The sequence below is a fragment of the Haemaphysalis longicornis genome, unplaced genomic scaffold, assembly GCF_048455015.1.
Source record: "Haemaphysalis longicornis isolate Haplotype H1 unplaced genomic scaffold, Haemaphysalis longicornis Haplotype H1 scaffold_3, whole genome shotgun sequence".
Classification (NCBI taxonomy): domain Eukaryota; kingdom Metazoa; phylum Arthropoda; class Arachnida; order Ixodida; family Ixodidae; genus Haemaphysalis; species Haemaphysalis longicornis.
This window is the reverse complement of record NW_027526335.1, coordinates 165,583,943-165,718,431: the sequence shown is the minus strand read 5'-3', so window position 1 is coordinate 165,718,431 and position 134,489 is coordinate 165,583,943. Positions and strand designations below refer to the sequence as shown.

At 48.5% G+C, this 134,489-nt stretch overlaps 3 protein-coding genes and 73 non-coding genes across 78 annotated transcripts in view; 75 read left to right on the top strand and 1 right to left on the bottom strand.

Annotated features, from left to right (window-relative positions):
- Positions 1–23,395, bottom strand: part of Exp (expansion) — a 296,958-nt gene extending 273,563 nt beyond the window's left edge. For 2 of the 3 annotated variants that reach the window (XM_077704570.1, XM_077704571.1), the window contains exon 1: positions 23,027–23,395. In XM_077704570.1, coding sequence (XP_077560696.1) covers positions 23,027–23,256 — 230 coding nt within the window. In that variant the 5' untranslated portion in view covers positions 23,257–23,395. Of the gene's footprint in view, positions 1–18,274; positions 18,358–23,026 lie in introns of those variants that run through there. The other variant, XM_077704573.1, reaches the window with a different exon arrangement.
- Positions 23,396–84,272: 60,877 nt separating this feature from the next.
- On the top strand, positions 84,273–84,344 carry Trnae-cuc (transfer RNA glutamic acid (anticodon CUC)). Its single transcript has one exon. It is a non-coding gene; the product is annotated as a tRNA-Glu (tRNA).
- A 7-nt stretch (positions 84,345–84,351) lies between these two features.
- Trnaq-cug (transfer RNA glutamine (anticodon CUG)) lies at positions 84,352–84,423 on the top strand. Its single transcript has one exon. It is a non-coding gene; the product is annotated as a tRNA-Gln (tRNA).
- A 429-nt stretch (positions 84,424–84,852) lies between these two features.
- On the top strand, positions 84,853–84,924 carry Trnae-cuc (transfer RNA glutamic acid (anticodon CUC)). Its single transcript has one exon. It is a non-coding gene; the product is annotated as a tRNA-Glu (tRNA).
- A 7-nt stretch (positions 84,925–84,931) lies between these two features.
- On the top strand, positions 84,932–85,003 carry Trnaq-cug (transfer RNA glutamine (anticodon CUG)). Its single transcript has one exon. It is a non-coding gene; the product is annotated as a tRNA-Gln (tRNA).
- Positions 85,004–85,523: 520 nt separating this feature from the next.
- Positions 85,524–90,577, top strand: LOC144175463 (uncharacterized). The gene has a single exon (XM_077704557.1). It carries the CDS (start codon positions 85,538–85,540, stop codon positions 86,720–86,722), a length of 1,185 nt encoding a protein of 394 aa, XP_077560683.1. The 5' UTR covers positions 85,524–85,537; the 3' UTR covers positions 86,723–90,577.
- A 104-nt stretch (positions 90,578–90,681) lies between these two features.
- Positions 90,682–90,753, top strand: Trnaq-cug (transfer RNA glutamine (anticodon CUG)). The gene has a single exon. It is a non-coding gene; the product is annotated as a tRNA-Gln (tRNA).
- A 631-nt stretch (positions 90,754–91,384) lies between these two features.
- Positions 91,385–91,456, top strand: Trnae-cuc (transfer RNA glutamic acid (anticodon CUC)). Its single transcript has one exon. It is a non-coding gene; the product is annotated as a tRNA-Glu (tRNA).
- A 7-nt stretch (positions 91,457–91,463) lies between these two features.
- On the top strand, positions 91,464–91,535 carry Trnaq-cug (transfer RNA glutamine (anticodon CUG)). The gene has a single exon. It is a non-coding gene; the product is annotated as a tRNA-Gln (tRNA).
- A 422-nt stretch (positions 91,536–91,957) lies between these two features.
- Trnae-cuc (transfer RNA glutamic acid (anticodon CUC)) lies at positions 91,958–92,029 on the top strand. The gene has a single exon. It is a non-coding gene; the product is annotated as a tRNA-Glu (tRNA).
- Positions 92,030–92,036: 7 nt separating this feature from the next.
- On the top strand, positions 92,037–92,108 carry Trnaq-cug (transfer RNA glutamine (anticodon CUG)). Its single transcript has one exon. It is a non-coding gene; the product is annotated as a tRNA-Gln (tRNA).
- A 422-nt stretch (positions 92,109–92,530) lies between these two features.
- On the top strand, positions 92,531–92,602 carry Trnae-cuc (transfer RNA glutamic acid (anticodon CUC)). Its single transcript has one exon. It is a non-coding gene; the product is annotated as a tRNA-Glu (tRNA).
- Positions 92,603–92,609: 7 nt separating this feature from the next.
- Trnaq-cug (transfer RNA glutamine (anticodon CUG)) lies at positions 92,610–92,681 on the top strand. The gene has a single exon. It is a non-coding gene; the product is annotated as a tRNA-Gln (tRNA).
- Positions 92,682–93,118: 437 nt separating this feature from the next.
- On the top strand, positions 93,119–93,190 carry Trnae-cuc (transfer RNA glutamic acid (anticodon CUC)). Its single transcript has one exon. It is a non-coding gene; the product is annotated as a tRNA-Glu (tRNA).
- Positions 93,191–93,197: 7 nt separating this feature from the next.
- Positions 93,198–93,269, top strand: Trnaq-cug (transfer RNA glutamine (anticodon CUG)). Its single transcript has one exon. It is a non-coding gene; the product is annotated as a tRNA-Gln (tRNA).
- Positions 93,270–93,691: 422 nt separating this feature from the next.
- Trnae-cuc (transfer RNA glutamic acid (anticodon CUC)) lies at positions 93,692–93,763 on the top strand. Its single transcript has one exon. It is a non-coding gene; the product is annotated as a tRNA-Glu (tRNA).
- Positions 93,764–93,770: 7 nt separating this feature from the next.
- On the top strand, positions 93,771–93,842 carry Trnaq-cug (transfer RNA glutamine (anticodon CUG)). Its single transcript has one exon. It is a non-coding gene; the product is annotated as a tRNA-Gln (tRNA).
- A 422-nt stretch (positions 93,843–94,264) lies between these two features.
- Trnae-cuc (transfer RNA glutamic acid (anticodon CUC)) lies at positions 94,265–94,336 on the top strand. Its single transcript has one exon. It is a non-coding gene; the product is annotated as a tRNA-Glu (tRNA).
- Positions 94,337–94,343: 7 nt separating this feature from the next.
- Positions 94,344–94,415, top strand: Trnaq-cug (transfer RNA glutamine (anticodon CUG)). The gene has a single exon. It is a non-coding gene; the product is annotated as a tRNA-Gln (tRNA).
- Positions 94,416–94,837: 422 nt separating this feature from the next.
- Trnae-cuc (transfer RNA glutamic acid (anticodon CUC)) lies at positions 94,838–94,909 on the top strand. Its single transcript has one exon. It is a non-coding gene; the product is annotated as a tRNA-Glu (tRNA).
- Positions 94,910–94,916: 7 nt separating this feature from the next.
- On the top strand, positions 94,917–94,988 carry Trnaq-cug (transfer RNA glutamine (anticodon CUG)). The gene has a single exon. It is a non-coding gene; the product is annotated as a tRNA-Gln (tRNA).
- Positions 94,989–95,410: 422 nt separating this feature from the next.
- Positions 95,411–95,482, top strand: Trnae-cuc (transfer RNA glutamic acid (anticodon CUC)). Its single transcript has one exon. It is a non-coding gene; the product is annotated as a tRNA-Glu (tRNA).
- A 7-nt stretch (positions 95,483–95,489) lies between these two features.
- On the top strand, positions 95,490–95,561 carry Trnaq-cug (transfer RNA glutamine (anticodon CUG)). The gene has a single exon. It is a non-coding gene; the product is annotated as a tRNA-Gln (tRNA).
- A 420-nt stretch (positions 95,562–95,981) lies between these two features.
- Trnae-cuc (transfer RNA glutamic acid (anticodon CUC)) lies at positions 95,982–96,053 on the top strand. Its single transcript has one exon. It is a non-coding gene; the product is annotated as a tRNA-Glu (tRNA).
- A 7-nt stretch (positions 96,054–96,060) lies between these two features.
- On the top strand, positions 96,061–96,132 carry Trnaq-cug (transfer RNA glutamine (anticodon CUG)). Its single transcript has one exon. It is a non-coding gene; the product is annotated as a tRNA-Gln (tRNA).
- Positions 96,133–96,572: 440 nt separating this feature from the next.
- Trnae-cuc (transfer RNA glutamic acid (anticodon CUC)) lies at positions 96,573–96,644 on the top strand. Its single transcript has one exon. It is a non-coding gene; the product is annotated as a tRNA-Glu (tRNA).
- Positions 96,645–96,651: 7 nt separating this feature from the next.
- Trnaq-cug (transfer RNA glutamine (anticodon CUG)) lies at positions 96,652–96,723 on the top strand. The gene has a single exon. It is a non-coding gene; the product is annotated as a tRNA-Gln (tRNA).
- Positions 96,724–97,143: 420 nt separating this feature from the next.
- Positions 97,144–97,215, top strand: Trnae-cuc (transfer RNA glutamic acid (anticodon CUC)). Its single transcript has one exon. It is a non-coding gene; the product is annotated as a tRNA-Glu (tRNA).
- A 7-nt stretch (positions 97,216–97,222) lies between these two features.
- Positions 97,223–97,294, top strand: Trnaq-cug (transfer RNA glutamine (anticodon CUG)). Its single transcript has one exon. It is a non-coding gene; the product is annotated as a tRNA-Gln (tRNA).
- A 422-nt stretch (positions 97,295–97,716) lies between these two features.
- Trnae-cuc (transfer RNA glutamic acid (anticodon CUC)) lies at positions 97,717–97,788 on the top strand. The gene has a single exon. It is a non-coding gene; the product is annotated as a tRNA-Glu (tRNA).
- Positions 97,789–97,795: 7 nt separating this feature from the next.
- Positions 97,796–97,867, top strand: Trnaq-cug (transfer RNA glutamine (anticodon CUG)). Its single transcript has one exon. It is a non-coding gene; the product is annotated as a tRNA-Gln (tRNA).
- A 440-nt stretch (positions 97,868–98,307) lies between these two features.
- On the top strand, positions 98,308–98,379 carry Trnae-cuc (transfer RNA glutamic acid (anticodon CUC)). Its single transcript has one exon. It is a non-coding gene; the product is annotated as a tRNA-Glu (tRNA).
- A 7-nt stretch (positions 98,380–98,386) lies between these two features.
- Trnaq-cug (transfer RNA glutamine (anticodon CUG)) lies at positions 98,387–98,458 on the top strand. Its single transcript has one exon. It is a non-coding gene; the product is annotated as a tRNA-Gln (tRNA).
- A 424-nt stretch (positions 98,459–98,882) lies between these two features.
- Positions 98,883–98,954, top strand: Trnae-cuc (transfer RNA glutamic acid (anticodon CUC)). Its single transcript has one exon. It is a non-coding gene; the product is annotated as a tRNA-Glu (tRNA).
- Positions 98,955–98,961: 7 nt separating this feature from the next.
- On the top strand, positions 98,962–99,033 carry Trnaq-cug (transfer RNA glutamine (anticodon CUG)). Its single transcript has one exon. It is a non-coding gene; the product is annotated as a tRNA-Gln (tRNA).
- Positions 99,034–99,454: 421 nt separating this feature from the next.
- Trnae-cuc (transfer RNA glutamic acid (anticodon CUC)) lies at positions 99,455–99,526 on the top strand. The gene has a single exon. It is a non-coding gene; the product is annotated as a tRNA-Glu (tRNA).
- Positions 99,527–99,533: 7 nt separating this feature from the next.
- Positions 99,534–99,605, top strand: Trnaq-cug (transfer RNA glutamine (anticodon CUG)). The gene has a single exon. It is a non-coding gene; the product is annotated as a tRNA-Gln (tRNA).
- A 424-nt stretch (positions 99,606–100,029) lies between these two features.
- Positions 100,030–100,101, top strand: Trnae-cuc (transfer RNA glutamic acid (anticodon CUC)). The gene has a single exon. It is a non-coding gene; the product is annotated as a tRNA-Glu (tRNA).
- Positions 100,102–100,108: 7 nt separating this feature from the next.
- Positions 100,109–100,180, top strand: Trnaq-cug (transfer RNA glutamine (anticodon CUG)). Its single transcript has one exon. It is a non-coding gene; the product is annotated as a tRNA-Gln (tRNA).
- Positions 100,181–100,601: 421 nt separating this feature from the next.
- Trnae-cuc (transfer RNA glutamic acid (anticodon CUC)) lies at positions 100,602–100,673 on the top strand. The gene has a single exon. It is a non-coding gene; the product is annotated as a tRNA-Glu (tRNA).
- A 7-nt stretch (positions 100,674–100,680) lies between these two features.
- On the top strand, positions 100,681–100,752 carry Trnaq-cug (transfer RNA glutamine (anticodon CUG)). The gene has a single exon. It is a non-coding gene; the product is annotated as a tRNA-Gln (tRNA).
- Positions 100,753–101,173: 421 nt separating this feature from the next.
- Trnae-cuc (transfer RNA glutamic acid (anticodon CUC)) lies at positions 101,174–101,245 on the top strand. Its single transcript has one exon. It is a non-coding gene; the product is annotated as a tRNA-Glu (tRNA).
- Positions 101,246–101,252: 7 nt separating this feature from the next.
- Positions 101,253–101,324, top strand: Trnaq-cug (transfer RNA glutamine (anticodon CUG)). The gene has a single exon. It is a non-coding gene; the product is annotated as a tRNA-Gln (tRNA).
- Positions 101,325–101,747: 423 nt separating this feature from the next.
- Positions 101,748–101,819, top strand: Trnae-cuc (transfer RNA glutamic acid (anticodon CUC)). The gene has a single exon. It is a non-coding gene; the product is annotated as a tRNA-Glu (tRNA).
- A 7-nt stretch (positions 101,820–101,826) lies between these two features.
- On the top strand, positions 101,827–101,898 carry Trnaq-cug (transfer RNA glutamine (anticodon CUG)). The gene has a single exon. It is a non-coding gene; the product is annotated as a tRNA-Gln (tRNA).
- Positions 101,899–102,323: 425 nt separating this feature from the next.
- Trnae-cuc (transfer RNA glutamic acid (anticodon CUC)) lies at positions 102,324–102,395 on the top strand. The gene has a single exon. It is a non-coding gene; the product is annotated as a tRNA-Glu (tRNA).
- A 482-nt stretch (positions 102,396–102,877) lies between these two features.
- Positions 102,878–102,949, top strand: Trnae-cuc (transfer RNA glutamic acid (anticodon CUC)). Its single transcript has one exon. It is a non-coding gene; the product is annotated as a tRNA-Glu (tRNA).
- Positions 102,950–102,956: 7 nt separating this feature from the next.
- Trnaq-cug (transfer RNA glutamine (anticodon CUG)) lies at positions 102,957–103,028 on the top strand. Its single transcript has one exon. It is a non-coding gene; the product is annotated as a tRNA-Gln (tRNA).
- Positions 103,029–103,450: 422 nt separating this feature from the next.
- On the top strand, positions 103,451–103,522 carry Trnae-cuc (transfer RNA glutamic acid (anticodon CUC)). Its single transcript has one exon. It is a non-coding gene; the product is annotated as a tRNA-Glu (tRNA).
- Positions 103,523–104,006: 484 nt separating this feature from the next.
- On the top strand, positions 104,007–104,078 carry Trnae-cuc (transfer RNA glutamic acid (anticodon CUC)). The gene has a single exon. It is a non-coding gene; the product is annotated as a tRNA-Glu (tRNA).
- A 7-nt stretch (positions 104,079–104,085) lies between these two features.
- On the top strand, positions 104,086–104,157 carry Trnaq-cug (transfer RNA glutamine (anticodon CUG)). The gene has a single exon. It is a non-coding gene; the product is annotated as a tRNA-Gln (tRNA).
- Positions 104,158–104,583: 426 nt separating this feature from the next.
- Positions 104,584–104,655, top strand: Trnae-cuc (transfer RNA glutamic acid (anticodon CUC)). The gene has a single exon. It is a non-coding gene; the product is annotated as a tRNA-Glu (tRNA).
- Positions 104,656–104,662: 7 nt separating this feature from the next.
- On the top strand, positions 104,663–104,734 carry Trnaq-cug (transfer RNA glutamine (anticodon CUG)). The gene has a single exon. It is a non-coding gene; the product is annotated as a tRNA-Gln (tRNA).
- A 420-nt stretch (positions 104,735–105,154) lies between these two features.
- Positions 105,155–105,226, top strand: Trnae-cuc (transfer RNA glutamic acid (anticodon CUC)). Its single transcript has one exon. It is a non-coding gene; the product is annotated as a tRNA-Glu (tRNA).
- A 7-nt stretch (positions 105,227–105,233) lies between these two features.
- Trnaq-cug (transfer RNA glutamine (anticodon CUG)) lies at positions 105,234–105,305 on the top strand. Its single transcript has one exon. It is a non-coding gene; the product is annotated as a tRNA-Gln (tRNA).
- A 422-nt stretch (positions 105,306–105,727) lies between these two features.
- Positions 105,728–105,799, top strand: Trnae-cuc (transfer RNA glutamic acid (anticodon CUC)). The gene has a single exon. It is a non-coding gene; the product is annotated as a tRNA-Glu (tRNA).
- Positions 105,800–105,806: 7 nt separating this feature from the next.
- On the top strand, positions 105,807–105,878 carry Trnaq-cug (transfer RNA glutamine (anticodon CUG)). The gene has a single exon. It is a non-coding gene; the product is annotated as a tRNA-Gln (tRNA).
- Positions 105,879–106,298: 420 nt separating this feature from the next.
- Trnae-cuc (transfer RNA glutamic acid (anticodon CUC)) lies at positions 106,299–106,370 on the top strand. The gene has a single exon. It is a non-coding gene; the product is annotated as a tRNA-Glu (tRNA).
- Positions 106,371–106,377: 7 nt separating this feature from the next.
- On the top strand, positions 106,378–106,449 carry Trnaq-cug (transfer RNA glutamine (anticodon CUG)). Its single transcript has one exon. It is a non-coding gene; the product is annotated as a tRNA-Gln (tRNA).
- A 421-nt stretch (positions 106,450–106,870) lies between these two features.
- Trnae-cuc (transfer RNA glutamic acid (anticodon CUC)) lies at positions 106,871–106,942 on the top strand. Its single transcript has one exon. It is a non-coding gene; the product is annotated as a tRNA-Glu (tRNA).
- A 7-nt stretch (positions 106,943–106,949) lies between these two features.
- Trnaq-cug (transfer RNA glutamine (anticodon CUG)) lies at positions 106,950–107,021 on the top strand. The gene has a single exon. It is a non-coding gene; the product is annotated as a tRNA-Gln (tRNA).
- A 422-nt stretch (positions 107,022–107,443) lies between these two features.
- Positions 107,444–107,515, top strand: Trnae-cuc (transfer RNA glutamic acid (anticodon CUC)). The gene has a single exon. It is a non-coding gene; the product is annotated as a tRNA-Glu (tRNA).
- Positions 107,516–107,522: 7 nt separating this feature from the next.
- On the top strand, positions 107,523–107,594 carry Trnaq-cug (transfer RNA glutamine (anticodon CUG)). Its single transcript has one exon. It is a non-coding gene; the product is annotated as a tRNA-Gln (tRNA).
- Positions 107,595–108,041: 447 nt separating this feature from the next.
- On the top strand, positions 108,042–108,113 carry Trnae-cuc (transfer RNA glutamic acid (anticodon CUC)). Its single transcript has one exon. It is a non-coding gene; the product is annotated as a tRNA-Glu (tRNA).
- Positions 108,114–108,120: 7 nt separating this feature from the next.
- On the top strand, positions 108,121–108,192 carry Trnaq-cug (transfer RNA glutamine (anticodon CUG)). The gene has a single exon. It is a non-coding gene; the product is annotated as a tRNA-Gln (tRNA).
- A 513-nt stretch (positions 108,193–108,705) lies between these two features.
- On the top strand, positions 108,706–108,777 carry Trnaq-cug (transfer RNA glutamine (anticodon CUG)). Its single transcript has one exon. It is a non-coding gene; the product is annotated as a tRNA-Gln (tRNA).
- Positions 108,778–109,633: 856 nt separating this feature from the next.
- Positions 109,634–111,147, top strand: LOC144173510 (uncharacterized). Its single transcript, XM_077701904.1, has one exon. The coding sequence runs from the start codon at positions 109,772–109,774 to the stop codon at positions 111,056–111,058; it is 1,287 nt and encodes a 428-aa protein (XP_077558030.1). The 5' UTR covers positions 109,634–109,771; the 3' UTR covers positions 111,059–111,147.
- A 13-nt stretch (positions 111,148–111,160) lies between these two features.
- Positions 111,161–111,232, top strand: Trnae-cuc (transfer RNA glutamic acid (anticodon CUC)). Its single transcript has one exon. It is a non-coding gene; the product is annotated as a tRNA-Glu (tRNA).
- Positions 111,233–111,239: 7 nt separating this feature from the next.
- Positions 111,240–111,311, top strand: Trnaq-cug (transfer RNA glutamine (anticodon CUG)). Its single transcript has one exon. It is a non-coding gene; the product is annotated as a tRNA-Gln (tRNA).
- Positions 111,312–111,736: 425 nt separating this feature from the next.
- Positions 111,737–111,808, top strand: Trnae-cuc (transfer RNA glutamic acid (anticodon CUC)). The gene has a single exon. It is a non-coding gene; the product is annotated as a tRNA-Glu (tRNA).
- A 7-nt stretch (positions 111,809–111,815) lies between these two features.
- Positions 111,816–111,887, top strand: Trnaq-cug (transfer RNA glutamine (anticodon CUG)). The gene has a single exon. It is a non-coding gene; the product is annotated as a tRNA-Gln (tRNA).
- A 5,431-nt stretch (positions 111,888–117,318) lies between these two features.
- Trnae-cuc (transfer RNA glutamic acid (anticodon CUC)) lies at positions 117,319–117,390 on the top strand. Its single transcript has one exon. It is a non-coding gene; the product is annotated as a tRNA-Glu (tRNA).
- A 7-nt stretch (positions 117,391–117,397) lies between these two features.
- On the top strand, positions 117,398–117,469 carry Trnaq-cug (transfer RNA glutamine (anticodon CUG)). The gene has a single exon. It is a non-coding gene; the product is annotated as a tRNA-Gln (tRNA).
- A 1,096-nt stretch (positions 117,470–118,565) lies between these two features.
- Trnae-cuc (transfer RNA glutamic acid (anticodon CUC)) lies at positions 118,566–118,637 on the top strand. The gene has a single exon. It is a non-coding gene; the product is annotated as a tRNA-Glu (tRNA).
- A 306-nt stretch (positions 118,638–118,943) lies between these two features.
- Positions 118,944–119,015, top strand: Trnae-cuc (transfer RNA glutamic acid (anticodon CUC)). The gene has a single exon. It is a non-coding gene; the product is annotated as a tRNA-Glu (tRNA).
- A 307-nt stretch (positions 119,016–119,322) lies between these two features.
- Trnae-cuc (transfer RNA glutamic acid (anticodon CUC)) lies at positions 119,323–119,394 on the top strand. Its single transcript has one exon. It is a non-coding gene; the product is annotated as a tRNA-Glu (tRNA).
- Positions 119,395–134,489: the final 15,095 nt, after the last annotated feature.

The window sequence follows — 134,489 nt, the reverse complement described above, 5'->3', positions numbered from 1 at the left end:
GTGACGGGCTCTACAACAACAACGAAAAAATCCCGGCCAGCTCCACTAACGTGAAACCTGGTGAGGGGCGAAGCATGCAGTGTATAAGTGTAGCCTTGGGCAGTGTACAAATGTATCGTTGACGCCTTGGCGTTTTGGCCAACGTAGATAAAATCGTTGGGGGTAGAGGTGTACAGCTCCTCCTGTCTTTGAAACATGAAGCTCTCTAGCTCGAGGCGTAAACAAGTGTCCCGGTGTTGTAGTACCGTGACTACATAAGACAATGATTACGACGACGACAGGAGACGCCAACAGCCCCACCCCCTAAGGGGCTTCGCCCCTAAAGCTCAGCAATCAATGAACCCCGTAACAGCGCTTCTTATTGCTTCTTCAACCATTGATGGTCATTCACTCGTCGCGCCTGTCATCGGCCGTCGCGTCTATGGGGCATCTCGAAAGCGGTTAATGCGTTCCAGTGCTTCGCTCCGCAGGGGGTGTCGATGGCCTGCAGGTCCCGCCCGCCGGTAGCTGGCCAGGGCGCGGGCATCGCTGCCGGAAGACGTCCGCTTGCCGTGGGCAGAGCCATCGACGTGATACATGCGACGCCGGGCTACCGCCGCCCGCGTCGGGTAAAGTGCGTCGTACCGCAGATAACCCTCGTCCCGTTGCCCCATTTTGTCAAGCGAACGTCAGCCGAACGGAGCAGGCGGTCACGCTACGGCCGCAATCGAAGGGACGGACCTCTCCGCGAGACGGATATCGCACTCAGGTCTGGGACGCTAGCCACTGGGAGCGGCTTTTTCTATTGAAGCATGGAAAATTTGTCCCGGTGCTTGCAGGTGACTTTTCTTAGAGATACAATCTGTTATGTGTACAATCATGTACAATCTGTTATACCCCTTGCTTTATACGCGAAAATGCAACCGTGCGCGCGCATAGGTAGAGTAATGATCAAAAGTTTACGAACAACGTGATTGCGAACTTCGAGAGATTTCTTCTCTCCATTACAGACCGGAAACTGTTGCGGGCTTGTGAGCGGTTGATCAACTCGTAAAGTATCCCAAAACACACACACACACAAAGACGCAGGCTCCTGGACTGCTTTGGAACAAAGAAATTTCATCAATTGCGCCCATTCTGGTTCGGAAACTTACAGCTGTTACACTACGGGAAAAAAGATTGATGAAATGTGGTTTCGTCAACGGATATATAATTTTCTCCCTGTATTTTTTTGTGCGGAACATGATTTGAGGCCGTAAATGAGCGTCAGAGTGAGAGGATCACTTCCAAGAGATCCGTATATCTTGACGACTGGGAAGTACAAGACAACTCTAACACGACCACGCCAAAATGTATACGATCTACAGCGACAGATCTTGGCACGCATCTGGGTGTGGTTAGAATGGGTTTCCGTGGACAATATTTGACGTGGTAAGTTGTGCGATTGTAGGATAAAAACGAGAGAAGAAAACGCAAGCGCTGCCAATTCGATGATTAAGTATATACTGCCGCAGGGAAATTACTCCTAGGCCAGCGGACAATGAATAAAATGATATGCTCATTAGACAAACAAACTAGTAGCCAGACTTTCACTCCTGTTCACGTATTATAAACGCTGTGGCGTCCATGCTTTCATGACGGGGTGGCTGGTTCGCTTTAGCACCGATCCTAAACCCCCTTATACAAGGAATTTACCTTACGTGATGAACTTTGTCTGCTGATATATAGCACTATCGCGTCGGTCTGCGCCTCCTAATGTGAGTTGATATGTTGAAGCAGCGCTTTGTGGTGTGAACGCTCAGTACACAGACATTCGTGTCATAGCATCCGTTCCGACCGTGTACCCTACCAATGAATGCGATTCAGGAATACCAAGGCATTTGGAACAGATCGAGAAAACACAGGGAAAGGCACAACTGGGCGATTTTTCTACGCTGCCAGTTCTGGGAAAAACCGATTCGTGACCCTCCTTCACGCTCATTTAATAGGAAACAGGCATCCAGATAAATGAGGCATTTCTAGCAAGCCTACTGACCACTTACGCCGCCCACATGCTACATTAGACAGCGCGCGCAGACCACGCCTTTTCGTATGAATTACGAGCGCGGCAGACGCGATGGCAGTCGCACAAACGCCGCGTGGCTCAGTGGCAGCCGTCGCCGGTGACGTGAGTCATTGCCGCTGCCTCCGACATGTGGGCCAGTGGGAGCAAATGGAGGCGACCCCCGTAACCCGGCGGCGGCCCGCGCCGTGGGGCGGATCTCACGCAATGGCGGCGGCGCCTTTACGCGCGAAACGGAGCCGGGCCCCACATTCGGGTGCTAATCGCGCACTCCTTTCGATTCGCTGATGCGGGCAGCATTCCGAGCCCATTACTAACAGGTCTCCTGCTCAGAAGTTCAATGCAGCGGCCTGAAACACCCGGGACGCGTGTACGGCCCCCGAAATCACGATGGAGGCAGATCTTTGCAGAGTATGCAGTACAGCGAGGCCTACCAGGACAGACGTTGCCCAGAGCAAAATATCCGGTACAATTCGTTTTAGGGGCTGGGGTTGTTGGCGTCTCCTGTCTTCGTAGTCGTCGTAATCGTCGTTTCGTGTAGTCGGGGTACTAAAGCACCGGGACACTCGTTTACACCTCGTGCCAGAGAGCTTCGTGCTTCAAAGACAAGAGACTTTTACAGTAAAGCTGCATACCCGTACCTCCCAACGGCTTCATATCCGTTTGAAAAAAAGTCAAGGCGCCAAGAATACTAAGAATACACTGCATGCTTCGCCCCTCACCAGGTTTCACGTTAGTGGAGATGTGCCGGGATTTTTTGCTCTTGCTTATCGTTCGTCATGGGATATCTAGCAGGGGTTTTAGAACAATCTTCACGTGCTGAGCAGTTTCGCAGCGCTGTGCAACCGTCTCTAAGACCCAGTGTCTTGCTGCTTTCCGTGGCTTTTGACAGTACCAGGATGAAAAATGTCCCTTATTCAGTAGGAACTCAGGGAGTTTGTGTGACGTGGGGTGGACTAAGTTTCGGCACCCTGTGGGGGGTGACTCTCCGTCTGCTTAAATGCTTAGGCTCTGCTGCATGCAACTACAGAAGGCCGGAGTGTACATTTGCTCCTGCAAATAGCCCACCAGCGAAGTGCTGAGCCACCCCAAGCCTGCGTGTGAACTGTCTAATTTCCTTCGCGGACCCAAGGTTGGGAACAACGCGGGCACTGACCGGAAATATATCAAAGGCTACTGGACGCACAAATAAAAGAAAAAGAACAAAGAGGGCGCGTCAGGGAAGGAGTAAATGCACAAGACACATGTAGCCACCCGTGTGAAATAGGTTACAAACTTTCAGCCTCGCCTTTTCATTTACGTTCGGCGCGATGGGATGACGTCACACAGTATAGAGAACTCGCACGCAGCCAAACCAATCATGCCAATGGTTTCTATTCGCTGAACGGTCTGGGCGGGGTCATTCCTTGCTTTGTTGGGGTGTTGGATGACGTCAGATAAAAGAAATTTGTTTCATTATGTTTGAACACATCGCAGAATAATGTTTCCCTGCACATTTTTTTCATCATCCTTCTTTTTAAGGTAAAAATTGTGCGAATCTCTGTGTGTTTCTATACTCATTAAAACAGAAACAACGTAGAAAAAAAGAACTGTGGTTGATTCTTCTGCCAGAGGAATCGGTGAAACACGAAAGGAAAATGTGCAGCGAGATCTGCAGCAGAGCATTATTTGCGGGTCGCCGGCTGTCTTGTGGGTGTATGCTGCTCGCCGGTCGCTTCGGCAAAGGTGTACTGGCGCCATTTCCGTGACGGAATAAAATCTTGGGGTATACCGCAGCATAAAACACATCCGTGTCAAACTATAAAACCCGAGAACGAACAACCATAAGTACAACGTACTCTTGAGTACTAGAGGTTGCTTCCCCGCAAGAAGCCCCGGTGTGCAGGGGTGCACCCTTTACAGGCCGCTTGCTTCGTTGTACTAGCGTCACTTCCGTGACGGAAATGACGTGAGCGAAATCTTTGTGTATCCGGGAATAAAACACTTTCGTGTTAAAACGTTGCAAATAAGGTACGCCATTGTTTCATATCCCTTTAACCCAGTCCTTCACTGCGTAAACCTACACATAACGAGGGCGGAAGTACGTTGTATTAGGCAGAAACATAAAAAAACCACTTTGTCACGCAAAAAGATATCTGTTTTAGAAAAAATAAAGTGGCCAGAACTTAACTATTCAGAATTCCCCATGAATAAAACAACGTCTGAGCGACAGACAGACAGACAGACAGACAGACAGACAGACAGACAGACAGACAGACAGACAGACAGACAGACAGACAGATGAATGGCTGGACGTTGTAATTATTGTTTTGTTCAACATACGCTGTAATATGATACCGGTTGATGTTTTTGCTTTGCCAATGGGCCGGTGGAGCAGGACTTTGTCACGTCGGAAAACTTTTTCACGCAGACTGCTTTCTCTGTAAGTGTGTGGTGCCAAATAAACTGAATAGATGAATAGATGGATGGTGACACCTGTACCCGCGGCCTCCGGATTATGCATCAGACTGTATACCAACTTGGCTGACGGGGAGGCTGTATTTCTTTTCATTTTATGGTATATTTGTGTGAAGGTAAGTGTATGGGAACTGCGTTTGGGGATAGTAGTACCCAGTTTTCGCTTCGAAAACTCTGTGTGAAGTGAGAGTCACGTCCCGGGAGCTAAAGGCCCCATTCACCCGCAGTTTTAAGTGCAGAGCACTTTAGGGGCCCGACTTGTGGTCGAGGTCATCTGCGGTCACGCTGTCTAGCAACCAGAGTCACGCGACGTCACGGCCCCGAACAGAGGCTTCGAAAAGATTCCCGCTTGCCCCTCGATTCAGCCTTCCGGCCAACAGCTAAGCGTATTCTTGAACAATAGGTTTATATAAGCAGAACCGCTTGAAACGCCTGGAACCGCTTGCACCTGTGATACATGTCCTCGTTATTTAGCGCAACGAAGACTGCAGGTACATCGAGACAAAATATACGGGATTAACCGGCAGTCCCCGCGTCCATTTGATTAGGAATGCTTATTGGGTTGATTTTTACGATAGAAAGCAAAAACAAGTGGCCTCCGAAAAAAAAGCCGCGTTCAAAACGGTGTAGACAGCACGTGCAAGTTGAAAGCAAGCTCAAAAAGAACAGAACTCCCGCTCGTGCGGTTGCAGACAGAACAAAAAACAAACGATAAAGAAAAGGATGTGAGCTCTCCCAGGAGAAGGCGCACCAGCACTGCGAAGGCGGGAAAATTGAATTGCTCTGAACAAACCTCTCTGTTCAATTCATCAAGAAAGAAGCGAGACAGTGGAGGGGAAGAGCTTGAAGGATGGTAGCAAAGAGGGAAGAACGGCGCCACAGCCGCTATGGTGAATCACTGCTCTGTACTACTAACATCTTGCACGTTGAGTGGAACGGCTTTAAGTTTATAAGGGGCGCTGGTTGCTACCGAGCTGCCACTGGAAGGATATACCTCTATGGTATACCATGTCCCACTCATGGCGCACGGAAAATTACTGTCCGTGAGGTGAAAAACGCGAAAGTATTAAACTGTAATTTGGGATTGCACTTCCAGCGAACATTTATACGAGGGGACATTGAAAACCACTGAATGTTTGCATAGCAATAAATACCGTCAAGTGCACTTTGAGTGCAACTCAATGACCAGTAGATCGCCTTAAATCAGGAACCAACCATTATATATACAGGGAGTTTCAGCGAACACTGCCAAAAATTCTTAAAAATAGGCTCTTCGAGAAAAAAAGAAACCCTCTTCAGAAGGAGATTGCTAGCTGCGGCGGACGCCAGATAGTATCAAGGGTGTGCACATTAGTTAGGTGGGTAATTAAACTCTACTAATTAACTTCTTAATTAGCAGAGTTTGGTGGTTATTGTCAATGGTGATTTTGTAGCCCCGGGGAAGACGATTTCATATCAGGTTTTAAAACAACGAAAAAGTCGGTGTTTAAAGCCCTGTAGCGCGAGGAAACCTGCGTTTGTTTTGCGCTCAAAAACGAAACTCGCCGCTCGATGAGCGCTGGAAGTGCTGAGCGAACGCAACGTCCGCTGGTGACGTGTTTCAATAGATTTGGCGGCCAATTCGAAATGTAAGTGCAATTTTCCCTAGCTAGGGAGCCTCGATGCGAGGCATATGCAGCAGTGCATCATGCGCAACTTTTGCTTACTCACTGGGCGGAAGCCAAAGTCTAGTAATCGCCAACTACGTAGCTGCGGATTTTGAAATGCTGTTAGGAGCCAACCTGGGGCTCCGCCAGTGCACTTACCTCCGGAAGCAGCCTTTAATTACCATTTACAATGCACTAGCTTTGTTCAAAGAATAAAGGCACACTTTTGTGCCAGTGCAGAGCTTGTTTTGCGGCGCCGGTATTGCGGAATGCAACACTCGAGTTATTTTTACGTGGTATCGGCTTGACGGCTAAAATCGTAGCTGACAACTTTTTGGAATTGCAGCGCGACATTGTTTTGTACCAGCTTCCGTTCCATTTGTTGTAAGAAGTGCTGACATAGGATTAGTAAATCCTAACCTCATACTTTTTTTAGCTGTTTTGAGTCATGTAACAAATATCAATGAACAAAAATGGTTTATTTCAATGTTTCATTTGGTTGTAGGCCTATTTGGGCGCTCCACAACAGTAATATTTTGTACGACTGCACAGAATATTTTACATGATGTGCTCAAATTGTTTTCCGTCCATTGCAATGCACAGACGAAGGCGCTCTTTCATGGAGTTCATAGTGGATAAAATCATCTGTCTGGGAATGTTGTCGATGGAGCTCCTCACACGTTGCTTCATATCCTCGAGGTTGGCCGGCTCAGTCTTGAAAACCTCATTTTTAACATATCCCCAGAGGAAGAAGTCCAAAGGTGACAAATCGGGTGACCTAGGCGGCCATGGTGTGGTTCCACCACGCCCAATCCACTGGTTGGGAAAGGACTCATCGACGAATTTACGAGCCAGTGAGGAAAAATGCGGCGGGGCTCCGTCGTGCTGGAACCACATTTTTTTCAGCGCAGCCAGTGGCAACTCTGAGGCAAACTCGGAGACGACGCCCTTTAAGACGCACTCTGTGTACTTCTTTCCGGTAAGGTTTCCGTCAATGAAGTAAGGACCAACAATACAGCCGTTATAAATACCACACCATACGTTTACTGACCACCTTACCTGGTGCTTATGCTCACGGAGCCAGTGGGGGTTCTGATCAGACCAATAATGTGCGTTGTGCAAATTGACATTCGAATTCCTACAAAATTGGGCCTCGTCAGTCCAAAGCACTCTGTTGAGGAATTCCCGATCTTCGTCGCATTGAATAAGGCACCAGTTGCAAAAATCAAGCCGTTTTTGAAAGTCGCTTGGTCTGAGCTCTTGGTGAAGACACACATGATATGGGTGGTAGCTGTGTCTTGAAAGTGACCTCCAAACTGAAGCTGGGCTCGCTCCATATGCGCTGGCAATTTCCCTGACGCTTGCTTCCGGCCTGACAGCGACGTATGCCAGCACATCGATGTCAAAATCTTCGGTTGCACTGGCTGGCCGCTTCCTTCTCTGAGCATGGACTGATCCAGTGGTTCTAAACCGATTAAATATCGATACAAATGTGGCGCGAGCTGGCACACGACGGCCAGGATGTTGGGCAGCATACAGCATCGATGCCAGTTGCGCGTCCTTTTGCGCGCTCACATAAGCCAGTAAAATGTCCACTTTCTCGGCAACGGAGTACTGGAGTTGAGCTGGCGCAGCCATTTTCACAATAATAACGCGGTGGCTTTGAAACCTTGATCCTCAAATGGAAGAGGTGACACCAGTGGTACGGTCTTGGCTATGTCGCACGCACACTGCGTAAAGAAGCATTTTAAAGCGAAAAGCCGCAAGCACTACGCAAGGCCGCAAGCTATAGCCGCGAAATCCCTCCTGGCTCAGCAAACAAGCCTTTCCTTTATCTGAGGCGCTTTCTAACACGCAGCGATTATAAACGAGCAGCAGATAAAGCTAACGAAAAAATGAACGGATGGTGACGTTTCGCACTTTGCACGTCTGGTAGCCACTTAAGATGTGGTCAAGACAATAAAAAAAAATAAAAGCAAAACTGTCGGCAACGTCCACTAGGGCTGCCGAAACGGGCGACCGTGTAGTGGGCGATGGCCTTTGTTTCTTGCGCCTACCAACGAAAGAAAAGATAACGCTGAAAAAATACAGGAGGCGATGGCGTTGATATCAGCTGGTTCCCTAGCGTGGGGAATCACCAGCCCCTTCTTGAATTGGGCGACACAGTCACAGCAACACGTCATCAGCGGATGTTGCGTTTGCACTACACTTCCGGCGCACCATGTGCGCTGAGTTTCGGTTTCATGGGGGAAAAATGCTCGATTTTTTGCGGGCTGCAGGGCTTTACAGAGTGCCTTTTTCTTTGCTTTGAAAACTGATCGGTTATCGTCGTTTCCGTGGCTACAAACTCGCCATTGGCAATAACGGCCAAACTTCACTAATTAAAAAGTTAATTAGACAATTTTAGTTAATTAACTATGTAATTCGCATGTTTCTTATAACTGCTGACGTCCGCTGAACCTGATAGCTTGTTCCTTAAGAGAATTCCTATTTTTCTTGAAAAGCCTACCTTCAGGAATTTTTGAAAGTGTTCACTGAAACACCCTGTATAGGAGCGGTCTTGCGCTGGAGAATACAGAAAGATTTGCGGTAAACCACTTACTACGGTAGTTTATTTCCAGGACGGACTGACCAGCACTGATTAAAGCGAAGCCAGCTGGGCGACGCGGGGAGGAGTCAAGGCGAACGGTGTTTTCCCCAAGCCTCTGCAGGCATGAGAAATCGGTGAACCGGCTACCGCGAAGGGTCAGTTTCCTGCATCGGGCACGCAACGAAGGGCCTGCAGGTCGCGACCCGTTTACCAGACGCACGCCGGCCACATCATGCTCTCTCGGCTGTTATTATTTGAAAGCGAGTATTATTAATGACTTGCGCGTGAAAAAGGGCCGGCTGCGGTCTGAGTAAGCGCAAATTGAATTTACCCCCCGCCACAGTCCGAGGCATCGATGATCAATAGAAATGATAGCCCTGGGAGCATGCTGTGTGCACGCGGGTCAGCATAGCTGTGGCTTTTAGAAACGCCTTCGCGTTATTTATCTCTATTTTCACTTACGTCGAAGTATACATGAACCTCTTTTTCTGAGAATCTGAGGGTTGGGAAAAGAAGCGGAGCGTTTCGCTCGGCGGCTTAAATGAAGTGACGGCACGCTTGGGCCCTTGGCTCCAGTTAACGAACTCGCATGCAGGTGAAAACACGAAAGAGTTCAGTGAGACCGGATCGAATACATAATGGCGTCGCTGTTGGGGATAATTTTCCCTCTGGACTGAACAACTCAGTGTGGTACCTTCGAAGAAACGTCACTGAAACGTTCAAGGTTCATTCGCGCCGAACACGGACGAGGACCGTGCTTACGAAGTTGCACGCACAAACTTTGTGTGGGTCCTTACCGCATTTCTGACCAAAAAAGTTTTTTAACCACCACCAACTGCGCCTTTTGAAGAATAATTTTTAAAAACGGTGGTCTTTCTTGGGTTACTTAGACTCGAAAGTGTCTGTCTGTCTGTCTGTCTGTCTGTCTGTCTGTCTGTCTGTCTGTCTGTCTGTCTCTCCGTTTGTCCCTCCATTCATACACCCGGGCAAAAGATAAAAGAATTCTGAAACAAGAATTTTATATATTCAAAACCTTTCCAACCATTAATGCTGGTGGCATGCTTTCTACTTGTCAACATTGTCGAGGGAAAAAAAGTGCGCCAATCCACCTCGTGAAGGTAGGGGAAAAGCGAAGCTGTAAACGACACCCACAACGATTACCCATTCGAACACACTTGAATTCACAAACGTTGTTCTACAAAGAGTGAAACCAGAGACAAGTGAAATGCACTTAACCACATCCTTTATTACTTCGAACAGATATATTTTTGCTAAGGTTAAAACAATGCATAATTCATGAACAGTGGTTAGTTGAGTTGTATTGACGAAGCACATGAGTGGAAACTCATTTTTTATAAAATTAAGGGAAGCTCAAACCCGGTGATAGACGAGGTCGCTTCTCCTCCGTCTCTGCCGCTGCCGAAAGAGGCGACCAGATCGGCGTCAGAGACGGGGGAGAAGTGAGATGTCATGTGTTGGTGTGAGTTTCCTTTAATTTGTATGACTCCTAGCGCATGCGCAAGGCGCGCACACGGCCGCCACACGTGCCGTGGGCGGCGTGCACAGCGGCGCGAAAGGTCGCGTGACGCTATCACGGGGAATTAAGCGAGAACGCAGGAGGTAAACCCGCACATGTGCTGGGTGAGTGAACCGTCTATTTCCCCCGTCTCCGCATGGGCTTGTAGCTGAATCGGTAAGACAACGGGGTCTCGATCCATTTCTATATTCGTTCCAGGTTCGATTCCTCGTTGTGCCAATAACTTCTTTTATTTGTTCGCGGGGTTTTCTGCTGACACCAACGGTCGCGACAGAACCCTTGAGGTGTAGAGGAAAAAAGCTTCGCGTTAAGAAACATTAGCACATTTGTGGCAAAGCCTTAAATACATAAGTGGTACCAGGTAATGTCCTTTTATTTGGTTCTTTTATTGCGCTTGGTATTTGCGATAGAAACTATAAAAATAAGCGTTGCGAACAATATTTTGACTCAAAAATAGAAGACGAGCTGGCGCCCGAGCCTATACCTCGTGGCGGCGTTCCAAGTTCAACTGTAACAAAAGGTTTCAATAGAAGGGGCGAGCAGCGGAACGCGAGAAAATTAATTTGACCTCAGCAAACCTCACCACCTTCACCGTGTTTACGTTGGTGCAGCACGACGGGAGGGGAATTGCGTGGGAGGTATGTGGGGGACAGAATACAGGCAGCTACGTGCATGGCGGTAGAAGACTATCCTCTTTCGACGACATTTGCAGAGATGGGAGCAGATACGCGGCCATTTTCTTTCGTGTGGAAGTGGCCAGGTATTTCGCTTCCCAAAATATGCAGTCGCCATGGAATCGCGCAGTACACAAGAACCGCGTGGGATGGAAAAAAAATGAAGGAAGTTCACACTAACACGCAAGACTTGAAGGTAGCGAAGCTGTACGCAACCTTCACGACCATCACGACGGTTTAAGTCCACTATTGCAGCCGGTTTGCTTCTTCTTCGCTACCGGAACGACCTTTACTTCATCATTGTTGCTATAAGTGTGAGCTTCCTTCATTTTTTGGGGGGAGTGATAATCACTGTACTTCACCTTGGAAGGGCGTACGCTATACCGTGTCTTTCTCGTTCCGAGCAAGTTTTGCCACGATCACGGCGAATGCTGGGGGCTTTCTCAATTCGAGCAAGTGTTGAGACGATTACGGCGACTGCTGTAGTTTTTTTCTTTTTTGGCCAACCTTGGCCAATTTCCTGAAGTGGGTATGCTCCAACATGCGCCGGGGAGCGTATTTCCAAACGATTCGCTGCACAGAGCACCCACGTGACATGTCTGTTCATGCGATGGAGAACGGTAATCCTACGTGGTCATTGGCTGCGCCCCAAACCTAACCGACCCAGAACATACCAAATCACCAAAATAACGCTAGATTCGAGTGTAAAAAAATTAATTAAATTTCGAAAGAAAATAATTAGGGAATTAAGAAAAAAACGAAGGGACAGACCTGCTGGGGCTCGAACCCAAGCCGTCAGCACCGCAACTCAGTACTCTATACCGAGGCTACAGCGCCGGAACGGTGGGTTTGTTTTAGCAGGCCCTCAAAAGAATAGCGCGCGCAGTGACATCACACATGTCACGTGGGTGCTCTGTGCAGCGAAGCCTTTGGAAACACGCCGCCGGGGACGCTGGGCGGTCGCTGCGAGGCCCGCGCTCACGTGGGCGCTCGGTAATTTCTTGGTATTTTTAACCGCGGACATGAAAAATTACGATTTGCCAAACAGCTTCGCCGTTAAAACCGTGTTCTTAATTAATCACATCTTTCAATTACTTTGTGAAGGTTAACCCGCAAAGGGTGCATGAATGACTGCCACAATGGAAGTTCGCAGCTTTCGGAATTTTCAGTTCTCGTCGAATTCGTCTGCATTGGCAGAAACGATGTCTGAAGCAAGGTAGGGTTTGAACCTAGGCCCTTTCCGTAACAATCCTGGTTTGTTACCTGACACCTGCCTGGCGAAGATTTAGAGGGAGGAGAAAACTGCAACGAATGCCTGTGACGTGTGGCACTTCAAGTTTGAGAAATTAATGTGCGGCAGGCATTTAAGTCTGCTCCCCTTTAGTCGTGGAGTACATAATCGTTATTCTGGAATTCAGTATGGGGATGCCGAACTTCCAGTCGATGCGTGCACATGCATTGATTGATCACAAGTGACGATTTCACCAGACACAGAGCGTCATAACGACAACGCCGTTCCTTAATGATTGAACTCAAATAATCTCTAATTAAACCACCCCGAGTCCACCACCGTATTCATCCTAACCCGCCAGTCCATTCACCGCCAGAACTTCGATCCACCGAAGCGGTGCTACCCAGCGCTGGCAATCTTCCGCAAAACGGTTGCCACTTTCATTGAATATACGAGAGCACAAAAGTGCAATCGGCCCTTTCAAATTGTAGATGGTTGTAACGATGCTTCTTGGCGAACGTCCATACGGACAATGTTTTTCCTCTGACCCAGGAATCATGTTATTTTCACATAAAACTCTCCTCATCAACAAGAGATAATGGATCCATGGCATAAGCGACATGTATAACAAACTTATGCAGCAATACAGCTCATCAACAGCAACCTTTAATGGTTCATTCACTTACCATCGTCATTACGCCTTATCATCCTCGTCATCCAGAGCCCATTTGTATGGACTGCGTTAATAATGGCTCTTCCAGAGATTTCCAAGCACTCCTGTCGCGAGTTTTCCGAATCCATTCTTTGTCCTCCAATTTTCACTCTCCGCCCCTACAATGGGTCCTTGGTCGTCCCCTATTTCCTTTCCCATTTCTTCAACGGCAAATCAAACGAAAAGAGCTGTGGCGGGAGGGTTCCCGACGCACGTATGTGTTATACGAACAATTGCATCGTTGGAGCTAGACATGCAGCACATTCAGCACAACTCAAGGTCGATCAGTGAAAATCCCCCCCCCCCCCCCACCCCCTTCTCCGCTGACGCTGATCAGCGTCACGTTAATGTTTCTAATTGAAATAAAAATGGAAACATCGCGTCTATCGTTCGAAACAAATCGGGGCAACTGAATGTACGCCACCCAATCTATTCAACGCACAGTCGTCACAAGTGTTAACAATAACGAAGAAACGGATGCCAGCGCCAGATCACGATAGCCACCGAGGCATCTTCGGCGGCTGATAATCGGTGCTCCCGATGCTGACTTTGTGCATTCGGCAGCCCCAGCGCACGCGCGCAACCTACCCCGGGTGCTATAGCAAGCTGCCACACTATGCATACGCTGACACCTCGTTCTTTGTTGTTGTTAACACTTTTGACGACTGTACATCACCCCATTGTCACAAACCGGATAAAGTCTCCGCTATCCATTAGCACTAAGATACAGATTGTAGGCAAGTTAAGCGACCAGAACACCATAATCGCTATTTCACACGCGCATTCTCGGGTAAACCACGGACAAACAGAAACAATTAACAGGGGCTTCGCTCGGCTATGCCAGGATATACGTAGCGTGAGCTAAGGTTCAGCTGGTTACTCTCAGCTTTCCTGGTTGTCTAGGATTAGCTTGATTATCATGCTTACTGCTGCTTCAAAGACACACACACACAGTATACGCATTATGTGACACATGTATCTTTATCAAGCGGCTCCGGCGCAGCGTCACCAATCGCCCCAGAGCTAAGGTTGTTCCACAGGCGCACGCCGGTGTTGCTGCGACGCACGAGCCATCGGTTCCACACCCGGCCACCCCTCGCATGGTCATCAAGTGGACCGGGCCGCCACGTGCGGAACGGAGGTCGGTGAAGACGCTGGGCGCGTGGGGTGTGTGAGAGACGCCGGGAAGCGAGCAACATTCTGTGCGCCGTGTGACGTCACTGCTTCTCGCGCATGCGCAGCATGGCTCTCCATGAGCCACGCGAAATTGCTCAACCTCGGCCAGTGTATCTCACGCTTCAAAAAAGGAAGCCAAAGAAAATAGCACGAGAACTATTTTTTAAATACATTACATGCATTCCTGCCCCCCAGAGCGCGAACTTATTGGGAAAATTAAATTGGGACGTGTTTTTAATTTAGGCGTGTTTTTGTCGCGAAAATCAGATTTTCGTTCTGCGTAAGCCAGCTGCATTCCTTGTAAACGAGGTCCACCTTGGTTCGAATATGTCACCCAATTCCTGAGCGCGACTATGCGGCGCCGACCTTGAGACCATTTCCAGAGGCCATAAAAATAACGGTAAGGACAATTTCATCCGCTTCGCGTAGATCTGGGCGGCAGTAAAATGCGCCCTGCTCTCGACAGACCAACTCGCGAGCTTTTCTTGTTTTAACGACGCACGCGTCCACGAGCGAGGTTATCGTCGTCAAACGGTGCCACACGTGATCTCTTCGCGCTCCGGAGGAGCGAGGGGAATAACGGGTTCGCGCGTTAGGAGTGTGAAGCAATATTCCGACGCATTCATCGCACAGTTCGCAGCACGCGACCAGGCGGCGGCGGCGGGGGCGGCCAACGAGGAGGTGGCACTCCGCAGGGTGCACCGTTGTTCCCTCTGCCGTTTTACGGCTGTTTCGGCGCCCTACGAGAGGTCGTAAAGAAAAGCGGGGCGATATATGGGACCCACTGTGAAGAGGCAAGTAGCGGGGCAGGCGCTGCCTTTTTACACTTCTTGTTCGCTCCTAATGTACCCGCGTTTCATCACTGCGATAAGTGCTAAGGGAGAAATAAAGAAAACCACGGGAGTTGGCATGTTTAACTGCCGAGGACAGGCTCGAATTTCCGTTATCTGCTGCGGAAATTGAATTTTTCAAGGAAGATAAGATTGAGTGAGACAGCAGAAAACCTGCGAAAATGCTTGAGGAAGTTCGTGTGTTTAAAGACAATTATGAATAAATTCAAAGAAATGATGAATAAACATGTCGAAAGCGCCCTCTTCAGCATATCTAACGAAAACGCTAGAACAAGTACAAGAATATAACTACCTCCGACAGGTGGTCCGTGCTGACCCCAAGCACGAGAGAGAAATCCGGTGCAGAATACGTATGAACCGGGGAGCATTCGGCAAGCACTTCCAAATAATGAAAAGTAAGCTATTTCCATCACTCAAAAAACAATACACAACCAATTCATCTGCAAGGTGACGACATATAGGGTTAAATTTGAGCCTGGCTAAACAACTGGAAAGCAAACTTAGGTCAGCTCAACGGGCTATGGAACGACGAATGATAGGAGGAACACTTAGACACAAGAAATGAGCTTTCTCGATCAGAGAACAAACTCTTGTGGATCATATCTGAGGTCAGATGGTGAATAATGTCAGCATCTCCACTCCGTGGATGATGGCGAGGGTGTGGGGTACGGGGACTAGAAGTTATTGCGCCTCGAGTGGCATCCGATTTGCGTCCCGACCGTCATTCGGTTTGAGCCGTGAGTTTCACCTTGATTATTCCCTAACGAAAACTGCAACTTACGGCCCAAATCGAATTTCGCTTGATCTTCGCTTGATGGTGGTGTGCGCACGGATGGACGCGGACGGACGTTGGGAGGTCCCAAGATATACCCCGCACCGTTACAGGTGAGGGAGTAAGCCGTTTGAATCTCGGGTACTGACTCACGGTCGTAGCCCAAAGGGTAAGACGACTGACACTAACACTGTCTGGTCTACCAGACACAGGCTCGAATCCTGCCGGTGTCTGTGTGATTTTTTGCGATTGTAAATGCTATGCGCACGGACGCGGACGGTCATTGTGCGGTCCTAAGGTACTCCGCACGTAAAAGAAGCGGACTTGGGCTGAACATGTAAAAAGAAATGACAACCGGTGGAGCACTAGGGTGACAGAGTGGATACCGAGAGACAGGTCTAGAAGGGGAAAGCCAATAACCCGATGGAGGGATGAAATAAGGAAATTCGGAGGCAAAGAATTGACTCGAGCAGCGCAGGAAAGGAGCGGCTGGATGTCAATGGGAGATGCCTTCGTCCTGCAATGGATCTCATTAGGCTGTTGATGATGATGGTGAGTAAGCTACGACAACTCATGCACAGACTTAGTAAAGAACGTGTAGCCTCTCAACTCCGAGAACCACTTGGGTGAAGTCGTGCGCGTTCATCTACCCACATCCAGGCAACACTGAGGAATACCCACATCATGTACTTATATCAGCTTATCTCCTCTGAATTCCGGGATCTTTTTTGGGACAAATTACATCGCGAAATTGTCGTTTTTTTTGTGAATCACCCGAAAACCAGCTAAAGTCGCTGACCTTGGCTATCTGCCATGGAGCTGCCATGCCTTGCAAGACCAGAGAACCAAGGCCCACGCTCTAATCCCTCGTCAAGTCGGGCCACAAACACTGCGGGTGTGGACCCATCCCGAATGGTCTACAGGAAGATGGTCCTCGACTGTCTTCTCTTCTACATTCGAGATTGCGGCATACAGTACCACATTTGATCGGCACACTCACTCTTCCCTCCTCTAACTGCCCTCCCCCTCTCCCCCTCCGGCGATAACGGAATTTTAATTAAGATTAAAAATACATATCACAAAAAATTAAGGAAGCTCACACTAGCCCGTAAGACTTGAAGGTAGCGAAGCTGTGCGCAACCTTCACGCTCGGCCATTGGACATCACCTTGGAGGGGCGTACCCTATGACGTGTCTTTCTCGTTCCGAGCAAGTGTTGCCACGACTACAGAGAACGCTGGAAAGTTTTTTTTGGCCAATATTGCCCAATTTCCGCAATTGGGTGCGCAGGGGACGCAGGGCGGTCATCGCGAGGCACCCACACAAGAGCGGTAGGCATTTTCTTGGTTTTGTTAACTAACAGGTGGTCGCCTAGAGGCCCGCGCTCGCGTGCGCGCGCTAGACCATTTCTCGGTATTTTTAACTGCGTACACGAAAAATTACGATTTGCTAAACAGCTTCGCTGTTAAAAATTGTCGTTTATCCCCTTTTAAAAATCTCTCGCAGACCAACCCCATTCCGGTAAACGGGGCTTACACTACGTGCTCAGCGGCTGTGCTGTGAAGCGCGCCGCGTGCTTCGACGGGGCCCGAGGATGGATGAAGTGCGACACACAAATTTGTTTCCAGAGCTCCACGAAACGTACCCAGCTTTGCTTTAAATACTGCTACTGCATAGGTTAAGCTTGGAAGGTGTAATGGTAGAGCAGCAAAAACGCTTACCAATTAAACAGAACTGGGATACCATGCAGTTGGGCAGTTACTGCAACTTGCGTTGTTGGCGCAAGCCGAACCTGTTTACACTCAAGGAGTATTTCAAGTGTTCGAAATAAAGTTATAACTACGACAAGCACAATAAGCGACTGGTGTCGATGTAATGCGCAAGCAAGTTGTCGACGTGAACGATATGACTCGTCATAGCAGTCGACGGTTAATTTTTAATTGCTATTGGCGTCTTCTTAATACCTGCGGTATCATCTAGGGGTTCACATCCAGTGCCATGTACACCATCGATCAAGGGAACTAGTGCCTCTATTTTTACCCATGGCGCAATGTCGTTGATCTTATCTAATCTCAGGCCCTACGAACCTGTCTTGGCCTACCACGATGTACGTCCACAGCAGCGACCATTGCCCTGGCTCGAAATCACCCTTTGGCAACCTTTGTGGACGTCGAAATACTCAGGACACATATCAGGCACCTCGCCCGTCTACCTGATCATCACCTCGCGGGAATACCAGCGACCCGTCCCCGGGCGTCGTTCGCAAGGGTAGTAGCTGCCCACAACACCAGCGTTCCATCGAACTACACGCCGGCGATGAGACCGCTCGTTCCGCTGTGGTGTGTGATGCAGCCCCGAGTGTGCCTAAATATCCCAGGAGTGACAAAAAAACGTGATCTTCCAAATCCGGCCCTGCAACAGCTCGCTTTGACGTACATGCACGAGACATACAGTGACCGAACCCATGTATACACTGATGGCTCGGTAACATCGTCGGGTTCTGCCGGAGCTGTTGTTATACCACGACTGTCACTGTGCAGCAAATTCAAGATAGCCAATCTTACGACAGCCACGGCTACAGAACTTACGGCCATCCGTAGCGCTCTTCACACCATCGAGCAAAGTTCGTGCCGCAGATGGGCTATCTTCTGTGATTCGAAGCCTGTGCCGGGGACCTCACGAACAGTCAGCGCTGTGCCGGGGACCTCACGAACAGCTCCTGACAGAAATAAGAATGGTATACGACCGTGCGGCCCAGGCGGGTCATGATGTCACCCTACAGTGGCTTCCTAGCCACTGCGGCATTGTCGGCAACGAAAGTGCGGACGCTGTCGCCCGGCTGGCGCATCAAACAGCGACAACTGTACTCATCCCATTGTCTAGGACGGACGCAGCTAGGGTCCTCCGCATTCTTGCCCGGGAAACAGCTATCTCCCAATGGTCTCCAGAAGATTCCACATGCGCACGCATTGGTGCCTTTGACCCGCACCTGCAACGTCCCCTTCCACTAGGCCTCCCATGGTCTGACGCAACTCTTCTTTGCCGTCTCTGGCTGGGGGTGGCATTCACAAATGCTTACTCGTACTTAATAGGAATGGCAGCAAAGGCGGAGTGCGAAACATGCGGCACATAGGAGACGATACGCCACGTTTTATGCGAGTGCCCACGCTACTCGGCTGAAAGAAAAAAGCTGTCGTCAGCGCTGAGGAACCTGGACTCTCGGCGGCCATTTTCGGAGGGGAAGATTCTGTGCCACTGGCCTTCTCAGTCATCCGCTCAGAAGGCGACTAAGGAACTACAGTCGAACACGGATATATCGAACACGGGTATATCGAATTATTGTCTATATCGAACTCATGAATTATCCCCTTGAAAATTCTGTGTAAAAGTATAGGAATTCGTACGTTTATATCGAACGGTATTTTTCCCGACATTTGGTATATCGAACACCGCCAAAGCTGGAAGGTGCTCTTCGGCGGTTGCTGCACCCCCGATTTCCACGGTCGCTTAGTGCCTTCGCCGAAACCCAACAGGGACAGAAGCCAGGGCGTCGGAGCGTCACGCTTGCCTTCTCATGGATAACTGCTCGGCCAACCAAACCACCTGCGAGCTCGACAACATCGAGCTCAAGTTTCTGCCTCCGAACACAACAGCCAGGCTGCAGCCGCTCGACCGCTCGACTAAGTCGTTCAAGGTTGGGTACAGGAGGCGACTCCTCGATAGGCTTTTGATGAACCTCCGCGTGGGCACCGAGCTTAAAGTTGACCAGCTGGGGGCCATAAACATGATTGCGGGTGCCTGGAACAGCGTAAAGCAGAGCGTGGCCAACTGCTTCCGGAAGGCAGGCTTCGTGACGGCCGAACATTCGGAAGCTTGCGAAGACGGCGACGACGACGAATAGGGCGTGGACGACACGTTTCGCGAGCTGTCGTCCCTTTTCCCGGCTGCTGTTCCAGCCGGACTGTCTGCTGGCGACTTCGTGAACGCTGACAGCAATGTTTAGGTTGTTGCGAGCGTCGGTGACGAGGATATCGTAGCTGCGGTTGCAGGAACCCAGGCTGATAGCTCGAGTGGCGAAGATCGTCCGGACGAGGATGCGGCTACACGATCGTACTCCGCCGGTGAACTGGCGGCTGCGTTCAGCTTGATTCTACGTAGTTGCGGCGACATGGGAGGAACTGGGCTGTCACACCTGGATAGCCTCGAGAATATCGAGACCAGCGTCTTTAATTCCATGTACAGGACGAAGAAGCAGGCCAAGATCAGCGATTTCTTTTCACGCAAATAAAGCATCCTGTTGCGTCGTTAGTGCGGAATTAGTTGTCATTCTTGAATGCGCCGATCGGTAAGTGGCCGTCCGCCACAGCTGAGGTCTCAGAACCCATATTTTTTTATATCGAATTTTTCATATATCGAACTATTTCGCGATCCCTTTGGAGTTCGATATATCCGTGTTCGACTGTATTACGTTTTCTACGGGCGACGAACTTGAATACTAGGCTATAGACTGAGAGCTTCCAGTGTCAATCACTGTCAGTGCCTCAGTGCTGGGCATACGTGTCTGGTCCAACTTTTCCTCTTTTTTTTCCTCTCTCTTTTTTGCCCATTTCTCCTTTCCCACGTGCAGGATAGCAAACTAGGCTCTAGCCAGGTTAACTTTCCTACCTTTCTTCTACATTCTTCCTTCCTTCCTTCTTATCTAATCTCAACACCCTGACACACGTAATCAACGCGAATGGAAGATTCGCGATTACGGGCAAGTTTTGAGGTCAGGGAAGATTGACAGAGGGGTATGAAGTAGCCTCTTTAACACCGGTTATGTTGCCTGTTAATATAGCACTTCGAGCACAATGGTCATGTTAACATTTGTTGATGCACGCGGTATGAGCGTATGGCACTGAATGGGTGCGTTTTGCTCTACACTGGCTCGACCCCTATCCGATGGCGTTTAAATTTCTGTCTGTTTCTTTAGCCTTCCAATGATAACAGAAGTATTTCCAGACAGTGTCATTGGTATCGTTAACTCGTTTATCTGTAATCACACCCCCAGAGTTGACGACCATCAGGGTGCAGAGAAAAGACAGCTCGTTCAGAAAGGTTAGCAATTTTTACCCCTACTCACAGCGAAAGCGAGATAACAGAACGTACCGGGGGCGATCGCATTTGATAATAATACCGTGAGCCGTTGCTCCTATACGTAACCGAGTTGGAATAATTTACCCTAACAAATGGACGAAATGAGTTCACGCTTTCACTTTTGAAGACGGAACCGGCGTCACGCACTTCTGGTTTTATCTGCTGGCTTCCTACTTTTCGCTAGACATTTCCTTCTCTTCTCTCGGCGACTTCTATCTGTGCCGGAACTTGTCGAGGCTAGAAGTGACAACGTAAGCTCATCAGCGCCGCTCTGAGGCGTGTTTTTCCCCCGGCTATGCAAACATCACCTCGTGAGCTTATCAACGTCCGATTACAACGAGTCGTGGTCGCTTAACCAATGACGAAAGCACAGCTGTTGTAGCGCAGCTCCAGACTGCTGAGCAAAGGCGCGGAAACAAACATGCCTTCGACCAGACTTCTGCAGGGTCCAGAAATTATACGCCGAGATATAACCACTACAAAACAATCGTAAACTTACGCATCAAAAGCCAGGACACACATATATGCGTGTGCTTGCTTAGAAACCTTTTGCGATCCACCTCTCGCAGCATACAAGAATAAAACAAGGCTGCATATTTTCGGGATATTGATTTACAAGGCTGGCAGCACAAAATATAGCACAAAACAAGTTGTTCGCAGTGCGGTGCTGTACAGTGCTAGCGCGACTCTTTGCAGTGGGCAGTATCACACAGCACCGTACAGTTTGACGAGCCTGGTCACTTCCGAGATCTGCACCATTGGCTGCGTTGATTGGATATTCGTGCGCTGTGGAGAAGGCGATCCGTGTGAGTTTTCGGGAGTGGGAACGTTAAATCAGGTGGAGTCATTAAAGGGTTGGACTAACAAACCGACTTAAGTGATGGAAGAAGTGCTCCTTTTGCGAGCTGTTGTCAACAACTGCGGTAGAGTACGAGGTATCCGCGAGCACACCAAAGTAGCTCTAAATAAACGTTCCTGAATTATTCAGTAAAGGCCATGCACACACAAACGTCGCTTTCTTCATGAGTTATGAGGGACCGTGCATCTTGAGTTTCGCCCACTTTACGAGTAACCTCAAGCGCAAAGTTCTCACTGCAAATGATCTTAGTTAAGCCAGCTATCCAACATTTCGCGGTCACGAAATCTGGAGCATGAAGAGGATTAGGTAATCTGGGGGAAGGCTCGCCGCTGACTGGCTTTCCCTTAAAACAAGGGGTTAAGTCGCAGAGATGAGGAAAGTGACGGCGAAAGAAGAAGATGGATAAGGAGGACAGAGAAAAAAATGGGGAAGAAAAGGTGAAAAAGAAAACGCTTAGTCAGTAGGACGAGGTGGCAAGATTGCATTTCGCGTGCCTAGTAATTCGGTACACATTTTAATGTACGTGTAATTGTGCAAATTCCGCAATCAGGCTTCATTTATTTGTTACACGATTGTTCGCGCTAAGAAAGCGGGATGTGCAAGGACTGACACGAGGTAGTTTTTTTTTTTAATCGTCCGCGCACTCCTTTGTTTTTGTTTCTGGAAAGAAAGATGGAGGTAGACGTGTCTCAGCACACATGCTTAGGCCAAATCTCTCCACCGTAAATAAACGAATAAAGCAACGGACTCAATAACGATGATGCGTTATAACTATTGGAAGAAAAAAAATCACGCATTATGTTCGTTCATAAAAAGTTCGAGAGGATCTGTCACCTTATTTTACGCAAAAACGGAAAAATAAAGCGACGCAAGTCACCGAGATCAAAACGAAATACAATTCAGTGCTGCCTGAATTATCGTAAAACTACATTTCTCAAACGACGATGATCTGGACGAAGCCCATCATAGGGAGTAACTATTCATGCAGCGCCAGGTTTGCCTACATCAAGCCCAAAAACGAGTTGTTAAAGCGGGCGTCATTGTCATTGTGAAAGCAGCTGTCAGATAAAGCGGCCTGTATAGGACGGGGCTCAGTTTCACTTGTTTGCGTAAAAACCGCCATGTATTGCTTCACGTAGCCCGAGAATTCAGAGTGAGAAAATTATAATTTCACAGCTTTACAAAAATACTGAAGAAAATTAAGCGACGTTCGTGGGTAACGCGCTCCGACTGGGAACCGCAAGACAGCCCAAAAGACTTCGGACGTGCTACCGGCAAGAGTCGTTCATCCCCGGTATCCCGTCCAGATTTCTAGGGGGTTCCCTATAATAATGTCAGGACTTACCTTACGGGACGTTCAACTTCCCAAAGTCCCGCTGGCGACGCTGCTTGCCGCCGCTGCCCGGTCCACCTGTCGGCGCCGTGCGACGCCCGACGCATCGCAGAGTGGCAGGCCGAACTGCGGCGGCTCGTCGAGTTCCCCAGGTCGCGGCCGGGCTCTTTATGACCTGCGGCCTTGACCACGGTCGCGAACGCGGCCCATATTTCCTCACGTTTATGGGCGATGCCCGACATGGGCGCTTCGCGGAATGCACACAGGTAATGTCCTCCCTCTCGTCCCAACGGTATCGCAAGCCCCCAAAGACAACACGCCGCGGCTGCTGCTCGGAGACGCGCCACGTCCACCGCTCAAGTCTTTTCGTATCTCGCTGGCACCTTAGAGCGTCAGCCAGTTCGAAATGAGTGAAGGAGGGAAAGGAGGAGCGATGATACGACTGTTCCTTGTCTGTTTTTACGACTACCATTGCAGCGGCAGAATGTGAGCCTACGTGACGTCGTCACTGGGCTGCGTGTTGATAAGGCCTTCCGACATTAGCTTTCCCGGAGGCGCAACTGTTCGGACGGCTATTGACATCCTCCTCTTGTTTTCTCACTGCATGACAGGGGAATACGCAAGAAGGGCTGAGGAAAACTCGACAAGCTGAGGGTCGGAGCTCCAGCCGGTTTCCTCGTCCAAGGCGCACGAGCGTACTCAGGGCTGTTGCTTGTTCCATGCCGTGGAGCGGGCAACAGCTCAAGACGTCCCTAATGTCCTCCTTGAAAGGGCCCGCTTTCTCGGTTCACAGCGCAGTCATGATGAGGCGGAGCACCAAACAAAATTTCAGTGCGAAACCATTAAATGCCCGCTGACGGAACAAGCCGGAGTCAGCGTCGGAAGCCGCGAAATGGCCCCTTCGGCCGCGTTCCATAGCGCGATGCATTCCACAGAGTAAGCTTAAGCTCACAAGTAGCGGGAGGTGGCCTCGCACACGAGTACGTCGCAGATGAAGTAAGGGAGCGGAAAGTAAGGGAGCGGATTGATTGATTGATTGATTGATTGATTGATTGTAGGGTTTAACGCACCGACGCAACGCAGGCGATGAGGCGCGCCGTAGTGGAAGGCTCCGGATTAATTTTGACCACCTGGGGATCTTTTACGTGCGCCGAAATCACGTACAAACGGGCGTTTTTGCTTTTCGCCTCCATCAGAAAAGCGGCCGCCGCGGCCGGGAATCGAACCCGCGACCTCGTGCTCAGCAGCGCAACGCCTTAGCCACTGAGCCACCGCGGCGGGTAAACGAGCAAAGAGACAGGCAGCAAAATCCACCAACGACATCGACTCTCCCAACACACGGCGGCCGGAACGGGCAGCGGCCCATCGAGCATGGAAGAGATCGAAGCCAGCAGTGTTCCAGGAGCAAGATTACGAATCACTTTGACAATTCGGGGCGGAAGCGAAGCGGGCCATGAGGTCAAGTACACATGCATTCTTTTGCATTCACGACCCATGTGAAGGGTTTGTATGCCCTACGACTTTTTTTCTGATTATGATGGCGATGATGATTTGTGTTTTTGAGGAAAGGGCAACGCGACCAAAAAGGGAAGCAACGACGGACTTCGGTTACTGAGCATTAACATTTATCAATAACATTGACGAAAACAGCTATAATGCTTTCAGATTATCCGGCTAAATGTATGCTCTGCTAATCATTGCATACAGACGGTAAATATAAGAGATAAATGTTATGATCTACAAAAAACGAAAAAGCATTAAGGTTTAAGAATATGAGGTGCCTTAGCAATGACAATGCGGGAGTACTCCGTGGGTTCCAGAGTTGGCGTGTTGGTATGACACTGCATTGGTAGAGGCCCGGGGGACAGATATATATATATATATATATATATATATATATATATATATATATATATATATATATATATATATATATATATATATATATATATATAGATATATATATATATATATATATATATATATATATATATATATATATATATATATATATATATATATATATATATATATATATATATATATATATATATATATATATAGAGAGAGAGAGAGAGAGAGAGAGAGCATATTTTTGTGTTCTCCTATAAAGGCTCCTGCATTACTGGGGCGGGACTCCTGCTACCAGTCGCCCCAAGCACTGCCCTAACGCTTTGGAAGAGGGTCTCCCAGTACCCTCGTTCTGTATCTTAACTATACGACTAAGTGTTTGACCGCGGAAGGGTACAGTTTCAAGTTCTTGGGGCGTTTATGGAGAGGAGGAGCAGGAGGAAAACTTTATTTAGTCGAGCTGGTTGGAGGGCATAATCCTCAGTGCAGGAAGGAGAGCGTGTTTGAGCTGTTTCTGGGGGTCCTTAGGTTGGCGAGCCTCCCCGTCCAAGTGATAGGGTATGGGTAAAGAGAGCCGATGCATGTGTCCCTTGTTTGTTAAATCCGCGCTCAGCACCACATGTATGGTGCTGGTTGTTAGGGTACCCGTCCCCGTAGCGCGGGCAGCTGGGGTGGCCAGGTTTACTTTCTATATAGTGGGGGATGTGGGATCTCTAGGGCGCCTGATTGGGCTCGGTAGATGCAGCGTGTCTTCGATCGGGGCCAAGAGATAAGCGGGGTGGAGTATGTTTCTTTGTCAGTGCTCGGCCAGCTTTTGGTGCCTGGCTTAGTAACGCTGATACAGTCAAGGAGAAATTGAAGGGAACGCAGACGAAGAGCTAACTTCCATGAACTCTTATTTCGTAAAGGTTTCTTACAGATACACGGAATGATTTGACAAACGTGCCAATGCGTACTTAATCATGCGATGTACGGCACAGAAAATCGGGCTCTTCCCTTGATGTAATGCGTGCTGACGCCTTGGTCACCCGCATTTTCAGTCATCTGTGCCTCTATATATGTCGGGCGTGAATTGGTCTTTGCTCTTGACCCCATAACTGTGAATTTATCGCACAGAGGCCCGCAGCCCCATTTCTTGCAGCGTTTCGCGAGCCACCCGCGCGGTCGTTTCTTTACATTGTTATTGTCCTTCCGCAGCCGGTCGTTAAGGCATTGCCCGGTCTGACTTAAGCAAGTGTCCCCACAAGATAGTGGAAGCCTGTAAACGACGCCTCCTGCGCATCCAGCAATACGATTTCTGGGCTTTTTGTTGTTCCCAGGCTCGGCTGACAGGTTGGGTTTTGTCAGCCCGCAGAGCTTTCTCAGTTCGTGTGCTGCCGAACACGCAACCATTACATTCGACTGCGCAGCTACCTTCAAACTGAGTCACAGGTTGTGCCCATGAAGTTTACTCATCATCATCCACTGGCGTAGCTTCAATGGCAGCTTTTCACCGGGTTTCGCCTGTTCTTTATACGAAAGATCGGGCAGCTCATACCTCGCTGGAAATTCGTTCAACGTGAAAAGTTGCTGCATGGTGTTCAAGGGGGTGTATTTCAAGTTATCCGCTTATTGCGACATTGTATTGCGTGGCAAAAACAGTGTAATGTACTCGGGAGCTTAGCCAGACACAGGCAGTCAGTACGCTGCCTCAGCGCCATCCTGAACAAACCGGAAGTTTTGAACCGCAGATCAAACATAGTAAAGCATAGCAGAGTGTTCCGGCGTGTAATAAACCAACGCGCACGTTGGCGTAGCCGCGGATTTTGGTGTTGCTTTAGGCGATGAAAGTTCCTTTATGGTACCATCAATGAGCTAAAAAGGACATCTTGGCAGTGAGCTTGGCTTGCAGCTGCAGGTAGCAATGCAATAATGTTGACATGCGCTCGCGCAGAAAGTAACACAGACACACAATCACACAAACGTTGAAAAACGCGTCAGTACGCAGGTGCACCACCGCCTTTAGGGATAACGTAAACGCTGCGAAGCAATGTGATCACGTGTATAACAGGTGTGGCGTAGAGTAGCGATGGATCTTATAGACCTTTTTTATTTTCTTGGTTCTGAAAGCTTCCATTTTATCAGTAGGCAGTGCTAGAGGATCTAAAATTGGCGCAGTCGACAGGAAGAAGGAACTGCGCATGCGAACACAGCCCAGAATATGCTCTGATATTATTAAATGTTAACGGATGAAAATGTTTATAGGGGAAGTGATTGAGACGTTGAACTCCGAGCTGCGAACAATACCCTCACCTCGCTTGCACAGGCCGTGCGGCATCCAGGAGGTGCAGTCAGGATTCATTGCGTAAAGTGGTTGATAATTTTTCGCAGCATTAGCAGTCAGTACAGACTGCCGCCTCATAAAAAATGCAAGTGAAATGCTTTCTTCGCTGATAAGCAGGTATTACTGCAGGGTTTTCTCTGCGAGCTTCATGGCCTGTTACGAGAGTAAGGAAGCGGAAGACGGTTAATCCTGGATTGTAGGCGTTACTATAGGTGAGTACAACCATGAATAGAATATTAACAAAAATTGTGGTTGATTCCTCTGTCATAGGAATCGGTAAAACACGAAAGTAAAATGTGCAGCGAAATCTGCAGCTGAGCATGATTTGCGGGTCGGCGGCTGTATTGTGGGTGTGTTTGGCGAGCGACGTCCTGCTCGCGGGTTGCTTCGGCAAAGGTGTACTAGTGTCATTTCCGTGACGGATATGACGTCAGTGAAATCTTGGTGCATCCCGGGATAAAACAGTTTTGTGTTAAAGTATAAAACCCGACAACCAACAACCCTAAAGTATAATGTACTCGTTGGTTCTAAAGGTTGCTTCCCCGCAAGAACACCCTATGTGCAGGGGTGCACCCTTTACAGGCCGCTTGCTTAATTGTACTGGCGTCACTTCCGTGACGGGTATGACGTCACTCAAATGTTTGTGCACCCCGGAATAAAACACTTTCGCGTTAAAATAAAAGCGCAAATTCGATGTTTCCAAGGTGGTGCGTCATACAGCGACAGCTGTTGACTGATAGCTATGCGATTATGATGACTCACTAAGAACAATATTTCCTACTGGCCTCTATAGAGTTCTCCCTTCTCCTATCGTCAAAAAAACCGTATAATTTTCGCAGAGTACCCACAAGAATTCTTATATGTTATCACGTATGAATCTAGCTGCATTGATGAGCGACGTCAACTTACGTCTAGTGCTGACTGTGCGAAAAATCGGCAGTGCTGACTGGAGCATGCACATTTTTAAAGGGGCACTGACACAAACATTTTGCATCTTGTTTTTTTTTGTTGCGATGAGTAGCTAGTGACCTACTTATAACCTGTAGAAACCTCATTTGCTTCAGCGTGCGACGGTTGTTTAATTAGAGACATTTTCAATGCGGCCAGTCGCAGTTTAGGTTTCAGCGAGTGCCGCGAAACGATGGATTTTGTGGATTTTGTGTGAACAAAGCTGACCACGTGACCGTCGGAGGGATCTCACAGCGCAGAGCCGCCGTAGCTCTGTCGAATCCGCATCGACGGCAGTTTCTGCGAATGCCCCCACGTACTGATCTCGTGAGGCGCTTAATTAAAAAGCGACCGTGGATGTGACGCAGGCGCTGCGAGTGCAAATGCTACCGCGGCTAAAGAACGACGCGCGACGCTCGAGACGGTGGGTGGCAAGACGCGCGCTGGGAGCAGCCGGCCGGTCTGCCTACAGGTCCGCCTACAGATGTGTTCGGCTTAGCACTGCGGCGGATATTCGAGTGCCGCTCTCGTAAGCGGTGCAGATGACAATTTTTAATGCAACCCGCCATCGCATCATTAACTCCTTTCTCATGTAAGCCACCATGGTCGGGACTTGGGGACAATTTCGTGCAGCGGTAACAAGCTATCACTCGAGCTACCTGCGCCGGCCTGGGCCACTTTGCGGCCGTGGCCGCCGCCTGCACAGCGACCGTGCGGCTAGCTCAGTGGGCTTTTCGTGCCTCCGGCGCGTTTTCGCATCCAATGGTAATAAACAGTAATAGAAACAGAGTGCCTGGAATCGCTGTAGAACTTTGGTCGCGGCCAGCTGCCCGATTAGCTGACGAAATCACGGCGCCTCCGCCGCCAACGATCGGGTCGTTCGTTCTCGAGAGCAGAAGCTCCGCCCTCCGGCCCTCCGATTGGAGCGGCGAGCCGGGCGTGCCGGCGAAAAACGGCGGCAGTGCGGAAGCGGCAAACACAAACTCGTGACGTGTTTGGATGTTGTTTATTTACCTCGGGATGTCGATTGCGCGTGGTCCTCTGCTGGCTGCTCGGTTGCGTTTCACACACTTTAAAATTGATTTTAAAGATGCTCTAGGCTGTATTCGCCGCTGATATTTTGCAGATGATGTATATGTGTTCCCACCAATCTATCTCCGAAGTTATCTCGCCTTCAAAATTTTGTGTCAGTGCCCCTTTAAGGCAAAAGACTTAAATCTTCATGTTTCCTGTAACGCGTTGTGAGGTACGGAAAATAGGAGCGGGAGCGTGCGCCAAAAGGGAAATAAGCAGCGCCGGAGGACTGTATGCCGCTATGGCACGTTGAGAGGTGAAGAACACCTTGATCCAATCACCTTGAACCTTCACTTTGAGAGGTAAAGGTACCGACGGGGAAGAACGAGGTGTTCCTGGGAATGGCGAACGAGCGGAAAGAGCTTCGGATGTTGCTGTCCAGGGGGCTGGCGAAGTGCTGACTGCCGCGGCCGCAGAGTTCAACAGAACGTTCGACAGCTGATCAACAACAGGTCCAACTTGGCTTGCGTTTTCGCTGTCTTAGAAAGTTCTTATAGACCCATCTTAATATTTTTTCTCGGTTGAATTAGTAATGAGAAGACGAAGCACGAGTGGTGAGAAAAGCTTCGAAATAGTTCAACTCATTTCACTGTAGTTAGCGCTGCAAGTGAAATTACAGCCAACTTGGTCCTCTTGAGCACGCGTGCATAGGCTCCATTTGGGTCACGTTGGGTACTATCTCGGATTCTAGCGACAGACGTAGCAGCACCCTGGATCGCTTGGAGTCTTCGGAGCTGGATAGAGGGCAGCTAGTACTAAACAAAATGACGTTCTTCAGTCATATCACTGGCTTTATTTACGTCGGTGAAACACAACTGAAAAACTCTAGGATTCATTAATTGAAGGGTTTAACACGCCGACGCAACGCAGGCGATGAGGCGCACCGTAGTGGAGGGCTCCGGATTAATTTTGACCACCTGGGGATCTTGAACGTGCGCCGAAATCTCGTTCACACGGGTGTTTTTGCTTTTCGCCTCCATCAGAAAAGCGGCCGCCGCGGCAGGGAATCGAACCCGTGACCAAAATTCTAGGACAGCTAATGAATGACTCGTTATGGTTATAGATTTGTTCGTTTTCGGGTTTTATATTTTCTTTAATCGGGTGATAAGATCTGGTGCTATTTTTCGAACTGATAATGGGGAGAAATCGTTTTTTTTCTTCTGCAAACCATACCGAAATTTCGTTTTTTCCGGGTTAAATCTACAGATGTACTTAGTAATACACATTCTATTATAGGTGGTATCACGATCTTCTTAACTCTAGCGCGCCAAAATTGGTGTTTATTTCAAGCTGGTAAATCGCGGGGACATAAGGGTTTACTATCAAAGGCTCTCAGAAATTTTACATTTCTTTGGAAATGAATTTACATTTCTTTGGAAACATTACCATCTGCTTGCCCAACATGCCAGTCTTCATTCGACGCCTGTCTGATCGCCGAACGCATATCTCAACTGGGAGGAAGTTCCCTAGACAACACAGCTTCCATTAGCTAGGCACAGCAATGTCAGCGCTGCAATTTGCCAGCCTGAGGTAACGAGCGGTAGAGTCATGCCAATACTCAATGAGTTCGGAAGCTGTGTTTTCGGGGCATGCTCGCATCTAATAGTGGTTGAGAACGGCGGACCGTCAGCGCGCGATTGTGCAAATCGCTGCTTCGAGATTGAGACGGTCCATTCGGGGAGAAATCGGGTTTAACCACATTCTGATGCTGATTTTTGGGTGTTAAAGGGACCCTGCAACACTTTCGATAAACGCTTTCACTCGTTCCTTCGCGCCTGGAAGCACTGCGAAAGCTGCAGTTATCGCCAGCACGGAGCGGCACTGCATGATTTGCTCGTCGCAGCAGATACGCCTTCCGTTTCTGCTTTGTTTTTGTGGCTTTATTTTTAAAGTTGCCATCGAAAAGCGTTCATTGCTGCAACTGAAGGAAAACCGGCCAACAGCCGCTACATGGCCTCAGTGACGTAATTCAGGCGCTCGAAGAACATCAAGACCGGGAAAGAGAGCAAAACCTTTTGAGCGAGTTTCCAAATTATCGGATGGGCATAGAGCATTATTTTTTGGCTGAGGTATTTTGTGACCCCCTAATCTAAGTACTGGGCGTGTTGGGCGACTACGTTCTGCAAGCATTTAATATTTAAAAAAAATTGAGGAAGTGTTGCAGGGTCCCTTTAACGGCACAAGACCGAGTGGGGCAAAGAGCGCTAAAACAGTTGTTATATATGAAAGATGAAGAGGTAAACAATAAAATCGGTTGGATTAACCCCATTCTCCTGAAACATGTTCGGGGTGTAAGAGTCGGATAAAATCGGGTTCTGCCCCCCACCCCCCCCCTCCCCCCACAAAAAGGAGAACCCTATTATGATGTAGTGACTGGGAAAACCTTAGTGTCGGAATGTGGCACTGTTGCGCCGGTATGGTGCGCGCCGCCATGTTTCACAGCTACCGTCGATGTAAACGGTTCAAAGTACGTCGCCGCATACTCCGCGCGGATGATGATATTTGTAGAACAAGTGTCGCATGGAAGCTAGCGCGTTCATTCTAAGCACGGTAATGACGTGGATCCTACAATGGTACGTGTCTCGTGGTGCCCACGAGTCCTTTCATTATCATCATCACCGTGTTCCCTTCGCGATGTTTCCTTCCTTTCTTGGTCGCTATGAAGGCGCTGCGCCAATCGCTCTTGTTGACGATATACATGTAAGCTATTAGCGGGAGCGCCCTTTCCTACTCACCCAATTGATACTTCTGTAATTACCATGCTCGCATTTTTCGTGTAGTGCAGAGTACATGTCTGTAACACGCGTTCCTAAGTTCGCTGGGTTCCCCTTTATTCAGCAGCAATCATAAAGAAGTAGTGGTCGGTAGATTCCGTGCTAGTCTCCCATTCCTGACGACCTTGGTTCGAATCCCACCCACAGCAAAAGCACCCAAATGTTTTTTAAACAAGATTGACTACTTTGTTTATAGGAGCTGCCCTGAGGACGTCCTTTCGATTTATTGAGCTGCTTTTTATTCTTCGAGCAGTCGGTCGGATTGTGTACCATTCCCCGACGATTGTGCGCGCCATGGAAGCCGGACTTTTGGTCGAAATAGTTAACTAATGTCTTCACATTAAAAATGCGAAAAAGTGGTGACGTTGACTTCGATGTGAATAAGGCGTTTCGTGAGTTTAAATATTCTATACAATCACAGCAAGAAAGACACAAAGAGGAGCAGCAGCTTTTTTTTTTCTCTGTCTTTCTTTTGTTTTCATGCCCTATTCAGGCGAACCAACTTGCTCGCTAACTTAACGATAAACGAATTGAATTCAGCACAACAAATCGATCACGTCGGGGATTCTAGTTCCGAACATTGGCTGTCAACGAGTGCCGGCAGACCTGCAACGTAGCCTTGAGTCAACCTCAACAAAGCGACAGAGAAAATGCAATACCGCCCGGTCACGAATCACTTTCCACTCATTTGGCCAAGCGCGAAGACCACCTCTCAAGTGCTTCGCCAGTCGTGCGTGGTTCCCGCGCCTCACTGCGACCATGCCGACCTTTAGGTAACAGATTAGCGGACTGGCGCATGGCGTAAGATATTTGGGCTACAAGCCCCGCCCAAGCTGCCCAGTGTTCTTCAGAGCGCTTCCACATCCTCGCCCCAAAGAGACTCCGAACTTACCTCGCGCGACCTTGGTGCTTTCTGTGTATTCGGCCCAGCCACGCGCACTCGCAAGAAGGGCGGTGCGCCAGTACGTACGACAGCTGTAAACAACAGTCGCATCGGCTCTCTTTGGAACACAGTGCCGGGACAGGAAAAGAGGCAAGAAGAATCGAGGCGCCGTTCTTCAGACTCGTTTCTCTCGTCATCCCTTTTCACGCTCTGTCGGCCAGGTTGTTCGGACGCCGAGCGGTCGCGCCTGGCCGCGCCTTGACCCCGATGAGCTGTATGGTCCGTTCGTCGGACGCCGTCGTGAACGGGGCGCCCAATTTCATTCCTGTTGCTCGTGTCCCCGCCACCAGCGGCGACAAAACGCGGCGCAACGTGTAAATTGCTTCGGTCGGCGGTAGTTCGCTTCGGCCCATACGGCGCGAATGGTTCGAAACCATTGTGCCAGGCTTGTTGCTATGCAGTTACGCGGCTCTGTTCGAAATGACCGCAGCGCACGTAATCAGCGTTCCCAAGCCATTTGTCGTCCCACTTTCTCCCGCGTCAAATGCGGACTGGTCACTGTCGCGCTGCAGCTAGCGTGGCGGTGTGCGTGACACTGAAACTGGGCCCCCGGGAGCGGTGGAAAGACAGAGCCAAGTTCGTGACGCTGGTCCGCAAATTTCGCCACCCTAAGGGAGCTACTTTGCACGACCAGGTGATGACGATGGCGCCGGACGAAAGCGATCCGCGCGGTGGCTTGAGCGACGCGCCAGTTTCGGCAGTAAGCGGTAGAGGGGAACCGCGGCACCAGATCTGGAGAAGGGGAGTAGACGCGGCCAGCAATCGGATCGTCTGTGAGGACAGTACCGCACGCATGAGAGAATTTTGGTGCCAACTTTTCGCCTATCACCTCCTGACAGCGCTGCACTTTCATTCACTGCGCTATCTTTACGTAAACAAAGAAAAAAAAACAGAGGCAGTTTCTTTTTTTTTTGTCACAGCGGCGACGTCAAACCACATGCGGAACAGCATTGTCGATATACACACAGACGCCTCCCTGTCGAGCCTCACCGAAAAGACAGGAGCGGTAGCCTGCCTCGATGCCGCTTCAAACATGTCAGGAGCGCGATACGTCAATCGACGACACAGTGTGCGATGAAGGTGGTGACTCCAAGACTATATACACGGGTTCACAGAAATTTAGGTTAAGCGACTTCAAGTCCTGCTACAATAGCACTTCCACAGTACTTAAGATTAAAGACCCATTTAAAACTGCTATAGTAGTGCAAATGTAACCAGCAGGAGAAACATAGCTTTGTGTTGGACTCCGGCCCACACGAGTACGAGGAGGCGCAAGATTTAGTGAACAAACGAAAGTTCTCGCTTCCATCTTCTGCTGGAATACACTCGAGACGAGTACGCGAAGCCTACATCCTTCGTCGCTTGGATTTCTGTACGCTATTGATTTCTTGCTCTATAGAGTTCAATAAAAAGTGCGCATTGGGTCGGACGTCACAGTAATGTCGGGCAACGCATAAAAATGGAGTTCATACGTGAGGCACATGAACGCAGATGATGAAGGCCAAGCTTAGAACATAACCGGCTCGACTTTAGACTACTCCGAAGACGCCCCAGTACCCTCCTCCCGTATCCGAACTTGCCCTGGGTGCTTCCCAGCTCATTAAACCCACAGCGAAGCCCGTTGTTTCGGAATTCTACAGCCAGGGCCAACACCACCGGCGGATGGTTCAAATGAATGTCAGGGTATAGACAGCTCCCTCATAGTTTGTGCATGGTTTCAGGGCTCCTGCAGTTGCTATAAATAGCAATTCACGGAGGCCGGATTTTTCCTCTCCCTTGAATGCTCTTAAGGGCCACCCTTTTTACAATAAACAGTATTTCCTCCTCAAGCGAGACAACGGAAACATAACGTTAAGCGCGGAGCGCGCCATGTAGTCGTCAGAAACGGCTTTTCACCACGCGTGGCACGAACGCTGAGGCAACTGCGTCACCACCGTTAATTACTAATAGCGACAAGAAGCCGATAACTCGGTGCTGGCGCATCTTTGATGAGGCTACCCGCATCATCGTGCGACGGTGCCAGAAGGAACACGGCGAACCGTTGCCTGTTGTCGGCGAATTTGACAAAGGGGTGCCTTCTAGCACGTCCCTACAGCGGCGCCACTCTGCCCGAGGATCTCCGGTAACGTTCCTTGGCAATGCTTCAAAGCAACAAAGGGAGGAACAAGTATGTGCGGTACAATCACGCCCGTGGAAGCGACTCGGGTAACAAACGAACACCTGCGCTTACCTCATCAAAACTTGCCACAGCGATGAAAAGTCTGCGCGGCCGCCGCCAGTAAGAAAGACAAAAATATTTAAATATCTATTAGTGTGTTTTTAAAAATGCGTGAACATGTCGTTTCTCTTTTTGCAAACTTCAGGCTCGGACAGATTCGCACGCCTTGCTCGGGCTTTATAAACCCGTACGCGGCGTTTCTCGCATGTTCCTCGCACCTTGCACCATTCCTACTTTGCGTTCTAACTGCGTCGGAGTTAAATTTTTTTCGCTTCAGCAGTGACATTGGCTGCCTGTCGCTGCTTTTGCTGTTCATCGCTATCGGCTTTTCGCCGTCGTCAATCCCAGTCTACTCTCTTTTTCCACCCGCCGCGGTGGCTCAGTGGCTAAGGCGTTGTGCTACTGAGCACGAGGTCGCAGGTTCGATTCCCGGCTGCGGCGGCCGCTTTTCTGACGGAGGCGAAAAGCAAAAACGCCCGTGTGCACGAGATTTCGGCGCACGTTAAAGAACCCCAGGTGGTCGAAATTAATCCGGAGCCCTCCACTACGGCGTGCCTCATCGCCTGCATTGCGTCGGCGCATTAAACCCTACAATCTATCAACTCTCTTTTTCCGAATACTTGGTTCTGAACTTGCTGCTGCGCGCGAGCAAGTGGGGTCGGGAGCCGCCCAGGGACTAGTTCGACCAGCGCGTCGGCCAGACGGAGGGGGGCCCAGCCAGCCCCGCATCGACTTGGCATCTCCCTAGCAACTATGTCGGCAGCGGTGCGAACGCAGTGCCACCGCAGCCGAAGGCGCTACCGGCTCGGCTGAGGTCATCGCTTTCTACACGACTTCTCTGTCCAGTCAGCGGCGAAAATGTTGCCGTCGCGCATCAACTAAATTGGGACCGTATTATCGACTGCACAAATTCCCAGAGAACTAGGGAATTTGCCGGAAGTCTTTTCTGATTGGCTTTCAATTTTGGTCACGTGCTTCCGGTTGACAAAGCGGTTGTGTGTCATTTCGTCATTTTGACGATTTATGACGTTTACTGTCAACGGTTCTAAAGTTTGCCCCATTTCTCTCTACGTGAAGCGCACAATTCTTGGCCGGCAATGAAAAAACTCTACAAGCGATGGTCGCGACCGTCTTTTTCTGTGATCATGCCATAAACTTGTAACATAGCAGCAGACGATGGCTGCAGACGAATGTGATAGCAGCAGACGAATGTGATAACGCAACAAAGCTTGCATTGAAACAGAGAGCCCAACTATGTTACTAAAGGCGATTGAAAGAAATAAATAGATACGGTAAAAAAATTGTGTGATGTTCTCGACATCCGCCTTTCACTCGCTTTTGGGCAAACGTTACTAGATCGCCTCGTGGTGTTGACGCCAATTTTGGCCTGCAGAAATGTGTTTCTCGTTCCAGCGTCAGCTACCGTCTTAATTTTTATAGTACATGCCAAATATTTTTGTATTTTTTATGCGCAATATTTGATACCTTGGTTGTGATCTTTATGAGTGAGCGTCAAATTAAACTGCATTTCGTCAGAGCTGTACGTGCATCATGTCACTGATTGCTTCCGTTGTGCTTGCGCAAAAAAAAAGGGCGAATTGTCTAGCAATTTGTGCAGTAGAAAATAGGGCCCTTGCTCCCAAAATTAAAAGGGGAAGGAACTTAGGCTAAACGCCACAGTGTTCGTAGTCTTACAATTACGAAATGGTTACGCGAAGGACAGATGCGGGTGTCACTCGAAGGAAAGAATCCCGTATCGGTGCGCATGCGCAGTCGTGTCATGGGATCGGGCGGTAACAGTAATGCAACTTGCGGAAATCGGAATGCTGAAACTTCACAGTGATAAGTGCGGAGAACAACGACAGAATACAGGAAAGTGCAATTCAAAGAAGGCCTTGCAACAGGGAGACAGTGCGGGGACTCCCAGACACCGACGACCACACTGACAGCGTTTACCGTAAAAACCCGCGTATAATACGAGGTTTTTTTCCATATTTTACTATGTCAAATTTGTGCCTCGTATTATATGTGGATCCCAAAGTTTTCAGGCGAAAATTTGCACTTTCGGTTTCAGCGGAGGGTGCGCCATCTTGCGGTGGCGTTAGCTGGCTGCTGCTTCTCTCAGCCGGCGCCATTTTGATTGTTTTGACCACGCGAAGAATCTCGGCACGTGCACCGCAAGTCTATCACGATGTAGGGTGCACGAAAACAGTATTCGGCTGCAATTAAAAGAAAAGTTATTTTATGTGCCGAGACCATTAGGAATTGCGCCGCAGTACGGCAGTTCAGCGTCACCGAAGGCAGCATTCGTGGGTGGAGAAACCAACTGGTGCTTGACCGGATAAAGTCTGTGTGGTTTCGGTGGCCTGGAGCACTGTTGGGGATTCCCGTCAGTGCTCGTGTTGGGCGCCTTTCGCTGCCACCTGGCCGATTCCTTGAAGAAGTTGTTGCCAGGAGGAATGACATCCCAGCTGCAACCGCTAGACGTTTGCATCAACCTTTCAAAGACTGCATCAGGTCCTGCTACCAAGAGTGGATAAGGTCAGGAGACCCGTAAGTGACAGCTACCGAATGGCTGACGCGGGTTTCTCCAGAGGTGCTTTGTGGCTGGATCGCGGATGCGTGGGCCAGCATCCCAGAGGAGCTCGTCAGTCGCTCTTTTAAGAAATGCGGCATCTCGAACATCCTTGATGGCACTGAGGACCACTTTCTGTGGGAAGACATTTCCGACAAGGCGACTTCAGGAGACAGCTGCAGCGAACCTGACGATGGCTGGACGGACGTCGGGAGACAGTGCCAGCGAAACCTGACAATGACTGAACGGCAACTGCAGTGCAAATAAATGTTTTCTATGCTCTTTACCTCGCATTATATGCGGATGAAAACTTTTTTTCTGATTTTGCTGTCCCCGAATTACACCTCGTATTATACGCGGGTTCGTATTATACGCGGGTTTTTACGGTACCTAAACAAAAAGTTTGCGGATAACTCTAATGGGGGAATGCATAAGGGGATGACCGTGAAGCCCTTACACAAGAAGTGGTACAGAGCAGAGGCTAGTTGTTCCTGCACTAGGTAATCAACGTGCGTCACAGGAATCGGTGGAATCGGTGCCACTGCCAGCAATGGCGCGCAATGTCCGCCTATCCTAGGGCCACCGCGATTCAAGGAACATTCCTTCACTTTATCAAAAAAGAGGCGTAATAAGTCATTTCAAGCTGGATACGCTTTCAGCCTAACGCTTGACACCACTTTAAGCGTCACGGGTAGGACAAAAAAGATCGTACATGGAATCGAGAAAATGCGGTGCACATGATCGAGGTAAGCGTAAAATGAATGGCGCCTAAACCAATAAGCGACTGCATGCCCATTCCGACACGTCGCGAATATTAATGGTGTTGGCGGTGCGAAGTTAACGAGGCAAGACTTTCCTGGCAGGCAGCCGGAACATACGTTAAAATTCGCTTTAAATGCGAATCATTTCATTATGCAGCAGCCGTTGCAAACGTACTTGATTGATCGACGCCCGAATTGAGTGCACGCGCCTTACATGCGCAGTAGACCAAAGGAAGAACCAGCGCGCAGCGGGGATTACGTAATGAAACTACCGTGTCTGTGGTCACAGCGGGTGGGGCGGGACGCCTGGGTCGGAATAACAGGAATATTCACACACGGTTTTCGTCCTTTCCTTTCAACGGCGACTCCGACGTCGCCTACTTGCGACGCGACGAGAATGTGTTGCGTGACTTCAAAAGCCCAAAATTCTACCTGGTGCTCAGAGTTGCCAAGTCCTCAGAAAAACAGGTCGCCGCAAAATAGCCGAAAGTAGCCAAAAAGCCGCCAAGTTTATGTGAATCTTGAGAAGGCGCCAGAAATGTCGCCATTTTCCGCAAGGCGGTGCTAGTAAGTACTTTTTGACTACCTTCGCAGAAATAATGCAGAAATTCCGCGAGGTAAAAAACAGTATCGCATATTTTATTCGTTTGCTGTGGTGCGGGAATGCGACCGAGGTTGACTACTGTCGACAAAACAGTTAAAACATGGAGGTTTAGGTGAAGCATTCAAAGAATATGAATGACTTAGAGTGGACAATTGCTGCCCACAATGTTTTACCTCTGTCGCTGGCTCTTTACATTCTCCTGCCTAGTATACACCGTCATACATACTTCCGACGACTCTGCACGACATCTCAAGCTCCCGTAAACTGCTGCAGCATTACACTTTAAACCAATGGCGTTGCTTGAATGCTTTGACGCTATTCCTACGATATCAGGGGAAAGACATTTAAAAGAGCAAGGCGAATTTCAATTTGTGCCGGTAAGTAGCGCTTTACGGTGATGAGTTTGAGGGACTAATTTGTTGGGACCTGTTTTACACTTTGTTAGATGACCGTCTTCTACCTAAAAGTTTGTTCTGTTTGTTCAATGTCTGCGAACAGCTGAAAAGCGCTGAAAGGTCATATAAAGTCGCTTTTGTGGAAAGTGGGACATCGGAAAGGCCCGGAAATATGTAAAATCACCAATGCTCAATGGAGCCAGAAAGTAGCGAAGTCGCCACACAGCAATTTCCATCGCCACAAGTCTTGAATATTCGCCAGTTTGGCAACACATCTCCATACCTGGAAACCCTGCTAGTGCTGCTGTACACTATCTATACTGGCGAACCACCAGGCACGGCAAAACACTGGCCACGTTATCCAGAGGGAGATAAAAAATGGCTGTATGCGACTATTAGTGCAACGTGCGGCAGCGAACGATGTGGATCATAGTAGGCCAAAAGCGACCTCTTCAAGAGACACTTAAACAAATTCTCACCAAAAAAATTATGAGGTCTTTAGTCACCGAAGGGCTGGGAGCCGCGAAGAAGGGGAATGCTCCGGAAAACTTTGACCACCTGTGGATCCTTTAGGCGCGCAGGAATCTCGACACAGGGTCGTTTGCGTTTTTAGTCTTCATCAGAAAAATGGCCACCATGGCAGGGATCCAACCCGCGTCCTGGGGCTCAGCAGCGTAGGCTTTAGCCACTCAGCCACGGTAGCGGGTGAAAAAAAAAATATGGAGAACTGTGTATTTTTCGAGTTTAAAATGCGAGGACATGAAAGACAAACTGGCTTTTGATTAGTCCCCCTTACATTTTTTCGGTGCCAGTAATGTTTTCGAGTTTTGGAGCGAGGTATCTGCAGAGTACTGGTGTGGACGGTCACCTTTCGCTAATGTCGGCCGGCGGTATAAGGCCGCGTGCTAGGCTGCGTGGAGCGACGCAGGGGACTGGTTTTTCCGCTGCGGACGCTTGGCGTAGGAGGTTTCACTAAATTCACCATTCAATACTCTCCCAAGTGTTCGGCAATAGGCCTCAGCTGCGAGTATGGGCGGAGCGCTGAAGCCAATAGGAGGTTTAGTGGCCGCTTTGCTGTTTGTTAGAGACGCCAGCTTGTTCGGTCAATGGGCCATTGATTGTTTTCGCGTTAAATGAACTCACAAGCTCAGACTGCCGAACGTGCGGAGTATTCTAACGGCAGGACATTGTGTACACTCTTCGCAGCACAGAGGCTTATATTGGCCGGACTACGTATTCGTCTCGATGCAAAAAGCACCATCACCTGACGAACTTTTAAAGGGACACTGAAGTGAATTTGTCAAGCTCCCGTTTTTGCTTGCACTGCGTAGACTGGCTCAAATTAGCACACTTTTCATCGTTTATCCGGTTGACAAATCGGTAATTATTTTACAAAGCGCGAAAGAAGAAAAACTACCATGCGCAGTTTGCGGCGGCCGCACCAACTAAGGCTGTGACGTTGGGAGGAGGGGGCACCGTGATTGGCCGATGCCCAAGGTTAGCAATCAAGCAAGTTTCGGTTTCGGTTTCGGTTCTGTAAAACACAACCAATGGCGTTGTTGGATGGGCATTCTCAATATCTCAGTAATAATCGTACCGCGCTTCTGCCATGTTGTTGGCTGTAAAATGCATAAGATAAGCCTCCCAGGACGGCTTGGAATCGTAGCATTCACTAGCCGAGGCCTACGCAGTGCATGAACGCCCTCCGCGTCCCCGCAGACGCTCAAATGCCATGCGCTTTTCCCCTATATTTGGAGCTTGCCTCACTCATGCCTGTATCGTAAAAAGCGTGTTCGCACCAGGCCAGTTGGGTCTGTTGCTTCTGGCCTGTGCCCACTGCCCGCAAGCAGTCGGTGCTTATGGCAACAGCACGCCAACGAGAACTCGCTAGCGCGCCAGTGCCAGCCTGCGCGTTCTGTGAACTAGTTCGTGGAGCAATGAACGTTGCGGCCCAAAAAAAGGTGAACCCAGCACAGAAGACATCGGGGGAAAGCGAAAAAGTTAACTTATAAAAAAAGAAAGCACAAACCCGCGGGGATTCGAACTTGTGACTTGCAAAATACTTGCACTGACATAGCTAGAGCTCCAAACCACCCAACCGTGAGCGAGCTCGGCCGACCTCGGAAATATAAGGTATATAATGTATAACCAGTTTACACTTTTATTTAGTTCTGGCATTCCAAGCAGCTTAGGTGACTATTCGTTGTTTTGCGCTCGTGCAGAAGTACCCCCCAAGTTTCCACAATATCTCACGTCCAGCAATTGTATTTCTTAGATGGAAAAGCGTTCGCAGATGCGTAGTCGTGCTGCTGGCCGCTGTGCTTGTTCGCCCAACGCAAAAAAGTGCTTCCCGCACCCTAGTTTTACGCTGTACGGTAAAAATATCAGTTTATTTTATTTCCTTAGTACCTCTATAGACTTCGCTGACTCTTCTACCGCCTTCAAGAGGCCTAATATTTTCCCATTGGCGTACCAGTCAGCGAAGCGTCGCATGTGCGCTTGTGCAGCGCTTGTGTGAAGCGACCTTGACTTGGAGCTAGATACAGTGTACAAACTAACCAAGTAAAGAAAGGCCCATTCTTCAATTCACAAACGCGACCTGGCTTCGTTTCAACTGAGCGAACGAATTGCGACGACCCGTCGGCGGCCGGCGGACGAAACGCTGGGCCGACTGACTCTGTCTGAAGGCCGGGGAGCCGTGCAGTAGCGCAGCCAATTGCGAGCTCGGCTCCTCCCGACGTCACACGAAAACGCCACAGAAAATGGGCGAGCGTAAAGAGAGGAGGACAGCATTTTCGAATGAATTTTTCTACTAAATAAAATCGCGTAAACGCGCCCAGAGTGGTCGAAACATGGCCTGGGGACTCCGGTCTACAATTTGCGCTAGTAATCCCGCAATGTTTACATATCACTTCAGTGTCCCTTTAACAGACGTCCGCACGTTTAGCCTGATGCAAAAAACCCGAAAACGCGCACACCTCTTTAAAGGCGCTGGGAAGACAGCTTGCAGCGTTGTACAGCAGGGCCGTAGCCAGAAGTTTTTTTCGGAGGGGGTTATGGGTTATCCCCCCCCTCCCCCCCCCCTATGGTTACGTCTCTGTTGTACAGTTTGAGAGAACTAGCCTTTGCTAACTGACTCAGCCGCATCCCAACCACGAAATACGTTTAAACAACAACAACAACAACAACAACAACAACAAAAACAACAACAACAACAACAACAACAACAACAACAACAACAAGAACAACAACAAAAACAACAACAACAACAACAACAGCAACAACAAAAACAACAACAGCAACAACGACAAAGCAGCAGCAGCAGCAGCAGCAGCAGCGAACAAAAAAACGCAAGACCGATTATAACTTTCAAATTTCGCGCTACAGTGACGTAATATGGAGCGGAATGACGTAATATGGACCAGAACTACAAACATAGCTATGAGCGTGTTAACTCCACGCTTGAATTGTAGTGATACGATCAAACGGTTTCTTGGCGGCGGCACCAGTCGGCGGACGCCAATCGCACAAGCAAGATACTGCGACGTCATCGAGAAATTGCCGGAAATTGTCTGAGGGGAGTCGCCACTGCTTCACCTGTTTTCTTTAATATCTCCATTATTTGCTTGTAGTTTGCGGTAAAATTGGCAGCTCTGTTATCGGGACAAAGCACTCTTTTTAAGAAACCAGACTTGTATTTTGTCCTCCCGGCATGTTTAAATAATGGAGGCCCACTTATCGGGGCGTGTTTTTTGAAGGACCGTAGTACGCCGCTTGGAAAACGGCTGTCGATCAAAGGGCGTGCCTGTTCCTTCCGAACACTCCCGCCCTGCCGGTGTGGTCAAGGTGGCCGAAAAGACAAAACGATCTGCGGCGTACCTGCCTCCCGTGCGACCCAAGCGGGTGTCTTGCCTGGCCTGGAAAACGTTTCGCCGTGTAATCACGGCGACGCCTCGGCTCGGAACAGTTCGCACGCGACGCCGGTCTAGCTCGGCTTGCGACTCCGCGAGAGAGCACGCCCTACCTAGCGCTGCACTCATTACTCAGCGCACGTGAGTCCCTCTGTGAGCGGCTCTTTTGTCTACGCGGGCGTCCGACAGCGTGACGTGTTACTGTCAGGATGTTTCTGCGCACGCCAGGTTGATTGATCTTCTGCATGCATATAAGTAGATCGGTGCCAATACAATAACGAGTAACCTGGTTCTTTACACCCCCGCCAGTTACTTGTGTTTTGAGCTAAGGGCTATGGCTTACAAGCCGTTAACGTACGTTAACGAGTCCAGATATTTTTAGAGCAATACTGACCTGATTTTGCCGAGGCAAATGTGAAGGCAGCGCTGTGCCTCCTCACCCCCCCCCCCCTTCCATGGCTCGACATTTGGTTAAATTAAACTTTATAAACCATTTTGGTCCCGTTTGGACTCCGAACTGTCGATTTATTTGTCTTGCTCGCGTGCGTGAGCACAGGTGGACAGCGCACAGTCGGTCTTTCGTTTGACTTGAAAGGTAGGGAGCGAATTCCTAAACGTTATCTGTAAACCTTGGTTGCAAGACTTAAACGCGTTATTAAGCGATTAGGTATAGAGCGTACACGTAAAAGATCGCGGTTCATCACCGTTTGGAGGGAATAGCCAAAAGGGAATGCGACGATATGGTGAAATCCTTCTCCTGAAGAACCTGTGGGCATGTAAGGTTCATAGAAATTTGTCCGGTAGCTTGCTCTCCAACAGGTTGCAATGTTTTTGTCTACAGGAGCTACTACATCGCAGAAGCTATATCGAGCATTGCAAAGCCAACGGGGAGACTTTGTAATATATAATTTCGCTGCACGAACTGTCAAACGAGGTTGATCATCACAATTATTGGTCCAGTCATCATGATTATCGTCGTTAATGACGTACGCTTCACTCCAGGCGAAAATTTGTTCGTCGGTATGTTCGTCCGCGCACGCCATCGCGATTACTTTCGCCATCATCATTTTATAATCCTCTCCTCCCAACTGGATGAGAAAAAGTATGGATGGAACCACGATGGCTTAGGAGTCAGTGGTGGATGACCAAACAATAGACTTGAATGACGCGCCACGTGTGTCCCTGTCGAGGAAAAGGAGCACCATCCCCCTCCCAAGGAGCAGCCCAGTGTGTGTCATCCGTTGTTCAGGCATGGGCCGTGTGTGCGTGTGTATACGAGCACGCACGTGTGTAAATGCGCGCACACCGCGCGACCCAGCTCATAGACTTGAATGTGGTGATGACAGCGTTGGTCTTTCGTTACAAATACAAATAAACAATACAATAAAACTCACAGAGCTCGGCTGTCGAATCTTTGGACATGGATGGGATGGCACGTCGGCGACGCTCTGCTGAACGTCGGAAGCCCTGCACGGCAACTGTCTGTTCTTCGCTTTTGCCGGTTCTCGTTTCTAACCTGGGAACAGTGCTGGACAACGAAAAGCTTGTCCTGATACACTTCTTGCGCAGTGGATCAGGACAAGCATTGGTGCAAAACTCTAATCAAGTCTTACGTCAGTTTGCATGTCTTTCGGATGAGCAGACGAACACTTTATGCTGTTACCTTAATTCTTTTACAGCTAGGGGCCTCAAAGGCGTGTGTGTGTTTGTGTGTGTGCGCGCGTATCGGTCTACTATTTCGACGATATTTCCCGCGCGCCTCAACGCTCAAGGAAGGCATTTCCATACAGCTCACCCCGTGCATAATACATCACGGTCCACAATCTTATATGCTAACCAGTGACGTACTCTCGAGGTTACGTCTGCCAAACAGCCTGCAAATTAACGCCTTCTAGCCCTAGCTCGCGATAAAGCTGTTGCTTTCAACTCCTGCGGGCGTTGATGCGGGCGGTGGTCATCTAGAAGATTGAGAGGCAGCCGCGCACAGTGCCTGCGACCTTGACTGTAACAACGTGCATCGACTTCTTTGAACTAGTGCGTGCATCAAGCCGGTCAAGGTCCGCAGCGCTTGTCTGCCGCATCCCGTTAGCGCTGTTCGTCGATGATGCGAAGGCAACAAAACAGCGCCTTGATCGCTTCGCTCTTTACAGTGCGGCCGGCGCCCTTGGTTCTTGTTGCGCGGAACGAATTATCTGCCTTTTAACGGTGCGGTGTTGGGGCTCGTCTGTAGTAATCGATTGAGCGAGAACAGGACGAGCATTTATTCGCGGCTGGGAAGCAGATCTTTCAAAGGGCAACGATCTATCACAATGAGTTCGATGGAAAAGGGTCTCGTAGTGATTCGGAACACAGATGAAGAAAATAATGGAACAGAAGCACTTTACTACTACTACTACTACTACTACTACTACTACTACTACTAATACTAATAATAATATAATAATAATATAATAATGTACTAATAATAATCAGCCAATCTAGTTTGTTAGCGAGCCAAGGAACAGGACAGCCAATGGCCTGAGTGCTGGCGCACGGGTAGTGACATAAAAAAATACAAGAAAAATATCGCCCGAAACGAACAAACGACAACCGACACAGAAATTAAATGCTGCAAATGAAATAAATAAAACACAGGCGGAGTGAAATGTGATAACAGGTAAAAAAAAAAGACTCCTGCCGAAACTAGTCTTGTAAAAGTACGGCAGCTCTGCAGTGAACATAATAACAATCATTTGCACTGCAAAAAAGTATTAGCGATAACCAGAGAACGACGCATCTGCAATTCCTCATCTTGCGAAGACCACAGAACAAGCACAGCAACAAAGTTTGACAGAAAAATACAAAAAATGTAAAAAAATGGCAGGAATTTCGAGATAAAGGATCACACGAACAAACCACAGGAAACAGTTTCAAAAATATGCAACCAGCAGTTGGTTAAACACAACAGCGGAGGAAGTAAATTGCAGCAATTGACAAAAAAGAAAAGAAAGAAAAACGACAAAGACATCGTATATGTCTAACGTACTGCACTGAACAGTTCAGTACGGTAAATTGGAAAGGAACTTTGAAAGATGTCAATGCCTTTAAAGAAGCGGTTGTAATAGTTCTGCATTCTGCGCTCAGGAGAGTGATTCGAGTTGCGCGCAGTGGTCAAGAAAGGGCGTTGCGAACTGGTGGGACTCTGTGGAACCCTAAACTCTAAACAGCTAAGCAGGTCCGCGCAACAGAGGCTACCATGAAAAATTTTGTGAAGGAACCTAAATCTTCACGCATACGTCTGCAGTTCAAGGAAGGGATGGAAGAGACTATGGGTAAGTCAGAATTAGCACCCGAACTGTTACTGTGATGACGGTGCTCAAATATGGATAAAAACGTTTCTGCGCACGTTCTATTAATTCACTTAGACAGTTTTTGCTACACCAGGCAAATAATTGAGACACATCACTCTGCTGGGCACTGCAGTCCTGAACGCCGCTAATGTGCCTAAATAGTTTTACATCATCCGCACGGAGAAGAAATTAAGAGTGGTTTAAGACATTGGACACATCGTTGATAAAAATAGAAAGCAAAAGTGGACCCAACGCAGACCCTTGAGGGACGCTGTTGGTTGCAATGTAAACACAAGACCTTTGGTTGTCTACAGCTACGTGAAATACTGGTCAAGGAGGTAATCGTGCAACAAGGCAACAAGGCCTCATCAACACCGGACGCCGTAAGCTTGTTCATTAATAATTTATGGCGAACTACATCAAAAGCCTCATCGAGGTCAAAATAAATGACGTCCGACTGGCCGTTTTTGCAAACTGCGGCCGAAGCCTGTGTCGTAAAGCTGTCAAGATTTGTAACCGTTGATCGACCTGAGAAAAAGCCATGCTGACTTGATAGCGAGAACGTGGTAGCGAGGTAGCGAGAACTGGATGCACGGGCAGCGTATCCTTCACAAAGGAAAAGTTCACTATCAGGAATTCGGGCAAGATGCAACGAGAAACTATCTAAAATTTTTCGAAATCTGCTGAAGGGTATTTAGGAAGCTTGAGTGGGAGAAGGGAGGGCTGCGAGTATACTTCGGAGGGGAAACAGCCGAGCCACTAGAGATTTGGGAGCGATGTAGTCTTGTTCACCGAGTCTGGAGAACGCCTGCAAAGAATGCTCCAGGAGCTGTATGCACCTTCGCCATGAGTTTGAGGATGAATATAAAGAAATCGAAACTAATGTTATGCCGACACGGAGAAAGTTTCGCCTTTCTCTTAGGCAATGAAATTCTTGTACAGGATGTGAATGCCAATCCAAACCAGGAGAAGGGAATCGGGCACATGATTATTGTGGGCGGAAGGTCGTTAGGCAAACACTCATGCAGAGAACAGCAGGCTACCTCTATCACTGAATAACGGCAGATGATGCTTAGAACGTCCTAAGAATGTGAAGGCGATAGCCTTGTTGTGGCTTCTGTTGGTATGGTGCTCAACCATTTGTTGACCTATGCGGCCACGCCCATCACCACTTAACCATCTCCTTCCCGGACAGTCTTTTCCGAAGCTCTTTCAGCTCGCTAGCCATATATAGCCAGGAGCAGCCTGTTCGCCTCCATCGGTACCTTCAACTTTCAAGGCGGTTCGTACTGAACGTGCCGCAGCAGACTGCTTTACTTTGACGCAGCTGTTTCCCTTTCCCGGCGCGTGCGCTGAGTCGCCATTTTTTGCCGTCCTTCTCCGAGCCTCCTCCCAATCTTCTGTTTCCCTTTCCTGGCACACGATTTGGTAGCGGAGATTGGTATCTGAAACCGCGCCCCGTTGAACATTGCCCCCATATGTGCCGATGTACATTAGCAAGCCCGCGCCCTGTCCGTGCAGGCTACCGGGAAGACCTCATTGTCCATTCGTCTTGTCACCGTTGAAGGCATTACTCCGTATTACCGGTCTAACAGACAACACTTTCCTCCACTCACACTAAACTCTGCGAGTATGAGAAATCGCTACTGAGCCGATCACAAAGCAACACCTTCCCAAACTCAGCCCGTATTCAACGTATGTTTCCCATTAAATCATCCACCGAACGCAAGTTCTGTTCACAACCCCGTGCTCTGCTTCATATCCTAACAGGGTACGAGCCCAACCCCAACTTTCTTCCTCTCCCACCCCTCCTCTCTCCCCTGAGCTGTGGGATCTATTGTTGGCCAGGAGCCATCCAGACATCCAGCAACTCATGGCCATCAGAGGGTATGCTGCCCGCTCATCGCGTGGATTCCTTGGCTGGCATGATCTCCACGCATGCACGCCGCTCCGTTTAAATAGCTCGCAAACTCTAAATATCTTCTTGGACTATATATACTCTCCACTGGACTGGACCAAGTTCCGAATAGTCGCCGAAAACCGTCTACCAGTTTAGGGTGACCTCGGATCATTTTTCGGGATCTTACGGCAAAACATCGACTTCTAACGTGGGATAGTAACCTAGGGCTAGCGCCGAATCCTATCCGCCCGGCCACCACCGGCCCAGTTCAAGACCCTACTATGCAATACCAACTGATGGAGGATGGGTTAAATCAGTCGGTACAACAACACAATCTAGGTGAGCCAAGGAAACACTTATCCTCCGAGCGGCTGGAAGTCTGCAACTCCGTCAAGTGGTGCCTGTGACATTACACCGATTACTAATCTTAACAGCAGGCCTCCCGTCTGAAGAAGCGGCAGGAGTGATTACGACGATCGAGCCTTTCAAGAATATCTTAATCGTTACTAGCAAGGACGCTACCGCCATTAAGAAGCTATTTAACGTCCTTCACCTAATCTACAATTAAGTGAATCACACCGTCAACGTGCATGCCCCATCGGCTCGTGAAACGTGCAAAGGGGTTATTAACCAAGTCGAACGTTGCACGGGACCTAGCAACCGTGAATCAGCTCTTTACAGCGCCTCAAGGATATACCATACTCTCCGCAACAATGTCGGGAAACTCCACAGCAGCGATTATCACGTTCGAAGGAACCCTGTACCCTTCACTGTCAGCTTAGGTGGTGCAGTCCACCACTGCAAACCGCGCCGCCCCAAAGCTCAGATCTGCTATAAATGCCTAGGACTAGGACACAGAACAGATATGTGCACCCGCTCAACCATCATCAGGTGTCCCAAATGCAGCCATTTCAACAAGGACGAGGCTCACACGTGTATCATCAAGTGTGTCAACTGCTTAGGTCCACACCGATCGGACGACGCTACTTGCCCCAAGACACTCAACGCAGACACCGTCGTGAGAAAACACGCCTACCGGAAACGCCTCAACATCCGCGAGCACACTACAGGAACACAGGGAGAACCTACCAGCATAGAGTTTCATACTTATATATACTAGAGGGAAATCTGGCGCCACCGTCTAACCTGGCCCACATCATGTGGACATGCGGGCCCTTTCCCCGAAATGCCCTCTGAGGAGAGGTGGGAGGCCTCGCTTCGCAGCCCCGACCCGGATCTACAGGTCCGCCTGGTAAAGAGGACAGAAGAGGTCGCCAGAAGGCACCAGCCTACGGCCACCACGGGACCACCAACCTAAGTCAAGGAGAAGACGTTCAGGAGGGGGCGGGCCTTCAGCCCGTTACCTGCCACCAGCATCCGGACTTCGATTCTCCTCGAGACACTTCCTCAAAATAAAGTGTATCTATTTCTCTCTCTAGGCGAGCCGCGCTTCAGCGAAAGTTCCGTCATGTACTGGGCAGGCTCTTTCTACTTGTCCTTGGCGTGGCTGATGAACAGGCTGGAAAGTTGCCGCTGTCTGCAGAAAAGCAAAGATATTTCTGTAGAAGACTAATGAAATTTGTTGTTATTACAAAATTAAAGCTCCAAAAAGACTTATTTGTAAGGGATTGTTTAGAAACTTCATGCAAGATACACAAGAAAAAGATGTTTCCCTTTTTGTTGATTTTGGCTTCGAGACAAAAAAGAAGACTTGTGGCTACGGGGGAGGAACGGCGGCACCCACGACGGCCCGCGATAGCAGCGCCTGATTTCCCCCTAGTATTTATTAGAAAGAAACTCTATGTCTACCACCACTGGGCAAGGCCGTAACCAGCGATGGTCTACAGCAAACCAGAAAACCCATTCGCCACCCTTCAGCGAGGAACTACACTACCACTGCACAAGGAATCAAGACCCGAGGAGGCCCTACCACCAATGAAGGTGGATCAGCAGCTCTCCCAAAAACAAGTTAACCGTACATACAGTGACGCCCTTACTCTACGTACAACTCCCACAGTCCCTGTATATAACTCGCAAGCTGCAAGCAATCTTCTACCAATCACGCTCACCTCAAACGTGGGCAAGCTTATGGAACGTATGGTGCTACAGCGCTGGCAAGTTCACCTTGAAGACGTTGATGCCAATCTGTACAACAAGCTAGGATTCAGACAGCATTTACGAACACAGGATTTCCTCCTAGTAGTCCAAAAAGAAATTACAGCTGAACTGAGCTTCGAACAACTCACGGCCATACTCGCAGTCGACCCCTAAAAGGCATTCGATAGCGTGGACCACGACGCCATATTAGTGGAGGAGCTAGCCGCAACCAACTGTGGACCCAGCATGCACAACTGAATCATGGATTTCTTACTAGGACGTTCCCTCGTGATTTCCATAGATGCACATGAAACATCATCTTTCCCTTATCCGCAAAGAAGCATACCACAGGGAGCAGTAATATCTCACACCCTGTTCCGCCTTGCAGTCCTTAAGGTTCGCAGGGCGCTGGAACAGGTTGAAGACGTGCACCACCTCATATACGCAGATGACATTTTTCTACGTAGATCAAGGCAGGCTCCCCCGGATATATTCAAACACAACTACAAGAGGAGCTCAATAAAGCCCAAGAAGCAGCCAAAGCAATAGACATGACATGCTCCGCAGAAAAAAGCCCAACTACCCATGGTCACCAATAGAAGATGGAAACCACGCTTTATTCAGCTATGCTGCAGGGCACGACCATTTCTATTCTACAGACTGTCAAGATCATTGGCCGACACTTCTAAAGGGATGGTTCGGGCCACGTGACAGTGACTTGGATTCTCAAACAAGGAGAACAGTTACTCCAGCTTATGAAACGAGTGTCCAATAAGCACTGGGGAGACTTAAGAAAAACGACCTACTCCGACTTAAGGAAGCGGTCATGATATCTCGCATAACATACTATATTTACTATACAAACGTTAAGAAGACCCGACTGCAGAAATTGGATACTCTACTAAGAAAAGCCGCAAAAATATCTATGGGGCCACCGTTAACCACCAGTAATAAAGCCATCAAGGATATGGGCATCACAGTCACAAAGAGCAAATCGTATCAGTCCGCAAATACCACCAACTTACGTGACTGCGACAAAGGAAGGGCGGGATCCAACTCCTGCAATCAATCGGCTATGATTCGCAAACAACCACGGACGCGTACTGCAAGTCAAGGCCTACCGACAGACAACAGATAATGATTGCATCCATTCCCAGTAACATGGACCTCACTACAGAACAAATAGCCATCAGGACTAAATACTTCAACAAGAAACCAGAAAGAGAAGCCCCTCGCAACACTCCCTGCAACTCGTGTCCCCCTTCTATGTTTCCGTAAAATATACTCTCCCTCGCTCAGTCCGGAATAAGAGCCACTACCACTTCTACGGCTCAAATAAAGCGTGTTTTAGATGTACTGCTGTGGCGGACCAGACTAGTCGTAAAGTGGTTAGCGATATAAGAGCCTCTGCATTTTTAAACGCAATGTGAACTGGGCCTTCATATGTGCTCTAGAACGGTGCTTAACTTCTGTCGCCGCTGATGAGCAATTCTACAGGGCTTTATGGAATTCCAGCAGTGTTTTAAGTGCGAATGCACTTCTTAAGCGAGCCTGAAGCGTCCGCCGCCGTCCGCATAGCAACAGCTGCGGGTGCGCGCGCTCCTCGTCTTCCTTGGCAACGGGGGGAGATGGGCGCGCGCTGCCTGGCCGCTGACATGGCACATACCCACGTGGGGGATTGGCCAGGAATCGGGCGTGAGAAGGGCTAATGCACCCGCTAAAAGGAGTACTGACACGAAATTTCAAAGCTTAGATCCGCTCTAGCAATCAAGTACAAGGACAACACAAATAGGTGTCTGTGAATAAATGCATCTTTCTTTCTTTGTAGTTGTGTGTGTGTGTGTGTGTGATCTCTCTTTCGCGAACATTACCGAACCGCGCAAATTCAACTCGTGCATTCGAACTTTCACATTCTTCCCCTCGGGGAAATGCGGGGAATTTTTTTGTTGCATAACACGATTACGGAGTACTACAGTTTCGTAAAATCCTCTCATCGTACACCCGCGAACCAAAGTGTTCCAATATTGAATGCTTTCATTGCCGCTATTGCCGTTCTTGGCAGGCACCGCTTGCTTCAGAGAGCTCGCCCTTGTGACAAAACGCAAATAAAAAAAAGCTAAAAATTGATCTTGGTTCCAAAACACTAAACAAACGTGTGGCTGTTGTGTTTTAGCAAAACAACCTTCGCATATTTTCTCCCGACAACCACTCTTCTTTCGCCTTCGTTATCTTGGCTCATCCGCGCCCTGTCAAGCACTTCAGGCCCCGTTATAATGCATGCGGACGTAAGAACCTCCGCCCGCAGCGGTGCTGCAGATTATTCAACCAGGCCCCGGCTTCAGGGCTAAAGAACGACGCATCCGGTGCGAAAAACACGCAGCTCTTTACGGCCCAGGTGCCACAATCGTGATCGTTCTGACGGAAGTCGGAACCGCGGAGTGCTCTCAGCTAGACGCTCAACGAAAAGCGAAATGTATTCTTCGATTAAAAGTACAGGCGCAGCCAACGGACGTCCAGTTGTTCTGTCATTACTCGCGGTTCCTGAAGGGGCGTAACTTTTACCGCTGTTCGATGAGTAAAAGGGCTCCTGCATTCCACGCTCTTTCACGCCATCTTGACGCAACTCTTCCCGCCCCTGCCTTCTTGATCTGTAGCAAACTCGGAGGACCGCCTGCCATTACGGAATAGGCAACGTTCAATCAGAAAGTCTAATTTCCCGTTTCCTGCAGTGTTCTCTCTGCGCGGCGTCTGCTAGTGTTCCCTTTTAGGCGCTATGCACTTGCAATCCGCAAGGGGCATTGCAGACGACCGCAACAACACAGCGGCGGCTCGTTTCGGATGCTATTCACCCCCGGCATGTCGAACGCGGCGTCGGAGATCCATCTTGCGCCGCGCTTCGGCCGGTGCCATTGTGGCGGGAAACCACGGGGGAGGGGGACGTTGCTTACGAAGTAACCCGGCTGTCAGAAAGCGCGCATTGGCGTCGTAGCTGTCTCCCCTCTGCCCGGCAGCGAACGGAACGCTCTTAGCAGACGAGCTGCAGACGATCGGAGCAGACGAAAAACACTTTCGTTCGGCGCCCGGTTTAATAATGGCCTTCGTGCAGGAGCCCTTCAAATGCGGAGGAGGGGTGCATTAATTCGAAAGGCGTTGGCTTCGTCCATCGGAGGGTTCAGCACGCGTGCCGTTGGAGAACACTCGCGACGCATGCCGACGATGCCGCGGCGGGGCGGCGCAGAACCGTCTTTTGCCGCCGACGCCGGCTCCGCGGGACCGATCCATCATTGTCCGTTTAATTTCTTGCTAATTTCTTGTTCCTTTTCGACGCTCGATGACGACGATAGGGTTAATTTCTTCATCGGAGGCTCAGAGCGAATAAGTGGAGACATGCGCCACCACGCCGTGTCCCCTCCCTTCCGTTTAATCGGTGATCCGTCTTCATATCGAAAATTGGGCGGCAGCGTCGAGATGCGCTCGCAACGTCATTGGTCAAAACGTCTGTCAACGCCACCCCGATAACAAAGCCTGCTGGATTTCTAACTCATCTGCATCAGGCCATGGTTCAGCGATGTCGCAAACCTGAATTGGTAAAGCCTCCCCTCGCCCTCGGTCTCTCATAGAGGTGTATGTTCCCACTCGCGCTACTGTTATGCAGCTCACACGCCTTGATACCTTGAAGGGGTTACTTCAGCCACAGTCTCGAACACAGGGTGAAAGTGATTGCCTCCCCCCTCCTCCCCTTTACTTCCCGAAGAAAGCAACCGCCGACGTGCGGCCACTGACTTTCCGCTTCCGGAAGAGAATTGGCCGCATTGCCTACCGCTCAGGGTCAAGAACCCGAGCGTCGACCCCCCCCCCCCCCCCCCATTGAAGTGCCGGAGAGCTTTGCACCACGCGTTTAAAGCTGGTGCAAAATGTGGCTAAACGGGGAAGAAGACATGGAGCAGAACTTTGAGAAGAAGGGCGAGGGCGTTGTGTTCGTATCGATCAACGTCACGGCTGTAAGCGATTGGCGCCGCTTGAGGACTACAGCGGGCGCTGTTCGCATGCAGACGCCTATGGACGGTCCGCAGTGGCGATGCGTGCACGCGCTTCCCAATCGTACGTCAATCCGCCATCGCGGTGAACAAAAAGCTGCCGGTTCCGACGCCTCCGAGTGAGATGAGACGCACGCCTTTCGGTTCCGTTTTGGTGCTGGCGTCTGTATGCCGCTGCGAGGGCCATCTCAGCTCCAGGAGTGGGCATTGCATGATACGTGTGTGAGAAAATTGGGTAAGACATTTCCCCTTTGCGAGCAATCCGCAAGTTCGCGTCACGACCACGGGTTCATGGTGGTGTCATATGCACGTCAAAAAATGTCGCAATCGTGAATAGCGGAGGAGGGGGGGGGGTGGCAGTGCGGAGATCAAGTCATCTGGTGGAGAAGCACGCACGCACATGCGCAGATATGTAGAATGGAAAGACGTTTGACGAGGGGTTCCGTAAGAACACTTAAAGGAAGTTGCAGTGTTACAACCATTGCTACTCAGCTGCTCCAGAGCTTCATATAACCGAACCGGAGCAGGAGTGTCTTTTCGTGATAATGGGATAACGTAAACAAAGTCTAGAAAAAAAAATCGGCCTCGTTTCGTGGGCAGGGATGGAAACCCTAACCCCTGCATAAAGCGTGCGATGTTCTACCAATCGAGCTACCACCGCAGCGACTCCCTCTCGACTTAACGGAAGTTTATATTTAGAGGTGTTCAGTGACCATCCCATCAGTACCGCCCCTCAACCACCATGGGACACATAAAGCTTTCTCTACTTTCATTTCTTTATCCCCTTCTCACTAAAATTTTTTAATCCAACTCCGCCATACAGGTAACGAACTCGGCAATACAGTAAGACGACTTGAAGGGACCACGACGGTATGTTCGTCTCATGAAGGAATGAATGAATTAATTATTAATTGATTTGTAGTTCATTCATATTCATAATTTTATTCATAATTTATTCATAGGAGATGTCGAACGCCTCATGTTGGGGAAATGGAAGAGGAGAAGAGGGGGGGGGGGGATATTCGAAGGTGTCATGGGTTCATTTCACACATCCGACCCGCACATGGACCACTTAGTGAAAGTCATCTTAGTGAAAGTCGTCTTATCAAAAGCCCCCCTCCCCCCAATAATAAAAAAGAATCGACAGCACGCCCAGGTGCATGCAAAAATCTTGCTTCAAGACGGTGAATGAAGTAGATTTACAATGCACGAAAAAGATAGAAAAATTTTCACCATCTTCCCGCGAGGGAACCATGAAGTAGATGCGACGCATCGGGGGTTGCCGTTGCGTTTCCGTTATGTTAGCGATGTCAGCGTGTGGATTGCTGTTGTTGTGTATCCTATTTACGCAGCATGTTCACCCCCGATGCGTCGCATCTACCCCATGGTTCCCCTCGCGGGAAGATGGTGTAAATTTTTTAACCGAGCGCAAGCTGCGCGCTAGCGCACAGCTGGCAGGGCGACGGGAGCGAGCGCAGCCGAGCGCAAGCTGCGCGCTGACCGTGCTGACGCACAGATGGCGCTGCGGTGAGAGCGGCGGAGCGCGCAGCTACCGCGGCAAGGAGAATGGGGGAGGGATGCGGACTACGCCGCGACAACGACGCGGGACAAGGTGAGTTAAAGAGATGCGTTGCATCTAAAATCATTTATGTTTGAGTGCGCAACTTGTCAGAAGACTGTCTTCAAGTGCTCTTGCCTGGTTTCATCCAGTCCAAGATGCGACAGAGAGCGCACACCCGCCACCTCAAGCGACAACGCAGCACAACACAGAAGGAACTCCTCGCTTTCTCGGCGGTGACGCGGTGGGACTCGCGACGCGAACCGACGACGCGAACTCGCATGCTCCCGCGGAGAAATGGCATTGGCCAGGAGAGCTGCTACGTTCCCTTACAGGAAGTCTCCGTCACCGCTTTTCTTTTACTTTTTTATACTTCTAGTTCTGCGCCTCTCTCCTCCAGAGCGGAGCGGCCACAAAACTCACCCTCGCTTTTTTTTAGCACGAAAGTGTTTTATTCTGGGGTACACGAAGATTTCCGTGACGTCATATCTGTCACGGAAATGACGCCAGTACAACGAAGCAAGTGGCTTGTAAAGGCTGCACCTTCACACGCAAAGTATTCTTGCGGGAAAGCAACCTTTAGTAGTAAGAGTACGTTACACTTAGGGTTGCTCATTTCCGGGTTTTATATTTTAACACGAAAATATTTTATGCCGCGATACCCAGAGATTTCACTGACGTCATATCCGTCACGGAAATGACGCCAGTACACCTTTTCCGAAGCGACCCGCCAGCAGGACGTCGCTCGTCAAGTACACCCACAAGACAGCCGCCGACCCGCAATTCATGGTCGGCGGCAGATTTTGCTGCACATTTCACTTTCGTGTTTTACCGATTCCTATGACATAGGAATCAACCGCAATTTTTTTGCTTCGCCTCTGGCTCTGCGGGTTGAAGGGCGGGAGAAGTGGTAGCTTTATCCGCGCGCCTGTTTTTCTCGTTCCCTCCCTTCCTCCGTGGCGCGAATTCGCTTCGCGCTGTGCTTTTCCTTTACTTTTCTTTCTCTCTGGACGCGTGAATGCCCCGCCGCACCCTGCCAAGACTGCTGTGTTCGCTCCACCGAATCGTCAGCAATCCTGGCCACCCCGAAAGTTGTTCGTCTCAACCGAAGAATACGTGCAAGGCTGTTCGTCCTAAGCGGATTTCTTTTGTGCATTTGGTCTATGGAACACCGAACAAATGCTCCCACGTTGTTCGGCATTAACGAGAATTCTACTTAGCCCAGTTCGTGTTAACGCGAGTTCACTGTATACAGCTCTTCGAAGCAGCTGACAACGACAGAAGCGTGCGGATTCACGCTCACTTTTCTCGAATCCCCAAGGGCGTTTTTTTATCCTGGGCCAAAGGCCTGCTAAGTAAACGTGAACGCTGTTTCACTCGCCATTTTGCTTCGATTTCATTCGTTCTTTCGTCTTACGCGCGCATAGCACTTAAATTTCTTTTAGATCTTTTTTGGGCATTACAGTAGATATTTTATTGTATAGTCTATTTTCAGGCAGCGAATCAGCGGTTTCAGAACGTGGCCTACGGCGTGAGTATATATTGGCGCTGGAGTAACCTTTATTTGTTACAAATAAATGGACATTGAAGGTATGCAAGTGTAAATCACGTTTCATTATTACTGCGCGATCAATAGATAAGGCATATCGGCAGAATTTTCCCGTGACTTCTTTAACTGAGCGAGAGAGAGAGAGAGAGAGAGAGAGAGAGAGAGAGAGAGAGAGAGAGAGAGAGAGAGAGAGAGAGAGAGAGAGAGAGAGAGAGAGAGAGAAACGTTTATTTGAGCTTTCTAAAGTGGGAGTGGTTCCCTAGTCCGGGAATCCATCAAGTGAGCAGAGAGCCTTCGCTCTGGATGCCAGGAGCTGCTGGACGTCCAGACGGTCGCTGGTCACCAGGTTCTCCCACAGCTCAGGGGTGGGGAGAGGGGATCGGAGAGGTGGAAGTTTGGGATTGCACACACACTGTATTATGATATGAGCTAGAGTTCCGGGTTGTGAACAAAACTGGCATACAGCAGAGTATTGAGTTGGAAATATACGATGCAGGCAAACTGGGTGAGGAAATGACCGAGGAGCAAAGAACGAGAGAGTGGAGAGCACGTGTGGAGGAAGTGCCTTCGCAACGCTGCCGACGTTGCCATGGAGACGCCATGTCAAAGCACGGCTCGCCTCGTGCCGCTACGGGCGCGCTGGTCACGCTATTTCGATGGGTCCTGTGACTCCCGTGAACGCTTTTACGCGTTGTCTGATACGGACTGCAGTCAGTGCAATGCGGAAACAGACGAACGAATGGGAATGAGCGCGATGGAATGCCGATACCGGATGACACCAGAAGAAGAAGCGACAAGCAGCGAACGCCGCTACTAAAGGGAGTGAACAAGACCACTGAGACAGTTAGTGGGCAAAGCACGTTTCGCGTGGTGTGCGAGTGAGATGCGAGGAACGCCGCGCTAAGGACTTTTGAAGGCGGAACAAGTTAAAAGCATCGGGCCGAAACTCAAGTTCTCGAGGGAGGGGGAGACAAGATGCCCACGCATGCCGAAAGATCCACGAATGGATCATAAATATTTTTTCTCATCATCATCATCACCAGCCTGTCTATGCCAACTGCAAGGCAAAAGCCTCTCCCATCAAGTTGCCCTTACCTAACGTGTCTCACACCTGCTGCAACGCATGATGCTGCAACGAAAAAGACCCCGGCCGAAACGCATCGTAGGGAGAAAGTATGGAGAGGCGCGCGCGCTAAGCACGTACGAGTGGTACTTGGCATTCCAGCACTGCTAGCGGCGGAAAACAAAGCAGGCCCGCACTGCTGCCTCGCCGCTCTCTTTCCCACGCGCGTATGCCAACAATCCATACGCGCGCACTCAAACAGGTCGCAAAACGCGTCAGCGCTAACACCACGCGCTCCCCCCGGCGCCGCGTTTACCTTGGCGCGGCCGACCACTGCGACCTTTACCGTGTTCGGTTAACGCACCTTCTAGGTGAAAAAATAAAGAAAGGCCTAGCCACTTACCACTTTCAAGCGCAGGTTTTCTCGCCGACAATTGCCTTACTCAGCCGTTCTTAGCTTTCTTCTTAGGAGTGGTTTAGTTTTTACGTTACAGTAGATGGGCTGCTGTATGGCGGGGTGAGTCCGCGAGGAGGCCTTCTCGCCTAGGCAGTGTTCGTTGGGCACGTGTTGCGCCTACAACGACGTCGTTGCGCGCCGAAGCGGTGTAAAGAAAGGCTGGTCCCGGCGATTAGCGAGCTATGCTGAACTCGCGCGAGAAAGGAGTAGTGCGGCCGTCAGCCTGCGGCTGGTCGAGAGCTATTTTCCATCTCGACAGTTGCGTACAGGACTCGAGCCAAACAGGCGAGCGCAAGTGCGGTCTTTTCGTACGCGTGAGAATTGAGTTCTTGCTTGGGCTGCCTGAACGCGTCTGTCTGTCTGTCTGTCTGTCTGTCTGTCTGTCTGTCTGTCTGTTACTCGATTCAACCGCGCAGGCCAAAAGTTCAAATAATGCTTAGAAAAGAATTATATGCAGGCAAAACCATGCCGAACTACTACAACTGCTTCGCAGCTCATAAATGTTCATATTGTTCGTTGCGAAGGAAATCGCAGGCGTATTTCAGGGGAAATGTGAGTACGCAACCGTGAGTGCCAGCGTGCCAGCGTTCTTTTAAATAAGAATACCTATCGCGTTTCTTCATACTTTTGCGAACAACAACAACAACAACAACAACAAAAAAAAAAAACTACGCGCGGAAAAACGGTGTTGAAGAGAGGCGAGATAAAAGAAAACACTCAAGCTAAAGATGTGTCTCGTGCTGTTCCATGCAGAGCAAACGAAACAAGGGCAAACACGTGCACTCTCCCGACAGATGGCATGCAAGCAGTGCGAACGCGAGACATTTGAATTGAATTAAACAAACTTCCGCTGCATTCATCATGACTGAGGCGAAAGGGTGGGAAAGGGCATTAGGGGTGGGAGGAGAGAGGTGGAGAGGCTGTTACGTAGCAGGCCGTAAGGAGGATATCGTCTTTCGGCGACATTTGCAGTGGAGGACGTTGCGACACGGCCGTTTTCTTAACAATCATTGCGTCTGTAATCCCCGCTCAATACGTCAAATGTTTATTGGGCCCAATCACTGTGACCCAAGGGACTAAAATGTCGAAAAAAAAAAAAAATGGGCAGAGCTCATTCTCGATGACTGCCGACGCGGTGCGAATAGCATTTCTGTGGTTGTGGGGCTGATATCGTGCTGTCGAAGTGAAGAAATCCCCCGGGGATTATTTTGCGGGGCAATAACCGCTTGTGCTTGTACCTGGGAAACTTCGGCCCCCGTCGTATAGCTGACAGCAGAAATTATTCGCTCCGCGCTTATGTCGAATTATTGGTAGTGAGCTGCGGTGAAAATAAGAGGTAGTAGAGGATATTTATTTCGTACCCTCGCGAAACCGCGCGAAGGCGTGACATGGTAAACCAGGAAATTAAGATGCTAGTAGACCAGTCACTAATTACGTTTAACGCGATGAAGCAAACAAAACGTGCCGAAAAAAAAAAACATTAAGGTTTATATAACTGGTAACCACGTCTTTAAAATAGCTTTTAATTTAAGCAACTTTAACCAGCTTCCGATCAGCGCTTGCGTTTGTTTTGTTTGTCGTTGCCTGGCATTTCTGGATGGTTTCGACAAGGTGTCCGAATGACCGTAGAGAAGTGTCTCATGAGCTGAACTTGTTTCCAGCCCTGTGTTATTGTGCAGCGAACGCTATAAGGCGCCCACTGTGCTGCACACAAATCCCGACCCAGGACGTGTGTGCGCGTTGAAGAATGGGGTCAGCTGGTATTTCACGGCCACTTGGAGGGCTAAATTGCCCCATTAGACGGAGAAAGTGCGCCACGTCGAGAACGCGCCCCGCACGGTGGGGGCCTGAGATCACCCATAAGGTCATACTGACGACAAGAACAGTAGGCTAGCGGGAATACCGCTGCAAAGTATCCTTTTCTTACCCAAATCTTGTTTGCCTGCTCACTGCTTCTCTGTCCTCTTCAAAAAAAGAAATCATGTTAAAATCATGAGACTTCAGTCAATAGGTCATTTTAAGACGTCGGACGCCTAGAAGAAGGACCAATAACTCTCAAGGTTATATTACGACCATGGAACATTATATTAGGACCCGAGAGAGAGAGAGAGAGAGAGAGAGAGAGAGAGAGAGAGAGAGAGAGAGAGAGAGAGAGAGAGAGAGAGAGAGAGAGAGAGAGAGAGAGAGAGAAATTTAATTAAAATAAAACAACACAGAAAGGTCGTCCTGATGGTATTAGTTCTCGCCAGCTGTTCGGTGAGTGGGAAGGAAAAGGAAGAATCTCGAAGCAGCACTAAGCTCTACAGAGTTTGATCTCTCATTTGGATAATATCTGCCTAATTTCAAAAATTGTAAATTACGGGGTCCCTCTGCTTCTTCAACAGCTGGTCCTGTTTCTCTTCTCTCTTGCCGGGTAGAACCAATGACGGACGTTTTGTTTTTCCGTTAAAAATTGCACTCTTTCAAGACAACGACTCTTCCTTTTGAAAAAATATATAGCGTGCATAGACATAGATTGGGTAAGAAAACCGGTGTCAATAACCAAAAAAGATGAATCTTCCATGTCGGATTAACCGAAGCCTGAACCCGGAACGCAAAACCAAAAATTTGCATGCTGATATACTGAAGTGAAACACTGCCACATCTGCACGGAATTTTTCCTCATAGAGACAAGTTGCCGTAAACGCAGCACTTAGCGTCGTTTTAGTTCGAAGCGTCGGTCGAAATAACGATGCTTTTTTAGGTGTCGTTGTTTTTTAAATTATTTCACTGATATTTGTTTTACATGTTGTGATACCCTACGCTGTATATGCAGGTAACCCAGGGTGGCTACACTATAAAAAAATCCGCATTTTTACTGACAAAGCCTACGTAAAAAAAACGTAAGCTGTTTGCGTATCTCGGAAAACCTAGGGAGTGTCCGTTTCTATGTCTTGTCACGCACGGAGGAGGCACTTCTTAACGAACTGCTGTCTCTTAGTGCATTCGGAAAACCGTTTTGGTACAGTCTATGTCGATTTTACCTTCACGGAAGGTTACGGCGCATAAAGATTTTACTGTGTTGTGCGTACACTAAAGAGGCTTTAACATGAAATGGGAATCCCAACAAGAGTGATCGTACGTTGCCTGTGCTACCCCGAGAACAACTATTTTCCATCCGCCCTACGTGCACGCACTGCCGCATGTATTTTGAGACAGCGGAAGTGTGTGCGGGCAAGGATTTCGTAATTACACCCATCATTTCGACATGCTTTTTGAGACTCTTTTGGATAACAATCATATCTATACTAGGTCAAAATAATGAGTGTCGAGAACAGTTTTAGATAAGAAATTGGGTAAGCGAGTAAGCAGGAACACAAGTGAGTAAGCAAGCAAATAAGCAAGCCCGCGAGCGAGTAAATGAAGGAGCAAACAAGCATGTGAGGAAGCAAGCAAGCAAGCAAGCAAGCAAGCAAGGAAACAACTAAGCTAGCAAGCAAGAAAGTGCGTAAGTAACGAGTAAGCAAGTAAGTGAGCAGGAAAGTAAGAATCAAGTAAGTCAGTCAGATGGCAAACAAGAAGTTAGTAAGCAAGCACGTGCGTAAATAAGGGAGCAAGGAAGCAAAGAGCAAGAACCCAGCATGCAAACAAGTAAGTGAGAAAGTAAGCAAGTAGGAAGCAAGGAAGGATCCAAGCAACCAAGGAAGCAAGCAAGCGAACAAGTAAGCAGGCAAGCAAGCAAGCAAGCAAGCAAGCAAGCAAGCAAGCAAGCAGTAAGTAAGTATAGGTGAGTATGTGTTGTTTGTTGAGGTTGACTTAGCGTTGCATGGGATTGCCGGAAAAGTCTGCGCTTGAGCACACCAAACCGTATATAAAAAAACAGAGCGGGTGCGTTGCCACAGAACTTGCTTTGTGCAGGATGTTATCATTTCAAGCGCGACTCATCGCAATATTCAGGGATTCGATGTTAGCTTTCTTCTGTTGCACGGGGGCATACCCGCGGTAAAACAACATCGTCCTACATGCTTGTCAGATGGGCCTTAGCCTCAAAGCTCGAACTCTCAGGAGATCATTATGACCGCGCGAAAGAAACTTCTGCGTTAAAGAAAAAAAAAATAACTTAAATAATCTGTTCGATTTGAGTCTCTTGTTAGAAAGCTATTAACGCTATCAAGCAAGCAAAGTAAACGTGTTGCCGTATCGGGGAGAAACGTGCGCGAATGTATGCTGTTCAGCAAAAAAAAGGAAAAAGTAAGGCACAGATCAAAATGTAAAAAAAAAAAAAAGTCACACACCTCAAACGTTTAGCACACCAGGAAAACCGCCAGCACCTTGATCTCAAGTGTGAGGCGCTCACGTCAACAACTCGCTTCAGCAACTAGAGCGCGAAAGCCACCCGTCGTTTATCCGCGACCGGGCTGCCACATTCGCGAACAGGAGAGGTCTTAACGCTCGCTAAGAGCTCGTGGGAAAAGCGGTTCGAGGAAGAAGACATCATCAAGCGCCCACCTTTTTTCAGCTTTGTGGACTACCCGACAGTGTTTGCTCTTCGAGCGCCACCGATGGGTGCGCCACGAGTCATTACCCAGCGGAGAAACACGGAGCAGAAAGAGCGGTCACCCGGAACGACAGGCTGTGCTCGAAGGCCACTGGTGTGCATTCGTTTTTCTTATCCACCACACCGCCCCGCCACTTGCTCCCGCGGACTCGGTAACTGTTTAGCGCGTAAAGGTTGAAAAGCTGCACGTGTGTACAATAGAATACATAACGGTCTTTCAGCTACACCGTCGAGGACCAGCGTCAGCTGGTCGAGAGGGCTGTTGACGCAGTCCGTGCTCAAGGAATGCTGGACTGAGGAAGCCACCCGAAGACTTTAATGTGTTCTCAATAAAAAAATTCCGCCATCTCCACGAAGTGAATTATGATGAGAGGGGTGAAGCTCCAATGCTTATCGGTAAAAGCCTGAAACATTCGCCCGCACATCATTTGAAGACTCGACATATTGTTGTAGGGGCGTTTTTATGTACACTTATATACATGGTGTTTATTATTTACATATCGATGCAATTGTATACAGTTATTACACACAAGATGTAATCATTTACATATCGATGAAATTATATACAAGGATTACATTGCTGATCACAAAGCTGTGGGAAGCGCTTTCCTTTGAAGATTATAATTTTGTGCTCAGTGAAGTACGTGGCGAGATGATCTTGGATGAGAGGTTGTATTTGGAAGTTGGAGAAGGCGTCGATGTTTGTGGTTGTTACGTAGGGGTTGTTTTGGACGATGAGAATCTCCATGGGTAAGTTGGCGAATTCGGTGTGTGACATTTTAGCCACCTTGGCCGTCGCCTTCTGCAGAGCGTCTTGTGTCGTGTACCCCCGGTACATGTCTTGAGCTCGCAGGCGACGAACGACAACCTCTTCTTCTTCCTCTTCTCCTTGTTGGGTAGCAACGAACGCGTTGAACGTTTTGTCCTCTTCGGCCAATCTTTGGTTGGCCAATCCCTAGGGGGATCCTGCCACAATCACCATTAATGTGCCGTGCCGTATACAGCAGCAACGAGGGACGGGACAGGGCCCGAGCAAGAGGAGCTTCGCCCCTAAAAGAAAGTATATTCTCTCTCTAGTCTCCTCATATTTTACAGGAAAGGACGTGTACCCGGGCGCACTACCGCTGCTACCTTCATTCAAAGTTTAATCTCGAATGTGGTTCTTTCTTCTCTTGGTGCAATTCGTGCGGTGGCCAAGCAGCCGCCACAGATCCAAATCATGGTATTCGAAAATTTGAAAGTATGAATGTCGTCGGACGGTATCGCGGACGATAGCCATGACTCTAGCGCTGAGTTGGAGCGCCGTCGGACAAAGCTTTAGAAGTTGAAAAACAACCACAAAGAAAATGGCCGCGTATCTGCTCCTTTTGTTGCAAATGGCGACGAAAGATGATAGTCGACTGGTGCCCCTAGCATGTAAATGCCTTCCTCCTCTTTCCCACTCACCTCTCATGCTGTTCCTCTCCCGCTCATTTCTCCCAAGATAACACGCTAGAGGTTTGCTCAAGTCAATTTAAATTTACCGCGTTCCACTGCTCCAAGTTGGCTGACTCGATGCCAGCGCACGGCGGAGACACGCTTGCATCGAGGCACCCTACTACAACGTTTATAGAACCGGAAATGGCACACGATCGTTCACAGGATTAGAACGGGATCGGCAAGAACCCCACACTTTCGCGCCACAAGATTCGGCAGCCTAGATGACCCCGAGTGTTCGCGGTGCTCAGCCAATAATGACATTGCACACATCCTGTGGGACTGTCCTCGTTTTGCCGACTGTCGCGAACAAGCCTTCAAAACCGTAGGATTGGCAATCCCACCGAGCCTTAATCCAGGCAGCTCCAATCAGAGCGAAGAACGGCGCCTGCTCGTCGCTCTACGAAACTTCGTCGAGGACTCTGGTCTTCACCATTTCCTTTAATTCTACACCCAATTGGATGTACCATAGGATGTATCCTACTTTTTCTCCAACTCCCATTACCTAATCCCTCTCCCCTAGACACCAAAATTTGCTAAAGCGTAACATGGCGTCTTTGTATCCCTTGTACATAGAATAAATGCGGGTTACCACCACCACCTATAGAACCGCGTTGCCCGGCTCCACGAGCGTTCCAAGTGGAACGTGGAAGCTATCTAGTAGAACCTTTCGTGGCTGTTGAAGTTTGATTTTTTAAAATCCCGCCAGGTAGCGCGGGCAAAGCAGGCGACGGTTTTCCGCAGTTGATGTAATATTTAATTTGCGATCGCAAAAACCAAGTATCCGTTTATTTTTTAATAAAGGAACACTGCAAATATCGCTTATCTGTTATTTTTGGGCTTTATATTTTCGTAATGTCTTGTTCTTGTTCAACAATCTTGACAAGTATGAACATCAACGCCAGACTGAGACGTTTAGATTTGGCTGTGTGTATATAGGCTATTGCGCAGTTCCTGTTTCATTTTGGCCGGGTGGTTGAATCGAGTCACAGACATACACACATACACATACATACATACATACATACATACATACATACATACATACATACATACATACATACATACATACATACATACATACATACATACATACATACATACATACATACATACATACATACATACATACAGAGAAACCAAAATTTCTGTGTTTAAGCAGACTATCGTTTTTTTAAGAAACAGCTGCGCGTTCTTTTTACCCGTCCAGAACCCCTCTCGCGTTTTCTTTCAGGGCGTACCATAATGGCGACATACACATTCGGCCGGGATTATTCCTGTTTCATGCACACGCGAATACCCTAACAACGCCTCCGATTGTGTTATTTGAGCTTATCTTTACAGGCTGCAATCATTGAGTGGACACGCCATGAAATTTATTGCGAAATGAGCCGCAAAAGCAGCCTACTGCATGCGGGGTTGGCCGAGTGACCGCAAGTGTACCATAATTTAGAATCACGTTGCTGGTGGATTGCCTAAGGTTTACTCTTAAAAAAAGGTGGCGGCATTTATTAACGGAACACTAACCAGTTACTTGTCGCAGCATCCACTAGGCACTTAGTAACTGGAGGCAGTAACTAGATGCTTTTACTGACTGGCCATGCATAACGTAGTAAAAAGCTACGCGCGACAATGCGGATCGGCTGACCGCGTAGCACAACATAGACACATTCAACACGCACACGTCACACCTAGACGACAAATAAATTGAGCAAGAAAACCAACGGGATGCGCGGGATTACTGGGAGCAACTCGGTTACCTTAGACATTATTCTGCTCTTGCTTTTATCGTCCTCTGATAGAGTCGGTGGGCTTGTCGCAAAAATGAAATATTTTAGGGATAAGTTTGGAATTATCCATTTTAATGGGAGCATGTACAAATCAGCATGTGGATGTGCAAAACCTTTTGAATCGTGAAGTGGAGTGGGAGAAGTGGTGTGGTTATTACGTTCAATAAGTCATAGAATTTTGTTGCTATAAATGAATCTTAGTGTCAAACAAGCAGCATTTACTAAGTGCACGGTGTAGACCAGTAACGATAGTATTTAGGGTCCATACTGCAGCACCTACGTACCATTGTGCGGGGTAGTAAAGTTCGTAACGAGTTAGTAAAAAGAACACGTTACTACCTTTTTACTAGCCTTTTCGTTAAGAGCGCTGAATAGCCAAGGGGTGGCGTTGTCGACAATGGCATAATCATAAGAGTGAATACCGAGTAATAATGGTCATATTGGCGCGTATTTAATTTAAGCAACGTTATATTACGTATAATGCTCGGGCCGTTTTGAAGCATCTAGTGAAGAGGAAATTACTCCTGCAAAAACTTCATAAATGCTCGCAATAAACGTTCTCACTCACTCACTCACTCACTCACTCACTCACTCACTCACTCACTCACTCACTCACTCACTCACTCACTCACTCACTCACTCACTCACTCACTCACTCACTCACTCACTCACTCACTCACTCACTCACTCACTCACTCACTCACTAAATCTCTCTCCCTCTCTCTCTCTCTCTCTCTCTCTCTCTCTCTCTCTCTCTCTCTCTCTCTCTCTCTCTCTCGCAAACATTTATTTCTGTTTCTTTAATACTGCAACTAGCTGTTTATAGGAAGAATCCTGATTCTAACGCCGTCCGTGTTGTATAAGGTGGGCCAATTTTTACTGTAATTTATCTAGCATTGACCCGTCTAAAAGATGAACGCATATGCTTTTATAAGAGTTTGTACTAGTAGGAATCCCAAAAGTATTTGTTTCGGTCAATAATAGAGCGCTCTAATTTTGCTCTACTGGATTCAGTCTACTCACGAGTGATCACAGATATAGAGGAGAAGCAACTTGCTAGACCTTTTTGCGTTGCGGGCTTGGAGAGCAAATAAATATCCGTTCAGCTCTTTCACATCTCATCCAGGGAGGGTGCAACTGACCAGAAACGCAAATACCGTCAAACCTAACGAGTGCGTGTGGGCGAAAAAAGATCTGTCTTCCCATCTTCTAGTCATGTTGGTATCATCAGCGGAGATGAATATCAGCGGGGAGCCATAATTACTCATCACGAGAACGGGGCGTCTCGTCGTTGTCAGTGCCACCAGCTGTCTTCGATCCTGTGGCTTGCACGTTCTTTTTTTTTCCTCAAGGCAGAGTGCGGGCTGTCAAACAGCGCACCTGTTAAATCTGCCTTCCGTTTTATTGCACGCGTATCCCGCCTTTACAGCTTTGGCGTGGGCTGTGGTGTAAACACCCGACGTCCTTGTCAGTCGCCGAGCACCGTCTTCCTGTCGGCCTTTTCGATAACCACGGTAATTCATAGCCCGTAAGCACAGGCTGTGCCTTGCGGGCTGTCGATTGACACGCCAGGGAAACGCCTGCCGCTTATGCTTCGAAGGCTATTCACAAGGGAGCGTGTATAGCGGGACTTTGAGCGCAGTGTAACGGATCCAGATTAGCTACTGCCATTAGGTATACGATATGGTCAGGTAAACACGCTACGCTGGCACGTTACACGATGATGGAGGCTTTTGTCAGGGATCTCAGGGAAAGGAGGCGAGATCACTTTCCGTCCATGCGAGGCAGACCAACAGAATTCTCTAAACGACATACGTCACGCCGATTTGCAGTTTCCAAACTTCCTGTTTGTTGGTGTCTCTGGTAGACGCTATTATTTAGGTGGCCATGAACGGACACCAGTGATCTGGCTGCTATACTTCGGTACAGCTTACAAACACCAACGGAAGTTGCCCCTGCGCGTCATATCATTCTCCTCCGAGAGGCGCAAAGAGTTCGTTACCTGGAGTATTTTGAACGTGGCACGAGTCGTGTCCATAATTTTTCGAACTTAATTTGCTTATTAATTACTGCAGCGAGGACAAACAAAGCACGTGAGAAAAAGCAGGCGATGTCACGACTTAAGCGTAATCTCATTTCAAAAGGCGTTGAACATCCGTGTCCACTTGTTCCTTTTGGCGGAGTGATACTCTTCCTGAGCTATTGCAGTCACGTTACCGTTCTCTGTAGAGGGATGAGAGGCACTGCCAATAAAGGTTTGGGACTAATCGTTGTGCAAGGGTATCTACAAATTACTTTGCCTTTGTTCACCCATTTAGGCGGCACGTCGTCGTTGCATTGCCTCAGAATTCTTGCATCGACGGTCTTGCCCAATTAAGCAAATCTGTTGGGCGAGCTGGTGCATTATGATTCGAAAAATAGAGCGCGACTTGGGCAACGACAGTAAATAAGGACTGTCAGTAAAGAAGAACGAGAGTAAAGAGCGCTTGTCCCGTCGTCCTTCTTTACTGTGGTTGTCCAAGTCGCGCTCTATTTTTTGGGTCTTGCCCAAGTTTACTCGTATGACTCGAAGAAACTTGCACGGCATCCATCATTAATTTTGCTACGCAGAGCACAGAACACGAACTTCTGCGACAGTCGAGAAACGGGATAGCGACCCGAGCTGACCTCGAGCGAAGGACCTCTGCGTACGACCGAATGGCGGAATGGCAACCCTGTACGGTACCGCATTCAAGATCGCCTCTGTTTATGTGTTCCTTAATCTCTTTTTTTCATCGCCTCTGCATTGACCTGGGCCAGAGGTGGCTGTAGACGTTATAGTTTAAATGTTTGGGCTGAAAAATCACCGCTCCTCGAGTTACCCAATGATACAGTTGTACTGGAGAACGCCGATCGGGTGACCTCTGTCATACAGAAATGCTGTGACAATTCGTTAACAGTTAGCTCAAAATGTCAGTGAACTGGAAGGAAGTTGTCAGTGTGTTTATGAAGATGTTCTAACACGAGAGCGCTAGCTCTCCCGCTTGCGAGAACCCCGTTCCTTGTGAGAATCTAGCCTAAGAGAAATGATTCTGAGCCAGCAAGAAAAAGAAGCGTACGTCGCCATTGCTGGGAAACGCGCGGGCATGCGTGCAGCTGCTCGCCTGTTGAGCGAAAGAGTGTCGAGAGAGTAAGAAAGAGGAAAGCGCATCTTTCTCGCCAGCAAAAACGTCCCTGGCGCTACCTTGCCTCGCCTCGTCAGGCTGTCCGTGTTTGCTGTTGTAGCCTAGTGTACAGAGGGCAACAGCCTTGTCTATACACAGGTTTCGTACTTATAGCCTTATCTTGCCTCGGCCGAAAAACATTTGAAGAAAACTATCGTGTCATTCTGAAGTGTTGACCATATATTGTGACCTCAGCGTTTTTAGTGATAAGTTTGAGTCCGCAGTTTGGAGAGAAAACCAGTTGAAGTTAAACTCAGTGTTATAGACAAGGGTGTTGCGCACTGTACGTGAGCAGTGTTGATGCTGGATTGGATCATGGACCATCAGTACGGACGAACAACGCGCGAAACGAGGGTAGTACATCAGAATTACGCGTCGTACCATGACAAAGATGAAATGGTAGCATCATTTCACGTCGTTTAACTTACAGGAGCTGTAAGTACATTTGACTAAGTTACACTGTATGACTCTCGCACCCATGGCGTCCTTAAGCATCTGGTAATAGTCCCGCATGAGGAAAGGAATATGTGCTAATAAAGCCTTTGGAATAAAAGTTGAGCGCTCGTTTACAGACCAAACGTAAGAGAGGCAGACGCCACTGACGCTACTTCAACTGATTTTATTTCGGAGCCCCATCTCGAATATACATACCAAGGGCTGTAAATTTGCGCTGTCTCTTAATCTGTTCTAAGTTTTATTGTGAAAGCTATGAGCACCTGCCCAGCAGCAAGCTTCATTAAGCCAATAAAGCTGCGTATATAAAACGCATTTTGGGGTTTGCTAATTTTTCTGCTCATTCTTTCCTTATTTCTAATTTCTCGTTTGCTTATTATAGTAAAAAGTGATTTATTATGAAGTTTAACGCGTCGACGCCACACAAGCGATGAGGCGCGCCGGAATGGAGGGCTCCAGAATCATTTTGACCACCTGGGGATCTTTAACATGCGCTGAAGTCTCGAACACACGGGCGTTTTGCTTTTCGCCTCCATCAGAACAGAAGCCGCCGCGGCCGGGGATCGAACTCGCGTCCTTGGACCCAGCAGCGCAACGCCTTAGCCACTAAGCCACCACGGCGGGTTATAGCGAAAGCAGTATTACCATCTGTCAACGCAGACGCCCATGCCATAGCTTTACTGACGCTGAATTCTGGCGTTTGTTTGGGCAGTTATAATTTTTTCAACGAGGTTACAGTGTGGGGTGCATTGGTTAGTGTTGAACATGGGCATATATACCTGCACTGTAGATGCAGCAGCGTATTTACCAAACTATGGCGATTATTGATCTATTACTTGAGGTCCCTGGTATCAGCAGGTCACTTGAACACGCTTTCATCAGCCAGCCATACATTTTCAAGCTTGGCGCGGAGCTGTCATGTGGGAGCGGAAAAATAAAACTTGATGCCCTGGCTGAAATTGCTGTCCTTGAGTTTTCCAGAACTGACCGTGGCTGTATGATGAGCGTTACGGGCCATAAAGCGCTGTACATAGCTGTTAGAGATACAGCCATGTTGGAGATACATCCGTCCCTGATAACAGTTTACAAGGCCTTGTCTGACGACACGCGCAGAGGAGGAATATTAAAGATGCGCTTCTATTGCATCACAGATAAATGAGCTTGAGCCTTATAGTGTAAGCGAAGTCTGCAGAGACGAAATTATCGCGTTGCAACAGGCGGATGGTCTCAACGGAGATTGCATGCTACTGAGCTGCATGACTTTATGATAAATTCGCCACGAGGGGTTTTTGTAAGCGTCAACATCATGTGATATGAAGAGGTGCCTATCAGCATGCATACGAATGGCGCAACGAGATCTTTTCTGTGGCAGCCAAGAATAACATTGAAGGTTAATGGAGGAAACGATAACCGCCGAGGCTATCGCCCAGTCCGTAGAGGAATGTGGCTTCACTAAATATATGATATGACTTTTATTGACAGGAAGCAGTCTGGCGCCGCAGCAGGGATAGAGAATATACGGCGATGTAGGGTCGTAATTCCAACCCATCGAGTTGAAATCAAATGTGGCTCCACATCTCACGTTCACGTGGGTGGAGGCATGCGCAGAGAGGCTGAGAATCGAATGGGTATCAATAAGCGGGTCGATAGTTGCGACGGTAAAGCGTTTCGCTCACTGAACAGAAACGCAAACACTGTTGAATCCATTTATCAGGTTAAATGTTAGTACGTGTAGACCGATTCCTGAGTATAGTGTGCCAAATATGCTCATCTTTTGTTTCCCTGGGAAAGGTGCCCTCAAACGTTTAGTTTCTCTACCATCGTCCTACCCTCAGATTTGGTGACTTGCGCCGGGACGACGCACTTGCGGGTACGCAGTTGCATTTTATCTGTTGCTAGGACCACGTTAGGAGCTTTTGTGTGCACTACAATAATACAAACTGTGATGCGTGTGTTAAAATTAACGGAACATCCATTTGTGGATCTTTAAGGGTGAGTGATCCCCTTATTCCTCTATATCCCCATCCGTTCGCATTGCTCCCGCTTTAGAAGTCCAGAACACGGTGTTTCTCTCGCGACCCTTGCTCAGCGTGCTCAGTTCAGAAGTGGCATTCGCTACCGATCGCTTCCCATATTGTTCCCCAGTGTCGGCATTTTGTCGCCGCCATTCCAGTTCCATCCGGATCCGCCGCTTATTCGGCCATGCACTCGCCGCACGCTCCACTTTACAAACCGCACAAGTAGGGATGGGGCATGTCGGGAATCCGGACGACGGTCGCGAGAAGAGGACGGTGGCCAGCCGTCACTCCTCCCAGTTGACGTACACCGGAAATTAGGTCAGCAGCGCTGTGAACACTGCGCCACCGTAGCCAGTGCTGCTTGGCGTCAACGTTCTTCTCATGCGCCGACTCGTTCTCTGTTCTTCTATCGCTGTCTACGTGCGTGTCGATGGAGCGATTTTTTCCGACGGGCACCGTGTATTTTCCGCGCTGTAGCATGATGCTTTCTCAACCTTCTCCACTATCTCCCAATGCTTTCTCCACTTCTCACGTTCTAGAGAGCAACACTTGGTCCCAGTGTTTTCGAAGCGGAAATCACACTCACTCAGGGGTTGTCGCTCTAATAACGCTGGCGCTCCGGAAGGGGCAGCTAATTCGTTCGCAATGTATACAACTGGCCGGCTGCTCTTCGAGCTTCCACTGAAAGCACGCCCCCTGCGATCTTTTCCGGGTTTAATTAGCACCATTCAATGCTTAAAATTGGCAAACGCTATGGTAATTCGTCATTTAAAAACAAGTCCAACGTGTCTAAACTGCCTATGGAGGAATAAAGCGAAAAAAAAACGAGTACACAGATGACCGAATACGGCGGGACGGAGTGGTGCCCTGTCGCATTTTATAGAGTTTATTTTGCCGCAGGGCATAGATGGGGGATTATCAGTCGATGATAAAAAAGTTGATTAGATGAAAATGTTCACTTTGCGGATGAAAAAAGTTGATTAGATGAAAATGTTCACTTTGCGGATGAAGTCTAGGAGGGAACGATGATCGGGCCCCCGTATCAGCGGATTCGTCATCTACGCGAAATCCCGTCACCGCAAGATGTCGCATCCTCGTCCGACGCAAGGTGAGGCAGGACCACACCAAACGGTACAGGTCGGCTACTGCATCTCTGCAGGCCAGACTGGGCTCCCGGGGTTTGTAAAAGAACCTCGACACTCATTCGGGTCTTCTGCCCTTTTTTACGCTGTATTCCACCATGAACCCTAACAACTTCCCCAAAGTTCATTTTTAGTTATGTCTAGGCTGTGTTGCGCATGGGTAAAATAGGCCGGTAAGAGATACAGAAAGCTGTCCTAATATCAACCGCCCAACACTGCGCCCCACTTGTTGTAGGACCGATTCTCTGGTGTCTGGGCAGCACCGAACAGATAATTTTTTTCTGCTGGAGGTATGGCCGTGCAACAAATATGCGCAAAAATAAATGATCAATTAAAGATACCCTGCAACACCGTTTATAACTTTTACTGCATCTGAAATAATTTCAGACCCGACTTGGTGGCTCAGTGGCTAAGGCGTTGCGTTGCTGAGCACGAGGTTGCGGGTTTTGATTCCCTGCTGCGGCCGCCGCTTTTCTGGTGGAGGCGAAAAGCAAAAACGCCCGTGTGTACGAGCTTTCGGCACACGTTGAAGATCCCCAGGTGGTCAAAATTAATCCGGAGCCCTCCACTAAGGCGCGCCTCATCGCCTGCGTTGCGTCGGCGCGTTAAACCCCACAATTAATAAAAAAATCAATGAAATGTTTTCAAAACGTAGTCAAAAAACATATCCAGTACTTAGAATATTGGGTCACAAAGTGCCTCAGCCAAACATTACTGATCTATGCTAATAAGATAACTTATAAGCGTGCTCAACATATTTTTATCTCTTTCCCGAGTCTTGGCGTTCTTCGAGCTCTCGAATTACGGCATTACAGAAATGTTGCGGTGACTGGTCGCTTCCTTTTTGCTGCAGTAATAAACACAATCGATTGCTACTTTAGAAGAAAGCCACAGAGCAAAGCAGGGGCAAAAGGTAAATAGTTCTGCTGCGACGAGCAAATCACGGAGTGGCGCTCCGTGCACTGTTAATTGCTATAGCTTTTAAAATGCTTCCAGACACGAAGGAAAGATTGAAAGAGTTTATCGGAAGTCTTGAAGAGTCCCTTTACAGCGGGTTAAATGAAGTATCGGTGAGCTTTTGATTGATTGATTGATTGATTGTAGGGTATAACGCGCCCACGCTACACAGGCGACGAGGCGCGCCGGAAATTATGCCCTCGGCCATGTTGCCACATGGCCAAAACAGGACAACCAAGCAGGGATGAGACAAACGAACCGAGGCAAAACTGGAGTTCCCCGACTCGAGCGTCAAGATCTACGTTTGGCAGTCAAAACCATAATGCGGATGCGTTAATCAGTGCATTTAATTCATGCTTCGCTCAATCACATATTCGATTTGTGCGTCGCTCTGAACAGTTGTAAACATAACCCGCAGACCGCGCATTACTTGCATGCCCTAATCTTATCCATGCGCCGCTGGTAGCTCTTCCAACACCGACTCTCCTCGTTTCTTTATAGGGCTGTAGGCATGTCGGGCGCCATGCGCGGAAAACACAGGTGAGTGTACTTTCGCTTTTCATTGCCGTGACGGCGCCTTTCCGCTACAATCAACGTTTTATTTCTTTTTGTTTTTCTTGGGAGGCTGCCTTCTAGATGCCACGCTGGGAAGAGAGAGTTCCTCGGCATTCACGCACGCAAGATCTCCAAGGAGGGCCGCCGAAGCGTGCGCTGAAGTGACGCAAGGGTGCCCTCAGGGTGGCGTTCTACGCCCTCTGCTATTCCCGCGCCAGCAGGAGTCGCTGCTGTCGACAAAAGTAAGACCGATGTTTCTTCCCATCTTCCCCAATGATAGATATACGCTCAAAGCTTCGGCACCAAATGAAATACTCTGTGATCCCAATGTGCACAGAAGTACGTGTTCGTATGTTGCTTTTATTTTGACTCCCACCGCTCTTCTTTTTCTTCAGCGGTGTTGTGCGTGTTCAAGCGAACACGCAACAGAACAACGACCTTAAATTTCAAGCGATCGCGGACGATCGACCAGATATTTAGGCTGAAAAATAACCTATTGGAAGTAGACAACGTATACATATGTCTGCCGTTGCAGTGAGGGTGAGATGACGCGAGGAAGTCATTTAAAATAATAATTCGAAAAGTCGGATTTCGTCATCGGCTTACACAGGCTCCTGTTTCTTGAGTCTTTCCAGTCGTGCGTGGTTCTTTTTATTTTCCCCCATTTTTTTGGAGCACGACGGAGGGATTCCTCCGCTGTTGTTTAAAGGCGAACGTGCGTGGAGCCGCTCGATTACGTCGGCGAGCCGTTCCCCACAAGTTTCGCAACAACACTTTCGTTAATAGGCGTTCCGTTCGGCCCGGAGAGAGAGTGCGGGTTACGTGCACGCACCGACGGGTTCCGCGGCCGAGGAACGAAGCGCTTCCCAGTTCATCCATCAAAAAGGTCGCGTGCTCTCTCTCGGGCAAAGATACCAGACAAGGGAGGAGAAGAAGAAGAAGACGAAAAAGAGCTGGTAGAGAGCGAAATCGAAAAGGCGCAACGGTCTTGAAGTCCCGATGTCAGGGCGCCGGCTTCGTCGGCATGCTCTGTCTTTAGCGGCATGCGTGGCGTCTCACTGCCAGTAGCCAGCAAGCAAGCGCAACGCTGTTGGAGAGTGCCGATGACCGGAAGGTAGGGGTCCCTGAACGGAGCGAACCGCTTTATTGATAAGCATCGCCTTCTCTGACCGCGCCTTTACGCCGACATGGCAATCTGAAAGATCGGAACTCCTGGCGGTGGGCGCGCAGGGCTACGCCGTCTGGCTGCAACTCTCCCCCACGTCATCGTCTGCTGTACGTGACGTTGGGCTTACCAGAAGAACACAACCCTGTATTCGTGCGTGGTGGTGATGGCTTCGGCGATGAACAGCGACAGGAAGATGACGAAAACTTCCGACATGATGTTTTCGAGTCGAACACATTTTTGCTGATGGACGTTCGCGATTTGGGGACTTCGAGGCGTTCGTCGATAACGCTGTCTGCCTTATTTGTTTCGTTTCTCAAATCAGCGGGGTCATTTCCTGTCCTGCCTTTATATTCGTGCTTCCTGGCTCTAAAGAACGTGGTGACGTTACACGTTGCTCTTAATAGATGCGTCTCAGGACAATTAAGAGGATGGTATGGGCGTGTTGCCTTGGTGAGCCGCCTATGTGGCTCAGTGGCTATGGCATTGTACTGCTCAGTCCAAAGACGTGGGTTCGATCACAGCCGGGTGGCTGCTTTTCTGGTGGAGGTGAAAAGCGATAACGCTAGTGCGTCGAGATTTGGGCGCATGTTAAGGATCCTCAGGTGGTCGAAATTAATCCGGAGCTCTCCACTACGACGCGCCTCATAACCCAGGCGTAGCTTCAGCGAGTTAAACACCACAATCAATCAATCAATCAATCAATCAATCAATCAATCAATCAATCAATCAATCAATCAATCAATCAATCAATCAATCAATCAATCAATCAATCAATCAATCAATCAATCAATGTTGCACCGGCGTTTGCCGCCGTAGCAGAGCGCAATTTTACACATGGCGGTATGAGGTGTAATACTTTGTAGAGAAGGTCGCGTGCACATTGCTATATTTGTTGATAAAATCCAATATATACATTTAAAACTATAATCTACCACAAACGAAGACAAATTCAATAGAAACACCAAATTAACTGATGTATGAGTTCGTTACAGGTGGGTTGAAGAATGATCGCTGGAGGACTAGGAGGGCTGAGACCGAACCGAGAACGAAATGTCCGGCTTCTGAGCCAGTAGGTAAACCTTCTGTATCAATTTATGTTGGTCATTTATTCGTGGTGAACATGCATAAGTCCCCTTAGAGTTTCTAGACCAACTCCGACATGTTTTGCCCACGAGTTTGAAGCCCCGATGTCAGGATATTTAGTAGCCCATCGGACGAATGCGACGTCTGTACTTGTTTACAAGCCAGAACAAGCTCCTACGCTACGTGTAGTGATCACGTTGCAAGAACTAACGCCAGTGTTAAGCATTACACCAATCGTAAGTGTAAGATTGCGGATCTTCCCGCCGCGGTGGCTGTGTGGCTAAGGCGTTGTGCTGCTGAGCCCAACGACGCGGGTTCGATATCCGGCCGCACCGGCCGCTTTTCTGATGGAGGCGAAAAAAAAACAAAAAACGCCGGTGTGTTCGAGATTTAGGCGCACGTCAAAGATCCCCAGATGGTCAAAATTAATTCAGAGCCCTCCACTACGGCGACCCTCACCTCCTGAGCAGCGTCGGCACGTTGAACCCGATAATCGACCAAGTCAAAATTTGTGATCCCTTAGCTGTTGAAGGAAAACAGGAGTGGCGGAAAAGCAATACAAAATTAAACCCAGTTCCACCAAGTGTGAAACTTGCTGAATTAGCGGAGCGAGAGGGAGAAGGACCCGTGTCTGCGAGACCCTTGCACTTTCTATCGGTGGGTCTGGGAACCGGTTTCTGAAAGGCCGCCGGCAGGTCTGGGAGCCTGCTCCTACAATAGCGTGACGCACGACCGTCAGCAGACTTAAGAAGAGGCTTCACCTACAACAGCTCCGCTGTTAATTACTAGGGAATGGTTTAAACTAGGTAATTACACCATAAAATTAAAAAGCGTACGCGCAAAAAGAAGCCTAAGAAAACAAGGATGACCTCAAAAACGAAGTCCCCTGACCACCGTATTTCGTCATCGCCACATCGCCAAATAAAGTTCCACGAGGAGCTGCCTTTTTGGCTACTTTTCTTTAGCCGCTCGTATTTTCAATTAAAACATTAATTTTACAATTTCATGACCAACGGATAAACGTTAAGGATAACAAAGTGGATCCATAGAGAAGGCAAGCGTTGCAGGGGGCGACAGAAAGTTAGGTGGGCAAATGAGATCAATAAGTATAATTGGTCGCAGTTATGATAATAATTGGTCGCAATAATTGGTCGCAGTTATGACAGGACCGGGATAATTGGAGATCTATGGGAGAGGCCTTTTCTCTGCAGTGGGCGTAGACAGGCTGGTGGTGGTGATGATCATGATGATGATTATGATGATGATGATGAATTTTACACTTGCTGAATAGCAGACAGGCGGGGAACACCTTTTTACACCATGCTGGTGTTACGCTGCCCTCAGGAAAAGTATTGCGAAATTTGTCCCTCCCGTATTTCTTCTACTACTTTACCTGTCATTGACGGGGCTACTGTGGGCGCGTTTGGATTGTTTTCCGGGAGGCTATAAATAAGTACGTGCTTAACGCAAGGAACTATTGGTTGAACTGCGCCCAGAACCCATCTACGGCATTAGGAAGGTTGGACCAACAAAGACAGATGTGCATGCTGGGACGTCGGACCTGTTCCTGGCTCCACTCATTTCACTTTCACCCTTTGTTCGGCGTGAGAGGCACCTGACAAACAAGTTTCGTAACAGCAGTGCGTGCTACCCGTATACGCGCCTTTTGAAAGCAATACGGATAATCGCTCTCCTTTTCAGTTGCGACTTCGGGTAGTTGAGACGCGCAGAAGGACCGGGGAACGCCCTCTCAAACGCTGCGCATGTCTAACAAGACGAATTTGAATTTCACCTGTATCGTCTCGCGCGTTTCATCGTTCCAACTACGTCTTCTGGCTGACCAGCTAAGTCTAACATAGCCAACAAATTGCCCTTGCCACTTCTCCTGTCTTCCTTGCGAACTTTTGCTTGCCCCCTTTTCGAAGCGATGTATTTACTCATCTCCGAACCAACAAAACGGTTGAATCCCCACGCGAGCTGGCGCAGCGATCCCCTATAGTTCGATCTTGTTGTTTTAAGGGCGATCAGCAAGCTGTTCGGAAACAAAGGCGCAGCGCCTCTTATGATTGAGCATCCGAAGTGAAATAGAAAGGCTTCGCGCCAGCACCGCTCGTTCTTGTCACGTGACGCAAGCGCGGAATGTTTCGCATTTGCATTCGCCCTGGTTGTTTGCGGCCAGTGCCACATTGTCGTGCGTTAGCCAGGGTCACGTGAGTTCGTATTTCTTTTCGTCTGCAGTGCCCGACACAGCTGAATCCTGCCCTGCCGAAAGCGAGGTCGTCATCCTCATCCGATGAAGACGGAAGATGCTGCTGTGCCATCTTCAAAGTTCCAGAGACAAGGACCTTTAAAGGGTATATTCTAACCGCCATTGTGCTCCGATAATGGATGGCGTTGTGCCGCCAGGACTGAAGCACTGGGCCTCTTCAGCATGCGTGACTAAGCTTTGACTTCTAAACAGCCGTACCCGTCTTTTCCATAGCTGGTCGCACGCTGTCAGCCCATTGTCTGTGCATGTGTCCAGTGAATGCCGACTCGGTGTGGGACCCTTTGAAACCACTTTCTTTTGGCGTGTAATTGGGCTATGCAAAAGAGTAATGGAAGTAAGTGTGTAGCATCTTTCATTACCCTTTTGTTTGCATGAGACAGCGGTTCGACACGTGTGCTGTTTGTTGCCTCAATATGGCGTGGAAATTGATCGTCGTTCGGTGCAAAGCTTGACGCGCCTGTATCCTGTAAGCGGTGGAGGCCTACTTACTGATGTAAAGATACTCTCTGCGGCTTCAAAAAAAAGGGCGGTCATGGTTTAATTAAGTCATTGCTTTTAAAAATGTCAAGGGTATTTTGGCTGACGCATTCGCCCCGCAACCTCAAAATGGGCCCACGTTTTCCAATTGCACTTCACTGACTTAAACATTACGCGTAGCAGGTCACGTGAAGTGGCTGGTAAGAAAGTCACCCGATGGCTTAAAATTGTGTGACAGCCGAGGCGTTCGGCTATTGTGCTCTATAACGGTGCTAATGTGTCTGCCAGTAGTGCTTGAGCCACGGTATCTACACCCAGAAGAGACTCGTATTTATGCCATGCAATTTTCACTGCAATCAAAAACCAAGTTTATCCCCCAGCAAATGTGTACACAATTGTTCTTCAAAGCTACTTTGGAGTGATTTTCATTGTGATTGGGCTCAATGAATTAGAATACCAGCCAGACGATCACACGGGAAGCATAAGTAGATGTGTCTTTTTTCGATAAACTGGAACGGCTGGGTTTCCGTGCCATCCATCATAAGTGCGGCATCGAATACGACGCTCATTGTCTGATGATCCACTTTGGTCATCCCATTATGAAATATGAGATCTAATGGGTTGAAATACACTTTCGAAGAAATGCGAGCTAAATCGGTGCTCTCGCCATGCTTGTGCCCATCCTACCAACACTGGGTAGTGGTATACCTTGCAATGGGTTCAAGAAGTGCAATGGCGTTGCGGTTTCATGCAATAGACTCAAAGGGCCGAGGACTCGCCAAAATTTTCCCGGTACACAATTTGTAGAAACACAATGCAGCCGCGCAAAGCGTCACTATCATCATTTTTGTGACAGCACATCAAAGAGAGCTGTCATCCTGCTCCTGAAATGTTACTTCCAGGGTCAGGTTGTATGCTCAGGTTATATCTGACTCACAAGTGCGTTTAAACATGGCTATAATAACCAAAAAATCTGTGAAATGGGCCCTGTTTTTTTTTTTCGCGCACGTGTTAAGTGGGCCCTGCAGCGCTTACAACCGACTACCAGGAATGTATTTCAGGGCAAAGTCTATCGCCCCGACAATCTCCTTCCGCAACAATTATAAAGGAACGTTGACTATCACCGAGGCTACGCGAGATGAGATATCGCGCATTCTCGTTCCCTTCCAACTCGACCGCGGACTACGTGACGACAGCTGCGCGGTCACTCCCGGAAAGGAGTTCGGCTCCAGGAGCTCTCTATGACAGCCTTCGATATTTGACATGCCGGGGAATTTTCTTTTTTTCTTCGCAACGGGGGGGGGGGGGGGGGGGGGAGAGGGGGGGTGATCTATTTCCGGTCTGGTGCCACAAAAAACAGGCATTGATGCCTCGCAAACCAGCGCTCATGCTAGTAGGGCGTTTTTGGAGCAATAAACGTGTGTGGTCGAGTGGACTGATTGAAAGGGAAGTATTTAACTCGGTACTCAAACTCCGCGTGAGCAATGAACACATACAAAAAACGCCAAAACTGTTCGTACAGGTTCAGGCATAGAAGAGGCTGGTGCACAGCACCGACCACGGCTTATCGCCACAGGAAATGCGATAAATAAACACTGACGTTGACCAGCAACAGCCAATAGGAGAGCCACCGCTGTAATGACGTGATTACAGTTGGGCTAATGAGGAAAATTGAAGAGAGCGCGGTTGGTTTTTCCGCGTCTTTCACAGCGATTTGGGTGCTTGCCGCTTAGCATGCACGTGTAATATTTGGCTCAGGCATTCCTACCAGTGTAATCTAAAAGACGCGCAGGTTTGTTAGGGGTGAAGCCCTAGACGCTCGGTAGACGCTCGGTAGAAGCCTAGACGACAGTAGACGCTCGGGCTGTCGGCGACCCGTGTCGTCGTCGTCGTTTCAGGTAGTCACGGTACACAAACACCGGGACACTCGTTTTCCAACGCCTCGCGCTAGACTGTAATGCGAACTAAAGGACACACCGTGACACTCGTTTTCCAAGGCCTCACGATAGAACGTTCCATCTCCGTGGACAAAACGCCTACTGAAAGAACACACCGGAACACTCGTTTTCCAACGCATCGGGCTAGAACGTTTCGTGCTTCAGACACGAGGCTTTTACAGCAAAGCTGTATTCCTCTAGCCCTCAACGGCTTCATCATCATCATAATCATCACCACCACCATCATCATCATCATCATCCTTCCAACGCCCACTGCAGAGCAAAGGCCTCTACCATAGATGTCCAATTACCCCGGTCCTTTGCTAACTACCCCCAATTTATCCCCGCAAACTTCTTGATTTCATCCACCCACCTAACTTTCACAGATTCAAAGATTCAAAGATTTTATTTCCTCACAAGTACGAGGAGGCAGGCTGGGACTAAAGGCTGCCACGCTTGCCTTCTCTAGGGATCCACTTTGTTACCCTTAATGACCAACGGTTATCTTGCCTTCGCATTACATGACCTGCCCACGTCCATTTCTTCTTCTTAATTTCTACTAATATGTCCTTAACACGCGTTTGTTCCCTGACACACTCCGCTCTCTTCTTGCCCCTATGTTACACCTATCATTTTCGGCTCCATTGCCCGCCGAATCGTCCCCAATTTAAGTTGAACCCTCTTAGTGAGGCTCCAAGTTTCTTCCCGGTAGGTGAGTGCCGGTAAGATGCAGCTGTCATACATTTTCTTCTTCAGGGACAATGACAGGCTGCCATTCATTATCTGAGAATGCATCACGACTTCACTCCAATCCATTTTTATCCTTCTAATTATCTGCCTCATGGTTGGGATCCGGGGTCACTATTGGCCTAAGTAGATATAATCCCTTACCCCTTTCCCTGCCTCGCCACCTATATCTGAAACCACTGTGCTCTCCCGAGGCTATTGCGCATAACTTTTGTTTTCTGCATATTAATGTTCAGGCCCATGATTCTACTCTGCTTGTCCAGGGTGGTAATCATGCTTTGCAATTCGTCCCCCGAGTTACTTAGCAAGGTATCATCATCAGCAAATCAGCAGGAGTTCAGCGATGGCGTAGAGGTAGAGCATCCGCCTCGCGTGCACTAGGAGCACGGTTCCAGTGCCGGAGCTGCGCAATTCCCACAGTATAAAAAAATACCCGCGTGTTGATGGAATTGCAGAAGTAGGCTTGGGATGCGGCTTGATTCCCGCGACTATTACCGGTAACTCACTCCCTCATCAGAGCAGGAATGGCCACTCTGGTGCAGTAATGGCCACAACCTCCCATGACTGCGCCAATGAACTCCCGGCACTCAACAGTTTTATCTCCGTCTCCGTGATAAAGTACGCCAAGGCGGCAAGAATGCACTTATACACTGCATGCTTCACCTCTCCCCAGGTATCACGTTAGTGAAGATGGCCTGTATTTTTTTCCATTTTACATTTCCATCCACCGTCAGTCATTCTTGTCCCCATCGCTTGATCACAATAACGCAGGACGCCGGATTCGTGCGTAATGGGATATCAAAGAAAACTCGCGGGATGCAAATGTTTCCGAAATGGGTCCAGTGAACCGCGTTCACTTTTGGCGAGGCCTGGTAGTTTTTACTCAAGAAAATCTGCATAAATTTTCCGATCGTTATTCCTCCGTCGTTACTCAATACTCAACTTACCTAAGACCGCATTGCCCCCAATGGAAACGAAATAAGAGCCGAGATTGGAAATGACGGGTTTATCCGTCACTGAAACTTGTGTTTTGTCTTTATGGCCATTTTAAAGCAGTGCCTCTTCACCGCCCACCGTGTTCCGGCGTGGCCTAGTGGCTAGGATACCTGGCTCTCACCCAGGAGGCCCGGGTTCGATTCCCGGCGTCGGAAACTGGTCGGTCTCATGGTGTAACGGTTAGCACTCTGGACTCTGAATCCAGCGATCCGAGTTCAAATCTCGGTGAGACCTCACTTTTTTGCCATGGGTTGGCGAATCTATAGAAGTTTGTATATCGTTTCTCCCCCCTTGTTACTCGACTAACGTAAACGAGGATCTCGAGTGACAAAAGCTCTATTGTTTTTCCTTCGAACCACAGGACTGGATCAGACTCTCTGAACAGGACCCTAGTAATGAGCGTATCATATTCATCATCATCATCACTTCATCGATTTTTTTTTATACATCTGGTGTAGCAAGCTAGGCGCCTTGGCCAGGATAACTTCACCGGTATCAGTGAATACTATTCTCTCTCTCTCTCTCTCTCTCTCTATGGCCGTTTTGCAGCCACTGAAACGAAAGGAAAGCCGTGCTGGAAAATGACGTGTTTATAAATCCCATAAAGTTGTGTTTTGTCTTTATGGCCATGTTAAAGCAGTGCCTCTTCACCACCCACCGTGTTCCGGCGTGGTCTAGTGGCTAGGATACCTGGCTCTCACCCAGGAGGCCCGGGTTCGATTCCCGGCGTGGGAAACTGGTCGGTCTCATGGTGTAACGGTAAACACTCTGGACTCTGAATCCAGCGATCCGAGTTCAAATCTCGCTGAGACCTCACTTTTTTGCCATGGGTTGGCAAATCTATAGAAGTTTGTATATCGTTTCTCCCCCCTTGTTACTCAACTAACGTAGACGAGGATCTCGAGTGACAAAAGCTCTATTGTTTTTCCTTCGAACCACAGGACTGGATCAGACTCTCTGAACAGGACCCTAGTAATGAGCGTATCATATTCATCATCATCATCACTTCATCGATTTTTTTTATACATCTGGTGTAGCAAGCTAGGCGCCTTGGCCAGGATAACCTCACCGGTATCAGTAAATACTATTCTCTCTCTCTCTCTCTCTCTCTCTCTCTCTCTCTCTCTCTCTCTCTCTCTCTCTCTCTCTCTCTCTCTCTATGGCCGTTTTGCAGCCACTGAAACGAAAGGAAAGCCGTGCCGGAAAATGACGTGTTTATAAATCCCATAAAGTTGTGTTTTGTCTTTATGGCCATGTTAAAGCAGTGCCTCTTCACCACCCACCGTGTTCCGGCGTGGTCTAGTGGCTAGGATTTCTGCTTCCGGTAGCGCTAGCGTGCGGTCGCAGAATGTCGAGCTCCGCCCAAGGAGCGGCTTCAGCGGGCCTTTCGGCCCGCGGTAACAGGATATATGCCCAGGATGCTGATGATTACCAAGTACTTTTGCCACAGTTTCCTTCAGGTCAGTCGGTTTTAAACACGGTTTTTCTTCATGCCGACATGCGTGCCCGGCCTTACCGTGTTGAGGACTTTCGGGACGTTTTGGCTCGTCTGGAACTGCTCCCCGACGTCGTGGCGTTGGGGGCGTACCAGATGAGTCACGTTTGGGCAGTGACGTTCAAGTCGGCGGAGGGTGTAAAGAAAATTTCTGCGCTCGCTGATATCAAGGTGAAGGATCGTCGGTGCCTTGTTATCGACCCGTCCAATCAAGAAGCCCGCCTCAAGCTTCACTGGCTGCTGCACAACGTGCCGGACGACGCCGTTCGCGCTGCGCTGGCGCCCTACGGGCGTGTCGGCGAGGTGCGCAGGGAGCGGTGGCGCGTCGAAGGCATTCAAGACAAGGGCTCGACACTTCGTACGGTGACCCTCAAGTTGAAGGCGGGCGTGACCATCGACGACCTGCCGCACGAACTTCGTGTGGCGGGTGACAAGGCCCTCGTCGTCGTCGCCGGAAGGGCCCCGCAGTGCTTACGTTGCAACCTCAAGGGGCACGTCAGGCGAGAATGCAAGGTTCCGAAGTGTTCTTCGTGCCGTCGCTTCGGGCATGATGCAAGCGCCTGCGTTAAGTCCTATGCCAGCGTCACTGGTCCAGCGAGGGAGGACGACCTCCGCGAAAACCTCATGGACGAGGCAGAAGCGGAGGAGACAGCTGCAGGAGTAGCCGACAAGGCGGTGAAGGAGTCGACGTCGGCGGGGCGGGTCGAGGCCGAGGCTGGCCAGCGCGTTCCTGAAAAGGAGCAGCCGGTCGAGCCGAAGACGCCTCCCCCTCACGTCTCGTCGAACGAGGACAACGGAACCGGAGCGGCCAGTCAGGGAACGACGGAGGTGTCGGCTCTAGCAGCCGAAGCCGTGCAAATGGACCTGAGTGGGGCCGTGGCTAAGCGACAACGAGAAAGCAACGACACAGAGCAGGGTGACGGACTCACCAGCAGCGAGGAGCCCCCGGCTAAGGCGGTTTCAGTGAGACGTCCGAGCTTCAAGCCGAAGCCCAACGTCCCACCAGACCGAACCAAAACTTCGGCTCCGCCCTCCTAGCCAGCACGTCACTACGAAAGGTAGTCGCCATCCTGTTCCTCGGTGTTTGTTGTTGCGCTGCTGTCTTGAATCGCCAACGAACGAAACGCAACAGTGTAGTTCGGTCAAGGCAGTATTTTTGGAGGGGGTATTGTGTTCCTGATGCTTATGCTTTGAGCTTTAGGTTTGGCTGGGGGGAGGGTGGGAGTGTGTATTGCAGCGGCCGTGAATCCCGCAGGCCATACGAATGTTTTATAAGTGCGGGATTTTGGAGCGTGTATGGGATGTTTGCAGTTGATGAAGCGTCGTTCTTTTTCGTGCTGCATGAATGTAAGTGTTGTGCGATAAGTCTAGCTCCCTCCTAAAACATGGTTTACTTGAGCAAACCAATGCGCATCGCCACGCTTAACGTCAGGGGATTTTCGGATCGGAGACGTCAAAATCAGGTGTATCGACTCGTAACAGATGAGGATTTGGACATCGTGGCCTTGCAAGAGACCAAAGTTGGGAGGGAGGACCAGACGGATCGTATGGTGCGGCCCTTTATTGCGCGCTATGATGTGTGCGTGTCGCATGCGGTCGGGTTTTCTGCGGGTTGCGCACTTCTAATTCGGAGAAGCTTAGGGGCCGCTCTAAAGACTGTCACCGCCTCGGAAAAGGGGCGGTATGTTGTGTGCGACTTGGAGTTTTGTTCCAATGAATGGCGTGTAATGTGTGTCTACGGGCCCACCAATACAGCCGAAAGGAAGGCTTTCTTTGAAGAAATGCGTCCATGGTGTGAGACGGAACGGCTCTTAATTTTAATGGGCGATTATAATTGTGTTTGCTCAGCGCGCGACAAAAGCAGCACGACCAATTTCAGAGACGCCAGTACGGTGGTACTGAATGAGATAGTAGCCGGCTGCGCCCTGGAAGATGCAGGTGATAGCATGAGCAATGCAGGCACCGTTCGCTATACACACTTTCAGGGCAATAGTCATGCGCGGCTCGACAGGGTGTATCTTTCCGTAGAACTCGTACGTGAATGTGACAAATACGAAGTGACCCCTGTTTCATTTAGCGACCATTGTCTGGTGTCGTTAACACTAGGCAGGGCCGCTAAACGTGGAAACGCGTTCTCCTGGGGTTTGTGGAAAATGAACAACAAACTTCTGCAAGATGATAAATTCGTCGAAGCCGTTGACGCATGCGCACGGACCTCGTTTAGCAGCTCAGACGTGACGAACTTCAGTCGGAAGTGGGAGCTGTTCAAACAAGAAGTTAAGCTAAAAGGCCTTGAACGTTCTTCTCTAATGAAGAGCGACGAGAAAAAGAAAGAAGCCACGCTACGAAGTAATCTCGACGCTCTTATTGTAGCAGAATGTAGATCGCCGGGGACGTGCAGAGATGACATAAAGAATGTTAAAGCACAGCTCGAGGTCTTAGATCAGGGCAAATATCATGGCGCGCTTGTTCGCGCAAGAGCAGAAAAGATGCTGCTGGGAGAGGCGCCGACCAAAAGAGCCTTATGCTCCGAGAAAAAGTACGCTCGCAGAAATGCGATAGCGGAAATAGAAAGCGAAGGCGTCTTGTACAAGGATCAAGCCAGCATAGAACGCTGTTTTTGTAACTTTTACGACAAGCTGTTTGCACGTCACGCTATTGATGTCGTGGCGTTTAAGGATGAATTTTTGAGATTGTTACCATGCCTAAACAAAGAGATGTCAGCACTGCTCGAAACAGACATAACGGAGAATGAAGTAAGAAAAGCTATAGAGGAGTTGAGCCCGGGAAAGACGCCTGGCCCCGATGGGCTAAGCGCTGCATTCTATAAAAAGTTTAAAGAGTGCCTAAGTCCAGTGTTGTGTACGTTATACGCTGAGGCGTATCAGAATGGTGTGCTGCCACCGTCTTTTCATGAGTCGCACACCATTTTTATTCCTAAGTCAGATGATGACGCCAAACTCCGAGCTGTATCTGGGTATCGCCCAATCAGTCTCACTAATGTAGACTATAAGATTTTAATGAAAATTCTGGCGAGTCGTTTGCAGACTGTTATTAGGGACATCGTTGGACCGCATCAAACATGCGGTATAAAGGGGCGGTCGATAGTAACGAACATTCATACTGCTCGAAGTGTTCTTGAGTGTTGCGACAGCACTCAAGGTTCTCTAGCAATGCTCCAGGTAGACCTGGAGAAGGCGTTCGATCAGGTATCACACGAGCTCCTTATAGCCATGTTAGAGCATATAAATGTAGGGGCTGTTATTCTTCAAGGAGTGCGCATGGCGTATAGTGGGTGTTCAACTAGCCTCGTTGTGAACAAGTCGCTCAGCAAAGCAGTGCAGGTTCAACGTGGCGTACGTCAGGGTTGCCCATTGTCCCCATTGCTTTTCTGTGTATATGTAGAAGCGTTTTGTTTGAGTGTTATTGGAAGCAAAACCATCAACGGCTTTCGACTACAGTCGTGTGAGGTGCGTGTGTTGGCCTATGCCGACGACATTGCACTTTTCTTTATTGATAAAAGCAGCATAAGCGAAGCTGTAAAGACACTAAAGGCCTTTTGTAAATACAGTGCCAGCAGTGTGAACTGGCAAAAATGTTTAGGTTTCTGGCACGGCCAATGGGAAGAAGCCCCGGAGGTGTTTGAAAACATAAGCTGGCAGACGACGCCAACCAAATACTTAGGTGTGCCTCTCGAAAACTACGAGGACAGTGATCCCTACTGGCGCAGACAGACAGCTGAATTGCGTGATAGAGCAGAAAAATGGCAAGGCACTGGGCTCTCCATTTTTGCAAGAGGCTCAGTCTGCAATGTGTTCTTAATAAGTAAAATATGGTACGTGCTCCAGGTGTTACACTGTTCGCGTGCGCATGTGCAGGCGTTGCACCGCGTTTTCGCCGTGTTAATTTGGGAGTCCACGTGGGAAAAAACAAGTCGAACGAACTTGTTTCGGCGCGTGCGTAGCGGGGGCCTTTCCTTGTCTCATTTGTTTTTACGACAGGTTGTCAATCGTTTTCTCTTCCTTCGGGATGTACAAGACCCCTTTTTGCGTACTGTTTGCCAAATGAAGTTGTCTGTGGTGTTACCCGATTTTGTTATAGCGTCAGCACGTTTCCCTGTCTTGACAATGAAGGGATACTTCCGCGAAGTTGTTCAAGCGACCCAGTTTTTGCGTGCCCGCTTCACGATGGAATACCTATGTAGCGTAACGCGGAAAAAATTGTATAATGATCTCGTTGACTCTGTATTTCCAGTTCCACTGTACCGGTCAATGTACCGTGCAGGGCCAGGCCAGGATGTGCTTAAACGCGTGAAATCTATGGCGGTACCGCCATGGGTTAAAACGTTCTTTTTTAAGCTCCACGCGGGTGTCCTACCAGTCAAAACGTGGCAAAAAGAGAAAGGACTGTACGTTCCGTGGGGGGTTGACTGTTATCCGTGCAAAAAGCCGGAGACAGTAGAACACGTGTTTTTAGAATGTTGGGATGGGGTCTTTTTTTGGGACGTGCTTCAGAGGACTTTGAAGAAAGATTTCCCTCTAGACGCCTACGGAATCAGGTTTATACCCATCGAGAATGACGGCGGGTTGCCGTATGATGTGGTGATGGTTTTGGCTCTGCACGGCATTTGGAAATCTCGCATGGCTATACGCCACCGCGATGTTGATGCTAAGCGTTCCAAGGAATACTTTGGAGAAACTGTTCGTTTGATTGTAGAGGTTTGGAAGACTCAGCCTGACCCCCCGGAATGGCTTCCAGTAATGGAGTCGCTGACAAACCTCAAGCAGTTTTAGCCATTTCCTGCTAGCAAAAGACTGTTAGCAGTTTTATCAGTGTATGTTACAGCTTTGTGTACCTGTTTTCATTGCTTTGTGTGCTTGTTCTCTGTCAGAGTGTGGCAATAAAGAAAAAAAAAAAAAAAAAAGTGGTCTAGTGGCTAGGATACCTGGCTCTCACCCAGGAGGCCCGGGTTCGATTCCCTGCGTCGGAAACTGGTCGGTCTCATGGTGTAACGGTTAGCACTCTGGACTCTGAATCCAGCGATCCGAGTTCAAATCTCGGTGAGACCTCACTTTTTTGCCATGGGTTGGCAAATCTATAGAACGCGGCGGCCGCTTTTCTGATGGAGGCGAAAAGCAAAAACGCCCGTGTGTGCGAGATTTCGGCGCACGTTAAAGATCCCCAGGTGGTCAAAATTAATCCGGAGCCCTCCACTACGGCGCGCCTCATCGCCTGCGTTGCGTCGGCGCGTTAAACCCCCACAATCAATCAAATCAATCAAATCTATAGAAGTTTGTATATCGTTTCTCCCCCCTTGTTACTCAACTAACGTAAACGAGGATCTCGAGTGACAAAAGCTCTATTGTTTTTCCTTCGAACCACAGGACTGGATCAGACTCTCTGAACAGGACCCTAGTAATGAGCGTATCATATTCATCATCATCATCACTTCATCGATTTTTTTTTATACATCTGGTGTAGCAAGCTAGGCGCCTTGGCCAGGATAACTTCACCGGTATCAGTGAATACTATTCTCTCTCTCTCTCTCTCTCTCTCTCTCTCTCTCTCTCTATGGCCGTTTTGCAGCCACTGAAACGAAAGGAAAGCCGTGCTGGAAAATGACGTGTTTATAAATCCCATAAAGTTGTGTTTTGTCTTTATGGCCATGTTAAAGCAGTGCCTCTTCACCACCCACCGTGTTCCGGCGTGGTCTAGTGGCTAGGATACCTGGCTCTCACCCAGGAGGCCCGGGTTCGATTCCCTGCGTCGGAAACTGGTCGGTCTCATGGTGTAACGGTTAGCACTCTGGACTCTGAATCCAGCGATCCGAGTTCAAATCTCGGTGAGACCTCACTTTTTTGCCATGGGTTGGCAAATCTATAGAAGTTTGTATATCGTTTCTTCCACCTTGTTACTCAACTAACGTAAACGAGGATCTCGAGTGACAAAAGCTCTATTGTTTTTCCTTCGAACCACAGGACTGGATCAGACTCTCTGAACAGGACCCTAGTAATGAGCGTATCATATTCATCATCATCATCACTTCATCGATTTTTTTTATACATCTGGGGTATCAAGCTAGGCGCCTTGGCCAGGATAACCTCACCGGTATCAGTAAATACTATTCTTTCTCTCTCTCTCTCTATGGCCGTTTTGCAGCCACTGAAACGAAAGGAAAGCCGTGCTGGAAAATGACGTGTTTATAAATCCCATAAAGTTGTGTTTTGTCTTTATGGCCATGTTAAAGCAGTGCCTCTTCACCACCCACCGTGTTCCGGCGTGGTCTAGTGGCTAGGATACCTGGCTCTCACCCAGGAGGCCCGGGTTCGATTCCCGGCGTCGGAAACTGGTCGGTCTCATGGTGTAACGGTTAGCACTCTGGGCTCTGAATCCAGCCATCCGAGTTCAAATCTCGGTGAGACCTCACTTTTTTGCCATGGGTTGGCAAATCTATAGAAGTTTGTATATCGTTTCTCCCCCCTTGTTACTCAACTAACGTAAACGAGGATCTCGAGTGACAAAAGCTTTATTGTTTTTCCATCGAACCGCAAGACTGGATCAGATTCTCTGAACAGGACCCTAGTAATGAGCGTATCATATTCATCATCATCATCACTTCATCGATTTTTTTTATACATCTGGGGTAGCAAGCTAGGCGCCTTGGCCAGGATAACCTCACCGGTATCAGTAAATACTATTCTCTCTCTCTCTCTCTCTATGGCCGTTTTGCAGCCACTGAAACGAAAGGAAAGCCGTGCCGGAAAATGACGTGTTTATAAATCCCATAAAGTTGTGTTTTGTCTTTATGGCCATGTTAAAGCAGTGCCACTTCACCACCCACCGTGTTCCGGCGTGGTCTAGTGGCTAGGATACCTGGCTCTCACCCAGGGGGCCCGGGTTCGATTCCCGGCGTCGGAAACTGGTCGGTCTCATGGTGTAACGGTTAGCACTCTGGACTCTGAATCCAGCGATCCGAGTTCAAATCTCGGTGAGACCTCACTTTTTTGCCATGGGTTGGCAAATCTATAGAAGTTTGTATATCGTTTCTCCCCCTTGTTACTCAACTAACGTAAACGAGGATTTCGAGTGACAAAAGCTTTATTGTTTTTCCATCGAACCGCAAGACTGGATCAGACTCTCTGAACAGGACCCTAGTAATGAGCGTATCATATTCATCATCATCATCACTTCATCGATTTTTTTTATACATCTGGGGTAGCAAGCTAGGCGCCTTGGCCAGGATAACCTCACCGGTATCAGTAAATACTATTCTCTCTATCTCTCTCTCTCTCTCTCTCTCTCTCTATAGCCGTTTTGCAGCCACTGAAACGAAAGGAAAGCCGTGCCGGAAAATGACGTGTTTATAAATCCCATAAAGTTGTGTTTTGTCTTTATGGCCATGTTAAAGCAGTGCCTCTTCACCACCCACCGTGTTCCGGCGTGGTCTAGTGGCTAGGATACCTGGCTCTCACCCAGGAGGCCCGGGTTCGATTCCCGGCGTCGGAAACTGGTCGGTCTCATGGTGTAACGGTTAGCACTCTGGACTCTGAATCCAGCGATCCGAGTTCAAATCTCGGTGAGACCTCACTTTTTTGCCATGGGTTGGCAAATCTATAGAAGTTTGTATATCGTTTCTCCCCCCTTGTTACTCAACTAACGTAAACGAGGATCTCGAGTGACAAAAGCTCTATTGTTTTTCCTTCGAACCACAGGACTGGATCAGGCTCTCTGAACAGGACCCTAGTAATGAGCGTATCATATTCATCATCATCATCACTTCATCGATTTTTTTTATACATCTGGTGTAGCAAGCTAGGCGCCTTGGCCAGGATAACTTCACCGGTATCAGTGAATACTATTCTCTCTCTCTCTCTCTCTCTGGCCGTTTTGCAGCCACTGAAACGAAAGGAAAGCCGTGCCGGAAAATGACGTGTTTATAAATCCCATAAAGTTGTGTTTTGTCTTTATGGCCATGTTAAAGCAGTGCCTCTTCACCACCCGCCGTGTTCCGGCGTGGTCTAGTGGCTAGGATACCTGGCTCTCACCCAGGAGGCCCGGGTTCGATTCCCGGCGTCGGAAACTGGTTGGTCTCATGGTGTAACAGTTAGCATTCTGGACTCTGAATCCAGCGATCCGAGTTCAAATCTCGGTGAGACCTCACTTTTTTGCCATGGGTTGGCAAATCTATAGAATTTTGTATATCGTTTCTCCCCCCTTGTTACTCAACTAACGTAAACGAGGATCTCGAGTGACAAAAGCTCTATTGTTTTTCCTTCGAACCACAGGACTGGATCAGACTCTCTGAACAGGACCCTAGTAATGAGCGTATCATATTCATCATCATCATCACTTCATCGATTTTTTTTATACATCTGGTGTAGCAAGCTAGGCGCCTTGGCCAGGATAACTTCACCGGTATCAGTGAATACTATTCTCTCTCTCTCTCTCTCTCTGGCCGTTTTGCAGCCACTGAAACGAAAGTAAAGCCGTGCCGGAAAATGACGTGTTTATAAATCCCATAAAGTTGTGTTTTGTCTTTATGGCCATGTTAAAGCAGTGCCTCTTCACCACCCACCGTGTTCCGGCGTGGTCTAGTGGCTAGGATACCTGGCTCTCACCCAGGAGGCCCGGGTTCGATTCCCGGCGTCGGAAACTGGTTGGTCTCATGGTGTAACAGTTAGCACTCTGGACTCTGAATCCAGCGATCCGAGTTCAAATCTCGGTGAGACCTCACTTTTTTGCCATGGGTTGGCAAATCTATAGAAGTTTGTATATCGTTTCTCCCCCCTTGTTACTCAACTAACGTAAACGAGGATCTCGAGTGACAAAAGCTCTATTGTTTTTCCTTCGAACCACAGGACTGGATCAGACTCTCTGAACAGGACCCTAGTAATGAGCGTATCATATTCATCATCATCATCACTTCATCGATTTTTTTTATACATCTGGTGTAGCAAGCTAGGCGCCTTGGCCAGGATAACTTCACCGGTATCAGTGAATACTATTCTCTCTCTCTCTCTCTCTCTGGCCGTTTTGCAGCCACTGAAACGAAAGGAAAGCCGTGCCGGAAAATGACGTGTTTATAAATCCCATAAAGTTGTGTTTTGTCTTTATGGCCATGTTAAAGCAGTGCCTCTTCACCACCCACCGTGTTCCGGCGTGGTCTAGTGGCTAGGATACCTGGCTCTCACCCAGGAGGCCCGGGTTCGGTTCCCGGCGTCGGAAACTGGTTGGTCTCATGGTGTAACAGTTAGCACTCTGGACTCTGAATCCAGCGATCCGAGTTCAAATCTCGGTGAGACCTCACTTTTTTGCCATGGGTTGGCAAATCTATAAAAGTTTGTATATCGTTTCTCCCCCCTTGTTACTCAACTAACGTAAACGAGGATCTCGAGTGACAAAAGCTCTATTGTTTTTCCTTCGAACCACAGGACTGGATCAGACTCTCTGAACAGGACCCTAGTAATGAGCGTATCATATTCATCATCATCATCACTTCATCGATTTTTTTTATACATCTGGTGTAGCAAGCTAGGCGCCTTGGCCAGGATAACTTCACCGGTATCAGTGAATACTATTCTCTCTCTCTCTCTCTCTCTGGCCGTTTTGCAGCCACTGAAACGAAAGGAAAGCCGTGCCGGAAAATGACGTGTTTATAAATCCCATAAAGTTGTGTTTTGTCTTTATGGCCATGTTAAAGCAGTGCCTCTTCACCACCAACCGTGTTCCGGCGTGGTCTAGTGGCTAGGATACCTGGCTCTCACCCAGGAGGCCCGGGTTCGATTCCCGGCGTCGGAAACTGGTTGGTCTCATGGTGTAACAGTTAGCACTCTGGACTCTGAATCCAGCGATCCGAGTTCAAATCTCGGTGAGACCTCACTTTTTTGCCATGGGTTGGCAAATCTATAGAAGTTTGTATATCGTTTCTCCCCCCTTGTTACTCAACTAACGTAAACGAGGATCTCGAGTGACAAAAGCTCTATTGTTTTTCCTTCGAACCACAGGACTGGATCAGACTCTCTGAACAGGACCCTAGTAATGAGCGTATCATATTCATCATCATCATCACTTCATCGATTTTTTTTATACATCTGGTGTAGCAAGCTAGGCGCCTTGGCCAGGATAACTTCACCGGTATCAGTGAATACTATTCTCTCTCTCTCTCTCTCTGGCCGTTTTGCAGCCACTGAAACGAAAGGAAAGCCGTGCCGGAAAATGACGTGTTTATAAATCCCATAAAGTTGTGTTTTGTCTTTATGGCCATGTTAAAGCAGTGCCTCTTCACCACCCGCCGTGTTCCGGCGTGGTCTAGTGGCTAGGATACCTGGCTCTCACCCAGGAGGCCCGGGTTCGATTCCCGGCGTCGGAAACTGGTTGGTCTCATGGTGTAACAGTTAGCACTCTGGACTCTGAATCCAGCGATCCGAGTTCAAATCTCGGTGAGACCTCACTTTTTTGCCATGGGTTGGGAAATCTATAGAAGTTTGTATATCGTTTCTCCCCCCTTGTTACTCAACTAACGTAAACGTGGATCTCGAGTGACAAAAGCTCTATTGTTTTTCCTTCGAACCACAGGACTGGATCAGACTCTCTGAACAGGACCCTAGTAATGAGCGTATCATATTCATCATCATCATCACTTCATCGATTTTTTTTATACATCTGGGGTAGCAAGCTGGGCGCCTTGGCCAGGATAACCTCACCGGTATCAGTAAATACTATTCTCTCTATCTCTCTCTCTCTCTCTCTCTCTCTCTCTATAGCCGTTTTGCAGCCACTGAAACGAAAGGAAAGCCGTGCCGGAAAATGACGTGTTTATAAATCCCATAAAGTTGTGTTTTGTCTTTATGGCCATGTTAAAGCAGTGCCTCTTCACCACCCACCGTGTTCCGGCGTGGTCTAGTGGCTAGGATACCTGGCTCTCACCCAGGAGGCCCGGGTTCGATTCCCGGCGTCGGAAACTGGTCGGTCTCATGGTGTAACGGTTAGCACTCTGGACTCTGAATCCAGCGATCCGAGTTCAAATCTCGGTGAGACCTCACTTTTTTGCCATGGGTTGGCAAATCTATAGAAGTTTGTATATCGTTTCTCCCCCCTTGTTACTCAACTAACGTAAACGAGGATCTCGAGTGACAAAAGCTCTATTGTTTTTCCTTCGAACCACAGGACTGGATCAGACTCTCTGAACAGGACCCTAGTAATGAGCGTATCATATTCATCATCATCGTCACTTCATCGATTTTTTTTATACATCTGGTGTAGCAAGCTAGGCGCCTTGGCCAGGATAACTTCACCGGTATCAGTGAATACTATTCTCTCTCTCTCTCTCTCTGGCCGTTTTGCAGCCACTGAAACGAAAGGAAAGCCGTGCCGGAAAATGACGTGTTTATAAATCCCATAAAGTTGTGTTTTGTCTTTATGGCCATGTTAAAGCAGTGCCTCTTCACCACCCACCGTGTTCCGGCGTGGTCTAGTGGCTAGGATACCTGGCTCTCACCCAGGAGGTCCGGGTTCGATTCCCGGCGTCGGAAACTGGTTGGTCTTATGGTGTAACAGTTAGCACTCTGGACTCTGAATCCAGCGATCCGAGTTCAAATCTCGGTGAGACCTCACTTTTTTGCCATGGGTTGGCAAATCTATAGAAGTTTGTATATCGTTTCTCCCCCCTTGTTACTCAACTAACGTAAACGAGGATCTCGAGTGACAAAAGCTCTATTGTTTTTCCTTCGAACCACAGGACTGGATCAGACTCTCTGAACAGGACCCTAGTAATGAGCGTATCATATTCATCATCATCATCACTTCATCGATTTTTTTTATACATCTGGTGTAGCAAGCTAGGCGCCTTGGCCAGGATAACTTCACCGGTATCAGTGAATACTATTCTCTCTCTCTCTCTCTCTCTGGCCGTTTTGCAGCCACTGAAACGAAAGGAAAGCCGTGCCGGAAAATGACGTGTTTATAAATCCCAGAAAGTTGTGTTTTGTCTTTATGGCCATGTTAAAGCAGTGCCTCTTCACCACCCACTGTGTTCCGGCGTGGTCTAGTGGCTAGGATACCTGGCTCTCACCCAGGAGGCCCGGGTTCGGTTCCCGGCGTCGGAAACTGGTTGGTCTCATGGTGTAACAGTTAGCACTCTGGACTCTGAATCCAGCGATCCGAGTTCAAATCTCGGTGAGACCTCACTTTTTTGCCATGGGTTGGCAAATCTATAGAAGTTTGTATATCGTTTCTCCCCCCTTGTTACTCAACTAACGTAAACGTGGATCTCGAGTGACAAAAGCTCTATTGTTTTTCCTTCGAACCACAGGACTGGATCAGACTCTCTGAACAGGACCCTAGTAATGAGCGTATCATATTCATCATCATCATCACTTCATCGATTTTTTTTATACATCTGGGGTAGCAAGCTAGGCGCCTTGGCCAGGATAACCTCACCGGTATCAGTAAATACTATTCTCTCTATCTCTCTCTCTCTCTCTCTCTCTCTCTCTATAGCCGTTTTGCAGCCACTGAAACGAAAGGAAAGCCGTGCCGGAAAATGACGTGTTTATAAATCCCATAAAGTTGTGTTTTGTCTTTATGGCCATGTTAAAGCAGTGCCTCTTCACCACCCACCGTGTTCCGGCGTGGTCTAGTGGCTAGGATACCTGGCTCTCACCCAGGAGGCCCGGGTTCGATTCCCGGCGTCGGAAACTGGTCGGTCTCATGGTGTAACGGTTAGCACTCTGGACTCTGAATCCAGCGATCCGAGTTCAAATCTCGGTGAGACCTCACTTTTTTGCCATGGGTTGGCAAATCTATAGAAGTTTGTATATCGTTTCTCCCCCCTTGTTACTCAACTAACGTAAACGAGGATCTCGAGTGACAAAAGCTCTATTGTTTTTCCTTCGAACCACAGGACTGGATCAGACTCTCTGAACAGGACCCTAGTAATGAGCGTATCATATTCATCATCATCATCACTTCATCGATTTTTTTTATACATCTGGGGTAGCAAGCTAGGCGCCTTGGCCAGGATAACCTCACCGGTATCAGTAAATACTATTCTCTCTGTCTCTCTCTCTCTATGGCCGTTTTGCAGCCACTGAAACGAAAGGAAAGCCGTGCCGGAAAATGACGTGTTTATAAATCCCATAAAGTTGTGTTTTGTCTTTATGGCCATGTTAAAGCAGTGCCTCTTCACCACCCACCGTGTTCCGGCGTGGTCTAGTGGCTAGGATACCTGGCTCTCACCCAGGAGGCCCGGGTTCGATTCCCGGCGTCGGAAACTGGTTGGTCTCATGGTGTAACAGTTAGCACTCTGGACTCTGAATCCAGCGATCCGAGTTCAAATCTCGGTGAGACCTCACTTTTTTGCCATGGGTTGGCAAATCTATAGAAGTTTGTATATCGTTTTTCCCCCCTTGTTACTCAACTAACGTAAACGAGGATCTCGAGTGACAAAAGCTCTATTGTTTTTCCTTCGAACCACAGGACTGGATCAGACTCTCTGAACAGGACCCTAGTAATGAGCGTATCATATTCATCATCATCATCACTTCATCGATTTTTTTATACATCTGGTGTAGCAAGCTAGGCGCCTTGGCCAGGATAACTTCACCGGTATCAGTGAATACTATTCTCTCTCTCTCTCTCTCTCTGGCCGTTTTGCAGCCACTGAAACGAAAGGAAAGCCGTGCCGGAAAATGACGTGTTTGTAAATCCCATAAAGTTGTGTTTTGTCTTTATGGCCATGTTAAAGCAGTGCCTCTTCACCACCCACCGTGTTCCGGCGTGGTCTAGTGGCTAGGATACCTGGCTCTCACCCAGGAGGCCCGGGTTCGATTCCCGGCGTCGGAAACTGGTCGGTCTCATGGTGTAACGGTTAGCACTCTGGACTCTGAATCCAGCGATCCGAGTTCAAATCTCGGTGAGACCTCACTTTTTTGCCATGGGATGGCAAATCTATAGAAGTTTGTATATCGTTTCTCCCCCCTTGTTACTCAACTAACGTAAACGAGGATCTCGAGTGACAAAAGCTCTATTGTTTTTCCTTCGAACCACAGGACTGGATCAGACTCTCTGAACAGGACCCTAGTAATGAGCGTATCATATTCATCATCATCATCACTTCATCGATTTTTTTTATACATCTGGGGTAGCAAGCTAGGCGCCTTGGCCAGGATAACCTCACCGGTATCAGTAAATACTATTCTCTCTCTCTCTCTCTCTCTATGGCCGTTTTGCAGCCACTGAAACGAAAGGAAAGCCGTGCCGGAAAATGACGTGTTTATAAATCCCATAAAGTTGTGTTTTGTCTTTATGGCCATGTTAAAGCAGTGCCTCTTCACCACCCACCGTGTTCCGGCGTGGTCTAGTGGCTAGGATACCTGGCTCTCACCCAGGAGGCCCGGGTTCGATTCCCGGCGTCGGAAACTGGTTGGTCTCATGGTGTAACAGTTAGCACTCTGGACTCTGAATCCAGCGATCCGAGTTCAAATCTCGGTGAGACCTCACTTTTTTGCCATGGGTTGGCAAATCTATAGAAGTTTGTATATCGTTTTTCCCCCCTTGTTACTCAACTAACGTAAACGAGGATCTCGAGTGACAAAAGCTCTATTGTTTTTCCTTCGAACCACAGGACTGGATCAGACTCTCTGAACAGGACCCTAGTAATGAGCGTATCATATTCATCATCATCATCACTTCATCGATTTTTTTATACATCTGGTGTAGCAAGCTAGGCGCCTTGGCCAGGATAACTTCACCGGTATCAGTGAATACTATTCTCTCTCTCTCTCTCTCTCTGGCCGTTTTGCAGCCACTGAAACGAAAGGAAAGCCGTGCCGGAAAATGACGTGTTTATAAATCCCATAAAGTTGTGTTTTGTCTTTATGGCCATGTTAAAGCAGTGCCTCTTCACCACCCACTGTGTTCCGGCGTGGTCTAGTGGCTAGGATACCTGGCTCTCACCCAGGAGGCCCGGGTTCGATTCCCGGCGTCGGAAACTGGTTGGTCTCATGGTGTAACAGTTAGCACTCTGGACTCTGAATCCAGCTATCCGAGTTCAAATCTCGGTGAGACCTCACTTTTTTGCCATGGGTTGGCAAATCTATAGAATTTTGTATATCGTTTCTCCCCCATTGTTACTCAACTAACGTAAACGAGGATCTCGAGTGACAAAAGCTCTATTGTTTTTCCTTCGAACCACAGGACTGGATCAGACTCTCTGAACAGGACCCTAGTAATGAGCGTATCATATTCATCATCATCATCACTTCATCGATTTTTTTATACATCTGGTGTAGCAAGCTAGGCGCCTTGGCCAGGATAACTTCACCGGTATCAGTGAATACTATTCTCTCTCTCTCTCTCTCTCTGGCCGTTTTGCAGCCACTGAAACGAAAGGAAAGCCGTGCCGGAAAATGACGTGTTTGTAAATCCCATAAAGTTGTGTTTTGTCTTTATGGCCATGTTAAAGCAGTGCCTCTTCACCACCCACCGTGTTCCGGCGTGGTCTAGTGGCTAGGATACCTGGCTCTCACCCAGGAGGCCCGGGTTCGATTCCCGGCGTCGGAAACTGGTTGGTCTCATGGTGTAACAGTTAGCACTCTGGACTCTGAATCCAGCGATCCGAGTTCAAATCTCGGTGAGACCTCACTTTTTTGCCATGGGTTGGCAAATCTATAGAAGTTTGTATATCGTTTCTCCCCCCTTGTTACTCAACTAACGTAAACGAGGATCTCGAGTGACAAAAGCTCTATTGTTTTTCCTTCGAACCACAGGACTGGATCAGACTCTCTGAACAGGACCCTAGTAATGAGCGTATCATATTCATCATCATCATCACTTCATCGATTTTTTTTTATACATCTGGTGTAGCAAGCTAGGCGCCTTGGCCAGGATAACTTCACCGGTATCAGTGAATACTATTCTCTCTCTCTCTCTCTCTCTGGCCGTTTTGCAGCCACTGAAACGAAAGGAAACCCGTGCCGGAAAATGACGTGTTTATAAATCCCATAAAGTTGTGTTTTGTCTTTATGGCCATGTTAAAGCAGTGCCTCTTCACCACCCACCGTGTTCCGGCGTGGTCTAGTGGCTAGGATACCTGGCTCTCACCCAGGAGGCCCGGGTTCGGTTCCCGGCGTCGGAAACTGGTTGGTCTCATGGTGTAACAGTTAGCACTCTGGACTCTGAATCCAGCGATCCGAGTTCAAATCTCGGTGAGACCTCACTTTTTTGCCATGGGTTGGCAAATCTATAAAAGTTTGTATATCGTTTCTCCCCCCTTGTTACTCAACTAACGTAAACGAGGATCTCGAGTGACAAAAGCTCTATTGTTTTTCCTTCGAACCACAGGACTGGATCAGACTCTCTGAACAGGACCCTAGTAATGAGCGTATCATATTCATCATCATCATCACTTCATCGATTTTTTTTTATACATCTGGTGTAGCAAGCTAGGCGCCTTGGCCAGGATAACTTCACCGGTATCAGTGAATACTATTATCTCTCTCTCTCTCTCTCTCTGGCCGTTTTGCAGCCACTGAAACGAAAGGAAAGCCGTGCCGGAAAATGACGTGTTTATAAATCCCATAAAGTTGTGTTTTGTCTTTATGGCCATGTTAAAGCAGTGCCTCTTCACCACCCACCGTGTTCCGGCGTGGTCTAGTGGCTAGGATACCTGGCTCTCACCCAGGAGGCCCGGGTTCGATTCCCGGCGTCGGAAACTGGTTGGTCTCATGGTGTAACAGTTAGCACTCTGGACTCTGAATCCAGCGATCCGAGTTACTTTTTTGCCATGGGTTGGCAAATCTATAGAATTTTGTATATCGTTTCTCCCCCCTTGTTACTCAACTAACGTAAACGAGGATCTCGAGTGACAAAAGCTCTATTGTTTTTCCTTCGAACCACAGGACTGGATCAGACTCTCTGAACAGGACCCTAGTAATGAGCGTATCATATTCATCATCATCATCACTTCATCGATTTTTTTTATACATCTGGTGTAGCAAGCTAGGCGCCTTGGGCAGGATAACTTCACCGGTATCAGTGAATACTATTCTCTCTCTCTCTCTCTCTCTGGCCGTTTTGCAGCCACTGAAACGAAAGGAAAGCCGTGCCGGAAAATGACGTGTTTATAAATCCCATAAAGTTGTGTTTTGTCTTTATGGCCATGTTAAAGCAGTGCCTCTTCACCACCCACCGTGTTCCGGCGTGGTCTAGTGGCTAGGATACCTGGCTCTCACCCAGGAGGCCCGGGTTCGGTTCCCGGCGTCGGAAACTGGTTGGTCTCATGGTGTAACAGTTAGCACTCTGGACTCTGAATCCAGCGATCCGAGTTCAAATCTCGGTGAGACCTCACTTTTTTGCCATGGGTTGGCAAATCTATAGAAGTTTGTATATCGTTTCTCCCCCCTTGTTACTCAACTAACGTAAACGAGGATCTCGAGTGACAAAAGCTCTATTGTTTTTCCTTCGAACCACAGGACTGGATCAGACTCTCTGAACAGGACCCTAGTAATGAGCGTATCGTATTCATCATCATCATCACTTCATCGATTTTTTTTATACATCTGGTGTAGCAAGCTAGGCGCCTTGGCCAGGATAACTTCACCGGTATCAGTGAATACTATTCTCTCTCTCTCTCTCTCTCTGGCCGTTTTGCAGCCACTGAAACGAAAGGAAAGCCGTGCCGGAAAATGACGTGTTTATAAATCCCATAAAGTTGTGTTTTGTCTTTATGGCCATGTTAAAGCAGTGCCTCTTCACCACCCACCGTGTTCCGGCGTGGTCTAGTGGCTAGGATACCTGGCTCTCACCCAGGAGGCCCGGGTTCGATTCCCGGCGTCGGAAACTGGTTGGTCTCATGGTGTAACAGTTAGCACTCTGGACTCTGAATCCAGCGATCCGAGTTACTTTTTTGCCATGGGTTGGCAAATCTATAGAATTTTGTATATCGTTTCTCCCCCCTTGTTACTCAACTAACGTAAACGAGGATCTCGAGTGACAAAAGCTCTATTGTTTTTCCTTCGAACCACAGGACTGGATCAGACTCTCTGAACAGGACCCTAGTAATGAGCGTATCATATTCATCATCATCATCACTTCATCGATTTTTTTTATACATCTGGTGTAGCAAGCTAGGCGCCTTGGGCAGGATAACTTCACCGGTATCAGTGAATACTATTCTCTCTCTCTCTCTCTCTCTCTGGCCGTTTCGCAGCCACTGAAACGAAAGGAAAGCCGTGCCGGAAAATGACGTGTTTATAAATCCCATAAAGTTGTGTTTTGTCTTTATGGCCATGTTAAAGCAGTGCCTCTTCACCACCCACCGTGTTCCGGCGTGGTCTAGTGGCTAGGATAGCTGGCTCTCACCCAGGAGGCCCGGGTTCGATTCCCGGCGTCGGAAACTGGTTGGTCTCATGGTGTAACAGTTAGCACTCTGGACTCTGAATCCAGCGATCCGAGTTCAAATCTCGGCGAGACCTCACTTTTTTGCCATGGGTTGGGAAATCTATAGAAGTTTGTATATCGTTTCTCCCCCCTTGTTACTCAACTAACGTAAACGTGGATCTCGAGTGAAAAAAGCTCTATTGTTTTTCCTTCGAACCACAGGACTGGATCAGACTCTCTGAACAGGACCCTAGTAATGAGCGTATCATATTCATCATCATCATCACTTCATCGATTTTTTTTATACATCTGGTGTAGCAAGCTAGGCGCCTTGGCCAGGATAACTTCACCGGTATCAGTGAATACTATTCTCTCTCTCTCTCTCTCTCTCTCTGGCCGTTTTGCAGCCACTGAAACGAAAGGAAAGCCGTGCCGGAAAATGACGTGTTTATAAATCGCATAAAGTTGTGTTTTATCTTTATGGCCATGTTAAAGCAGTGCCTCTTCACCACCCACCGTGTTCCGGCGTGGTCTAGTGGCTAGGATACCTGGCTCTCACCCAGGAGGCCCGGGTTCGATTCCCGGCGCCGGAAACTGGTTGGTCTCATGGTGTAACAGTTAGCACTCTGGACTCTGAATCCAGCGATCCGAGTTCAAATCTCGGTGAGACCTCACTTTTTTGCCATGGGTTGGCAAATCTATAGAAGTTTGTATATCGTTTCTCCCCCCTTGTTACTCAACTAACGTAAACGAGGATCTCGAGTGACAAAAGCTCTATTGTTTTTCCTTCGAACCACAGGACTGGATCAGACTCTCTGAACAGGACCCTAGTAATGAGCGTATCGTATTCATCATCATCATCACTTCATCGATTTTTTTTATACATCTGGTGTAGCAAGCTAGGCGCCTTGGCCAGGATAACTTCACCGGTATCAGTGAATACTATTCTCTCTCTCTCTCTCTCTGGCCGTTTTGCAGCCACTGAAACGAAAGGAAAGCCGTGCCGGAAAATGACGTGTTTATAAATCCCATAAAGTTGTGTTTTGTCTTTATGGCCATGTTAAAGCAGTGCCTCTTCACCACCCACTGTGTTCCGGCGTGGTCTAGTGGCTAGGATACCTGGCTCTCACCCAGGAGGCCCGGGTTCGATTCCCAGCGTCGGAAACTGGTTGGTCTCATGGTGTAACAGTTAGCACTCTGGACTCTGAATCCAGCGATCCGAGTTCAAATCTCGGCGAGACCTCACTTTTTTGCCATGGGTTGGGAAATCTATAGAAGTTTGTATATCGTTTCTCCCCCCTTGTTACTCAACTAACGTAAACGTGGATCTCGAGTGAAAAAAGCTCTATTGTTTTTCCTTCGAACCACAGGACTGGATCAGACTCTCTGAACAGGACCCTAGTAATGAGCGTATCATATTCATCATCATCATCACTTCATCGATTTTTTTTATACATCTGGTGTAGCAAGCTAGGCGCCTTGGCCAGGATAACTTCACCGGTATCAGTGAATACTATTCTCTCTCTCTCTCTCTCTCTGGCCGTTTTGCAGCCACTGAAACGAAAGGAAAGCCGTGCCGGAAAATGACGTGTTTATAAATCGCATAAAGTTGTGTTTTATCTTTATGGCCATGTTAAAGCAGTGCCTCTTCACCACCCACCGTGTTCCGGCGTGGTCTAGTGGCTAGGATACCTGGCTCTCACCCAGGAGGCCCGGGTTCGATTCCCGGCGCCGGAAACTGGTTGGTCTCATGGTGTAACAGTTAGCACTCTGGACTCTGAATCCAGCGATCCGAGTTCAAATCTCGGTGAGACCTCACTTTTTTGCCATGGGTTGGCAAATCTATAGAAGTTTGTATATCGTTTCTCCCCCCTTGTTACTCAACTAACGTAAACGAGGATCTCGAGTGACAAAAGCTCTATTGTTTTTCCTTCGAACCACAGGACTGGATCAGACTCTCTGAACAGGACCCTAGTAATGAGCGTATCGTATTCATCATCATCATCACTTCATCGATTTTTTTTATACATCTGGTGTAGCAAGCTAGGCGCCTTGGCCAGGATAACTTCACCGGTATCAGTGAATACTATTCTCTCTCTCTCTCTCTCTGGCCGTTTTGCAGCCACTGAAACGAAAGGAAAGCCGTGCCGGAAAATGACGTGTTTATAAATCCCATAAAGTTGTGTTTTGTCTTTATGGCCATGTTAAAGCAGTGCCTCTTCACCACCCACTGTGTTCCGGCGTGGTCTAGTGGCTAGGATACCTGGCTCTCACCCAGGAGGCCCGGGTTCGATTCCCAGCGTCGGAAACTGGTTGGTCTCATGGTGTAACAGTTAGCACTCTGGACTCTGAATCCAGCGATCCGAGTTCAAATCTCGGTGAGGCCTCACTTTTTTGCCATGGGTTGGCAAATCTATAGAAGTTTGTATATCGTTTCTCCCCCCTTGTTACTCAACTAACGTAAACGAGGATCTCGAGTGACAAAAGCTCTATTGTTTTTCCTTCGAACCACAGGACTGGATCAGACTCTCTGAACAGGACCCTAGTAATGAGCGTATCATATTCATCATAATCATCACTTCATCGATTTTTTTATACATCTGGTGTAGCAAGCTAGGCGCCTTGGCCAGGATAACTTCACCGGTATCAGTGAATACTATTCTCTCTCTCTCTCTCTCTCTGGCCGTTTTGCAGCCACTGAAACGAAAGGAAAGCCGTGCCGGAAAATGACGTGTTTATAAATCCCATAAAGTTGTGTTTTGTCTTTATGGCCATGTTAAAGCAGTGCCTCTTCACCACCCACCGTGTTCCGGCGTGGTCTAGTGGCTAGGATACCTGGCTCTCACCCAGGAGGGCCGGGCTCGATTCCCGGCGTCGGAAACTGGTTGGTCTCATGGTGTAACAGTTAGCACTCTGGACTCTGAATCCAGCGATCCGAGTTCAAATCTCGGTGAGACCTCACTTTTTTGCCATGGGTTGGCAAATCTATAGAAGTTTGTATATCGTTTCTCCCCCCTTGTTACTCAACTAACGTAAACGAGGATCTCGAGTGACAAAAGCTCTATTGTTTTTCCTTCGAACCACAGGACTGGATCAGACTCTCTGAACAGGACCCTAGTAATGAGCGTATCATATTCATCATCATCATCACTTCATCGATTTTTTTTATACATCTGGGGTAGCAAGCTAGGCGCCTTGGCCAGGATAACCTCACCGGTATCAGTAAATACTATTCTCTCTCTCTCTCTCTCTATGGCCGTTTTGCAGCCACTGAAACGAAAGGAAAGCCGTGCCGGAAAATGACGTGTTTATAAATCCCATAAAGTTGTGTTTTGTCTTTATGGCCATGTTAAAGCAGTGCCTCTTCACCACCCACCGTGTTCCGGCGTGGTCTAGTGGCTAGGATACCTGGCTCTCACCCAGGAGGCCCGGGTTCGATTCCCGGCGTCGGAAACTGGTCGGTCTCATGGTGTAACGGTTAGCACTCTGGACTCTGAATCCAGCGATCCGAGTTCAAATCTCGGTGAGACCTCACTTTTTTGCCATGGGTTGGCAAATCTATAGAAGTTTGTATAGCGCTTCTCCCCCTTGTTACTCAACTAACGTAAACGAGGATTTCGAGTGACAAAAGCTTTATTGTTTTTCCATCGAACCGCAAGACTGGATCAGACTCTCTGAACAGGACCCTAGTAATGAGCGTATCATATTCATCATCATCATCACTTCATCGATTTTTTTTATACATCTGGGGTAGCAAGCTAGGCGCCTTGGCCAGGATAACCTCACCGGTATCAGTAAATACTATTCTCTCTATCTCTCTCTCTCGCTCTCTCTCTCTCTCTCTCTCTCTATAGCCGTTTTGCAGCCACTGAAACGAAAGGAAAGCCGTGCCGGAAAATGACGTGTTTATAAATCCCATAAAGTTGTGTTTTGTCTTTATGGCCATGTTAAAGCAGTGCCTCTTCACCACCCACCGTGTTCCGGCGTGGTCTAGTGGCTAGGATACCTGGCTCTCACCCAGGAGGCCCGGGTTCGATTCCCGGCGTCGGAAACTGGTCGGTCTCATGGTGTAACGGTTAGCACTCTGGACTCTGAATCCAGCGATCCGAGTTCAAATCTCGGTGAGATCTCACTTTTTTGCCATGGGTTGGCAAATTTATAGAAGTTTGTATATCGTTTCTCCCCCCTTGTTACTCAACTAACGTAAACGAGGATCTCGAGCGACAAAAGCTTTATTGTTTTTCCATCGAACCGCAAGACTGGATCAGACTCTCTGAACAGGACCCTAGTAATGAGCGTATCATATTCATCATCATCATCACTTCATCGATTTTTTTTATACATCTGGGGTAGCAAGCTAGGCGCCTTGGCCAGGATAACCTCACCGGTATCAGTAAATACTATTCTCTCTCTCTCTCTCTCTCTCTCTCTCTCTCTGGCCGTTTTGCAGCCACTGAAACGAAAGGAAAGCCGTGCCGGAAAATGACGTGTTTATAAATCCCATAAAGTTGTGTTTTGTCTTTATGGCCATGTTAAAGCAGTGCCTCTTCACCACCCACCGTGTTCCGGCGTGGTCTAGTGGCTAGATTACCTGGGTCTCACCCAGGAGGCCCGGGTTCGATTCCCGGCGTCGTAAACTGTTCGGTCTCATGGTGTAACGGTTAGCACTCTGGACTCTGAATCCAGCGATCCGAGTTCAAATCTCGGTGAGACCTCACTTTTTTGCCATGGGTTGGCAAATCTATAGAAGTTTGTATATCGTTTCTCCCCCCTTGTTACTCAACTAACGTAAACGAGGATCTCGAGTGACAAAAGCTTTATTGTTTTTCCATCGAACCGCAAGACTGGATCAGACTCTCTGAACAGGACCCTAGTAATGAGGGTATCATATTCATCATCATCATCACTTCATCGATTTTTTTTATACATCTGGGGTAACAAGCTAGGCGCCTTGGCCAGGATAACCTCACCGGTATCAGTAAATACTATTCTCTCTCTCTCTCTCTCTCTCTCTCTCTCTCTCTCTCTCTCTATGGCCGTTTTGCAGCCACTGAAACGAAAGGAAAGCCGTGCCGGAAAATGACGTGTTTATAAATCCCATAAAGTTGTGTTTTGTCTTTATGGCCATGTTAAAGCAGTGCCTCTTCACCACCCACCGTGTTCCGGCGTGGTCTAGAGGGCTTTCGCCCTATTAGTCTCACCAACGTCGATTATAAAATTTTTATGAAGGTTTTAGCGAGTAGGTTGCAAGCAGTAATAACATATATTGTGGGGCCACACCAAACGTTTGGAATAAAAGGGCGCTCTATTCAGACCAACATTCATGTGGCCAGGAGCATCCTAGAGTGCGTGGTTTCGCTGGGTGGGCACGTCGCTGTTCTACAGCTTGACTTAGAAAGGGCGTTCGATCGCGTTTCACACAAAATTCTTTTTGATATTCTGGAGCACGTGAATGTCGGTTCCGTCATTTTAGAAGGCGTCAGAATGAGCTACTCGGACTGCTCAGCCAGTTTTATTATAAACAAGAAAATAACCAGTAGCTTCCAAATCCAGTCATCCGTTAAACAAGGATGCCCTCTGGCACCTTTACTCTTTGCCCTCTACCTCGAGCCTTTTTGTTTGAAGGTAATTTGCAATGACAGCGTGCGCGGTTTTAGACTTCATGAAAGTGAGGTCAAAATTCTCGCCTATGCTGACGACGTGGCCCTTATGTGTGCTGACAAAGAAAGCGTTCTCGAAGCAGTGAATGATGCGGTCATGTTTTGCAAACAGACCGGAAGTGAGATCAACTGGGATAAAACCACAGGGTTTTGGCACGGTGCGTGGGACAGCACTCCAGCCTCTTTTGCAAATGCACAGTGGACCACTATACCCTCACGATACCTGGGAGTGCCGCTTGACCAGTATCGTGACACGAACGAATACTGGGCAGCAGAGACAGAACGGGTGAGGGGGAAAACAGGTAAATGGGGCGGTCGGGATTTATCAATGTTCGGCCGTGCAACTGTGTGCAATTTGTTTCTGGTGGCCAAAATTTGGAATGTACTGCAAGTGCTATACATGACAAGGCTTCATGTGCAAAAGTTGCATAGAGTCTTTGCCGTATTCGTCTGGGGCTCCACGTGGGAGCGCACAAGTCGCACAAACCTGTTCCGTTCCGTGAGAAGTGGCGGCTTGGGTTTGGTACACTTATTCTTAAGACAAGTTGTTTCACGTTTTGTTTTTCTACGCGACCAAAGAGATGCCTTTTTGCGCAGTGTAATTCAACTCAGGCTGCGTGATGTTTTGCCAGACTTTGTCGTGTCGTCTTATGTTGTGGGGGGATCGACTGCACGGGGCTATTTAAGAGAAGTTGTTCTGGCATACGAGTTCTTAAAGGCGCGGTTTTCAATAGAATACCTCAGTACTGTACACCGAAGACGACTGTACAAAGATTTGATTGACGTGACACTGCCGGTGCCTTTGTACCGGTCCCTACATTGCGCAGGCCCAGGACAAGACGTTCTAAAAAGAGTTAAAAAAATGCCAGTCCGGTCCTCAACGAAGTCCTTTTTCTTTCAACTGCACAGCGGTACTTTCCCAGTGAAACCTTGGCTTCAAGAGAAAGGGCTTTATGTTCCCTGGGGCATCGACTGCATTATCTGTCGTAAACCGGAGACAATCGAGCACATATTTCTTGACTGCAGCGATGCCGTATTTCACTGGGACATCCTGCAAAGAACTTTAAAAAAAGATCTACCAATAAGCCCTTATGGCATACGGTTTTTGCCAACCGAAAACGACGAAGGTGTGCCTTATGACATGTTCCTTGTCCTCAGCCTGCACAGTATATGGAAAACGCGTATGGCAGTGCGACACGCTGATGTCAACGCACGCCCGGCGAGGGAATACTTCAAGGAAAGCGTCGCTTTTGTAAGAGATGTTTTCGAGGCCCAGAGTGAACCACCAGCGTGGATGAACGTATTGAACGAACTGGTATCCCTCAAGCAGTTTTAACCCACACGCACTTGCCAGAGGTCGGCAAGTGCTTTTAAGCTTGTGTTGTGCAAAAGTTGTATTGCATGTTTTGTACCAAGCCGGTAATAAAGAAAAAAAAAATCCGGCGTGGTCTAGTGGCTAGGATACCTGGCTCTCACCCAGGAGGCCCGGGTTCGATTCCCGGCGTCGGAAACTGGTCGGTCTCATGGTGTAACGGTTAGCACTCTGGACTCTGAATCCAGCGATCCGAGTTCAAATCTCGGTGAGACCTCACTTTTTTGCCATGGGTTGGCAAATCTATAGAAGTTTGTATATCGTTTCTCCCCCCTTGTTACTCAACTAACGTAAACGAGGATCTCGAGTGACAAAAGCTCTATTGTTTTTCCTTCGAACCACAGGACTGGATCAGACTCTCTGAACAGGACCCTAGTAATTAGCGTATCATATTCATCATCATCATCACTTCATCGATTTTTTTATACATCTGGGGTAGCAAGCTAGGCGCCTTGGCCAGGATAACCTCACCGGTATCAGTAAATACTACTCTCTCTCTCTCTCTCTCTCTCTATGGCCGTTTTGCAGCCACTGAAACGAAAGGAAAGCCGTGCTGGAAAATGACGTGTTTAGAAATTCCATAAAGTTGTGTTTTGTCTTTATGGCCATGTTAAAGCAGTGCCTCTTCACCACCCACCGTGTTCCGGCGTGGTCTCGTGGCTAGGATACCTGGCTCTCACCCAGGAGGCCCGGGTTCGATTCCCGGCGTCGGAAACTGGTCGGTCTCATGGTGTAACGGTTAGCACTCTGGACTCTGAATCCAGCGATCCGAGTTCAAATCTCGGTGAGACCTCACTTTTTTGCCATGGGTTGGCAAATCTATAGAAGTTTGTATAGCGTTTCTCCCCCTTGTTACTCAACTAACGTAAACGAGGATTTCGAGTGACAAAAGCTTTATTGTTTTTCCATCGAACCGCAAGACTGGATCAGACTCTCTGAACAGGACCCTATTAATGAGCGTATCATATTCATCATCATCATCACTTCATCGATTTTTTTTATACATCTGGTGTAGCAAGCTAGGCGCCTTGGTCAGGATAACTTCACCGGTATCAGTGAATACTATTCTCTCTCTCTCTCTCTCTCTCTCTCTCTCTCTCTCTCTCTCTCTCTCTCTCTCTCTCTCTCTCTCTCTCTCTCTCTCTCTTTATGGCCGTTTTGCAGCCACTGAAACGAAAGGAAAGCCGTGTTGGAGAACGACGTGTTTATAAATCCCATAAAGTTGTGTTTTGTCTTTATGTCCATTTTAAAGCAGTGCCTCTTCACCATCCACCGTGTTCCGACGTGATTCTACTTCCGGCCACCGAGGTGATCGGACGCAGGATGCAGGGCTCCCACGGAGCGGTTTTCAGAGGTCCATACGGCCGCGGTACCAGGAATGAAGAAGCCGGCAAGGATTATTCTGTTGTTTTGCCTGCACTACCTACAGGGTCAGTTATTTTAAATACTGTTTTTTTGCATGCCGATGTGAAGGGGCGGCCCTACCGGGTTGAAGATTTCAGGGATGCCCTGCTGCAACAAGGCTTGTTCGGCGACGTGATAGCGCACGGCGCTTATCAAATGAACGACATTTGGGCCGTCACATTTGCAAGCGCCGAAGCTACTAAAAAAGATGGTGGGCGTGGCAGAGATGACTGTGAAGGGGCGGCGGTGTCTGGTTATTGACCCGGGCAACAGAGACCTGCGTATCAAGCTACACTGGATCCTGCACAACGTTCCCGACCAAGAAGTAAAGGTAGCGTTTGCACCTTTTGGGCGAGTTACCGAAGTAACGAAGGAAAAGTGGAGGGTGGACGGGTGCAGCAAGCAGTCCACCATGACGCGCGTGGCGGTTCTGAAGCTGAATGTGGGCGTTAAGCCCGAGGACATCCCGCATCAGCTGCGTATTGCCGGGGACTTGGCACTCGTCATCGGAGACCTCCGAAGTGCCTGCAGTGCCAACGCGAGGGGCACGTCCGGAGGGAGTGTCGGGTACACCGGTGCAAAACTTGTCGGCGGTTTGGGCACGAATCTGCGGACTGTCTGAAGACGTATGCGGCAGTGGCCACGAATGTTGCCAAGGAGGATGACTCGGAGATGATTGTGGACGAGGAAGACTCCGAGGAAGCAGCCGGAGCTAAAGGCAAGAGCACGGAAGCCCAGAGCACGGTGGAGCCACCTCCCGAAAAAGGTGGAGAAGGCGGAAATCCGCGAAGTGTCGAGTCGCCGAGTCGTCTCGAGCAGAGCCCTGGGAAGGGCACGTCTATCAAGGATGGTGCAACGACAGCTGGTGTGACAGTGTCAACTGTTACGCCAACTTTTGAAGGGGCAAGGAGCGACGAGGAAATGGCTAACGCCGCTAGTGGTGTGAGAAAGCGCAGTAGTGGTGAGTCGCACAGCCTAAGTGAAAACGTGGAGGGGCCCCCACTTAAAGCAACGTCACTACGAAGGGCAACGCTCAGGCCGAAGGCGAACGTTTCGACTGAACGTGTTCCCAGGTCAGCGAAAACTTGAAAGTGCTGTGGGAAGGGGTGTGTGTGAAGAACGTTTCAGGCACGGCAGGCCAACTCGTACGTACTGGACGACCACGTAAGCTCTTCATTGAAACGTGGAGTGCTTCAGAGTAAGCGATGTATTTTCGAAACTAGGCTCTACGTGCGGTTCTCATTTCGAGAAAAAAGCACGCTCTACGTTAGGGGGCTAGAAGAGAGGCGAAAGCAATGCCAACTGAAACGGTTGCTAAATGAAAATGAAATCGACGTGCTAGCAATACAAGAAACGAAAATTGAAAGTGAGAACCGTACTGACAGCTTTGTTCAACAGTTTGGAAATATTTACAGTGTCTGCGTCAGCCATGCAGTAGGGGCTTCAGCGGGGTGTTGTGTTTTGTTGAAAAATTCAAGGGATCTGAGTGTAGAAAACGTGATTTCCTGTGAGTCAGGAAGGCTTGTCTTGAGTGATTTTATGTTTGTAGATGTAGCGTTTTATTTAATATGCGTTTATGCCCCAAATAGAGTACGGGGCAGACTTGAATTTTTCCAATCAATCAGGGGGTACTTGGGGTGTGATAAGAACGTGTTGCTACTAGGAGATTTTAACTGCGTCTGCGCGAGTGAAAACAAAAGTGGTGGCACACCGTTTATAGACGAAAGTACGAAAGTGTTGGTAGAGCTCATTGAGGAATACGAGCTTATAGACGTCGGTCAGTTCGCCCCACCTTCTAAATGTCTGCGTTTCACGCACTTTCAGGGATCAAGTCATGCGCGCCTCGACCGGGCATATGTGTAGTTGGAAGTGGCCGAGGAATGTAACTCGTATTCGGTAGAAAATGTTTCTTTCAGTGATCATTGCTTGGTTTCGTTCACGATTGGGAAGCGAAAAGAGAAAGCGAACAAGTTTAACTGTAACTCGTATTCGGTAGAAAATGTTTCTTTCAGTGATCATTGCTTGGTTTCGTTCACGATTGGGAAGCGAAAAGAGAAAGCGAACAAGTTTAACTGGGATTTATGGAAATTAAACGCAAGACTACTGAATGACCCTGTATTTTGCGATAAAGTAGATATTAGCTTGATTAAACACTTGGAAGATTACGACAATGACTGGGGCACTAAGTGGGAGCTTTTTAAGCAAGAAGTTAAAATAGAAGCAGTAGAAAGAGCAAGCGTGCTAAAAAAGTTCGAAAGAAGAACAGTGGAAAAACTGCGCTCTAACTTGACACAGTTGCTGAAACTGGAAAGCGACATGCCAGGTTTGTTTAAGGAAGATATCGCGGAGATAAAAAGTAAGCTGGAAGCAATAGACAAGATCAGGTTTGAAGGGGCGATTGTACGCGCACGCGCAGAAAGGTTTCTGGCCGGAGAGCCGCCAACAAGGCGGGCGCTTTGCGACGAAACGCGGTATGCCAGAAAGAGCGATATTGAGAGCATAATGTATCGTGGTCGATTGACTGAAGACAAAACATGCATACAAAATGCGTTTGCCGAGCATTACACCCAGCTGTTTGGTCCCAGCTCGTCTAGAATGGACGAGTTCGAAGAAACGTTTCTACCCTTGCTTCCACGGCTCGATTCGGAAGTTTTACGCACTTTAGAAGAGCCGATATCATTTGCCGAAATAGAGAATGCAATAGCTGAATTCCAAACTAGCAAAACACCGGGGCCAGACGGGCTAATAGCTGAATTTTACAAGAAACACTGTGGGAAAGTTTGCCCTTTTTTGTATGCTGTATTTAAAGAAACGTATGAGAGGCAATCCCTTCCGCCGTCATTTTCAAGGACACATACGGTGTTAATACCGAAATCCGAGGACATCGTAAAGCTGCAGTCATTGTCAGGTTACAGGCCAATAACACTGGCTAATGTTGATTACAAAATTTTAATGAAAGTACTTGCGAAACGTTTGCAAACAGTAATCAAGACCATAGTGGGGCCGCACCAGACGCGTGGTATCCGCGGGAGGAGCACTGTGACCAATGCTCACGTGGCGCGGAGCGTTTTACAGTGTTGCGAAATGTTATACAGAAAAGTAGCAGTATTGCAAGTTGACTTCGAAAAGGCCTTTGACCGGGTTTGTCACAAGGTTCTATTCTGTGTTCTTAAACATGTAAACCTTGGTGAGGTGGTGATAAAGGGAGTTTCCTTGGCCTATAGCAACTGCTTTACGCAGTTAATTATTAACAAAAGCGTCACTGAGCGAATTCCTGTTTTGTCTTCTGTTAGGCAGGGCTGTCCAATTAGCCCCCTTCGTTTTTTCAATATTTCTTGAACCTTTCTTTCTGAAGATTCTGCATAGTCAGGATATTCATGCATGGCTTTAAGTTGTACTCAAGTGAGGTGCGTCTTCTTGCATACGCATATGATGTTGCTTTGTTTTGTGTTGACAAGAGAAGTGTGAGTAGTGCAGTAGCAGTCACCATAGAATTCTGCTCCGTCACTGGCAGCTCGGTCAACAGGGAAAAGTGCACGGGTTTTTGGCACGGGGAATGGAGCTCGACGCCAGACGTATTTGAAAACGTATCGTGGACGGTCATACCATCGCGCTGTCTCGGTGTGCCGCTGGTCTGCTATCAGGACACCAATGCATACTGGCCGGAGGAGACAAAAAAAAATTGCGGGAAAAGCCAATCAAATGGGGAGGCAGGGCTTTGTCTATTTTTGCACGGGCAAGTGTATGCAATCTGTTCTTTCTCACGAAAGTATGGTACGTGATGCAGGTGCTGCACTGTTCACGATTTCACGCGCAGAAGATACATCGAGAGTGCGCTGTATTTGTGTGGGGATCCACGTGGGAGCGAATGAGCAGGATTTATCTTTATCGTAGAGTTAAGGAAGGAGGGTTAGGTCTGTCACACATTTTTGTGCGGCAAATTGTGAATAGGTTTCTGTTTTTGAGGGACACCACAGACCCATTTCTCCGTACTTTCCTACAAGTGGCACTGGTAAAAGAGCTCCCTGAATACATTGTATCGTCAAGTGATGATGTTTGTTGTGTGGTAAAAGGGTACCTTTAAGAAGTGGTGCTTGCTGTCAGATTTCTGGGTGCACGCTTTTCGTTTGAATATCTGTCAACGGTTGCAAGGAAACCTTTAATCATGCACCTGAAAGAGATGCTGTTCCCTGTGCCATTGTATGGGGCGTTGTACAATCTGGGGCTTGGCCAGGATGTTCTTTGCTGTGTTAAGAAGATGGTTGTCCCGGCCTCAGTGAAGACATTTTTTTTTTAAATTGCATACAGAAACCCTCCCAGTAAAAACATGGATGGAAGGAAAAGGATTGTTTGTACCTTGGCCAACTAATTGCCTCCTCTGTCAGGAACCAGAAACAATAGAGCACGTCGTCATAGAGTTTAGAACGCCATCTTTTTTTTGGGACATCCTGCAGAGGACGTTAAAGAAAGACTTCCCACTCACAGCGCATGGTATCCGGTTTCTTTCAGTAGAAGCCCTAAATAGCTTACCATGTGACCTTGTCATGCTGTTAGGCCTGTACGCAATATGGCGAAGTCGAATGGCTGTAAGGCACTCCGAGGTAGATGCGAAGACTGTGTCTCAGTATTTTGCAGAGAACGTTAAGTTACTCCACAAAGTGTACGAGATGCAATGTATAGAAACCGAGTGGCTGCATGATTTTGGGAACCTTGCAAGTTTTGGCGTTTTTAGCAGTTTTGCCCAGCCAAAGTCTGGCCGGTGGGTTTTAAACCGATAATAGTGTGTAAACCTAGAAAATGCAGGAAATAAAGAAAAAAATTCCGGCGTGGTCTAGTGGCTAGTATACCTGGCTCTCACCCAGGAGTCCCGGGTTCGATTCCCGGCGTCGGAAAGTGTTCGGTCTCATGGTGTAACGGTTAGCACTCTGGACTCTGAATCCAGCGATCCGAGTTCAAATCTCGGTGAGACCTCACTTTTTAGCCATGGCAAATCTATAGCATTTTGCCTACCGTTATTCCTCACTGGAGAATAAGGTTAGTTGAGTAACGAGGCTCGTTACTCAACTAACCTAAGGCCTCATTGCCGCCACTGGAAAGAAATGAGAGTAAAGTGTGGCAGTGACGTGTTTATCCGTCACAGAAACTTGTGTTTTGTCTTTATGGCCATTTTAAAGCAGTGGATCTTCAACACTCACCGTGTTCCGGCGTGGTCACTCCCCAACAGTCCAAGAACACGTGCTCAATTGTTTCTGGCTTTCGACACAGAAAACAGTGCACACCCCATGGCACAAACCATCCCTTTTCCTCCATCCAGGTCTTTACTTCCAGTGTTCCAGTATGGAGTTTAAAAAAGAAAGATTTCACTCCACCTGGGACCGTCATTCTTTTCACTCGCTTAAGTACATCTCTCTCAGGCCTTAGATTACACTTGCTGCGGTATATTGGCACTGGCAATACACTCTCGACGATATCTTTGTACAGTTTCTTCCGACTCACCCCGCTTAAGTACTCTAAAGAAAAACGCACAGAAAGAAAACGGTATGACCACACCACCTCCTTAAAAAATCCACGTACAGTTCCCCTCATGCACTCAGAGCTCACAACAAATTCAAGCAAAAGTCTTCCAAGTCGCAGCTGTTCTTTTGGGACATCCTACAGCGAACACTCAAAAAAGATTTGCCTGTCGATGCTTACGGTATTAGGTTTTTGAATGTTGAGAATGAGGACAGTGTGCCGCTTGACACAATTATGCTGTATGGACTACATAGCATCTGGAGAAACAGGATGGCGGTACGCTACTCCGACCCAGATGCCAGGCTCATCAGACACTACTTCAAAGAGTCAATAGGTTCTTTTGTACAGATACAAAAACTTCAGCCCTCTAAACCAGAGTGGCTACCCACAATTGAAGCATTATTGGTAATGACAGAGTATTGAAATCACCCCACTTGCCCAAGAAGGGCTGCAGTTCTAGTGTTTGTATTGAGTATTGAGTGTACAGATTATCAGTTACGTGTGTCTTTGTTTTGTCATTCTGTCGAAGAAGGCAATAAAGAAAAAAAAGTGTTCCGGCGTGGTCTAGTGGCTAGGATACCTGGCTCTCACCCAGGAGGCCCGGGTTCAATTCCCGGCGTCGGAAAGTTCTCGGTCTCATGGTGTAACGGTTAGCACTCTGGACTCTGAATCCAGCGATTCCAGTTCAAATGTCACTGAGACCTCACTTTTTGCCATGGCAAATGTATATCATTTTGCCTATCGTTATTCCTCACTGGGGAATAAGGTTAGTTGAGTAACGAGGCTCGTTACTCAACTAACCTAAGGCCGCATTGCCGCCACTGGAAAGAAATGGAGTAAAGTTTGGAAATGACGTGTTTATCCGCCACAGAAACTTGTGTTTTGTCTTTATGGCCATTTTAAAGCAGTGGATCTTCAACACCCACCGTGTTCCGGCGTGGTCTAGTGGCTAGGATACCTGGCTCTCACCCAGGCGGCCCGGGTTCGATTCCCGGTGTCGGAAAGTGCTCGGTCTCCTGGTGTAACGGTTAGCCCTCTGGACTCTGAATTCAGCGATTCCAGTTCAAATGTCACTGAGACCTCACTTTTTGCCATGGCAAATGTGTATCATTTTGCCTATCGTTATTCCTCACTGGGGAATAAGGTTAGTTGAGTAACGAGGCTCGTTACTCAACTAACCTAAGGCCGCATTGCCGCCACTGGGAAGAAATGAGAGTAAAGTTTGGAAATGACATGTTTATCCGTCACAGAAACTTGTGTTTTGTCTTTATGGCCATTTTAAAGCAGTGGATCTTCAACACCCACCGTGTTCCGGCGTGGTCTAGTGGCTAGGATACCTGGCTCTCACCCAGGAGGCCCGGGTTCGATTCCCGGCGTCGGAAAGTGCTCGGTCTCATGGTGTAACGGTTAGCACTCTGGACTCTGAATCCAGCGATTCCAGTTCAAATGTCGCTGAGACCTCACTTTTTGCCATGGCAAATGTATATCATTTTGCCTATCGTTATTCCTCACTGGGGAATAAGGTTAGTTGAGTAACGAGGCTCGTTACTCAACTAACATAAGGCCGCATTGCCGCCTTATGCAGGCCTAGACGGGTTTCTCTTGTCATTGACTGGCCGCGGGGAAGAAAGGGTGGCAAAAGGCCCCTGCAAGTTGATCACGCACCGAATTACCAGAGAAAGCTCATTCGGGGTATCACGTATTTTTCCATTCGCCACAGAATAACGTAACAGTCCGGGAAAGTCACACACACACACACGCCCTGGTAGTGGTTTAAACGAAAGAATAGTCGGTGGGGTGAGTGCAGAGCACTTTAGGGGCTCCCCTTGTCATTGCAGCTAGCTGTAAAGCATAACGCATGAAGCTCTGAGATGCAAGCGGCGCAGCGAGATAACGCACCAAAGAAGAGCCCGGTGTACCATCGTAGCGGCATCCAACAGAGGCGCCAAAAACCAAGCGGTTTATATAGTCTTAACCATTCGAAACCCGTGAACCGCTGCCTCTAGTCATACATCTCCCCGTCGTTTAGCACAACGAGAACTGCAGGTACATTTCAGGCAAAATATACGCAATTAACCGGCAGCGCCCGCATTCATTTATTCAGGAACGCTCGTTGGGTTGGTTTTTACGATAGTAGGCGAAAAAAAGTGGTAGTGCAACGCCGGCACGTGCGGGAGGAAGAATAAGCCCAAAAAAGAACTGAACTCCCGCTGGCGCTGTTTCAGGCAGGGGGCGCGTGAGTACTGCGAAGACGGGAAATTCGAATTGCATTCGACAAACATCCGTTCCATTCATCAAGAGAGGGGGGAGACAGGACGGCGAAGAGCTGATGGGTGGTAGCAGTGAGCGGATAACGGCGCTACAGCCCATTATGGCGAATCACTATGCACTTCCGACAGCTTTCACGTTCAGTGGAAAGGCTTTAATTTTTAGATGCGACTGCATCTCATTCACTCGCCTTATCCATGCAGCGTCGGCGTTGTTGTCGTCCGCCCCTCCCCCATTCTCCTCGCCGCGCAAGCTTCGCTCTCCGCCGCTCACTCCGTCTCCTCTCCGATGCCCCTCTCTCGTTCACACCCCTCCCTCTACACTATAAAAAAATAATAGTTAGCGGCGACTTGGTTTCGATCCCACGACCCTGTGGGCGGAACGCGAGGTACATGGTGCTCTTCCCACTGCGCCACAAAATCGAGACAGATTCAAATGCTACGAACGCGCCTTATATCCTTGACTCATTCAAACTACGTCAAGAAGCTACTGATACAATGCATGATGGGGCAATGATTAACACTTGCAATAAAAGAAAATAAGCTCCCACTTACAGCAACAATGATGGAGGAAAGGTCGTTGCGACAGCAAAGCCCCAAGCATACCACTTAGAGAGATTGACCAAGATTGGCCAATAAAACATAATAATAATCATGAAACATAATAATCATACGCGTTCCCGACACGTTTCACGCGATTTCAGAATCAATCCAACGGAAACACCAAGTGAACCCCACGATGCGTCGCATCTACACAGGGTTCCCCTCGCGGGGAGGTGGCCGCATTGTTACATTCGTGTACTCCCGATGCTTCCTAGCGATTACTTGCTATGCAAAACTGATAACCGATTGAGCCAACAGGAAACTGGGCAACCCCGTGGAGGTATGTCTTCCTCGCATTTCCATTTTTTAATTAGCCAAGTATGGTGAAAAGAGTGATTAACAATATACTCCCAGTTTGTCGTATTTTTTCGTGCCGTAATGTCGTTATGTTGTATTTTTGTCGTGTCGTGATTGTGATGTTCCGTCGTGCCGTCTTGTCGTGATCTAGGTGTTCAATCAGTAGTTGCAATGTTATTGCTCATTGTGAAGGGCAGCGTAAATGCAATACATTTAATTTCTAATGGACAACCCCAGGTAGACTCATTTCAAGTGATAGAATGGAGTGTATACACGCACGTAGTATAACAAGTTACGCATTGAAGGCCCCCTCCTCACATTGAAATAGACGTTCGTTTTTCCGTTGACTAGAAATGGTAAATCGGCACACTAGTTCTCCTCTACTCTCCTGCCACGTCCCCAATTTTAAAATTATAAGTTTCCTTTGCACAGTGAATGTGTGCAGAGGAAAGAGGTAAAAATATTTCTCTTCCATCGGAGGATAGAAACCAACAGCTGCGAAGCTGTTTTCAAGGCAGGATTGTCTTATTGGGGCTGCTGTCTTTTGTGTGACAGCTTTATGTATTACGACGTATTTTGTCATGGTAGCCGCCTCAGTACTGATTACAAGGTTCTGTCGTCACCACCTGGCTATTTCGCTACAGCATGATGGCTGTCGTAGCGACGGGCAGTTCTGTTGTGACTACAGGAATGTTTGTCGTTAAGAAAATTGACTTTGCCGTTACGACATAAATGTGTGTCGTAGCAACAGATGGCATTGTTGTGACAACAGAGGTCCTGTTGTTGCGACAAGTTTTTTGACGTACGACAGGAACTTTTGTTAGGTTTCTGCGGTATTCCCGTAGTCATTTTATACTGGGCTATGTTCGCTTAATGGCCGTCTTAAAAAAATGTTATCACTGTTCATCAAAAAGCCACGGCCAGTTCCTCGTTCTCCTAGCAAAGCACAAATAACGAATATCTTCCCCCACTACAGCCAGTAGATTTATGCGACCAGGCGAGATTCCGTCGCTTCCACACGCCGGGTGCCGTCTGGTGCCGTCTCCGCTGGCAGCTGCATCACTTATTATCTTTTAGAGTAGAAGCATTCCCTATATCAGCAGTCGTTAATGGTGCCGTCGTTAATGGTGCGCACCGCAATCGTTGATGACTAAGAGCCGACTTAACTAACTGCACTCGAACCGGCATATGTCTCTTCAACGCCAAGCTCTCCCACAGGGCCTACCAAAAAGACGCATTCCTTGCTCGAGATGGAACGTTAATTGCAACGGGGCCTCATTCATTCGCACGCGACTTACCGCGCGCCGGGCTTAGGCGATGATTGAGGGTCTAAACGGGGGCGCCACAGAGATACCCGTGATTCCTTTTGGCCTCAGCCTTTCACTGCCGAGAGTGTCGGGGAGTAATCCGGCCCCATCCTTTCGCTTTCTCTTATCGGTCATACCTGTTATAGTTCACCCCCGATAGCGTGGAAGAATGTGTTAATGAAATGCAGGATTTTGTTGAGCCTTTGTCGTGCCGCCGTCTCTTTATAGTCGTTCTAACCAGCCGGCATGAAGGGACAATGACTTTTATCGCGTTCGAGGCAAACCTGTTGCGGCCCTTAGTACTCTTAATGAGCCCTTTTCCTCCTCGAAGAAGGACTCTACTTTTAATTTGTTCCTGCCATCAGTGCCCAACCGTGGCGCGTTCAATAAACCTGCGGTAATTGTTTTAGTCTGCCCGTTTATCGCGGTGGGTGGGGAGCGCAGCACGGGAAAGGCCAGAGAAGAGGGCCACTTCGTCAAGCAGGGAGCGCGTAACGGATGGTGATGATTGCGATTGTGAAGATGGAGCTTGTGGCTTTTAATACTTTTTTCGGTCTTTCAGTATTTTGCATCGCTGCCTCACCTCTCTGAGATTTCATGAAATTCCAGACTGCATACCAATTTGTAGGCAGCATTAGAATTTCCCCCACAAAATAAACCTCAGGTTTACTCAAATGTTTGTTTTCTAGGTCGCTAAAGAGTGAGAATCCCGGAGGCTAGTCCTGAAATTTCTTGATGGGCACCAGTGATGGTTGATTCTCTCTCTCTCTCTCTCTCTCTCTCTCTCTCTCTCTCTCTCTCTCTCTCTCTCTCTCTCTCTCTCTCTTTTGTCCATGATTTCTCGTTTCCAGTGAAGTTCATGGGCGAGCAAAAAACTAAAAGGGTATTGTCTACAATCAAAGCGGGGTTATTTTTTCGCCACAGAAAAACAGCCCTCAAGCTCCGGTTTCACGCATAGCATATACGCGTAGTGGGTTGCACTGACTGCAACGCGTACAGTAAGAACCTCTTGGTAGGACGAGGAAACAAAGAACACAGTAAGAGCCTCTAGTCTTCTGGCCGCGTTCCCTTACATTACATTTGGCAATAGGAATGACAAAGTGAAAAGAAAAAAAATGACCGCGTATCTGCTCCTTTCGTTGCGAATGTCGACGAAAGACGATAGTTGACTGGCGCCCCTGCAAAGTAAATGCCTCCCTTCTCTTTCCCGCTCGCCCCTCATGCTGTCCCTCTCCCGTCTCGTTCCTCCCAAGGTAACACGCTAGATATTTTCCTCAAGTCAATTTATATTTACCGCGTTCCACTGCTCTAGGTCGGGTGCCTTGATGCCAGAGCTGCCGTACGGCGCAGACGCGAGTGAACCGAGGTACCCTACTACAACTTTTATAGAACCACGTTGCCCTACTCGACGAGCCTTCCAAGGGGAACGTGGAACTACTTAAAATGTCGCTAGGAGCTATAGTGGCGCAAGCAACAACGAGCGAAGGAGTTTATTTCTTTTCTGCAGTTGATGTAGTATTTCATTTGCTATTGCAAAAACCAAGCATTCATGAATTTTTCAATGAAGGAACGCTGCAAATATCCTTTATGTATTGATTTTCTGCTATTATTTGCGTAATGTCTTGTTCTTATTCTACAATATTGACAAGTATGAATGTTGCTATCGGACTTCCACGTTTAGATATGGCTGTGGGTATATAATACTATTGCGCAGCTTATGTTTGACCTTGGCCGGGGGGCTGAATCGAGTCACAGACCGGCAAACAGAGAGACAAGCAGAGATACAGACAGACCAACATTTCTGCACTTAAGTAGCCGCCCAAGAAAGACTATCACCTTTAGTCACGCAAACTAAATGCGACCAAAGCCGCATCACGTCAATTTTGGTCGTCCATACTTTGAAGTCAATCAACCCTGACTCCAGTTGATAGTGTTCTTTCGCCCCTCGTGTCTACTTTCACCTTTCGGGGGGGATTTCCGTTGTTTTAGGAGCCAGAAACGGCCCGAGAAGAAAGCGAGGAAGGCTAAACGAAGAGAAACCGCAGGTCTCCCAGAAAAAGACGTAACCACGACGGGCATATCCTCGAAGGAAACGGGTAGACACTGGAGGGGCGAGCAAAGAAGGAAGAAGAGAGCACAGGAACGCTTCACGTGTCTGCCAGCGTGGTCGCTTGCTTCTAAGCTGCTTGGTTTTTCGCTTTCCTGGTTCAGGTGATCGGCCAACCTTCAGGCGGATTAGCGGTTGTTTCCCGCCATTCTTTTGGTCTTTTCTTTTCTTCCAGGTTGCTGGTTTCCGCGCCTGGATGTCTTTTGAGTCTCCTGGCCGGGGGAGTTCCCCCTGGGCGGCCTCGATTCGTCCGCAGGACATGCAATTGGAAGCCCTAAAGCGCAGTGGTGTAGGCAGCATCCCCGTGGCCTTGGTGCCAGTAAGTGGCGGATTCATCCGGCTGAAAAACCCGCGGGCTGTACAGGCGGCACTTCGAGCGGCTACTGAGAAGTTCGAGCACATTACGGAGGTCCGCCCGTTTGGCAAAGGTGGCGTCTTGTGCCGATCGTCTGACGAGACCTGTGTCGCTGACCTCTTGAAATGTACAATGTTTACCTCTGTTCAGGTGAGTGCATTTATCCCCCCTCACCTTGCTTGCGTGAAGGGCATCGTTCGAGGGGTTGATGTTCAGATGACACCTCAGGAGGTACTAGAGCAGTTTTCGGTAGCGGGAGTCACCTCAGTTTACCGTTGCAGCCGTGTTGTAGAGAAAAACAGGGTGCCAACAGAATCTGTCATTGCTACATTTGTTGGGACGCAATGTCCATCGGAGATTAAAGTATGGCCTCTCATTTACCGTGTGGAACCTCTCTCTCCCCGGCCTCTTCAGTGCCACAACTGTTGGCGTTTTGGCCACACATCCAAGGCATGCAAATCGTCTCCCCGGTGTCGTGCATGCGGTGAGAGCCATTCTGTCGAGCTATGTACTGCCCAAGATGCCAAATGTTGTTTGTGTGGAGCGGCACACCCAGCTGACTATTCTAATTGCCCTGCGAGAGCTCAAGAAGTCCAAGTTGTCGAGGTCATGGGTAAGCGTCGCTGCTCGCGCGGGGATGCTGTTACAATTGTCAAAGAAAGGACACATGGTTATGCTGGAGTTACGGCCAAACACTCTCCATCACTCGCTGATGCAGCCGTAGTGAATACCATTGTTGCAGCGGTTGAACAAGCCGTTGCCAAGCTCCAACAGTCTTCCCTCGCTGACCCAGCTTTTGCTTCCGTTGTAGCAGCGGCTGTTGAGAAGGGTGTCTCTTCAGTAATCACCCAGTTAACTTCCACCATAATCGAGTGCGTGTCTCGCACAGTGGTGACTCAGCTGGCGCCACATTTGCAGCCCGCTCCCCTTTTGTGTACCTCCTCTCCCCAAGTGATACAGAAAGTTTCCACCGTCCCTGAAGGTCCGCTGCTCTCAGCAGCTAATCTTGCCTCGGATTCTATTAAAGTCTCGTCTACTCTCGCTACTTCGTTGCGTGGTTCGGAACATCCTACTTACGCTGAGGCTGGTACTTCGTCTGTTCGTGGTCCTACGGCCGACAACGAGTATATTCCTCCCCTTTCGCCCTCTTCAGACTCGGACATGGAGCTTCAGGCTTGGCCTATGGAGACTGTTCTTCAGTCTAGTAAACGTTCCGGATCACCTAGTACCGAAACCCTGGAAGTGCAGCCAAAAGCGAAATCCAAGAAAGGTAAATCTGTTTCAAAGCCCAAGAATCAGATATTACAAGCTGCAGTTGCTGCAGCCGGTCTCTCTGAATCATAGGGGTTCTAAAAGTCGTTCAGTGGAATTGTCGCTCCGTTTCGGCAGGCTTTGCGGATTTACTTTGTTTGTGCTCCCAATTTTCCCCAGACGTAATTTTGCTACAGGAAACCTGGCTTAGTAGCAACCAAAAATTTGGACTTTATAATTACCGCACTTTTCGACTAGACAGGCCAACCCGAGGTGGCGGTCTGTTAAGTTTGATATCTACAAAGTTTGCCCACACCGCGAAGGTGTCCTTCCAACTTCAACGCCCAGACTGTGAAATTTTAGTGCTGGAATTAAAGCTACCTGGTTGCCTCCCCTTCTCATTGGCCAACGTGTACTTTCCTAGTGGCGTCGTTGATTCCGAACCACTTGATTTGGCTATTGCTTCGGCTGTACCTCCCATTATCTTTGCAGGAGACTTTAATTCCCACCACGTTACTTGGGGCTTCCGGACGGATTCTTGCGGTAATCGCTTGTTGGATTGGATTACAGATAACAACTTAACATGCATAAATTCGGATTCTCCAACCTACCATAAGGGACAAACGCAATCTGTTTTGGATTTAACTATATCTTCTCGAGGTGTTTCAGTGCCTTCTTGGTCGACCGTTGATGGCGGGTCGAGTAGTGACCACATCCCAATAGTTTTTGACATTGGGTGTCCCATCCGTTCCGTTAACCATCAGAGCCGTTCTTTTGTTAACTATAAAAGGTTTCAAACCTCTCTGAAGGAGTCCCTGTCCTCTCTGGTCACACAAAATGAAGCTGAATGTGCGACAGGCCTTTGTTCAGCCCTTTCCTCGTCAGCTCAGTCGTCATTATTTGAAGTGATGTCGAAGAAGTCAGTATTGCCGAGTCCCTGGTGGGACGAAGAATGTTCGCGCTGCTTTAGACGTAGAAAGGCGGCCTGGAAGAAACTTTGCCATAACCTATCCCCGCTTAACTGGTGCAACTACAAATATTTTTCAGCGGTATTCAAACGCGCTGTTTCTAATGCTAAACAGACTTATGACACATATCGATCTCTGTGTCTCTCCAAGCCTAACAATAAGCGTGCGCTTTTTCGCTTTCTTCGATCGCGGAAAGCAGTACCCTCTCCAGATAATACAGACTCCGTGGTGCTATCGTCAGGTGAACTCTCAGAGTCCCTAGAGTCGATAGCTGATGGGCTTCAAGCTCGTTTTTCATCCTTCTTAGCGATGTCATTTACTCCGCCAGACGTGGTAGACGACTTCATAGAGGTAACGCTATCAGAGCTCGCTGACGTCATGACTAAATTGACTGCTGCAGCTCCTGGCCCAGATGGCATTACAACTGAAATGCTGAAGTTATTATTTGACGAGGCTCCCAATCATTTACTTAACATGATCAATTATTCTATTCGACATGCATGGATCCCCGATGTCTGGCGTCTCGCCAGAATACTTCCGGTACTTAAGAATGCTGGTCAGGGCCTCTCGGTTGAAAACGTCAGGCCTATTGCGTTGACATCTAATGTGGTTAAATTAATCGAGCGGATTTTGCAGCAGCGCATAATGCAATTGGTGTCCAGTTCTAGAATCTTTAGCCCAAGACAAATTGGTTTCCGCCCTGGGTGTTCGATTTGGAGTGCGCATATGGACCTTGAAAGCCGGATTAAACTTGCCCGTCGCACTAACCAGTTTTCGGCCCTAGTAACCCTAGATGTAGCAAAAGCTTTTGATAGCGTCGAATACCCTGTGTTGTTGTCCCGGTTACAAGTCTTAAACTTCCCAAGGTATATCATAGCTTGGATTTGTGAATTTCTGAGAGACAGGCAGTTCAGTTGTGTAAAATTTAATGTTACCTCCTCACAGCGGCCACAGTCTAGGGGCGTACCGCAAGGGGCGGTCCTTTCCCCTGTCCTTTTTAACATCCTTGTAAGCGCTATTCCGGTGGTTTCTGGTGTTTCTACATATGTATATGCCGACGATATTGCGTTTTTTGCATCAGCACCTGACATTCAATCTCTTCACAAATTATTGCAGTCTTATCTGAATATTATTGCCTCGTGGTTGGACAGTATTTGTCTCTCTATGAATGTGAACAAATGTTCCTTATTAGTTTTTCCAATCTCAGGTCCTGTTAACATTACTCTCAGTTACCGACAGTGCATAATTCCTCAGGTTCCTTCTTTAAAGTACCTCGGGATTATTTACACCAGTGAACTTGACTGGACCCCACATATAGCCCTCATTGAGGCCAAAGGTGCACGTGCTGTTGGGATGTTGAGAAGTCTCAGTCATAGAAAGAAGGGCATGCGCAGAGAGACCCTTCTTATGATATATAAAATGTACGTTCGCCCCATTTTAGAGTTTGGGTGCGTGTTATTCTCTGGGTGCGCGGCGTATAAGCTTCATCGTCTGGTTATTCTGGAGCGCCAGGCTCTTCGCTGCTGTTTAGGGTTGCCTAAGAATGCAGCAAATGCAGTAGTTTACTTGGAAGCGCGCGTTCCTCCTCTGCTTGATAGGTTCCGGATTCTGACGGTTGAAACTTTTCTGAGAGCTTATAGCTCTGAGGTGAACAGGGAGCAGTTTATCTTTATTGCAGAGCCAAGTGCGTTTATGGTGAACCAATGGCCCAGGTCCTTATGTCCACAAAGCACTTTGATACAGAGCTTCCTTTCTCCATTGGGTGTAGCAATAAATCAGATTATTCCATATACTGACAGGAGTTCACCTCTTTCTATCAATTTCCGGAACATCTTCCCCAAAAATGCTAAACTTTTACCAGTCCGGCTACTATTATTTGGCCTCTATGCAGCCAGGTGCTATAATTTATACAGATGCCTCTCAACGAGAAGAAAAATCCGGTATCGGAATATTTTCCCTTTCCCTTAACTGGACCTTTTCGGTTCGTCTGCGTGATTTTATCCCCATATTCTTTGCGGAATTCCTGGCAATTGTCCTGGCGCTACGAAAGCTGGATGTGTCAATTACATCTCCAATGATAATTTCCGATTCCTTTTCTGTATGCCTAGCCCTTTCTTCCCCTAAAGACACTCCCCTTCTGCGGACGTTTCGGTCACTCCTTCCACCTCACTTCACTGAAATTCACCTTCTTTGGGTTCCTGGTCATGCAGGGATCACATTCAACGAGACTGCCGACTCTCTAGCAAGAGTAGCACTTTCTGGGCCTGTAGTAGACGTCGTAGAGCCGACACCTTTAATAACAGCAGCTAGGTACCGTAGGATGCTGAAACTCCAAGTACAGCAAGAATCGGTTTTATTATCATTAAGGGATTTCAATCATCTTAAATTTTCATGGAAACCTGAATGGTGCCCTTCACGCAACTTAGAGGTGATTATTACAGCCTTACGTTGTCGAGTACCCAAGTTAAATAGGTATTTGCACAGGTCTCGTCTGGCGCCAACAGCTCTGTGCAGCTATTGCAACGAAGACGAGTCTGTCGACCACTTCCTTTTGACATGCCGACGTTTTTCCCGAGTCAGACGTCAGTCCCTGGAGGTGCCGCTTAACAGTTTGGGGGTATCCCTAACAGTGCCGGCTATTCTATCGTTCGGGGCATCCGAAACGGGGTTCTGCCGCCGGGATGTATGCTCTGCCCTCCTGCGCTACATTGAAAATTCAAAACGATTCTCTTTATGATTGCGATTGGTCACCCTCGCTTTGATTTTTCAGGATTTTTTTTCCCCCTTTTTTCTCAAACATTTTTCAAACCGGTCTAAATTATCTTTCCTGAAAGTCGCGTGATTAGAAAAGAATTCCATTCATTTTAACCATCCTCTGTTGATTGGCCGATCCCCTGATTGGGTATGTGCCATACCTAAAGGCGCAACAACAACAACAACAGCTTCACTGTCGGCTGCCCGTGGGAGCCTGCGTTCTCTACTTAGAGCGCCCACGGCTCAGGCGTGATACCGTGTACGCGCTACGCCATTTTCGCGGGTTTTTTTTTTTTTAGTTTTCTCTTCCTTTTTAAGAGAAAGAGAGGGGTGCTGGAAGACTGCTTTTACCGCTCAGGAGTAAGACGAAGGGCCACGGACGAGCGTGTATGAGCACCCACGAACGCGCTGTTGTTGCCTTGTAACGGGCAGAGGAGGCAGACGCCCACGGCCCGTCGGCGGTCGTGGATCATTTCCCGCCACGCCGGAGATGCTTCCGCGGGGAGCTGTCGTGAACAGGAAGCGGAGCCCAAGCGGCTGAAGGCGGACGGATAGCGCACGCGCCTTGCACGGAAGAGGCGCTCTCCGCAGGATGGAACCGCATTCGAAGTCCGGTGAAGTTTGCGGACAAGGTCCTGGGATCAAAGTGAGAGGGCCGAGTGAAAGCAATTGTAGCCTGGAAGAATGTTGGGATTTGGGCTCTATGTTGCAAGGTAAATACATCACAACAGCAAGGAGGCTCGTGGGCAGCAGCAGAGCTCACTCGTGCCCCTCTCCCACTCGCTCTCTTTCTCTCTCACTCTCTCTCTCTTGAGTTCTTTTTCTTTCGTCTCATTTTTGCTCTTGTCCATGTCCTTGCGCTGTTCTTACGCGTTAACATCCCTAACGAAAGCGCTGGTTACCGCGTGTATGCTGCAGTAGAGTACGCTGTGATGTCTGTTTCAAACTAACTACAGTAGCCGACCGTTTTTCCGGACTCCGAAAATTCGGACTTGCTGGATATTCCGGACCTTCCCGAGGGACCCCCATTTGTCCCATTGGAGTAAAGTATGTGAAGAACGGATATTTCGGACAAAATAAAACAAAAATTTTGATTTCCCGGACAAACATTTTCGCGAGATAGCCATGGCCCCACTCCAGGACGGCGCCATTTTGAATCCTAAACCACCTGGCTAGCTTTGGATTTGATGGGGATTGGCTTGACTCGCGCCAAGGTAACGAACTCTGATCTTGCGGGACATAATTTTGCATGTCGTCTGCGGAGGAAGCAACCTCGAAAGCCGGAAACGGGTCGTACGTGGCCAGTTCCTTTTTTTTTTTTTTTTTTTGACCATTTTGCTTTAGGCACCAGTTGACGCTGACTTATAAGCAGCATCATGAGCAGATTTACCTGAACCATCTGCGACTTCGTCAGTCCTACCTAAAGGAAATAAAGGTATTTTTTTCTTTCTTATTCGGACTATTTTAATTCCCCTCCAGGTCCGAAAAAACAGTCGGCTACTGCACTCGGGATACAGGGCGACAGGTGGTCCTATCATTTTTTTGTAAAAACGCGGCCTGTGGCTTAAATATCGGCTCTTCGCGTTTTCTTTGGTGGGGTGGGGGGGGGGGGGGGATCAGGAAGGGGGAGATATGTGTTGGGGTTTTATCTGAATTTTGTATCCGAGATACGAGGTTAAGGTCCATTGCGATCGTTCTGCTTTAAAATTCGGACAGCGAACGCTGTTCAGATATGTGGAATATTAGACGGCAAAAGTTATATTGGTGCCTCCTAAGCATAAATGCTGCTGCCAACGAGACAAGCAAAGGTGGGAGTTGTGTACAGCGCAACCTTTCTTTTTACTTAAGTGCAAAATAATTGGGATCTCTGAACATTTTTCTCGCGGATTTGTTTGTGTAGCGTGACTGCCACTACGGCTATTGGGTACGACAATGAGATATAAGTGCACATTAAGCGTGTAATAACCCTCAACTTTAACACTTTTCTACCAAACGTCTGGTAACACTGGTTTCCCCTAGCTCACTGCGTAAGCCGCAGCACTATTGCAATAAATTCAGTTTTTTTTCTTTTGTCCCTTAGAACGCTGTGGTGTTGGTTTACCGAGCGTCTTACAAACTCATTAAGACCCGCCGCGGTGGCTCAGTGTCTAAGGCGTTGCGCTGCTGAGCACGAGGTCGCGGGTTCGATTCCCGGCCGCGGCGGCCGCTTTTCTGATGGAGGCGAAAAGCAAAAACGTCCGCGTGTACGAGATTTCGGCGCACGTTAAAGGTCCCCAGGGGGTCAAAATTAATCCGGAGCCCTCCACTACGGCGCGCCTCATCGCCTGCGCTGCACCGGCGCGTTAAAATCCTACAATCAATCAATCAACAAACTCATTAAACCGCAACTGCAGCTCTCGGACGGATGTAAAAAATAGTGCAGCAAAAACTCTTAAAAGGTGCTAAAATTCCTCGAGGCCCTTCCGTCTGCTTACATACTTTCCAGGCGAAAGCGTGGCAATATACTTCTTCACTGCAACTTTTATATCTTCGTTTTAGCGTCATCAAAATGCTGAAGGGAGCAAGACTTATCTGCATTTGTGTCATGACCACTTGCAACTGTTTACAAAGTCGCGGAGGGGTTGTTGCTTATCGCAACAGCCCCGTATCACAAGCCCCCTTCCACTCTGATTTGGTGATAGGTTCAAAACGCTTAAATTAGTTTCCTTTAATTCGTTGTCTCAAAGCTTTATTACTATTTTTGCGCAGTCTGTTTGCATCCTGTTTTCTTTTTCCTGTCTTCGACTAACTGGTAGAAGTTCACCCAATGTCCTGTCATGGCCGAACGTACAAGCACGAAAGATAACATTATATTACCATCCAATCGCTGCACCGCCCCCATGACAGGCTTTCATATGGCGCCCCAGCAAGGCGGTGAGACAGGCAATTTTCAAGGACGAATCAACACCCGTATTTCATGCGCTATTAGCTCCCTGTACAAATCCAGGAAGCGAGGATGGCGTTATACCGGGTGCTGGCGTCTGCCATTAGCAGTTTCAAACTAATCGTGGACTGACCAGGGTTTTATCAACGCCTTCCTTTCTGCCGTGTGTTCTTAGCAACGTTACGGGTTGCGGAGCGCTCTGGGGCTTCCCCTCAGCTAATGTGTACTGTTAGGACGGAATTGCTACGCTATGCTGGGAACCGGAACTTAGGCGGGCAATGGACCATAAATATCCGACTAATTTTCAATTTGCTGCAGGTTGCATCAGGCGCCTCTAAAGCACACGCCGCCGTAAACAGCTCCGGCCCACAGTAAACAGTATGCAACCAACACGCCTCCGTCTCTGCTGGTGGGCCGCACTGACTCACAAAGAGAAGGCGGTATTGGGGTGTTCGAACCCCTCTACCCTCGTAACCAATCCGCTTTCTTGGGGAATTTTCACTCGAGTAGGGTATACGGGTAGCACGCGGCTGGACCCGCATATGTGCCCCAGAATTCCCGGACTTCGAGGCTTTTCGACGTGCCAGCCCTGGCAGCTCCCGGGGACTGGGAAGCCTCGGAGGTAATTTACTGGCAGACTTGTAAATGTTCGTACAGCTCCTTGTTCACATAGAACGCGCCTCCTTCGCCTCCGTGGAAAGAGGCTACACCCTCCGCGGTCAGCGTTGCCGATCTTCGCGGGTGGCAAAATTTCCGAGCACGTTTCCAGCTGCAAAAGGGGTTAGGCAAACAACGCGTCAGGAATGCTTTATGGCCTGCCATGATCCGCGGCCGGCTCCCTCGCCTCCGGGAACCCCGTGGACGCCTCAAGCACGAACGCCCTTGGAGTGGGTCCTTCTCGGAAAGCGAAGAGACGCGCGGGCATACTGCCCGACTGTTGGACCCGAGTCACCTTGCGGTTTTGGGTTTGTTCTTTTATCCTGAACTGTTTATTTTGTCTGGAGGGGGAATTTGCGGCACGCAGTTCGGGGGCCCGAGGTCCGTGTCGCGTAGTTTAAATATCCCCCAGTGCTTGTATTCACTGTGGGGGTGGAATAATTGGCAGCCGCAAGAGTGTAGGTGCAGACAAGCCGCACATCTTTTCAGAGGTTACGATGCACATGCCGAAAGTAGTGTGGTGTGGTCTTCCACGACTCAACTTGTTCGAATGGGTTTCCCTACCCGATGCTATACTGCGAACGCTATACTCATGAAACACGGGCCAGTGCTCCGCTTATGCGTTCGGTTCGTGTTAGTGGTATATTAGGGGCGAAGACCCTTAGGGGGTTGGGGCTGTTGGAGTCTCCCGTCGTAGTAATCGTCGTCGTCGTAGTAATCGTCGTTCGTCACATGTAGTCACTTTACTAAAACACTGGGAAACTCGTTTACACCTCCTGACGCTTGAACGTAACGCGCACTAAAAAACACTGGGACACCCGCTCACGCCTCGCGCTGGCGCGCTTCGTAGCGCGTACTAAAAAAAAAAAACACACCAGGACTCTATTTTACGTCTCGCGCTAGAAAGCTTCGTGCTTCAAGACAAGAGACCTTTACAGCAGAGGTTTATATCTCTGCCCCCCAACGGTTTCAACTCAGTTGGCAAGAA

What these genes read in the sequence shown, in the direction of transcription:
- LOC144175463 (XM_077704557.1), top strand. Translation starts at nt 85,538, where the DNA reads ATGTCGAGCTCCGCCCAAGGAGCGGCTTCAGCGGGCCTTTCGGCCCGC.
- LOC144173510 (XM_077701904.1), top strand. Translation starts at nt 109,772, where the DNA reads ATGTGTGCTGACAAAGAAAGCGTTCTCGAAGCAGTGAATGATGCGGTC.